This window comes from Lygodium microphyllum, chromosome 20 (genome assembly GCF_053477565.2).
Source record: "Lygodium microphyllum isolate KBCC chromosome 20, Lygodium_microphyllum_v1.1.10, whole genome shotgun sequence".
In the NCBI taxonomy this organism is placed as follows: domain Eukaryota; kingdom Viridiplantae; phylum Streptophyta; class Polypodiopsida; order Schizaeales; family Lygodiaceae; genus Lygodium; species Lygodium microphyllum.
In genome coordinates this window covers 6899184-7043362 of record NC_141154.1, presented here as the reverse complement: position 1 = coordinate 7043362, position 144179 = coordinate 6899184, and the positions used below count along the sequence as shown (strand labels likewise).

General features: G+C 39.5%; 1 protein-coding gene and 1 pseudogene across 9 annotated transcripts; one reads left to right on the top strand and one right to left on the bottom strand.

Moving 5' to 3' along the window:
* Positions 1-22588: 22588 nt before the first annotated feature.
* Positions 22589-26218, top strand: LOC148018670 (uncharacterized; annotated as a pseudogene).
* Positions 26219-36873: 10655 nt separating this feature from the next.
* LOC148018669 (uncharacterized) lies at positions 36874-79733 on the bottom strand. 9 transcript variants are annotated; one of them, XM_087701383.1, is made up of 8 exons: positions 79571-79733; positions 79381-79485; positions 77744-77830; positions 66437-66487; positions 66249-66342; positions 65526-65610; positions 42550-42636; positions 36874-36910 (listed from the first exon to the last, which is right to left on the bottom strand). In XM_087701383.1, the coding sequence occupies exons 1-8, from the start codon at positions 79709-79711 to the stop codon at positions 36889-36891; spliced, it is 672 nt and encodes a 223-aa protein (XP_087557509.1). In that variant the 5' UTR covers positions 79712-79733; the 3' UTR covers positions 36874-36888. The 9 variants fall into 9 exon arrangements, with proteins under 9 accessions (XP_087557509.1, XP_087557507.1, XP_087557508.1 ...); XM_087701381.1 differs by lacking the exon at positions 36874-36910 and having other exon boundaries at positions 42362-42636; XM_087701382.1 differs by lacking the exons at positions 36874-36910; positions 42550-42636 and adding an exon at positions 61377-61809.
* Between the last annotated feature and the right edge of the window lie 64446 nt (positions 79734-144179).

Sequence of the window (144179 nt, the reverse complement as noted above, 5' to 3'; positions counted from 1 at the left end):
ATATTTACAACTTCTTTTCCTCTCTTTTTGAACTCTAGATTGACAACCCAAAGAGGTCAACATCCCTAGAGAGTAGGCTAGGTTTCCATTCTCTATCTTCCTCATCAAGGCTGGAATTTCTGAATCACTACTTTCATCACCTCCAACATCACTTTCATGTCCACTTTGAATGACAGACCCTGTTTTCATGTCAAAGATCATCCTCTTATGAACTGGCTTCTCTAGATAAAGTTCCAATTAACTTCTATACCAACCTTGTCTAGATATCATACGAATCAATCACGGTCGTCCCAAAATAAGACGATATGCCCCAAGTTTTGCAGGCATAACATGGAAATCCAAATGCTCTTTGACCTCCAACGTTGATTTCCAAGTTCTCAACGACTCCCAAGCATTTTACTTTTGAGCTATATGCCATTTTAACCTTTAAAAATGACTTCCCTATCATTTTAAGATGCATTTGCAACATTGCTTCTTCAATTATTACACAAACTTGTGCACCACCATCAACATAAACTTGATCAATTTTCCTTCCATGTATCCATGTGTCCATGACATATATAATGTCTTTCACATCTGATAGGTATACCACTCCAACATGCCTATTTCCTTTCCTGATGCTAACCAAACCATGCCATTGCCTCCTCAGAGATGAGTTTATCTCCAATAGCTGACCATATGTAACATCAGCCTTTTTACCTTTTAAGTCTTCAAGCAGGTTATAAGGAACTTGATTGACTCCCAAAGCAAAGTTCCCCATTTGAATCTTCCTTCATTTTCTAGCTTTCTTGCTAGTTTATGGATCGTCTGCAACCTATTTTCCCATTTTAATCCTTGCTGCCCTTTGAGTTTCAGTTTCAGTATCCCTCTCTCTGACTCTCTTATTAACTAGAACATCTGCATTTTCCCCATCATTAGACATGTTGGTTTTGATCAAATTCATACACAATGTGCCTCCACCAGGTCTTCTTTCCAACTGTTGCCTAGCTGGTTCAAGTGGCCTTTGTTCTTGCTGAGGTCTAGCATCTTGCCTACATTCCCTTGTGGCATGGGATACATCTCCCCTCCTGTACTTCTTGGATAAGGAAAATCATGAGCAATATGACCTCTCTCCTTGCAATTAGAGCATTCAAAGTTTTCCCATCTATTTCTTGGAGGTCCTCTAAATCTAGGTTGCATTTGAGGCTGCCTTGCCCGCAATAGGCTCATATTCAAATTTAGATTTACCAATTGTTCTTGCAATTTACTAATCACATCATCATCAACTTTCCTATGGTCTTGTTGAGTTCCATTCTCCACTCTTTCAAATGCCCCATGAAGATTCACAGCTTACTATCCTGCATTTCCTGCAACAGTGTCAACTTGATTAGGCCGTAAAAATACATGCACAACAATACCTCTTGATTGATCCGACCTCAATTATATTTTCCTTTGCTTTTCTTTGGCTATTTTGATTGCATCTTCATATGTATTAGGGTCTTTGATCAGAAACTTTTCTCTAATTTCATATTTGAGCAATGAAACAAACTTGTCATTTTTCAAGAACATCATGGGAGGTTGCTCCACACTCTGTGCAAATTCTATCCATTTTGCTTCAAATCTCGCAACAAATTTAGACACTTCTTCATTTTTTCCCTGAAATATCATTTCCAAAGACTTCCATAAACTCTCACGAGTTTACTTAGATGCAAACCTTGTAAGGAACTCAGTTTTAACTTCATTGCAATTTGCCCTTGTCTCTTCATTCAATAAGTTCCACCATAATATTGCAGATCCTTCAAGCAACATGTTGATCATTCGAAGCTTATCTACATCAGTGTCCCTTTGATCTTGGTAGGTCATCTACTCCAATCTTTTGATAAACTGATTAGCATCCTCATTTTCAGTACCAAAGAAGGGTTCTATCCAAAAGTTGCCATGCTTGAGTTTGTGTATAGGTTGGTTTCCAAACCTTACACTTCCCAATTGATAAGATCAACAAGAGATCCTCAGCGGGGGCACCAATCTATGGTAAGTGAATTGGGTAGTCGGCCTCTAACAACCCCCAAGATAACACCTCATGATAAAGACCGACGATCTCACCATAACAAAACCCACAAGATGGCACCACTGAACACATGATAAAAAATTCTTGATCACTCACTCCTCAAACACTGAGACTTCAACTCAACAACTTGAGTAGTTTAAACCTTCAAGCTTAGAATTACCATTTTTATAGAGAATTTGATGCTGAAACAACCATGGTAGAGACTCTAACAACATGAGCTTTCAGATTCACACAATCCTATTTTTAGGGATGGCAATCCTACATAGCAAACTACCCCATAAAGTGTGATTGCTTCAAGTAGTACAAAATCAGTTGTAGACCCCCTTTGTTCTTCTTTCCTCAGAGCACACATAAATACAAACCAAATACATAGGCACTCAAAGCTTTATATGGCCAATTTTCATGCCAACTCAGCTGCTATATGTATTTCACTGTTGTGGAAATTCCATTACTGTTTCCTCATAGAGCACATAAATTGCCTCATGGAGGAGCATTACATAGAACAATTCATAACTTTCTAACTAGTCGAGCTTCAAAAAGGAAAGTTGTAGCTCTCTTTCCAATCTATAATTCTTTAGAACAACTCAGAGTTAAACTCCTTGATCTGCTACCTTGAAACTCAGAGTTAAACCGACAAAAGTGAATACCTAGCAGTCTTCAGCTACATAAATAAATCAACTGGTTAGAAATCAATCCTAACCTTAATTTATTACGAGTGCGCACTCTAAACTCATAAACATTTATTAATTTAATATGTATTTTGTGGAATCACCCGCTATGGAATCACCCATGTACACACTAAATTAATGAAACGCCCGAAAAGGATAGGCGTTCCCATCAACTTCTCGCATAAAGAATCCACTTTGTGTACGAGCCCCGGTCAACAAAGTTCACGAAATCCATCGTAAAACCTCACAGAATCCACAGTGGCACGGAATCCACTGTGAAATATGCCTCCAAGGTGTCTTTGAACGGTGTTGATTATATCATCTCTTGTTGACCCTTGTAAAGTGCTAGTTTTGGGTGAAGCACGGATGCATCCTAGGGCATGTGGTGTCGAAAAACGGCATTGCCACTGACTTCTCAAAATTCAAGGCTATTGTCAATCTCCCACCACCAACTGATTACAAGGGAGTTCAGTGCTTTCTAGGCCATACAGGGTATTATCAGCGGTTTGTGTTGAACTATGCATTGATTGCTAGACCTCTATACAAGCTGTTGATCATATTCAAATGGACCAAGGAATGCCAACATGTGTATGAGAAACTGAAAAATACTCTAACCACTACACCAATTCTACGAGCCCTAGATTGGACAATCACTTTTCATATTCACATTGACGCTTCTAAATTTGCTATAGGAGCGGTGTTGTGCCAATCTAATGAACACAACTTAGAATATCCTATGAGATTTACTAGCAGACAACTCACGGATATGGAAATGAATTATTCGACAACGGAGAGAGAGGGGTTAGCCATGGTATTTGATGTAAGGAAGTTTCAACATTATCTTTTGGCTACGCCCTTTACCTTCTTTGTTGACCACCATCAAGCCTTGCTCTACCTTGTTAATAAACCGTGCACCACAGGATGCATAACTGGATGGTTACTTATACTTTTAGAATTTGACTTCTCTGTGGTCGCGTGTAAAGAAAAGCATCATTATATGGCCGATCACATGTCTCGCATCCCCACAGGAGAAGCCAATGGGCAAGGCATTGCAGACGAACTACTTGATGCATATCTATTCAGTCTATCCAGTGAAAGAGATTTGTTTAGAGCTGATTTGACACCTTATTGATGGGACCTAAAATGAGCTGGCATTGGCTATGGCACTAGCCGACGGACCTCACGCACACAACAGACAACCCCACCACATGGCCTCGCGGGCTAGGAGCGTTTGTAATACATCAATGTACATTGGATAGACTTAATTATGCATTTGTAGCTAATATGTAGTCCAATGTTTACCTTCCCTTCTCCTCAGAGGGAGATCCCATAACATGTAGGCATAGTGCATCATCACACAAACATCAAGAATCTCCCCTCGGTTGATTGATGCTCCTCCACTGTGACTCTCCTACACCTTGGGGATTGGCCCCAAGATGCGTCGCTCCAACATATAAGACATAATGCACAAAATCCACTCTTTTCTTGTTTTGCACGATCCAGGGTTATATAAATCCTCACCAAACAGCCCCAAGGAAAGCATACAACTGACCTACAGTAAACACTTCTTTCCCCTCAACGTATAAGTCATGTCCTAGGAAGACAATTGTTATGCAATCTAGGACTGATACCATGTCATGCATCATGCATAGTGCATATGATCCTAGTGCACAAAAAATATTGATCAAAATCATCATTTTGTGATGTGAAAAAAACAGCCCTTTCATGATTTTCACTAAACGTATGCTTCGATGTATGGAGACTAGAACTGATTCCTCATGCTACTAGCCCCTTAAACTCAATTATCGCAATTCTAAATGGAATGAACAATCAAATATTTCAAAGATTCACACTCTCTCAGCCCTCTTAATCTCTTAACCTCACCCTTTCCGTCTAACATTTAGGTTATGCTGCATTGCATAGGTGTAGGGTATTATTTTTGTATGTATTCTTCGCATAAAACAGAAAAAGCATTAACTATAATGTATAAAAAAAAGCTGAATGGAAGCCAAAATTCATACCTTAGCTTTGTTTTATAGCCACAACCACGAATGATATTTTTCTAGATTTGTGTAACGCAAAAATCCTTTTTTTTCCATTTTTAGCTATTTTTATCTATTTATTTGTGCATAAAAATAGATTTTTTTTATTTATGATTAGTACTGATTATGACATCTAAAATATGTTTTTTCTTAGAATTTTATCCCATGCGCATCTCTTTTTCCCACTCGAAACCAATAAAACCTTCATTTTTACACTAAAAATGCACTTTTTGAGCCATAATTTAATTATTGCGACTATTTATCATTACGATTATGCAAAGTTTTTATGCACAGCCCTCAATCATAATGCAAACAAGATCCAAACAAATTTTTGTTCTATATGAATTTCATTTCAACAATCAAATATCAACAAGAAGCAAATTTCCTTTGTAAAAATGAGGTATACCAATTATTTGCGTGTTGTGGGTTTTTTTAATAATTATTTTGGGTTGCCAATGGACTGATCAGTAACAAATCTTCAATGCTGAACATCTCCCCTCAGCCTCCTCTTGATCTTGGAGCAATCCGGGGCAAGCATCCTTGAATCGGTCTTCATTCTTCTTCATGTGCATGAACTGTCCCTTAAGGGGAGAGAACGGGAGGAGAGAGAAAGACTAAAAAATGAGATTTTCAAATCCTCCATTAAAACGGGCAAGCTTGTAGCCATCTTGTTCCTCTCTCTGCCCTGATCGAGAATCTCCCTCTCTCTCTCCAAACGTGTTTGAATCAGAGAGGCATCAAGCAAAAATGAGGAGGCGCATTGACGCTTTCCTATGTTCGATAGTCTTTGCATTAGTTTCAAGGCTTTTATTAAGCCTAAGGTTTAAAACATTAAAATAACCAGTTCATCTTTTTGTGTTCACACTATCCTGCAAGTGGATATTTCAATTTTGAGGGGCCAAGCAAACTCCGATTTGCAATCTGATTGGACAGGTGGCTTTGAGGTGTCAAATTCCATCAACTTGGCTTCTCCCACGCACTTTACAGCTTCCCAATTTGGTAGCTGCTTTATAACACTGAACCTTATGGGGATTAAATGGGTGGTCAAACGACCTCCGATTGACAAACTGAGACTTGTGTTAGATTCCTGATGTCAAAATGCATCTAGGAAAACTCTAGCTCGGCCATCGGCCATCATTTGATTTTTCATGAAAATTGGCTCTTTAACGCCTCTCGAGCACTTTTCGGCTCCAAAACAAGCTTCAACACTTCAAGAACGGGTCCAAATTGGGTCCTAAAATCCAGCTCTCACTTATTGGGAAAATGACATAGTCTAAGTGCTTGAGCACAGACTCCTTGAATGACCAATAGAGAAAACCCGCCAACTTAGGCAACTCATTCTCAAAGTCCAACCTTATCAATTGATAACAAGCCAACTCTATCGGCTAAGGCAAGACTGATTGCTGCGCAAATGTGTGTGCGAGTGCAGAAGCACATGACAGAATAGTAGGAGGGCATTTCAGTGGGGCCGGAGACACAACAACCCGCAAGGTGTTGCAGTCTCAGCTATGGTGGCTTACTCCTTTCTGAGATGCACTACGATTCGTAATGCACTGTGATGAGTGCCAAAGGACCAAGGTACTAGTTCGCAAGGACAAAAGGAAACCATTCGAGGAATGGGGAATCGACTTCATTGGGCCAATCAATCCCATAGCACAATACTCATAAGCGCAATACATTATTGTTGCCATAGACTATCTCACGACATGGGCGGAAGCACGAGCTACAAGAAATAATGATGCTAAGACCACTATTAAGTTCCTTTGGGAGCAGGTGATCTCACGATTCGGTTGCCCCATCGAACTCGTTAGTGACCAAGGCACACTTTTCATCAATGAAGTGATTGCTCATCTCCTATCCTCCTTTCCAATCATCCATCGGAAACCCTCATGGTATTGCTCTCAAGGGCTAAAGGCCAGGCTGAGTCTATGAGTAAAATTCTAGTAAACATCCTGACCAAGGTAGTCTTTGATTTACACAAGGACTGGGATAACAAGCTCATGGCAACTTTATGGACCTACTGTATAGCTTATAAAACGGATGTGGGATAGACTCCCTTTAGGTTGACCTACGAAGCTGAAGCAATTCTACATGTATAGTTCTTTATTCCTAGCCTAAGAATTGCTCATCAAGAGAGATGGGATGGAAAGGAGACATGGATAGAGCGCCTAGTTGAGCTAGAATGCCTATCCAATTCTCAATGGCAATCACATCAAGAAGTATTACCCTCCCATGCACCCATTACATGAGCCTCCAATGTTTGAGGCCCCTATCAACACACGAGTGGCCACAATTACGGAGATTGAAGACCTGTAGGCCCAAATCTGGAAAAATGTCCTAATTTTGAGTAGGAGAATGATGAGGAAGAGTAGACCAATGTGCCAAGCCTATCTCCACAACAAAATCACAAGCAAAAGTGCATGATGAAGACACCACTGTCCCAAAGAGAACTACAGAAATGAGACACAGAAGGAGGGAATTGGCAGAGTTGTTGTCATAGAGAAAGCTTAGTGCCAAGCCTCAATCAGTACTGCCTGAAGCCCCTAGCCCCTATCCCTCAATGTGAAGAATGGTTGCCAGTCAAGTGGGCACGAGAACTTTCCCTATGGGAATAGTGTGAAAGCTGCTACAATCCATTTAAATTCACCTTCTCCTACCCTTGACTTGATCGAGCATTGTCACCAAGGGTGGTGAAGGAGGTGATCAAGCTTTCAATGTGACTGAACAAAAGGTGGCTGAAGGAAAGGGCAAGGAAACCAACATTGTGGTAGAGGGAACCCATCACGTATTGGGAAGATGCCTAGAGAAGTAAAGGTCTATGAATTCCACTCAAAGTGGAGAAGAAACACATGGGATGATAGTATGGATGCATGGATGGCTTTTTACAATACATTTCCATATGAAAGGAATAATCTGAGACCTACATGCCCTACCCAAGGACATACAGAGTAGATTTTGATCTACAGGTGCGTGGAAGGTGCGATTTTCCTTGAATTTACGATATTAATGCCACGATCTCTAAGGAGTGCATGAACTTTACCAAAAAGGATATTCGTCCATCTATTGCACACTTCCTTAAAGATTTTCTTCATGTCTAGATCTAGCATTTATCACCATTTGTAACTATCTATGTCTCCTAAAAATCCTTCTTAAGCAAAAGCCCACTACAGAGGAAGAGTGACTACTACCCCTCTTTTTTTATATAAATATGGACATAGATAGTTGTGGTATGACTAGAATCATAATGAGAGCTATCCTACCAGGTTTTTGTATGAACCTCCTAGAGGACATAAGTGATAGTCGGTTCACTAGGTGTAACATCCATTTTTTTCCAGAATTATTGAGTGGCAACTATGGCATGGTTTCAAATAAAGTATGTATGCTTGATGAATGGTCTGGGGATGTGATATTCTATACTCCCTTACAAGAGAATATGATGTAACTTAGTATCATCCCTTGTGCTAAAAAAGAAGAATAAGAAGACGAAGAATAAGTAAAGAAAAGAAAAACAAAATGTCCTCATTTAAAATGTATGAGTGCCATGAATATTGTATCTAGGGACCATCAAATCCCTAGCCCCTCCCCACTTCACGTACTTAGGACGTATCAAGGGTTGAACATTGTGATAGACTTGTCTCCCTAAGTCATGCATAGCATCTTCCCCTTCCATGAATTGGGTCCTCAAGTGTGGGACAACACCTCAAGCTTATTTGTGGTTCCAACCCATCTCCCAATTCCACCAGCAATTGCACAATGTACTACACGGTAAGGAAAACACATTTCCAAAGTAGTGCAACTATTCTTCCTTTACAGATGCCTACATTACCAATTTTTCAAAATCCTGAAGTACCATTTTACAAACCACCCTCAACCTCTCCAATCCACACCTTTGAGTGCCATGGGGCTAACACTCGGCTAGGAGGGGAATAATATTAACCCTTGGAATGATACAAGATGCAAAGAAGGCTTGAGAAGGAGCATAAGAAGAAAACCTGATTGAAAAAGAAGACCAAGAGGTGTAGAAAAAATTTTAAAATCAAGAATAGGGCGCACAAGAGATAAATAGCATTTTAGTCCTTTGTAAAAGATACCAAGCTCCCTCCTATGTAAGTTGTGAATGAAAAGGCACATGTAAAGGAGCCACAAGAATAAGAAAGAATAGAAAAAGAGTGGAAAAGAGGACCAAGGCTAGAACCAATCACAGGAATGGGTTGGGTGCCCAAGGGGAGAAAGGCATATATAAAAGCCAAAACGTGAACGAATAAGCTCAAGCTCATTTTTGGTGTGTGTGCAAACTAGCTCTCTTCTTGTTCTTGTTCTTGCTTCCTTCTTGTGCATAAGAGATGGAGAGAGGGATTGTGAGTGTGTGAGAGTGAGGGACCATGGAGAATCTCTTCTTCTCCTCTTCTCATATTTTCCTTCTTCTCTTCTCTTTTCTTGCACGCATGGCTATGGCAGTTGGAGCTTGGAGGAGCATGGAGATATAGCTTGATTGAGCAAGTGCCTTGAATCGTGGAGCCATCAAAGGATTCGAGGAGGAAGAGAAATACAACGAATGGATTCAAGAGTACACTCACTACATCCTTGTGTGAGAGTGTGTAGGGCTATGTGAGAGGTAGCCATTGCCACTCGCTTACAATGCTTGACCTAATAAGCGGTCCATAGGGTCTCGATGTGGTTGCTAGTGATAGCAATGACACTAGTCCAGAATCAGTGTGCCATGTAATCATCGATCAAGTAGGCTTCTCAAGGGGGCCACTATATGTAAGCCCTTTATATCATGTGCATTCAAAGGATATTAGAGAGCACCCTTTCCTTATGTGATGTAAGGTAATACAATGACCCATTTTCCTTTAAGAAGCTTACAGATATTTTCTAAAATTTAAAAATAGTTCTATAAATATAATCTTATACTAAATAAAATAACATTTTCATGATTGAACATGCTATACTTACATTTATAAGGTGACTCCTTGAAGTTAGGCTTCAAGAAATGAATTGCAAAAGCTAGTGCTAAGCACTGTAAAGATAGTTGTATATTGGAGCTCATTGTATACCCCTTTTGGGCTTCATCTTGGCATGACAAATCAGATGCAATCTCCTAATTGAAAATTGCATATGACTCTTAGGATTATGAGCTCTCTCACCTGGAAAGCTCCCACGGCCTCTCCCTTGAAGATTACTCAATGTGTTGAGCCAATTGTGGTTGTAAGGGAAATGATTTTCTTGGATCGTTCACTCCCCTCAATTTGATGTAGTGGAGCTTCTTATTCTCACAAGCAAGCAAGCAAGAGAAGAGAAGGAGAGAAGAAGAAGAAGAATCCACTTTGTCACACACCAAAGAATGAGCTTCTCATTCTCTTTTTGAGTTTATATACAAAGCCCTCATCCCTTTGAGCACCCATCCCCTTTTTTACATGACTGGCCATCATGGCAAGGTCCTCTTTTCCCATTCCCTTCTAGTTGCTCTTTCTCTTTACCCATGCCCTTCTACCCTATACAATTTGCACAGGAGGGAGCCTCAAGCTCTTTTACAAAATTTTGGTGATGCCTTTGCATTTTAAAAATGTGCTTCTGCCTTTGACTTAGCTTTTGAGGCCGCTCTTGCACTTTTGGTCGTTTCCCTTCTTGCTCCATCTCTTTTAGTCGACCCAACTTGTGCTTTTCTGCTTCTTCTACTTTCTTCTTGTGCTGAGGTTAATGTTACCCCCTCCTAGTTAAGTGCCTGTCCCATGGCATTGATGTGTAGTGGTTGGAAGGTGGGGTGGATGTAGCCGGATGTCTTTCTTGAGTTTGTATGCAAGCCCTTGTGGGGGATGGTGTGGGATGGATCTATGTCCTTGAAATTTAATGTCATGTTGCACGGCAGATCCCTGCTTGGAGAATGGCGGGTGGATAGATCTATCTTTGAAATTTTCGATGGTGTTAGACAAATCCTTACTTGGAGAATGATCTGTCTTTGAAATTAATGATGGTGTTAGACAAATCCCTACTTGGAGAATGGCAGGTGGATGGATTTGTCTTTGAAATTGACGATGGTGTTAGACGAATCCTTGCTTGGAGAATGGTGGGTGGATGGATATGTCTTTGAAATTCACGATGGTATTGGACGTATTCTTCTTTTGGCCCTCTGCGGTTGCCTTCTCTTCCTGTATTCCAAATGAGCTTCTTCATTCACTTTTTGATTGGGGCTACCTCGGTCTGCCTCTACTTTGTTTTGCCTGCATGGTGACATTGTCACATAAGATGACCCCTCTCTTAGGCACGTGCTAGTTCCAGGACAGTTGCGGTTTTGAGTTGATGAAGGCTCGATGAGAAAGGGTGGACATGTGATTTGATGATGATGGAATCTTAGGGGAATTGGTCTTGGAAAGAAATGGATCACCCGATTAAGGTGGTGGAGGCCGAGAGCGCATTGCATGGATGATGGGGCCTCCAAAGTTGGAGGATTGTTGTACTTGAAAAGAAAAGAAGGTGCACTACATGGGGGTGTGCTTGCTTTCTCGTGTGGTGCATAGTGCTTGTGCTAGTGGGACTAGGAGTTGGGTGGCAAACCATACGCAAGCCTAGGTGTTGTCCCTCACTTGAGAAGCCAGTTTGTGCATAAGGGAGATGCAGTGCATGTAGCTTAGGGTGACATGTTTAACCATAGGCGAGTGTTACCTCCCTAGGTATATCATGCCCTTGATGTACCCTAAGCATGAAGTGGGGAATCAAAATGAGGCTAAGCGATTAGGGATGGAGCCGACCGATCGAAGCCACCAGGCGTAGCTAACTTGAGAACCCCTAGGTGCAGTGACTGTGGCCTATGTGGTGTAAACTATTGTTTGTTGTGATGTCGTCGCTTATCATCTTTGCTTTCTTTCTTCTCCTTATCTAATTTTAAAAATATATTTATAAATATCTATGGTGGCACTCCTAGGTTGTACCACGGTCCTCTTCTAATGATGCATCATGGGGTTGCCTAAGGGATTTTCTCAAAAAGGCATAGCTTTGCATGTAGCTCTTGAGATTAACCCTAACGTTTAGAGGTGTGGTTGACAAAAAGAGGTGTCCACACCTGGTAAACCAACTATCGTTCATGTCTTCGAGTACCTTCATAAAAAAAGAGGGTAACAATGTAGCCCTGAGGGCCATGGCACAACTATCTATTCCTAGGTTGAGATAAAAAAAGAGTGGAGGTAGGTGGGCCTCCTCGCTGGTGGCTGGCGGTTGCTTTAGTAGAAACCTAATGGTCCTTAGATAATTACAAGTTGTGATGACAAGTTGTGATGAAAGCGGGGTCTGGACAGGATAAGAAATCCTCAAGGAAGCACATGATTGAAGGGGAGGGAGACCTCCTGCCTTGAAGGTTAGGCATTCTCAGGATTCTCTACATTGGCATTGTAGATTTTGGGGAAGTCGTACCTACCATGCTCCTCATATTGTTGTCTACTCCGTGCCTGCTACAAGGATAGGGCATGTAGATAGGATCGTTCCTCCCTTCAGGGAGTATGCCACAAAATGCCATCCATGCATCAAGGTTTGTGTCCCAAATCCTCCTTCGCCACTTGGGTTGTTTTTTTAGAGCCTTTGACCATCTTGGGGATCTAGTACACCTTGTCCTGCTAGTAGTCTGGAGCTTCCTACCTCCATCATGCGATCACTATACTTCGCTCTGCAACCCATCGATTTGCCAAGTTTTTGGCCATTTGAATTATTATGTCCACTACTTCCACTGGTAGGCCTTGGTCCAGAGCCCGAGGTAGAGGAATGATAGTTTGAAGGGCCAGATTTGGAGTTCTCCTTGCTCCCAAATGCTCACCTCTCGGGGCTAGTTAACAAGATAGCAATCCTCGCATTGCGGCATGGGCTCTCCAGGAAGCTGTTGCGGATGTGATCTAGTTCTCTAATGTGCTTGCTCCACCAATTCTCATCTTCTTCTCCTAGCAACAATGACGCGCTCTGGGTACTTGCCTGCCTTCCGGATCTTCTTGGGGTTCATTTGGCTGTGGTGGGCTAAGCTCCCAGGAATGTTGCTCTTCTCCATCTCCTACTCAAAATTTGGCCCTTCCTTTGGAGGTTTCTCTTGTGGGGTTTGAGCTGGGGATGGATGCGATGGCTCATGCTCTTCAAAGATAGCTCCTTCAGCTCATCCGTGGAGATGTCAGCTTGCCTCAAATATTAGCATTATTGTTTTCTTTTCATGTTGGTGCCAGTGGGGAGATCTCACTCGTGTAGGCTGTACTTTAAGGCTCTGGTGGTCAATTCTAGCTTCCTTTTTATCCTCTCCACAGAATCCTCACCCTCCACTTTTGTTACATGGAGCACTCTACCCAAGAAGTCTTGTTGTTGCCCTTCTGAACTTACTTCTATAGCTTCGGCCCTAGCCTCTACCAATACTCACTCACATTCAACTATGGCCAAGAGCTCAGTAAGTTCTCACACTCGTTCAAAGTTATGCTCTTCCCACTTTTTGGCCCTGTCTTCCAACTCCTCCTTGCCCTTCTCCATGCTTTGAGATAGCATCATCACCACTTGTTGTTGTTCATTTCACACATCTAGCATGTGTATTTTCTCCTTGTTCCAGTGGTTTTATCCTCTGGGCTTGTTGCACCATGGAGAGTTACATAGAAGTTTTCGACAGCCTTTTGGGGATAGAGACCTTCGTTCCTCCGTGCATGGGCATCTTAGTTTCCTTCCTGCCGTTGTCTTTCGGATTTGGCCACAACTTTTATCTCCTCCACCTCCTATTTCAGATCTTTCAGATCCTCCTACAGCCTTTGGGTTGCTTGCTTGATGGCTTCTTCCCTCTCTTTCTCCAAGTGTTTGATCTCCCTTTCCAGTCTACCTTGCTTCATCAACTCTAGGGCGGTCTTCTTTTTCAAGTCTTCTATTTCCTTTTTGTTGAGATATCGAGCTCCACTCGTGATATGCCAGGGTGACCGTTGTGCATTTATGTCACCGACGTGTCAGTTGCAGATGCAGTTGGTACACCGCCCATGAATAATAGCTACATGATAGCTATCCTTATCTACTCTAGTTCGTGGCTCAGTTAGTATGCCACCTTAGTTAGTTGAGTTTGGTTTGAGACCCATATATAGGGTTCTTCTATTTCTTTGTACGAGACTTCTTTTTGGCTTACACAACTAAGAAGAAGAAAACTGTTTTCAGCCTCCACCCTTGTGTGTATTTCCCCCATTGTGCAAGCAAGAAACCTATAAGTGAGACTCCTTCCTTCTCTCCCACAATCTTGACATGGTATCAGAGCCTTGTTCGTGGTAAGGAGCTCAAGAAAGCAAGCCAAGCTCGCGGTGTTCTGGTAAGAGGAGCAGTGTTGCTTTCATTTTCTGTTTTGGGAGTAGATCTCTAAAGGTAGCACAGCCGACGAAGTGCATCAGACGCATGGTCGTGGTGTAGTATATGTAGGAGAGGACATGTTGCGGGTGTGGGTTTCAAGCTCTCAGTGACCCTGTTTTTTTATTTGAGGCCATTTCGGGGCCTATTTTGGAGGCGAAAGTTTTCTGCACGCACTCAGGAAAAAGCCCTGTTTTATGCTGTGCGACCACTGTTCTACAGGTCGGTGAAAGTTACCAAAGAAATTGCATTGTATGCTTGTGTGCAGAGACATTGGGAGTTACAGAATCATCCTTGGTTCCTGTATATGCAAAATCATCACTAGGAAGTGACTGTGTGGTCAAATACCACTTTTGTCAGTTTTGCAGATTTGCCCTTGTGAGGGTGAAGCTGTGTTCTTTGCAGTGACAAAATTTTTTGCAGTGTTCTATAATGGCGTCTGATTCTCTTTCACAGATTGTAACTGAAAAGCTTGACAAGAACAACTTCCAAGCATGGAAGTTTAGAATGACGAATTTCCTTATGGGAAAAGGATATTGGGAATTCGTTGTAGGAAATGAAGAAGAACCAGTTCTTCCTGATGTTCCCAATCAACAGCAAATGCAGGCATTTAAACCATGGCATGAGAGAGCCAGGAAAGTTATGTATTGGCTATCTATCAGCATTTCAGACTCTATGATTGTGCATATTCAGGATGCAAGTATGCCAAAGGAGGCATGGGATACTTTGTCAAAAATGTAAAGCACAAATACGCAAGCTAGGAAAATGCAGCTCAAGCAAGAGTTGCATAATGTGCAAAGAGAAAATTTGAGCATCAATGACTACCACATGAAGGTGAAGAAGATTGCAGATGCACTTGCTTCCATTGGGTCGCCAGTGGAAGATGATGATTTAGTTTCTGTGACCTTGAATGGTCTAGGAAAGGATTATGCATAGTTTCGGACATCCATTTCAGTTCATGAAAGATTTCCTGATTTTGAGGAGTTGATTGCTCTTCTAATTTCTGAGGAGCAGAGAAATGGTGGTGCATCTTCTTCAGGAGGAACTTCAAAGGAAGCTGTCTTCTACTCAAATGCTGGAAGAGGTAGAGGCAGAGGTACAGGAGGCCGATCTGGAGGCCGTGGTAGAAATCAGAATATGCATCAAACTCAAGAAAACCAGTCCTATGGAGGAGGATGTGGTAACTCTAGAGGCACGAGGAGCCAAAGAGGTCGCGGTGGATGGCAAAGAGGCCAAAATGCAAACAGCAATGTTGAATGCTACTACTGTGGTAAAATGGGTCATATGGCTAAGGACTGCTATAAAAAGCAGAATGACATCATGAAGGGTAAATTGCAACAAGGGAATTATGCATCTTCTAGTAGACAGGGTGATGATAGAAATGAGCATTTGTTTATGGTGCAGCACATGAATAATTCTGTGACAAGTGCAGAAGAAAGCAACGATGTATGGTATGTTGACTCAGGTGCATCAAACCACATGACAGGTCATGCAGAATGGATGGAGGATGCAAGGAAAATGGAAAAACCACGATTTGTGGAGACTGGTGATGATACTGCACATCCTATTGTGCAGATTGGAAAAATTCGTTTGTCTATGCAGGATGGGAAAAATAAATACCTGTCCGATGTATTTCATGTCCTGAATATCACCAATAATCTAGTTTCTGTTGGTCAAATGGTTGAACAGGCCTTGTAGGTCAGATTTAATCCTCATGGATGCTTTGTTGAGGATATGAAAAATAAAGGTCGCTTGATAGCAAAAGGAAAGAAGAAGGGCAGAATGTTTACGTTGGATGCAGACATGCCTGAATTGAGTGCAGCAGTGTTTGCACATGGGACCGGTGTAGTTGCAGATATTGATATCTGGCATAAATGCATTGGTCATGTTAATGTACAGCGACTTAAATCAATGCAGGCCCAAAATATTATTGTAGGATTGCCTAGATAAGGTATGTGAAGCCTGCCAATTTGGAAAATAGGCAAGGAAACCATTGGAATCAATCCACTCTGATGTGTGGACTACTAAATCTGCATCTCTTGGAGACTGTCATTATTTTGTCACTTTTATTGATGACTATAGCAAAAAAAGTTTGGGTGTATTTTATGAAAAAGAAAAGTGAATTTTTTGGGCATTTCAAAACTCTTAAAGCTATGGTTGAAAAAGAAACAGGCCTGCAAATAAAATGCCTAAGGTCAGATGGAGGGGGAGAGTACCTCTCAAATGAGTTTGCAAGGTTCCTGCAGGAGCATGGCATAAAGCAGCAATATTCATGTAGTCATACCCCACAACAAAATGGAATTGCAGAAAGGAAAAATAGGCATATTGGAGAGGTATCTCGTGCCATGCTCAACGAAAAAGACTTGCCAGATTTTTACTAGGCTGAAGCAATTGCTACAGCAGTCTACATAATGAACAGGACTCCCACTGCAGCAATACATGGGATGACTCCAGAGGAGAGGTATACTGGTAGGAAACCAAATATTTCTCATTTGAAGATTTTTGGTTGCATTGCCTATGTTCATGTGCCATATGAGTTGAGATCCAAGCTGGATCCAAAACCTGAGAAGTGCATCTTTATTGGTTACTCTCTGTAGCAGAAAGGGTATAGATGCTATAATCCTTCTACTCGTAAGTTTACAGTGAGCAGAGATGTTATTTTTGATGAGATGAGTAGCTGGTATAAACCAGTAAATGTGATTGATAGTGTAGATGCACAAAATGGTAATGCTGCACAGAATTCACAGCAGCAATCACAAGATATTAGTGGACCTGCAGCATCCTCTAGCATTGGTTCACATTCTTCGCCATGGACAGGCAGATTGAGATCAGGAGAATCTTCTGAAGGCAGCGCAAATAGTGGTATGCAGGTATCACGAAAAGGAAAAGAGAAGGTAGATCAGCCCATGTTTGATGTGAATGCAGGTCACTCTTATGTGGATGGTGAATCCAGTGGCTCAGAACAGAGCATTGATGATGAGTTGGGTATCCCTTCTATTGTTACACCTGGAGTAAGGAAGACCAGGGATGTTTTGAGAGCACCTGGAAGTGAGCCTACTTTGCGTAGGTCTACCAGAGCTAGGTATCCTGTGGATAGGCTGAAATATGATGGATTTACATCCATTCACTATGCATATATGGTCAAAGTGATACAGGAACCAGAACCCACTTCTTTTGAGCAAGCCATGGGAAAAGAAAAATGGGAGAAAGCCATGGATGAAGAAATGGATGCCTTGGAAGCAAATGCTACATGGGAATTGGTACCTTTGCCTAAAGGTAAGAATGCAATTGGCTGTAAGTGGGTTTATAAGGTGAAGCACAATGCAGATGGTTCTGTGAACAGATACAAGGCAAGATTAGTAGTCAAGGGGTATGCACAAACATATGGCATTGATTATGAAGAAACATTCAGTCCAGTTGCAAGGATGGCAACCGTAAGAGCAGTCATTGCTATGGTTGCATCAAAGGTACGGTCTTTACATCATATGGATGTAAAGAATGCCTTCTTGCATGGTGATTTGCAAGAAGAGGTATATATGGAGCAGCCACCAGGTTATGTGCATGCTGTTCATCCTGAGTTTGTTTGCAGGTTGAAGAAAGCATTGTATGGCTTGAAGTAAGCACCTAGAGCATGGTCTGACAAGATAGGACAGTATCTTGTCACTATTGGCTTTCAGATTTCCAAGGCAGATTTCTCACTTTATGTGAGAAAAACATAGAAATGTATTATGCTACTTGTCATTTATGTTGATGATTTGATTATGACAGGTGACAGTGATGCAGATATCCTTCATGTGAAAATGCTATTGAAGCAGAAGTTTGAGATGAAGGATTTGGGAGAGCTGCGTCCGCGCGGAGGCGGACGATTGGGGGGTTCAATCTCTTACCTTGGAGGCCCGTCGGACGGCATATGGGACGGCACACAGGACAGTTGCCATGGGGCATAAGCCCACCCATTGTCCGCGTGGACGCGGACGATTGGGGGGCTTCAAGGTGTTACCTTGGAGGCCCACACGACGGCACATACCAAATGACGGGACGACATACAGGACGGTTGCCACGGGGCATAAGCCCACCCATCGTCCGCGTGGACGCGGACAATTGGGGGGCTTCAAGGTGTTACCTTGGAGGCCCACACGACGGGACGGCATAACCAAATGATGGGACGACATACGGGACAGTTGCCATGGGGCATGAGCCCACCCATCGTCTGCGTGGACGCGGACAATTGGGGGGCTTCAAGGTGTTACCTTGGAGGCCCACACGACGGCTTAGCCCACACGAAGCATGACCAAATTAACACGACGGCTTAGCCCACACGAAGCATGACAAAGCATGACAAAGGTAAACCAAAAGACGAAGCTTAAGCCCACCCATCGTCTGCGTGGATGCGGACGATTGGGGGCTCAAGATGTTACCTGGGACGGATGAAGCCGTTGATATCGCGGATTGGGAGGCCACGGACGAGGCCACGGAAGAAGCCGTTGATTGGGAGGCCACGGACGAGGATACGAACAGTCGCGCAGTGCTGCAGGAGTTACGAACAGTCGCGGATGCAGGAGTTACGAACAGTCGTGGATTGGGAGGCCACCGTCGTGAGGCACCGTCGTTAGTCGCTAGTGCTGCAGGAGTTACGAACAGTCGTTAGTCGCTAGTGCTGCAGGACGAAGCCGTTGATCATCGCTAGTGCTGCAGGAGTTACGAACAGTCGTGCACCATCGTGAGGCACCGTCGTTGTGGGGCACCGTCGTGAGCTACAGGAGCGAGACCGTTGTGGGGCACCGTCGTGAGTTGTGGGGCACCGTCGTGAGAGAGAGACGGAGAGAGGGAGAGAAGGGAGAAGGAAGAAAGAGAAGGGAGAAAGAGAAGAGAAAGAGAAGGGAGAAGGGAGAACGAGAGAAGGGAGAGAGAGAGAAAGAGAAGGGAGAAGGGAGAAAGAACGGAGAAAGAGAAAGAGAAGGGAGAAGGGAGAAAGAGAAGGGAGAAGGGAGAGAGGGAGAAGGGAGAGAGAGAGAGAGAGAGAGGGAGAAGGGAGAGAGAGAGAAAGAGAAGGGAGAAAGAGAAGGGAGAAGGGAGAAAGAACGGAGAAAGAGAAAGAGAAGGGAGAAGGGAGAAAGAGAGAAGGGAGAGAGAGAGAAAGAGAGAAGGGAGAAGGGAGAAGGGAGAAAGAGAAAGAGAAGGGAGAAGGGAGAAAGAGAAGGGAGAGAGGGAGAGAGGGAGAAGGGAGAGAGAGAGAGAGAGAGAGAGAGAGAGAGAGAGAGGGAGAAGGGAGAAGGGAGAGAGAGAGAAAGAGAAGGGAGAAAGAGAAGGGAGAAGGGAGAAAGAACGGAGAAAGAGAAAGAGAAGGGAGAAGGGAGAAAGAGAGAAGGGAGAGAGAGAGAAAGAGAAGGGAGAAAGAGAAGGGAGAAGGGAGAGAGGGAGAAAGAGAAGGGAGAAGGGAGAGAGAGAGAAAGAGAAGGGAGAAAGAGAGAAGGGAGAGAGAGAGAAAGAGAAGGGAGAAAGAGAGAAGGGAGAGAGAGAGAGGGAGAGGAGAGAGAGTGAGAGCAAAGAGAGGAGAGAGTTGAGAAAGAGAGGAGAGAGTTGAGGAGAGACTTAATAACCCTAATAAAGAAGTTAGCCGTTGATTGCATAATTAGGTAACTAGTTGGCCGTTAAATAATTAAATAATTAATACAACATAAATAAATTATGAGTGCATAAAGGTGAAGGATGGTGGGTGGTTGAGTTGTAAATTTTTCTATTGATTTCTCTCCGCTTGTAGTGACGGTGAACTGTTGCCTTCTCTTCATCAAATACACACTATGAGCTATATTCAGAGTTTTCTTCTCTTCATCAAATACTAACCCACCAGAGGGCACGACATGTCGAGTTTTGCTATTTTGACATGGAGACTAGCCAGTGATTGCTTAGAGCACAGGGTTTCATTAAGAAATGGGGAGATTCTTTTGAGTGAGTACTACCTACAGAATCTATTGCCTCCAACACAAAAATTCCAGGGGTTGCAAGCCATCATAGAGAATGATGGTGGAGCAAACAATGTCACTGTGTCTCCAAGATGGGATCATCAAGGGCATGCGCACTATCTGATTGATAGTACATTATCATCCACCTACTCTATCAGGCACTCAAGTAACTATGTGTGCATCTCTAACAGTATTGAGTCAATAGAAGATGAGATTGACAACTACATTGATTGTACTCCAGGTTGTAGCAAATCAACTCCAGTGTGTCTTGACGTACACTCAGATAACAAGAAGGATGTTGATGACACAAATGTCGAGGAGGACCTATGTGTGGGCAGCCAAAGCGAGGACTTATCTTCCTATGATAACTCGATTGCAGCCTTCATTGAGGAGAAAGCTAGAACGGGTAGATTGAAAAAATTACTAGCGCTCTGTGGACCTCCACGAAGGGTGGATGAGCTCCCAATCGAGTATAATGGCACAATTGCTTTTGAGCTTCCAGCCACAGATAGCAAGAAACGAATGATGGGTATGGAACAAAAATATGATGGTCACCTGTGGTCGCGGCCCTCACAGACAAATATGGCAATTGAGTGCACTGTGCGCTTGAGCTATTGTCTTGGAAGTCTTCAATGTCTTAGGATCACTTGTCCTTACTACATAACAGAGGGAAAGTACAATGATGTTTTTTTCCATGGTCACTTGGATAGAACCGTGAGCATGGGTTATCCTGCAAGTGAGGGAAACTCCAAGATAACATGTCACTATTGTCTTAATGTTGCTACTTGTGTAGCCATTTGCAAATGCATGATCTATTATGTGTTGCCGCTGGATCCTACAATGACACGTTTGGTGATCCATGTTGGGGAGCATGCTCACAGTGTTCAACATGGCACTAAGAGGGCAACCCTTGACAAGGTGCGGAGGCTTGTGAGCACGGTCCTAAAGATCAAAAAGGGAGGCCCATGAAAAATACAGATGCTAGTCGCTCGGCAGATGTTGTTTGAATCTTTAACAAAAGAAGACGAGTCGGAGGCGACAGAGGTGGATCTTAATCATTTTCTAGAAGAAATGATGCCACTTGTGCAGAATAAAGGGTAGGCTTGTGCATTATTATTTTCTGCTTGCAATGTATGTCCTGCATTTGAAATAACCCTCTAATAAACACATAGGTTCAAAGGCATTGTTTCACAAGAAAGAGCCAAACAAGGTCAGGTGGTTGGTGATGGGTATGACAACATACTTCTTTTGCAAAAACGTTGTGTCTTCCCATTTTTCCATGGAAGTAGATTTCCAGGACAAGGTGATGCCAAGGAGAAGTGCTATTTGTTTAAAATGTCCACCAAGGGACCAGCATCAGGGGTGGACTTAGTGAATCGTATGAGGCGAATTGGGACTGGAGATTTACGACGTGAATGGGTGCACTTTGATCATACCCATAGGATTGATGGGTGGGCAACTATGTCTTGTTCAGTTTATGATCACGAGTATGTGGCAACATAATGAAAGCTTTTATTGAAATTAAATTGTTGTTGATGAACACTATACTAATGTATCAATCATGAACTAGCATGAGAGCATTGCAGGTAATTGCAATATGTGAATTTAAAGAGGAGGATGAAGAGTCTCAAATCCTGTTTTGGAGAAATTTGAATTCTGTCATGGTTCAATGTGGCCATGATCCACCTGACTTTGCTGGATTTATGTCCGATGAGGCAAGTGTGAATTGGATGGCAATAAGGGCTGTGTACAATGGAGGGCCTCATAACATAATGGAAGGGAGGGAGCGTTCTTGTCTTTTCATTGGGAGCAAAGTTTGCAAAAGCATACCAAGAAATTAGTCCCTGTGGATAAACAAATGCACCACATTGAATTGTGTGAAGCATGGAGGCTAGCAACGACAACTCAACTAGCCTCACTTCAGGCCTCTGCTATCCGAGATTGGTGGGCACGAAATGTCAACAAGGAACACATCAAGGCTTTGGATAGGTGGTTGAAATGGTGGGAGCAAAGAATTGCCCACTGGGGAGGAATTGAATCTCATGTAAGTGTGACATTTTTTCCAGCTCCTTAAGATTTGTTGCACAATGTAGCAATGGGGAGAGCTACTGATTCTATTTTTGGATTTGACTCCGCAGGCTAACAAAAGTCCTTGGGAACATGCTCAAATTCCAAGCATAAACTTATCAGAAAGTGTCCATGCTAGTTGGTTAGCAGGTGAGGGTGGAAAACGAAAGATATCACTTTATGATGCATGTGTTAGTGATGTTTTGAATGCATATATTCAATGTGCAAAGAGGTTGGGCTATACCACGGGGAGGTTTATTGGATCTGGGCCTTCTATGGAGTCTTTGTTGGCTAGTGCCAGCAAAAGGGAATCCCCAAATCCCTCCTCTGTTGCACGGGCGTTGCAAGGTGTTGTAGCTGGAAGTCCTTTGTACGAGGAGCCTATAATGCAAGGTGATAGGGAGACTGTGCAAAGAAAAGAAGGGAGGTGGAGCAACTGTAAGTTCTCATAGACCGGGATACGTGATGGAGTCAAGGCCAAGGAAAATCAGGGGCAGGCTGCGGAGTATACAGTTTGACGATGGAAAGATGGAAGAGATATGTATCCAAGAGGATGAGGAGATACCAATCAAGCCCTTTGCAGGTGGAGTAAGTGCACCAAATGTGGAAACGTCAACTCACGTAGAAGAGGTAGAAGTGGCACAGGAGGAGTGGGCTTTACGAAGGACACCACCTAACTGTGTGAGAAAGTGTTTTGGTATGGAGGGTAGAAAGAATTGCAGCAGCAAATTACAGAATCGGCAAGTGGGGTTAGTCGCACCATGCTTTTGGTCTGAGAGAGCCTATAAGAACAAGGCCATTGCACAATGGATATGGTTCTGTAATCATGATGTCAAGCATACAAACGCTGTGCAGAAACAAGTGATAGCATCACCAATTGTTCCATCTTTGTGGCCAGTTGATATAGGAACAAATATATCGAAGGAAGAGTGTAGCAGCCTAAGACAGGCTGGTTTCAAGTTTGCCTGCTTTAGCTTTACAGCACCACCAAGGAACGAGAAGAGCAAACCTCCTATTTCTACAGAATGTGGTTCAAGCGGGAGAAGACGCAAGTGGAGACATGGAATTTCCAAAGATGCACAAAAGAGAATAGAGGTAGCTGGTTGCATGGTTGTGACATTCTTGGAGGAGGTAGTGCAACTTGAGAGACAACATTCAGTATTTCGAGTCTTGACAGAGAGTTGTTATGATGTGCACATCAAAGAAGAGCCTAGGTGCACTTGTCCTGATTTTCAAAAAAGAGAATCTAACCAAAAGGCATTTCTTGCTTGCAAACATATGTATTATGTGTACATGCACATACTTGGCCTTCAACCCAAGGAGCACATGGTCATACATCAGCCTGCACTAACCCCCACAGACCTTGCCTTTGTGTTAGGGCAAACACGTAAGATATGCCCTGTTATGTAGGAAGCCCAACGTAAGCATGGCTCATTCATTGTTCTGGAGGACTCATCATCATGCACTTCATTAGGGTGTGACATGTCCTTTTTGTTACATGAAGATCTTGGAACCTTTCTAGATATTGTACTCCTTTTGGGTAATGCAAAACTTTGGAATGTTATTATTTGTTGTGATTATTCAGCACCATTGCTCCCTTTATTGTGAATGGGTTAGTAATGCATGATGCGCAATATATTTTTGACATGTCATTTGTAGAAAGCATCCAAGGTTGTTTCAAAAAGCTCTAAAAATCAATTTCAATTGCAAAAGCACGAAATCAAAAGCTTGCAAAAATAACACACCCGCGATGTAGGGTAGTTGAGTAATAAGGTTCTCTCCACAAAATTTTGACTAGGAGTAGCGTGGATGAGAGATGTTAAACTAGTGGGTATCTTTGTCTTTTCATTTGCATGGGCAAGGTGATTGATATTATGTGCTAGATTCGATTCCTCGCGCGACACTATTGAGCTGAAATGTTTGAAAGTTCAATTTAGTGATGAATTCCTAGCCTTCTAGTCATTCCTATAGTCAAGAGACTCAAAACTAACATAATAAATAATAATAAATTACGTTCATGAGAGTATATCTATTTATTCTTCTTAAAAAAAGAAAAGAGAAAAAAAATTACGTTCAGGAGAGTATATCTATTTATTTTAAAAAAGAAAAGAGAAAAAAAAACCATTGCCTTTGAGGTCTTGGTAGGCTGTAGGGATTTCTTTGACAGGTGCCCTGTGTCCGATGCCTTGCATCTCTTTGGGGTGGGACATTTTGGGAAGGAGAATAAATATATATACTCTTTTGAATTTTTAAAAAAAGGGAAAAAATAACCATTTTAAAAAAAAACCTCAGGAATGTTGGAGTTAGGGACCATTGACTGGCTAGTTTTGCAAGTTGCGAGTCCAAAGCAATACGATGGCAACGGAAAGTATTGACAATTAGTTGCATATAGAGATTTCTCTTTGTCATCTTGCTCAGCATGAAGTAAACTCTAGAGATGTGGTTGTTTATTGAAAATAATTTTATTTTTTAGTCTTGTTGAGCTCATTGCTCACAATCATACGGGCAAAGTTGCCAATGTTCAACAACAAGAAAGACATGGTGTTTGGGCATAGTTGGGAAGAGCTTATGCATGTCTTGGAATGCCTGCCACTTAAATTCCAAAAGAGCATCCCACTCCAAAGGATGCACAGGATCTTGACACTGCCGAAGAAATCTCTCCATTCTTCTGTGTTACCACTAAACCTGCTGGACTACACAGAGTCTTAGTAGTTGGGACCACTCGTGCTTCAAGATATAAATCAGAACAGTTGTTTGCATGTTCACAGGCACACTTGGAATTGCAATGCTTGCTATTGAGGATGGGACTTTCACACTTGCATGGTTTATTAAGTCAACAATCTATTAAACTTGCTGATTTTAGGGCATGGCAAAGGTCAATTTCTGTGACACCCCATTTTGAAGATGATAATCAGGGCGTCCTTTTAGGATCAAGTGTGCAACCGTCTAAAGACAAATCTCTAATTACTGCCAAGATTCCACTTAAAGGACAAGAGGTTTTTGAGTGGACAAAGCAGTTTCTTGGTCTAAGGAAAGGGCTACAAGACAGGCTGAATGACAAACTTGTGGCTCAAGCTATCCGTCCAGAGCAATTTCCATCGTGTCCTTCTTTCAGTACACTGAGGCATCTACAAAACTCCTCACACACATGGAGGAAACTTGTGGTAGACACAATAAGTAGTTTCTATGTGAGAGTATGCTCATTTATAAGCAATCAAAGGGATAACGATCCCTTGATGGAAGTTTCGATTCATCGCCTCAAAGAGCTTTTTAGAGAGTGGTGATGGATGTTGAAAAAAATAAAGAAAATTGGAAAAAACGTTTAGAACCATGAGAGAGAGGGCATCTTCTTGACATTTAGGAAGGAGGGAGAGAGAGAATGCTCTAAACCTCCGTCCGTATCAGGAGGCGATCGCAGCAGCACAAGCCTTGTCGCTGTTACAGCATGTCTGGAATGGAATATTGGCCACACGACATACAAGACGGATCCCCTCAAGGAAGGAGCTGACACTTTCAATTCTGTTCATATTGAAGCTTGGATTCATATTACGTGGACTTCAGTTCTAAGCCCAGACTGTACAACATTAACACCCCAGAGTTGTGATGGAAATGGCAATTATGTGTATGATACTTATTGGGAGGATTGCAACAATCATCATCAGTGCACTCTAATTTCACCAAGTGGTTCGTGGTTTTGCAATGCATCCATTGTCATCTATTAATAAGCACGAGTTGACGCAAACACTAGTCTTTTTGCAGGAGTAAAAGAGGATCTTTCGCTCTCAGTGTCATTACAATCGTCTGAAGGATCTTCTAACTTTTATGAATTGCCGAGACTGAACATTTTGGCAATGCGGTGATTGTAGTGAAGCATATAAATACTGGATTTGTCCAATGGCATTTCCCCAATGTACACCTTCACCTCCCTTGTATGTGTCTGCATTGGGACCATTTGATGTAGAACATGCTATATATGGTACAAAGTTGAACCCACATGGTTATGTCAACTACACTATTACCAAGCCTTGTCGTGGAATTTGTTTTGATGTCTACCGAACATGTCCTTATGATATTAATTTCAAGTGTCCTCCCTAGTTGTGGACTACGGGACACGTACTTCCAAAGACAAAATCTTGATTTGCATGTTTTCAAGTAAGCGCATAATCTATTTAATAAAAAATAAGTCATGTAAAGTTATACTTTTCTTGGTTTAGAATTTTTTATAAAATGTCTTAAAACTTGATTTTCAACTTTGAATAGTTGTTAGTATTTATGTAAGTATGATTATATATTTTAAAGATAAAAAACAACTAAAAATGCTTTTAAAATGGCATAGATAAATTTTTATAAAATATCTGGTTGAATAATTAGGATCTATAATCTTTTTCTCATAAATTTTATACTACTTAAATTATTTTTTAAATTTTTAAAAGATGTTTAACATGTTTCAAAAATTCAAAAATTGTTATTTTGAATGAAAATTACAGTATTTATTGATAAAAATCATATTTTTAACTCAATAAAAATTAAATATTTTATGAAAAAAATAAAAATATGATTTCTAATGTTTTATGGAATTTTCTTGGGGTTGAAAAAAATAAAATTAATTTGGTGTTATTACTTTGAAACACTATTATAAAATATGGTGTTTTTGACTTCATGCAAATTAAGAGTGTTCACAAAGTATTAAGCTATATATGGAACAAGGGAAAAGTTTTAAAAAGGGAGTTAAAGTTTATGGGTTTGTAGAACATTAGTTGATTTTTGTTAATATTTGTTAATTAGTAAATAATAAAATGAATTTATTATATAAAGGCAAAGAAGAGATAACTTAAAAGGAACTTAAATGGAGATGTGTAGATAGATCCATTGGATCTACGCCCTAAGACCAATTCCCTAAGAGATAAAAATCCTAGACTTAGTATCCTAGCATCTAGTATATAGACATAGTGGTGAATGTTAAAGACAAAAGCGAAGTACAAGACTAAGTAGACTTACTAAAGTCTACATATTTGCATGAGAATAGTTGGAGGGGCATGTGTTATTGCAACCACTTCCAATTCCACCAAATTGGAAGCAAGTCCTTGGGTCTTCTATTGGGTATCGGGAGTAGCTTTCACAAGAGTTGGACTTAGACAGCCTTTTGCAGTGTCGACAGTTCGGTGAGATATGACCATTTTCTCAATATCTGTAACAGTCCACCTCTGATCTCTAACAATCGTCAAATTTTCGTCCTCTATAACTTTGAGAGAGAAACCTCCTTGGACCAAAATTAGGACCAAACTCCTTGGGCTTTGGTCTCCAATGTCCTACGTTGTCACTTTGGATTCTAACAAGTTGAATCTTGTGTCTTCATCTTTCCTTCTTCTTTCGTGTATCTCTTTCAGAGAGCAGATATCTTCTATATGGTTCTTCCTCATTAGTATGAACAGAAAGCTCGGGTGGTTTTTGAGTATATTCAATGGGGCTAAATTTCCCGCTTGATGGTACTTTTCAACCATGTATTAGAACGCGTCACATCTCTCCCACCCCCTGCAGGAGTGGATATATTGGCGATATTCACCTTCAATGTCTGTAGTTGTTTTGTAATCACATCCATAAGCTCTTTCTTGATACTTGTGACTGAGTTGGATAGGTAATCCTTCAGATTTTCACTTCCTAGAGTACTTGTAGTAGGGTTGTGGGAAGCTTCTGTTATTACTGCATACACTGGTTGGGTTGATCTTGAGGGTCTTCTTTTTTTGTTCTGATTTAAAGCTCCTGTTGAGACTTGGGATTTTTTATTCTAGTTGGTAGGTTTCCACTGTTGTTGAGTTTCCATTGGAGGAATGTTAGAAGTCAAGCTCTTCCGTGAGTCTGTCTTTATGTATGACCGACATCGGTGACAGCTAGTGTGCAACTGTCTGCATATGACTATATTGAATAAGTCAGTTCAGCTAGTAGGTGACCTGACTAGAGTTAGTCAGTGAGTTAGTCAGTCTAGTTAACACTTACACTAGGTTATCCTCATGTAGTGTGAGTATTACTTTTTATCAAATAATCGAAGAGATCACTCTCTTGGTCTCTCCTTTTTTCCTTCAACATGGTATCAGAGCCTTATCCATGAGGTTGTGGGAGAATGGGCATGACAACTTGCAGTGCAAAGGAGATGGAAGTAAGGAATGAGGAAGAAGCTGGACACTTGCAAATGAAGCCATAGTCAAAGGGAAGGTATGTATCAATGACTGTATGCATACATCTGATAGGAGGTCATCAAGGCTTGAAGGGAGGATTGAAGAGCTTGATTTGAATCATGTTGTGTAGCAGTTTATAACCAGCATTGGAAGCATTAAATAATGGAATATGTATTAAAGAAATCAGCGCCTGAAAATCAGCGTGGACTGCCTGAAAATCTGCGCCCCTTGGTCTGAATATCTGCGCCTGTTCCTGTTGGTCAACGTGATGAAGTATACACTTGTATGCTTGACATTAATGAGGGCATTTCACTTGGTAGCTGAAGAAGAGTGAGCACTGATGAGTGCTTGGCATCTCCCATACCTGAGGCAGTAGTAAAAACGTGGATATATTCAGCATACAGTCCACACGATTCCAGGAAAATGCGCCTCCTCAAGACAATACACAAGGGCATGTTAGTTGAAGATTATTGAGATTATGCAATAAGTCAGTGCTATGGGCAGCATTAGCAGCTCCATGTTCAGCCTGCATATAGACATGGACTATATGTAAGATTGTGACAAATCTATAATATACCAACAGACAGTTCTTATCATTTGATAGTAGAACTGGCATACACAAACTTCATGGGATGTCCTATATTCATCATGGCTGGAATGAAATGCCTTTGAAGAGTTAAACTCTCAAACTTGTAGAGAGTTAACTGGCTGAAAACAGTTTTTACTCTTATGACAGTTTACATTTTGAAGATTGAGAGCCTATAGATGCTTACTTGGTCACAGTAAATGCTAGGAGGGTCTTCATGAATGCAAAGTACTTGTGAAGTACAGAGAGCATTGGATGCTCAAATCTAGACTAATTGAAGCTGAATAGAAACTGTCATTTGTGCTCATTGACTGTGGGGGCTGATTACAAACAATTGATGCAACTCTTGACTTGCCTCTCCCAGGATGGGGTTGACTCCTTGAAGAGGGATTGTCTTTGATCAACCGAATGCTCATGTATTAAGTTTGTCATCAAGCAGTGAATGCATGGAATGTATTTGCAGTTCTTGGACTGAAATACACGATGATTGAATGTCTTTGATGGCTGATTGAGATCTATAGCCAGATTACTATGTTTTGGTACTTGCAGTACATGCAAAAAGTGTCAGATTGACTTGTTTGGAACTTCATATGCAGAGGTCAACATTTGGACTGCTGTAGGTGCATTTTTGGATCATATACACTCATTTTTGGACTACGAAGAAGCTACTGGTCACTCAATTTTTATGCTTACAGATTGCATGTCTGATCATAAACAGTTTGTTTGAATACATGCTGGCTTTGCATTGATTACAGTCCATACACACAGGTTGAAATATCTTAGTGATTGCCAAGTGTCAGGGGGAGCATGTACCAATGTTTTTGGACTAAAATACAGCGTATCTGAGCAGACAATAACCAGAAAACTGTCATAAACAGTCAAGGACTGAAGTCAGTCAAGTGACTTATTAACATACAGGGAGTCAGGCAATTGACATACAGTGTGTTGCATCATGCCTAATGCACATGGGACTGATAATATCATGCAAATAGTTGGAGAAAAGCTAGACAACAAAAACTTTGCATTATGGAAATTCAGAATGAAAAATTTTCTAGTTGGCAGAGGATATTGGGACTTATGCATAGGAGATGAAGCAGCTCCTGAATTACCAGAAGTAAATGCAACAAATGAACAGAAGAGAGCTCACAGGTTATGGACTGAAAGAGCATGTAAGGTATTGCATTGGTTTTCACTATGTATATCAGATGCTATGGCTATTCAAATCACTGGTTGTGAGTCTCCAAAGGATGCTTGGGATATACTGATGAGAAATTATGGAACCATGACAGATGCACGGAAGATTCAGTTGAAACAGTACTTCAATAATATGTCTAGAAATGGTAGGAGCATCCAGGTGTATACCACGGAGATCAAGACCATAGCTGATCAGTTAGCCACCATTGGTTCAAGGGTATCAGAAGATGATATGATTGCAATTGCATTGAATGGTTTAGGGAAAGAATAGAAAGCATTTGACACGTCCATCTTAGTAAGAGCAGATCCCCCTGACTGGGAAGAACTGGTTGCATTGTTGCTGCATAAGGAGGTCAAACTTGGTCTAAGTACAGGTTCCAGTGCCTCTCAGAGCAGAGACACTATGTTATACTCTAGCCAGCATGGCAGAGGAGGCAGAGGCCATGGTTCATATCGAGGTCGTGGCGACACTCGTAATGCCTATGGACAGCAGCAGCAGCAGCAAGGAAATTGGCATGGTGCCAATACACAGGGCCAGCGAGGATCTGGTGGTTTTAGAGGTAGGGGGAGATCACCTCGAGGAAGAGGAGGTGGATCTGGATCTTGGCAGTCTACTAATCAGTCCAACAAGGACAAAGATTGTCATTATTGTGGTAAGTATGGGCACATAGCGAAGGAATGTTATAAAAAGCAGAATGACATGAAGACAAAAGGGAAACAGCATGGGCATTATGCATCCTCTAGTGGTGGTCAAGATGATTAGGTTGATAGACTCTTTGCCATGCAGCATGTGTCCAAGACTGCGTCAAGGCAGAACAGAGATGACAAGTGGTACATTGACTCTGGTGCGTCAAATCACATGACTCCGCATGGAGAGTCGTTTGATGAGATGGTTGCAGGTACACATGGTCATGTATGTACTGGGGATGATACCCAACATGACATAAAGCATAAAGGGATTGTTCCATTGATGATGCCTGATGGCAAGAAGAAAGGCCTGCATGATGTCTTACATGTACCGACCATAACAAAGAATTTGTTGTCTGTGGGTCAAATGGAAAAACAGAATCTGCAAGTGAGGTTTAACAAGGATTGATGTTTCATTGAGGAGTATGGAAATGGCTACAAGCTAATTGCAAAGGGCAGAAGGGATGGCAGGATGTTTACTTTGGAAGCGACCATTCCTGAACTTAAAGCAGCTATGTTTGCTCATGATGAGAGTGCCATCAGAGATGTAGAGATCTGGCACAAGAGAATCGGACATGTAAATGTACAAAAGCTTCAATCCATGCAACAGAAGGCAGTCGTACTTGGATTACCAAAATTCAAGTATAATGACTTTGGGCATGTGTGTCCTGCATGTCAATTTGGGAAGCAGGCACGATTTCCTTTCATGAGACATGTACAAAACAGCACTAGACCTTTGCAGTTGGTGCACTCCGATGTCTGGGAACCATCGCATAATGCGTCTCTTGGAGGTGCACGGTACTATGTCTCATTTATTGATGATTTTAGATACACTTGGCTGTACATTTTGAAGCATAAAGATGAGGTGTTTGAAGTCTTTAGAGACTTTAAAAAACATGCAGAAAATGAACTTGGTTGCTACATATCATGTTTGAGATCAGATGGAGGAGGTGAATATGTATCCAAAGAATTTGACAGATATCTTGCCAAGTATGGGATCAGAAGGCAGCTCACGTGTAGCTATACACTGCAGTAGAACGGTGTTGCAAAATGGAAGAACAGAGTCTTAATGGAGCCAGCAAGAGCTATGCTAAATGAGAAGAGTTTGCCTAATGCCTATTGGGCTGAAGCAGTAGTGACTGCAGTTTATGTGCTGAATCACACTCCTATAGCAGGAATACATGCAGTCACCCCTTATGAGAAACTGTATGGTCATAGACCTAATATCAGGCACTTGAAAGTCTTTGGATGCATTGCATATGTGCATATACCGGATGAGAAGAGGAAGAAATTGGATCCTAAGGCAGTGAAGAGTGTGTTTTTAGGATATGCACAGGAACGGAAAGCATACAAGTGTTATGTACCTTCTACGCATGAGACACTCATCAGCAGAGATGTAGTCTTTGATGAGTTAGCATCGTGGTATGGGAATCCTGTTGCAGTGTCTACTGATGGCTCACCTAGTATGAATCATACTGAAAATACTCCTACAGAGAGTACTTCTATGAGTGGTCAAACAACAGATGTATCTTCCGCAGTGAGTCCTTGGTCCGGACGCTTACGGAACCGTAATTCTATGTCCATTGACACGGATATGTCAGTGAGGGGGAGAAATGACAAGGGAAAAGGAAAAGAAAAGGTTTTTGAGGATGTGACAGGATCACTCACAGCAGGCTATGAGTCATCGAGCAGTGACATCTTAGACAGCAAATTGGGGATTTCGTTTGTTATGACGCCAGGTGCTAGGCAGAGCCGTTATGTGCCGCCTCATGAGAGGCAAGCTCAGAGTGAGCCACAGCTCAGGAGATTAGAGAGGATTAGGAGACCTGTTGATAGGTTTACATACACTAGTTATGCTGCAAAGCATTATGCTTACATGACAAAGGTAATGGAGATCAAGGAACCAGGTACTTATGCTAAAGCAGTAAAGGATGAAAATTGGTGCAATGCTATGGATGAAGAGATGAATGCCTTGGCTGAAAATCAGACTTGGGATCTGATGCCATTGCCTGATGGGAAAAAGACCATTGGCTGCAAATGGGTCTATAAAATCAAATGTAAGTCTGATGGCAGTGTGGAAAGATACAAAGCCAGGCTGGTTGCTAAAGGATATGCTCAACAGTATGGATTGGATTATGATGAGACATTCAACCCGGTTGCAAAGATGGCAACCATACGTATAGTAATTACCTTGGCAGCTGCAAAAGGCTGGAAATTGCAGCGGATGGATGTCAAGAATGCATTCCTCAATGGTGATTTAACAGAGGATGTATATATGGTTCAGCCGAAAGGGTATGAGCACCCTAATTTTCAGCATTATGTGTGCTGGCTGAAAAAGGCACTATATGGGCTAAAGCAGGCTCCGAGAGCCTGGCATGCTAGGATCAGTAACTACTTGCAGAGCCTTGGATTTGTTGTTGGCAGGGCTGATCACAGCCTTTTCACAAAGAAGACTGACAGTGGCTTGGTAGTGCTGGTCATTTATGTTGATGACCTTATAATTACTGGAGATGATGACATCGGAATTCAGCAGGCAATGAAGATGTTGAAATCTGAATTTGACATGAAAGATCTAGGAGATCTGAAGTATTTCTTGGGTATTGAGGTTGTACCAGCTGAAAATGGTTTATGGCTGATGCAGAAGCATTATGCCATGGAAATGCTTGTGAAGTATGGCATGGCTGAATGCAAACCACTCGATACACCTCTGGATCAGAATGTGAAGCTAGACATGAACACTGGGACTGAAGTTGAAGATGTGACTATGTACAGGCAGATGGTGGGCAGTCTGATTTACTTAACCATCACTAGGCCTGACTTGAGTTATGCTCTAGGGCTGATAAGCCAGTTTATGTAGAAGCCGAGGAAGCCACACTTAGATGCAGTTAGACGCATCATGAGGTATGTTAAGTCCACTGTAGACTATGGGCTGTTCTATGTCAGAAATAAGCCCTTGACACTGATTGGATACACAGATGCAGATTGGGCAGGATGCTCATTTGACAGAAGGTCTATGAGTGGCTATGCTTTTGGCTTTGGTAGTGGCATGATCAGCTGGAGCAGCAAGAAGCAGCCTACAGTTGCTTTATCCAGTACTAAGGCTGAGTACAGGGGAGCTGCATTGGCAGCATGTGAGATTGCATGGCTGCTCAAGCTTATGGCTGACTTGGATATACAGGTTGATGCTCCAGTGACATTGTTATGCGACAATCTCAGTAGTGTACTCCTGGCCATGAATCCAGTTTACCATGCTTGGACAAAACACATAGAGGTACACTACCACTTCATTCGAGAGATGGTCCTTGCAGGAAAGGTTGATCTCATGCATGTGAGGACTGATGAGCAAGTTGCAGATATCTTTACCAAGTCTCTAGGTAAAGATAAGTTTTGTGGTTTTAGACAGCTACTTGGTGTGCAGATGTTGTCTTGAGCTTGAGGGGGAGTGTTAGAAGTCAAGCTCTTCCGTGAGTCTGTCTTTATGTATGACCGACATCGGTGACAGCTAGTGTGCAGCTGTCTGCATATGACTATATTGAATAAGTCGGTTCAGCTAGTAGGTGACCTGACTAGAGTTAGTCAGTGAGTTAGTCAGTCTAGTTAACACTTACACTAGGTTATCCTCATGTAGTGTGAGTATTGCTTTTTATCAAATAATCGAAGAGATCACTCTCTTGGTCTCTCCTTTTTTCCTTCAACAAGGAACTGTTTGAGGCTACTATTGCTGTGGTTGAATCATCATTTGAGGCATTGTAGTCTGCGGCCACTATGGATTAGGTGCACTGTATTGCAGCACTCTTTGCATTTGGGGGTAGGGGTAGGAAACTGTCCCTGGGACTGAATTTGGTGGGTATATCATTCCTAGCATGGGAGGAGGTAAGACTCCTCTTCTTGAGGTCATTGACAACCTTGCTTCAACTTCGCCATACAGTCTTGCACCTTCCACTGCAGCTTGCAAATTGACTAGTCTTCTTAATTCCATGAACTTGCAAACTTCTGGTTGTAGGCCTCTAAGAAAAACTCCCTTCTCGATGCCTTCATCCAAATGATGGTTAGTCCATCTCTTCAGTATAGATTTTATTCGCAAGACATAAGCTTCTACTCATTCACCAAAGGATTGACTTAGGTTCATGAACTCCTCTTGTATCCGCTCTTCAAAAACTTCACACCTAAATTTAGTGAGGAAGGCAAACTTCAGGTTGTGTTCCATGTGCCAAAAGTTCATGTTGCTTATCTCTCATGTCACTGAAATGCCGCGCCTTTAAAAGTGGTGGGGAATATTGCTAACTAATGCTCGGGGGTTCTAGCATTGTTAGCCACATATGCTACCATAAACTTTGCTACATGAAGATCTGGATCTTCATTGTACTCTCCCTTTAAAATGGGCAATGGGATTACATTTGTTGGCCTATCATCAATATTTCCAAGACGGATTTGACTAGTAAGGGGACCTTGAGTCACCATGGGGACTTCTGTAAATAGTGCTTTTAGGGAATCAAAGGAGACTTTTGGTGCTACAAGCTCGTTCTTCACCTTGAATTTTTCCTTCTCTCTTCTCACATACCTCTAGACTCATTCTAATGCTTGCCTCTTGATTGTGTCATTCATCAGGGGGTTAGCTCCAACCAGTTGATCTATACTCAACAAAACAGAATCAATGGGGGCTTCAATCTCTGTGGGACTCTCTGGCCAACATTTCTTCTACTTCCTGCTTTTCTACGTCTCTAAATTTAGCTTTCAAACTCCTACAAAGAGGAAGGTATTCCGTTTTGAAGGTTTCAAAACTCATTCTTTTGAGAATCGTTGTTGTGTCATCATCATAAAATGCCAGCTTCTAATGGTTTTAATAGTATATGTTATGAAGAATACTCTGTCTACTAACTTCTAGTGGATTGCTAATTAGACAAACATGAGATTTTCAGTACACCATGCATCCCATGTGTCCTATGTTGAGCATCCATTAACAAATTCCAACTCTTTTCTTTCTTGTTTTCATGTACTTCCACTAACCACAACTTCTAAAGGTTCTTTACAATCTCCCACTTAATGATGTCTAGAAACTTCTTAATGAATGCTAGATCTTCCATGGATAGTCATTCTCTCTGTTTTTGTACTTCAGTTTGTTCCCAAACAATTTGCCACCAAGATGCATGTCTTTGTTGGTTCAATAGGAAGAGGAAATAGTCCACCATATAGAGCATGTATCAAGATGGTGATATGTTTCTACCATTGTGGGATGAACTTATGGAAAGTGTCTTTAGCAATGAGAATCTCCAATTCTTCAGTGGTTAAAGGAACTTTGCAAAGTCCGATTGAATTCTTCTCTTCTTCGCAATGCCATTTCCTTCATTTTCAGCCTCTTCTTATGCTTGTTGATGACAGTGTTCCCCAGCTACGCACCAAAAACATGGATCCCCAAAATGAATGCCAAGGAAATAGGGTTTCTACTACAAGAAAAACTATCTGGTAACATCAACAACCATCTTTTTCATCTTTTATAAGATCTCAACAAAGAACGACACCAGGAACAAGAAATCTTCACGCATCTTCATAAAAACAGTTCTCCCACGGCTTTAACTTTAACAAAATCCATCATTCTCTTCATATTCTTCATAGAATTCATTGATAGACATTGAAAACACAAAGAATACTCCACTTTGAATGGAAAAATATCACATATGATTCATCTTCAAATATCTCATATATTTCTTTCACAATCTCTCATATGAAGATATGTTGTTTGGCATAAAATTAGCTATCTTTGACTCTCTCTCTCTCTCTCTCTCTCTCTCTCTCTCTCTCTCTCTCTCTCTCTCTCTCTCTCTCTCTCTCTCTCTCTCTCTCTCTCTCTCTCTCTCTCTCTCTCTCTCATCAATGGTACATCATCTCCTCACTAAAATACTTAATAATCACTCATAATAATTCTTCTTTGGTCGTGGATGCCTCTCCCAAAAGGTGTGTCTGATATGAAAGGTCAGCAAAGCCACTACAGTGACTCCTCAATAGCTCATCACTGTCACTTCACTCCAGTCTTCACTTGAGTCTTCAACAGCTGCTTCTTCTACTTTCTTGAGCTCTTTTGAGCTTACATTCAACTCTTTCCAAGGCTAGAAAACTTTCCCAAAGTCTCACATACATTCCACATAACACCTATAGAGACATAAAGAACAAAACAGAACAGAAACTAAGGCTCTACAGAAGCTCAACAGAGGATTTACAGAAAGTCAAAAGAAAACATCAGAACCACATAACTCATACTAAAACCATTCCAAACTATCAAAAACCATTCAATGAGCTTTCAAAAAACCTCAACCTTCATCAATCATTACTCCATGCTTCATACAAAAGAAAAACACAACAAAATAGAAGCTAAACAGAACTAATTAAAATCTCAACATCACCTATCAGGACATCATAGAACTCATATCTCTACTGAAAAACATCATGAGCTTCCAAAACATAACCAACCTTATCCAAAACATTCTCAAGCACTTCCAAAACAATTAAATATCATCCAAAATCCATAAAAAATCAACCATTCATCCCTCAAAAAAAATAAAAATCAACCACAAAACAAGTCATTTCAGCATTCAACAGACTAGGAACAAGTTGATGGCAGCTTTATGGGCCTATCAAATAGCCTATAAAATAGCTATGGGAAGACTCCCTTTAAGCTAACCTATGGAACTGAAGCCATTCTACTAGTAGAATTCTTTGTCCCTAGCCTGAGAGTGGCCATCCAAGAGAGATAGGATGGAAAGAAGGCATGGATGGAATGCCTAGTTGAGCTAGAACGCCTATCAGAGACTCAACTTCTAGCTACCCATGCACTGATTTGTGAAAAGGCACAACATAAGAGCTGGTTTGAGAAGCACGTCAAGCAGCAAGATTTTGACCAGGGCGACCTAGTGTTGTTAAACTCAATGTGAAAGGCCATAAACATAAGACTAATTTTTAGGGGATTAGGGCCTTTAGAGTATGTACCATCAACCGAAAACTAGCAATGTAGAGCTTGAAACCCTAAACGGAGACGGCATAGGCTTCTTCAACGATAGCCGCATAAAGAAGTACTACCCTCCCATGCATCCATTGCATGAGCCTCCGATGCTAGAGTCCCTTGTGAATGTATGAGTTGCCACAATCATAGAGATTGAGGACGAAGATGAAGAAGTAGTAGCACCTGCTTAGCTACGCATAATGATCACTTCCCAAAAAATGCATACCTTCAATGCCTTAATTGATGAGGGAGCTGATTTCAATATCTTAACTCACCATCATTGGACTCTAATTGGTCAACCACAACTACAATCCACGAACCTAAATTCAACCTATTTGGGGGTCAATCGTATAAACTTTTGGAAAAGTGCGAAGTCGTAATCTCTATCGAGTCTGAGAGCATACCCATGGTATTTTATGTGTTGTTGCCAAACACAAAGGATGCCGGTAAGGATCACTATTAGGATGCGCATTTAAGAAGCAAACACATTTTAATGTCGATTACGAGTCACAGCACATTCACCTTGCCATTAGCAATGTACACATAGTGACAACCTTCAGCAAGGGCAGCACACCCATACCAAATCCCACAAAGCCACCGATAGAGAAACCTACAACCAAGTCTAAGAAGGGGTGTCGTGACTTGTCACAACCCAGCAAGCCTCAATACTAGCATGCGATCGAGGGTGCAACCAAAGCCAATGAGCCCAAATTCAAATGGATACCTAAACATCGAGGATCTCCATCTAGAAATAAGCAAACACGATCTCGCAATACTAGAAACTCATACTCAAGAATAGTAGGCAAAAAAGGCACTATAGGCATTGACGCACGGTCAAGCCACATTGGGTTCCCCAAACCCTATTGCAAGCATAAGGCTATTATGAGGGCAATACCTAGATATGGGTGCCTAAAGCCAAGTTTGCCAAAGGCAATACTCAAGCACAACACTCGAACTTGTCTAAATAGGACTGCACAATAGTAAACTAGTTGAAGCCACATAAGACTCAAGCTGCAAAAGCCCATAGAGCCCAAACCCACTAAGTCTGCAAAGCCTCAACAAGTCTATCAACTGAACATGCAGCTTATTGCCTCCAAACCACCTCAACCTAGCACTACTAGCATTCCAAGAGCTTCACAAGCATTTAGTAGCACAATAACAAAATCGCAAACCATGCCTATCGCACAAGAATCTAAACTGACCCCTTCGGATCCAAAGAAGCCGCCGCAGACATCAACTACTACTGAGCTTAGTCCAATCAAACCTCCTTAAACCCTCTTACGAGCGGTGATCTATCCTTACCTTGTCCTCAAACTTACCTAAGAATATAGGGGATGACTTGGTCACTTCCATTCTATGCTTAGATGCTACATTCGCCATGCTTGCTAAAAGCTATGACCGATTAGACTTAGGTCTTTTAGAAGAGCCTCTAGCAACTGATGTGTGTATGCTACCTTGCTCCTAGGAGGAATCTGAATTCGTATTCACTAAGGCTCCCATGGTAGCTGAAGAGTTAATTGACAATGAAATCTCTCGCGAGCAAGCACACGAAATGACAACTCATCATATCATATGACACGCGCATGATATCTGGCCACAACCCAAGAAATTGAAGCATTAAAAGCCCTAACCAGCACTAAATCTACATTCTTGCATAAATGGTATGCTCTTTGACTCTAATGGGCACAAGAGGGCTACCGTATTATGACCAATGCTGAGAAAAGACATGCAATCAAAACCTCAAAGTATGATCCAACTTATGTGGCCCTACCTCATTCACAGTCTTAGCCATCAGTTGCAGTCACTTTAGATGATCACAAACTCACCCATCCCTACCTAAACTGCATCCTAACTAAGGAGGAACTATATATTGCTAGTTGGATTGCCTCAAGTGACTTTCTAATGGATGACATGACATACATAACACACATCAGCATTTGATCTTTTAACATGGATTGCCACGCCTACTTGGAATACAACCCATAATTCTATACTAATCTTATGCAAAAGTAAAGCATAATGAATGTGTGTTGACTACCCTTAACCCTTCAACCTCTAATCCTAGGAAAGATTCTTCTCATTTCCAAGGGGGGAGGGGGTAAGGTGGAAAAACATACTTTAAGGAAAACTTTCATGGATTTTTATTGGATTGTGCGGATTGCTTGAAGAAAAATTCTCTTTCTATACTTAAGCATTTCATTTTTCTATAAGCGCACAATGATTCTCTACTCATCTCCCTGCAAGGAATTATCTTAAGAAAACTAATGGTGAGCTGTGGTATTATTATAGGGACCCACAATGGCAGGTCTGGAGAAAAGCAACAAACTTCTATTCTTAGAAGAGGAACAAGTAAAGTATGGGTTGTTAGTAGAGACAAGGGCCTTCAACCAGTTCAAGTTCAAGCACATCTTAAACTTGGAAGATGTAGCCATGGAAGAACAGGCCATGAAATAGATTGTGGAACAATGCAATCTACAGAAGTATGTGGAGAAAGTTGAACTACGGCAAGTATACAGAATTCCTTCAAACCTTTAACAGGAACCGTGGCACTGTAACTATGTGGCAAGGAGAGGAAACTCGCCAGGTGGAGATTAAGCTGAGCCTCAAGTTGGTGGAGAAAGCATTGGGCCTGGCCAACAAAGTCGAGAGATTGCCCAAAAAGGATATGTATAACATAGTGGGAATGGACAAGATTTTGGTCCACACCAATGACAGCATCAACCTCGCCAATATACAAGACCAGAAAGTCCGGTTGCAAGTGAAGATGGTGCATGCCTTGTTCTCTAGTCATAGGAACAATGCACTAATGAGCATGATCAACATACCAACGTTGGAAAGCATTGCAACCAAATCCCTAGACAAAGTGAACTTGAATGACTTCGTGTGAAAAAAAATCAAAACCTTAGCAAAAGCACTAGACACAGGTGGAAGACTAGCAGATGGAGAGTCCTTGGTCTCTAAGGCAAGAAAGAATTCATCCTCCAAGGCCTCAACCATAGGATTTGGTGAGGCATTGGCAGCCATCATCTAGGAGGAAGTGGGAGATGTACAAGGTGAAGAACAAGTTGGAGAGACACTTGACAAGTCACATTTCCATAAGTAGGAACAATCTAGCGAGAGAACTCTGAGTGAGTAAGGAGAGCAGGAGACACATTCTAGCCAAGGAGGGGCTAAGAAGTAGAAGAAAAAGACTCCCCAAAAAAATGTTGAAGAAGAGAGAAGGAAGAAAGAAAAAGCCGACTTGCTAAAGGTGCAAAAAGAGTTGAAGAAGATTGAAGAAGAAAGAATGAGGAAGGAAAAAGCTGAGTTGGAAAAGATAGAAGAGGAGTCTAAGAGAGTCAAAGAGAAGAGAAGAAGAAAGGCAAATGAAGAGGCTGAAGAGCTTACAAGGAAAGAAGATGAGGACATGGCTAGGGCCATCCACATGTCGGTAGAGCAACGCTCTAGGGAGGAGGAGTTGGATGCCATGAGCCCTTTTAGGGAAGAAGGCCCGCGAACTAGTGCCCAACTGCCAGACATCATACCATCCCCAGCAAGACAGAAGGCAAGGGTAAGGGCTTGCTTCATCCAATCTCACCCACTCTCATGTCGACTACCCCAGCTACCACAACTACCCAAAGCACTACACCCAATGTAGATGCCAGTAATCTCATGGACTGGGTGTGATTCCTAGTGGATAGGGCACAGAAGACAACCATGGATGTAAGTGCAAGAACCCCAATGATCGGAACTAAGAGACTAGAGGCTGTAGATGCTGAGTCAAGACAAGCCCCAAAGGGCAAAAGATAGAGGCCTTTGCTACTTCCATCCCTACCACCGTGCCGCCTTCCATAAGCTATGATGAATACGTCAAAGAGCTTCTCTCACAGCTAGAGAAAGCAAAGGAGAATAAGAAAATAGCAGTCGTCAAGTTGGAGGCTGAGAAGAAGACACTAGCATCCTAACAACTCGAGAGAGCATGACAAGTGGTGGGCTATAAAAAAGAGATAAGTGAGATGAAGATAGAGCTCAAGGCAAAAGAGGAGAAGAAGATAAGTGGCAAAAAGCACTTGAAGAAGAGCATTAGGAACTAATTGGCCTACAAAGATAGCACAAACTCCTCATTGTACAAATGAAGAGTTGATAGGGCAGATAGACAGAATCCAAGAAGCCATGGATTAGCTCACAGTAGAAGAAGCAAAGAAATATCAAGAAGCAAAAAAGCATCAAAGACAGATAGATGAAATGATAGGTAGGCTGCTAATGGAGATGGAAGAGCAAGGCAGATTTGAAGGAGAATGAGAAAATAACTGAAAATTGGAAAGAGCAAGAACCAACAATAATGGCCTTAGCTCAAAGACACAATGAAAGCTTAGATGAAATGATACAGAGAATCTGGTGCACAGATCGGATGTTGTATGCTCGCGTAGTGAGCGCCGGAAGGTCCCCAAGAACAAAAGAACTCTACTTTTTGCACAAAACTCAAGGTAGAAAGCATGCACGACATGAACAAGAGACCAGTTGGGTGCAATCTCCCCCCATGCCTTGTGTGAGCGCTCCACAAAGCATGTATTTTATGTATTAATCATCTTCAAGCTCAAATAATAGCCCAAATTACAAAATAGCACGCTTTTGGCTTTTGAGTTTGCTTTAGTGCCAAATAGAAATAAAGCTAATGGACGGGCGCCCAAAGAGTCAGGCATACCCAATACAATGTCCAAATACAAATATCATAATCGTGTACCCATGCGCATACAAAATAATAAATAAATATCCAATGCCTTAATAAATAAGCGCGATAAAATATAGGCACCATGCATAAGGTATGCGCCCATCAAAATATAAGTGATAACTCGAATATATGCTATCCTCCAATGCTTTCCTCCGCCAGCTGCTATCTCTACACATCAATTGAAGCATTCACAATCATTAGTAAAATAATAAAATTAAATTGACAAAAGTGAATACCTAGCAGTCTTCAACTACATAAATAAATCAACTAGTTAGAAATCAATCCTAACCTTAATTTATCACGAGTGTGCACTCTAAACTCATAAACGTTTATTAATTTAATATGTATTTTGCAGAATCACCTGCTATGGAATCACCCATGTACACACTAAATTAACGAAACGCTCGAAAAGGATAGGCATCCCCATCTACTTCTCGCACAAAGAATCCACTTTGTGTATGAGCCCCAGTCAACAAAGTTTACAGAATCCACTGTAAAACCTCACGGAATCCACTGTGGCACGGAATCCACCGTGGCACGGAATTCACCGTGAAATATGCCTCCTGGCATCATACCCCCTGGGTGGGATAGCAATTGTCCTCAATTGCTATTAGCTCAATGTGAGGAAAGCATTTAAGTCTCTAGCGTGCATCCATTGGGCCTCTTCAACAGGATGGTTTTTAAACTTGACCAAATATCTAGAATATCTACGGCCACTTCTAGTGGTCATAAAGTCAGTATCTATGATAGCTTCAGGCTCAAGGATTTTAGTCTCTTCATCTAGCAAAGGTGGGTTTTCATAAAAAATGTGTACAGGTAATTGGCCTCTAAAGGGTCGTAATAAACTAATGTGAAAGGTGTTGTGGATTTTCCAATGTGGTGGTAGTTCTAACTTAAATGCATTGTCATTGATTTTATGAATGATCTTAAATGGTCCATAGAATCTAGGTGCTAATTTCACAACTGGGTGTTTATCTACACTTTCTAATCTACATTTTTCTATTCTTAACCAAACATAGTCATCAACTTTGAAATTCATGGCTTGTCTTTTCTTATTGGCTTGTTTTGTATATCATTGCTGGGCTTTGGCAATCATATCTTTAACCTCATCAAAAATAGTAACGTGCATATTAGCAATATCATCAGCACTCTAAATTCTATTTGATAAAGTTACAACAGGTGTAGACAATCTATAACCATAAATCACTTCAAACGGTGCTTTCTTTGTAGTTGTGTGTGGGATATTGTTATATGCAAACTGAAGTAAATGTAGATGTGTATCCCATGTCTGTGGTTTAGAAATAGTGTAAGAACATAAAAGATCTAAAATAGTATTGTTAGTAGCTTCTATTTGACCATTAGTTTTAGGATGAAATGCAGATGAGAAATCAATCTTTGTTCCTAGGTTAGCAAACAAAGTAATCCAAAAATTATTACAAAATCTAGAATCACGATCTGAAATAATAACTTTTGGTAATCCATTATTAGTGAAAACAGTTTTCAAAAACAATTGTGCTGCTTGAGATGCTGTTAAAGTTTTCTTGCATGGAATAAAATATGCTTGTTTACTAAACCTGTCTACAACAGTCCAAATCATATCATGGTTAGCTTTAGTGTTAGGTAAACCAGTAATAAAATCTATAGGAATCTGTTCCCATGGTCTTGATGGAATAGATAAAGGCATAAGTAAATCATATTGTTTACCATGGTCTTAATGGAATAGATAAAGGCATAAGTAAACCATATTGTTTACCATGATGTCTCTTAACTCTTTGACAAACTAAACATTCAGAAACAAAGTTAGATACATCAGTGTCCATATGTGGCCAATAAAAATCTTCAATTAATGTATGCCAAGTAGATATAATACCTCTATGGCCTTGATATGGAGGACAATGAATCTCATTCAAAACAAAAGATCTAAATGGAACTGTAACACATAATCTCTTTTCATAAAACATGAATCCATCATTGTAAGACAGTGAATCAATAGGAATCCAGTTATTTTCAAATAATTTATTCCAATCAAATTGAAAAGTAACGTCTTGATGATAAGTATCTTTCATAGGAGTTAGAGAATCAAATGATATGACAGAGATATTATGAATGGTCGGTCTTCTACTTAAAGCATCAGCTACTACATTTTCTTTACCTGGTTGATACTGTATAAGGGGATGAAAACTCTGAATGAAAGCTGCCCATTTGATATGTCAGTCAGATATTTGGGGTTGACTACGAAGATGTCTAATACTTTGTTGGTCAGTATTAATCATAAACTCAGAACCCAGTAAGTAATGTTTCCATTGTCTTAAAGCTTGTACAATAGCTAATAATTCTTTATCATAAGTGGAATATTTAAGTTCGGATTATTTCAATTTACAACTAGAATAGGCTATGGGATGATTATCTTGCATAAGTACAGCTCCTATTCCAGATCCGCTAGCATCAGTAACTAAAAAGAATTGTCTATTGAAATCAGCTAGTTGTAATACAGGAGCATGGGTTAATGCATGTTTCAATAAATCAAAAGATCTTTGTTGATTATCAGACCAATGATAAACAATACCTTTCTTTAAAAGTTTAATCAAAGGCAAAGCAAGTAATGAAAAATTTTGCACAAACTTCCTATAAAAACTAGCAAGACCTAGAAAAGAACGTAACTCATGCATATTTTTGGGTATAGGCCAGTTTAATATTGCTTCTATCTTCTTAGGGTCAACCTTAATACCTTCTGATGACACAATATGACCTAGATATTCAATTTCTGTTTGAAAGAACTTACTCTTTTCTGGATTAGCATACAATTGATTATCTTTCAACAACTTGAAAACCAAAGACAGATGTTCATAATGTTCTTTCTCATTTTTACTAAATACCAAGATATCATCAAATAATACTATAACACAATGCTAATATTTCAAAAATATGTGATTCATCATTCTACTAAATGTAGCAGGTGCATTAGTCAATCCAAAAGGCATCACTAAAAATTCATAATGTCCAAATTGTGTTCTAAATGCAGTTTTGAATATATCAGAGTTATCTAATCTCACTTGATGATAACCAGATTTAAGATCTATTTTACTGAATATGGTAGAACCTTGTAGTTTATCCATAAGATCATCTACCCTAGGAATTGGATATCTATTCTTTATAGTAATCTTATTTAGGGCACGATAATCAATGCACATGCGATAAGTATTATTCTTCTTCTTTACCAATAAAACATGTGTGCCAAATGGAGAACTACTAGGTCTAATTAATCCTCTGTTTAATAATTCCTCAACTTGATTTTGAATTTCTTTTTGTTCAATCTGGTTATGCCTATATAGTGTTTTACATGGTGGTTGTGTTCCAGGAATTAAATCTATTTTGTGATCTTTAGGACGTGAAGGTGGTAGTCCAAGTGGTAAATCTTCAGTAAAACAATCTTTAAATTGTGCAAGGAATTCTTTATGCCTAGGGTGCATATGTTTTTCTTTAGCTTAAAGTTCATTCACCCAAATTAGATAAGATTTACTACTTTTACGTAATGCACGTTTAGCTTGAGTATGAGTAAGCAGTGAAAAATTATTGGATGCATGCATACCATGCAATGTAATGTGTTTTCCATGAAAATGAATTTTAATTGAATGCGTGGAATAATCTATGTCAGGATTATGCTGATGACGCTAAGGCATACCTAGGATAATATCACTGGACTATAAAGGTACAACTAGGAAATTCCTTCTTTCAGTGTATTCACCAATTTGAATTTCTAAATCATGCACCTCTTGTGTTCGATTATACCTTGTGCCTAAGAATGCTGCTTTAATGCGATAATGCGTAGGAACAGTTTGTAATTTCAATTCTTTCACTAACTTTGTAGAAATAAAAGCATGTGTACTACCATCATCATGCAAAATAAGCTTTTCTTCTCCATGTACTAAACATTTCATTGTCAACAAAAAATGTGGAGTTGGCATACCTGGTAAAGTATCCAAAGGAGTAGTAATGTCGTCCTCATCTTTCGTAAAGTCAGGCATTTCCTCATGTTCTTCATCTTCCATTGCTCCAAGATAGTTGATATGGACAGGTGGCTTCTTTGATTGGTAATTGGCTGCTAAGTGTCCAAGTTTATGGCATTTGTAACAAACTATAGGTTTGGCTTTGGATACATTGTTTGCAATGGCAGGAAGTCTAGGAATATTAGGATTTGGCTGTGAGGATGGCTTAGGGTTTTGATTGGTATTTGATAGCAAAGCAGGTGGTTTTGTCCAAGACTTACGGAAAGATGATGAAGGAAATCGACTTTGATTGAATCTTCTAAAATTTGAATTGAATTGCTTAGAACTATAGTTACCATTTGCTTGAAATTGTTGTGGACGCTTGTCTCTTCCTTGAATCTTGTCTTTAGTGTCATGAGCCAAAGAAATTGCATCTTCAAGGGTTGCAAGCTTGAACATATTGACTTTAGCGTAGGAATGCCCAAGTAATCCAGACATAAACTTGTGCTTGTGAGTCGCTTCAGGTACGTCTTCAAGCATGCGTAGTTGCAGTAAGACATTCCAAAAACGTTCGGTGTACTGGGAAATAGGCTCACAATCTCTTAGCTGAAGAAGGTCCCATTGCTTTATGGCTTTTTCATGGAATTGTGGAGGAAGGAAATTCTGCATAAACTTCTTTTTGAAACTCTCCCAGGTAGTGGGACAATCTATGCTCTTACAAACCACGGTCCACCAAAGAGATGCTCGATCCACTAAATGATTAGTGACACATTTAATTTTGTCTTTTTTAGCGTATGTCTCTTCATGAAAGTAATCATCAATTTGACTGATGAATGCAAGAACAGTTTTTCCATCTCGAGTTCCATTGAAAGTACGAAATTTGAAATTTCTTTTACTTATCTTTATTTCTTTGCGGATGGATTGAGCTTCGAGAGTCGCACCTATGGTACATCGGATAAGATCTTTGGGTTGTGGTCCATCTTTGTCGCCAATCTTTGCAAATTGGCCAATTGAACTTGCAAAGCTTGTCGGGCTCTTCGTTCTTCATCCAGCTGCATCATAATTAAATCCAATTTTTGTTCCATCGTAGGTTCAGGAAGATCGCCTTCAACCATTAAATCGTTCATGTTTTGTTCCATCATCATGTAAAAATTCAAAAGACCTCATACTCTCAAAATCCAATTAGCGGGATGAGCGTAGCTCAAAGTCGCGTATACAAGACTTATAAATTTTTGTTTGGCTTTCACAGTCTTTGACTTTTGCGGTTGCGAGATTTGAAGTCTTCGTAAAATTTGTGTATGACCTTCTGCATGTGCGGAAACTGGTTCAGCAAGTCTGCGTATGCGAACAGAGTCTTCTAGGGAACAACTTTGCGGTTCTGTGCTTCTACGCAGGAACAGTCCTTATGGGAGTTTTTAGAATTCGTCAGTTTTAATCTCTGCTGACTTGGTGAACTTGCAGAGTAACGAAACTTGCAGGACTTGATAGACTTTGTAGATTATTGACTTCTGACTTAGTTGATTAAGCTTATAACTTAATCTGAATTTGACGACGAATTTTAGGGAGAGGGCCGTTTTTTCCGCCGCTGATCACGGCGTCAGCATGCCGCGATACTGGTCGATCAAATTTCTTTAAGTAAGCTTTTATAAAGCTTACTATTAACTCCCTAAGCTTTATTTTAAAGCTTATTGAACTTGTGGATATGGAGATGAGACTTATTGTCTCTATTTTCAAATGACTTGGAGAAGGAGATATTGATGTGGTCCTCCGCTTCCTTAGGCCGGTCCTTCGCGATCAGAGGCTGTAGACAGAGGTTCTTGACTACCAGGAATCCACCCGTATCGACCGTTCGCGATGAAACTGATTGTAGAGCTCGATCATTCCAGGAGCTCCGCCTTCGTGCAAGATGGATAGCGATTGGAAGCTCTCGATCTCAGCTTCGCTCTGATACCATTGGTGCACAGATCAGATGATGTATGCTCGTGTAGTGAGCGCCGGAAGGTCCCCAAGAACAAAAGAACTCTACTTTTTGCACAAAACTCAAGGTAGAAAGCATGCACGACATGAACAAGAGACCAATTGGGTGCAATCTCCCCCCATGCCTTATGTGAGCGCTCCACAAAGCATGTATTTTATGTATTAATCATCTTCAAGCTCAAATAATAGCCCAAATTACACAATAGCACGCTTTTGGCTTTTGAGTTTGCTTTAGTGCCAAATAGAAATAAAGCTAATGGGCGGGCGCCCAAAGAGTCAGGCATACCCAATAAGATGTCTAAATAAAAATATCATAATCGTGCGCCCATGCGCATACAAAATAATAAATAAATATCCAACGCCTTAATAAATAGGTGCGACAAAATATAGGCGCCATGCCTAAGGTATGCGCCCATCAAAATATAAGTGATAACTCGAATACATGCTATCCTCCAATGCTTTCCTCCGCCACTACTGCTATCTCTACACATCAACTAAAGCATTCACAATCATTAGTAAAATAATATAATTAAATCGACAAAAGTGAACACCTAGAAGTCTTCAGCTACATAAATAAATCAACTGGTTAGAAATCAATCCTAACCTTAATTTATCACGAGTGCGCACTCTAAACTCATAAATGTTTATTAATTTAATATGTATTTTGCGAGATCACCCGCTATGGAATCACCCATATACACACTAAATTAACGAAACACCCGAAAAGGATAGGCATCCCCATCTACTTCTCGCACAAAGAATCCACTTTGTGTATGAGCCTCAAGTCAACAAAGTTTACAGAATCCATTGTAAAACCTCACGGAATCCACCGTGGCACGAAATCCACCGTGAAATATGCCTCCTGGCATCAGAATCAAAGAATGGGTGACGCAGAGTGAAAGGAGAGTGAAAGTCTTGGCAAGCTGCCTAGCCCTTGTAGAAAGGAACAGAGTATTAGCAGAAAGCAGAGTAGAGGCTACACAGACAAGATTGGAAGCCCAACAACGTGCCTTTCTCACCACTATCTCAGATGTCACACAATCAAAGAGGAGGAGACCGTTGAGACATTAAAGAAAAAGCTGGAGATCACCTGCAAAGCTGTAAGGCATGGGCTGTGTGCTCAACCGCAAGGAGAAGGGACCAAACACCATATTGGGGAATATTGAAATTTTTCATAAGTTTGGGACACGTGGTAAAATCTTTGGATTTGTCATAACTTGAACACTATAACTCCAAATCGAGCACTCTATAGCTCAATAGATTCCATTTTTTAAGCACTTTCCAATGATAGGTCACATCATATGGTTTTAAGAAACTTATGGGCATGTTATCCGAGTGCCACCTTTTTTGTATTCAAAAAATGGGAATCGGGAGATTCCCAAACTCAGTAATATTGTGTTACCAGCCTAAGCCAACAAGATCAAATAAATTATTTGCTAAAAGGACAGGCCTAACGGTCCAAGATGTGGACCTACTAGGCTTTAAGGAAGGAGAGCCACAAGAGCCTAGGAGAGAAGATGAAATTTCAGAGGCCACTTCCAAAAGCATGGCTAGAATTTGAAATGGGGCAGCCAGACGAGGAGCTAGTCCTACAAACCTCCCTCTCCATGACCAGAAATGCAGCAAGAGGTGGGCACCACTGTAGAGAGAAAAGCACAAATCAAGAAGAAGAGAATGAGGATGTTGGAGCATGCAAGGAGAGGATTAAAAGCCCAACTAATAGTAGCCCCAAAAGTATCCATTCCACCACGAGAAGATTGTTTTCTAGTGAATTGGAATGTGGAGCTCATAGTGTGGTTTCGAGTTCAAATTCCCCTACACTATGCAGAGTACTATCAACCAAAGTGGTGGAGGAGGTGATAAGCATGGGAGGAAGGCTTGGCAATAGGTGGAACTAAGAGAGGGAGAAGAATCCAACACAATGGGGAATGGAAGCACTTGATTACTAGGAAAACAAAGTCATGGAGGTGCCCAGGATAGTGAAAGGCTACAAGTCCCAACCAAAGTGGAGGAGGAGAATCTGGGACGGCAACATGGATGTCTAGATGTCATTTTGTAACATACTACCCTTCAAGAGAAACAACCCCACATACATGCCATATCCAAGAAGGATAGAGGTGGATTTCAACCCTAACATCCACGACCGATATGATTTCTTAAAAATATACAATGTAAATGCCACCAAGGTGAAGGACTCCCTGACCTTCTCCAAGAATGACTTACGAGACTCGATTGCCCATTTTCTTAATGAGTTCACTTATTGCCCAGATGCCACCTTTATCACTACTTGTAACTATCTTATATTACTTAGGGTACTACTTAAACAGGATCATACACCACAAGAATACCACCTCCCGCACCCATTTTTTGATCTTAATGTCGGCATAGATAGCTGAGCCATGGCTAGGTTGATGATGCAAGATGCCCTCTTACCATCCTTTTTCATGGCCCTCTTGAAGGATATAAACGACAGCCACTTCACTAAGTGCAACCACTCATTTTTGTCCACAACTCCTCTCCAAGTTATAATGAACCTAAAATGGTATATGCATGGAATAGATTACCTTAGCAAGTCCCTCAAGCCCCCAACTTCTTCTCATTTGACCATGATGATGAAGAGTAGTTCTTTCTTACTTTTTTTTAAAGAAAATACCAAACGAAAAAAAAAAAGGAAAAAAAGAGGAAAAGAATAGAGTAAGAAAACAAAGAAGAAAATTACAAGAGAAAGCAAGAAACTCACTACATGAGCGCCACAATCACTACACCTAGGGGTCCTCAAGTTAGGTGCATCCAATGGCCTCAGTCAAACGACTTCATCCCTAACCCCCTTGCCCCTTTTTGATTCCTCACTTCACGCTTAGAGCACATCAAGGGAAGGATATACATAGGGAGGTTACACTCACCTATGATTAGTAGATATGTCTCCCTAAGCTTCACCCATCGCACCTCCCTTATGCACCAACCGGGTTCTCAAGTATGGGACAACACCTAGGTTTGGTTTGACCTAGGTCCCAGTCCCACTAGCATGAGCACATTACACCGCATAGTAAGGTTGACACACCCCTAAGCAACGCACTTTTCTTTTCCTTTTAAGAAAAGACGAAGGTAACCAACCACCGACCTCAGAGGCCTGACATACCCTCGGCCTCAACCACCTCAATCATTCGATAAGCTTCTCTTCCATGACCAATCTCCAGAAGGCCCTATCATTGACCCAATCAACCACCCTTCAACTCACTGACCCCTCAACAACAAAGACCTGCAAGTGCCATGGGACTAACACTCAACTAGAAGGGGGATAATGTTAACCCCAGTGCAAGACAATAAAAAAGAAAAGAAAAAATAAATCCAAGAAAATTTTGAAATGTGAACCCAATAAAGTCAACAAGAAGGAGTAAAGGCAAAAGATGCAAAGGAAACCTCAAAAAATGCAAAAGACGAAAGGTGTGTTTTTAAATGAAAGACACCCCTAAAATTTTGTAAAAGTGCGCCAACCTCCCTCCTGTGCAAATTGTAAAATCTAGACGGCATAGGTGAAGGGATAAGGTAAATAGAAAGGAATAGGAAAAGAGAACCTTGGCAAGATGCCCGGTCATGTAAAAAAGGGGATGGGTGGCCAAAGGATTTAGGACTTGTATATAAACTCAAAAAGTGAATGAGAAGCTCATTCTTGGGGTGTGGCAAAAGTAGCTCTCTTCTTCTTGTCTTCTCTTCCTCTTGCTTGTGCTTGTGCTTGTACTTGAGAGAGGGAGTGTGAGAGTGTAAGGGAGTGATTGTGTGAGGGTGAGGGACCATGGTGGAGAAACTCTCCATCTTCTCCTCTCTTCTTCTCTTCTCTTATTTTCTCTCATCTCGTACACCTGGCTAAGGTGGATGGAGCTTGAAGATAGAGGGTTGAGCTTGCTTGAGCTTGCATCATGGATCATGAAGCTACTGGAGTGCTTGAGGGAGGAGGCTACTCATTTGGGCATTAAGGTAAGATCACTACAATCATAGGATTGAAAATGCATCGACTATGTGAGAGATAACCATTAGAGCTCACTTGAAATACGTGAAACAATAAGCGGTCCTCCATGGTTCTTGGCGATCGAGTGTGAGCTCCCACTCCACTTCTACACAAGATACATAACATCTAAAGTCTTTTCTCTTTGATGTCTAAGCTTCTGTTAGTCTTGTAGCAACTCCTTACATTGCTAAATTTACTCTTATAACACTTGTACTTGATAAACCATATGTTGTATTTATTGCATTTAATGTTGCCCTTGCGTTCATGAGAGTTGTACACCTATAGTTACAATGGTTGCCAATTCAATTTCACCAATAAAAACATCATTTTCAATTGCAAGAAAGTCATTTTCTTCCTTCTCATCCATCATCCCATCTTCATTCTCATAGCATGCCCAATATAACATGTCTGCCCCCACTAGGTTATCTCTTCCTGCAATATGATGAGATTCAAGGTGGTTCAAAGATTTGATGTATGAAATCCATTACAGCATAGCAATGTCTGAGGTAGCAAAACTCATAATCATACCCAGTGACCAGTAAACAATCAGTCTCAATGACTACACGAGCACTTATAAAATACTCCTTATCACATTTAAGGGCTGTCACAATTCCCTATAATTCTCTTTTTACCTGTGGATACCTTCTCTATCGTTCAATCAATACTTGTACCAAACCAAATTGTATATTTTTGCCCTTCCCAATCATCTTGCCCAATTGCCCATCCAATCCCATGGGCTCATATAAAAAACAATAATAATGATAGGCTTCCCATGTGAATAATCAGCCTTTCTCAATGTAGGAGCAGATTTCAAGAGCCGCTTCAATTTCTTCAATGCTTTTTTATGCTTCATTTCCGAGTGAAACCTTTGACCTTTCCATATATCTGATATTGCACATGTAGCTAATATAGAGCATCAACTACATATGCAAAGTGAGGGATCCATATCAAATAGAACACACATGCACCCAAGAATATGCACACCTCAAACACATTCATGTATACATCTTGCATTCTATCAATCCCATTTGCCCATAGGGCCCACACATATGCCCAACAATGAAAACCTCTTCAACTCCAAAGCCAAAAAGAGTTAAATGCACCTCTTTTAGATGCATCAAAATCCTTTCGTAATCAACAATATGATCTGCAACAAACTGTTTGCACCCATGAGCATCCATCTCTTCATTCTTTTCATCCACTACACATCCTTTGATTGGAACATCATCCAAGAATGGCATTGACAATTGTGGTATAAAATCCCTAAGTACCCTATTCATAGCATTTGTCATGTGCGCCAGAGAGTTTGTCGCACCCTACGGGAGAGTACATATCCATACTAACCTTAAGGGAGTCTTCATGGTTGTGATATCCCTGCTTCAATTGCAAGCTAAAACTGATCATACCCCGAGTAAATATCACCCAAAGAATAGATCACTTTGCCTACAAAAGCCTCTGCAAATTCATCAACCACAGGACCTGTACCCATATTTCTTATGGTTGCTTTATTGACCGATTTCATATCTTGAGTAGATCTCAAATACCCATTCTTTTTGGGCACAGTAAACCAATGATTTGAATACGGGGCTAAAGACGGCTCCAAGATCTTCATGTGAATATTTTCATTTAGCAAATCCATTAGCTTTGGCAAGTAAGCTTTAAGCACTAGAATGTGCCTCAAGTTCCATGGTACATGTGGCACAGTAAATATTACTATAGGAGAGAAAACATTTGGATCCACATAACCTATTTCAATTGACTGAAATGCAAATGCTTTCCCATGCCTAGCCAACATCTACATAAAACAATCTCTTTCAGTAGGCAAAAGAAACCCTTATGCATCAACTTTCAATTCATGTAATGTTTCAAATGTAAACTGATGACCTATATATTTAGGATCCCATAAACTTGGCTGTCTTGATAACTTCTCATACATACCCTCACAATTTGGTGGAAGCGGCAAAGCAACTAGTTTCACCTTTTTATCAACCATCATATACTTTGTCTCCACAACTTCTTCAGCCCATTGTAATCCTTTTTGTTGAGCAAACAATGATATAACATCATACATGTCCAAAGAACATACTGACAACACTTTATTTTTAGTCTCATTTTTTGCTTGTATAGTTACTGAAATTTTTCCCATAGTGTCAATAATATTCAGCCCATAAAAGAGGCCTAAAATGCCTTCATTTTGAGATAGCAACCCCAATGCTCTCCATTCATTGGTAGCCCATTTCATAGATATGCGTTCAGTCTTGCACATAGAGGTACACAAGATAAAGACAAATCCCAATGAATCAAAGCACTATGTATTGATAAAACCTGAGAAGATAAGCAAAATCCTTATCTTGAAGAATACTTAGAAGCAATCTCCAAGCATTTGATCTCCTAGAGCTCCCTGGTAGACAAAAAACATGCACCAAACACTAGCTTCTTCTTTGCTTCTCAGATCACAAATCTAATGGTTTCGTTGGCTTTGAAAGGGGGATACAACCCAAGGATGCTTGATTGGATCACTCCTTCTTCTCCTTATTCAGAGCGTTATTTGCTGCATCGCATGCCACATGAATTTGGAAGCCCCTTCTTTTGTACGTGAGATCTCCCAAATTTGGCTGAAAAGCCACTTGCTTTTTGCATGTCACTCTATTCCAGAAGTTTTCTACACCTTTTTTAGATATTTACAAGAAATAATATCCAAAATATCAAAAATACGCTAAACTTGTCCAAAATTCCTGTATTTTGGAACTAACCATACTATGGACACTAGCACTAATGACTAAGATGACATTGACTCTCTAGATTCATAAGAAAGTTGAATGATAATGCTCTCCAAGTTTTCTCACATTGTGTCCGCATAGCGACATGACGTCGTATTATAGTACTTGATATTAGGACAACAAATCTTGTAAAGATTTTATCTCCCAACGAATTTTGTGCCCTAAGAAATTGCATGAAGCTATTAAGAGTGCAATCCATCATGGAAGACGTGGCGTAGAAGGTAAGTGCAAGGATGCTTGGGAGAGGAGAAGTGGTTGGAAAGTTAAAAAATGAAAATGAGACCAAGTGAATGGTTTTTATAGGTCATGGACTTAAAATTTTAATTTTTTAAAATCCATTAAATTTTTTAATAGATTTTTAAAAAGTTAAAAAAAATAAAATCACATGACAATCTAAAACTTAGAAAATTGGTTAATCTAAAATATATATTAAAAATTAAAAAATAAAATCTTTCAATCTATTCATTGTTAATTTTTTATACATCATTTTGCACACCAATTCTGATTTATTGCAAAGCACTCGATAACATATAAATATTCTCCATGCTTTTGTCTGTCTTTAAAAAAATCAAATAAGATTTGAAATACTATGTAACTAAAATTAAAAAAATTCAATATTAAACAAGCTTGCCTTTCTACCATGAATATAGAAGTTAAGGCTTCCATACAAACATTTCCCATCAAGACAAGATGCTCCTATAGACTTAAGAGACTCAGACAATCACTCAATGTGATTGACTCAATCATTCCACTTGGTATATGAATTTGAATATCAAATTCTTGTCCCATGTCTCCAATGGACTCGAAGAAGGGAATCCACTGCCTTGCTTTCAGTAATAGAAGCGCATGTACAATCAAGTCAAAAGGTAACACTAGAGACAACCACTCTACATGAAAAGATGTCAACTTTGTGCACCCAACCCACCTCACATGCAAAGCTTTGTATATCCTAGACAAGCTTCCCAAAGGCTGATCCTCAACAAGATTCGAATGGAAAATGTCTGATAGGAGAGAAGAAGTAAAAATCTCAAAAACACATGAGAAGTTAAGAACATAAAATCAGTGACTTACAATTCAAGGCGAAGAATTATAAATAGTTCTTGGAGGTAGCTTCAAGTCCTTCACATCATACACATATCAAACTGATGCAACAAGACCACCATCTCAAGCCTTGCGAAACATAAGCACTCTGCCCTTCCAATGATTGTGCAGTACACCACGACAACATACTCAATGAGGTCCTATTACTCAAGGTTGCATGTAGACCCATGAATCCTTCTTGAACAGTGCTCATTCCCATTTGCCATGTTCATTGACTATGTGGCTATGGCTATGTGAGCATAGAAAGATCATAATTTTTCTAGAATGGAAGAAAAAAATTTACCATGAAAGAAAGAGAGAAGTTGGGTGTTGGGTGGCTATGGCTAAGTTGTGTGGCTATGGCTATGCTCAGAAGAAAGAGAGAGGATGGGTACTATATGGCTATGACTATGTGAGGATAGAAAGATGAGAAGATTTATGGAATGGAAGTAAGAGAATGACCATGGAAGAAAGATAGAAGCTGGGTGTTGTGTAGCTATGGCTAAGAGAAGCTCAGGGTCGTATGGCAATGGCAAAGTATAGAAAGCTAAGAAGATTTGTGGAATGAAGGTAAGAGAATGACCAAATTGGAAGCATGTCTTGCAAAAAGACACCAAAAATTGCATTTCTTTACTACACATGTCATAAAAAGAGGTTTTCGTAGGGAGAAAGTCATTTTTGGAGGGGGAGGGCATTTCCAAATTTTGGGTAACCTTTTTGGACGCCCAATGGGACCCACCTAAGATGGGGTGATAAAAGTGGGGGGAGGGGGTTGAATTGTAAAAGGGGACATAGGGGAACGAGCCTATAAGTAGTAGGGACAAAGGGAAAAAGGGAATGGATAAAATGTGCACACCACCCCCTCTCTCATTGGTCCACCTCAAATCTTTAGAAGAGTTATTAACCCTTAAGCTAAATTGCCCTTTTGGAGTCCATATTCCCCCTAATGAACAAACTCAGTCTTGTTAAGCAAGTAGATTGACATGGCATGATATAGATTCATGGTTCCATAGTCTTTTTTGAACCCTTTGTCAACCCTAGTCTTGATCGTGATCATGGTATATGCTCATACCCAACATGCATCACAATCATTCTAGGCTACTTCTGTACCAAGAAAAAGAACAAGGTAGACTCACAATCATAACCAAGCAGGTCATGATATTTGTGATTATGCTAGATAAGGGTTTCAATCAAAACAAGCAAGTCATGTTTGCCTAGCCACCATAAAAGCTCCACCTGCCTTCTAACTATATTGCTTACGTAGCCATTGTAAAGTTGCTCATTGTCTATGTGGTCACCAGAGGGAAGAAGGTAAGAAAGCGCACCCCTCCTACTCCCTCGCAAAAAAAAATAGTAGTCAACATGTGGTCTTGAGGGGCTGCCAAGGCATAGTTACAACCCTCTCCTTCTATCCTTCTCTTTTGGTTCTTAGCTTGTGGCCATCCCAAAGTTCCACATGGCCTTGATCAACAAGGAATCACCTTCTCTACTCCCTAATGCAATTTCTCAAGCATCCTTCTCAAAAATTTCTCTCATGAAATCCCATCAATTCTACATAGAGAATTAAATCAAATTGTACCATGAATTCAAGTAACAATGGTCAAGTATACCTCTTCTTTTCAAAGTAATTTTTGGATGCAGATTAATAGTAGACTTGCTTGCCACAATAGTCTTTCTTTTGCAAAAGCTTGCCTCCTCCCTCACACTACACTTCCTCTCACAAGAATATAGCCAACCCTTCTTATGACTCGACATGATAAAGAGCTATACCTCTTGTTTGTCAATGGAAGAGACTAAAAAGCAAAAACGCATAACATAGAAGGCAACCTAATTCAAAAAGCAAAAAACTCTTCAAACTATCCCAAACTTATATCTGAGTCAGACTAATAGTCCAATCCAATCATGTATTAGATATTGATATCTAACCCCTCTCATGGTCATGACTACCCCTTTACTATTTGCATGCTTTTGTGTTCGTCTTGTGGTTTATACAAAGATTTAAGCAAGCATAAGACAACAAGGTTAATATTACAACCTTCTTTGTTTTTGAGTTTTGATTTTAGTACTTCCATTCTCATATTCCTATCCTATTCATCTCAATCTTTCCATTTTAAATCCATCGAATCCACTCTATTGATCCAGCCTTTCTATCTAGCCCTACGTGTTTCAAAGTGAGAAATTAACCTCCTATTTTGCCCACATGGTAAGAGTGTAAGCTCCTTGGTTAACTCTATCTTGGTCCCAACAATGGAACCAAAATGTTAGCTTTTATGCACAATAGTAGGACTTTGGATGGAGATCTTATTATTTTTAAGAGCTTCAACTATTCTGACTAAGCTATCCCTCACCGAGCTTCCTTACACTCTGTCCCAACAACCATACACTCCTCAAGAAAGCACAAAATACAAGACTAGACTCAAGGTGTTGTGAGCTCACCTTTACCTATTGTGTTGGGGTTGAAACTAGAAAGGCGTACAAATAGTTCCATGATACAAGTAGTGCTCCTCAATTCAAATTCACTACTCCATACCTCCAAATTTGATCCATGAATGCACCACAAAAAGAGTCTAGTTTGACATCCCAATCCTTCCTATTTTCGTGCACAACCTCCTTCAACATTTGGAGTAGAAACTTATTGGAGATTTTAGCCTACCCATTAGTTTGAGGATGGTACAAAGTTGACTTCTTATGCAAGATCATATGTGTGCTTGTCAATTCATCTTTTACATGATTCATAAAGTGCTTGCCTTCATCACTTAGAAGCTCGATTGGACACTCAAACCTAGTTATAATATTTCAATATAGAAATTTAGACACGCTCCTTGTTGCTTTATCTTGTATTTCATGATCTTCCACCCACTTATTACAATAGTCGATGCATATCAAAATATACCAATTTTGCACGTATTTAGTAGTTTGATTAACCAATCTTACAAAATCAATCCCCCATTTTTGTGTATATTTAGTAGCTAGATTAACTGGTCCTACAAAATCAATTCCCAAATTTTAGAATGGTTTAAATGGTAATATCATATAATCTTGCATTCCATATAGCTATAGTTGACCCTCCTTTATGTGTGTCATATGATTGACACACTACTTAATATATAGTCATGTGCCTCATTCAACACTATTGGCCACCATAAATCATCTTAAAGTATTTTTTGAGCTATAAGTTCCCCTAAAAAATGTCCTCTTGAAATTCTTGCATATGCTTCTTGAAGGACAATAAACTTTTTTAACTTGGATATACATCTCTTCGATATTGATCTTTGTCTTTCTTATATAGCATTCCACATACCACTTGGTAACACCTTTCGTTTGTTGATCTCTAGTAAGGTCACTACACATCACTCAACTCATATTCTTTCAAAGATAAAGTCAAAGTCAAAGTACAAGTAACATGAGTCGCTTTGAAAGATGTATCAATTTTTTAGTGACTTCAAGATAATGTTTTTTAGGCACTTGTCCTTTTTTTCAAAAGGATCTCATTCTTGTGTGCGCAACTTTAAGAGCTCCCTTCTCCTTACTTCTACCTTATTCTCTTGTGCACCTTATCAGAGAAAGATAGAAAGAAAGATAGTGATGTTAATGTCTCTTAAGATGCCCCAAAGGCAACTAGGACAAGATGAAAAACTCAAGATCCATATACAATTCACTTTAGTGTTGCTAATGGCACAAATAAACATGAACTACTAAGGCTACAAGAGTTACTATATAAGGTAATGACCCTAAAGAAGCTTGATGCTTAGACTTTTTAAGCTCTTCTATGATGGCTTGACCACCTCGATAAACTACCCATTTTCCCTCTTTTCCAATTGTTTTCATCTTGGCAATCTCATCTAGTCATGCTTTGAGTTGTGTTGGTGTGAGCTCATCTATGATGATCCACTATGTGGCTCCCTTGAAACATTTTGATTGCTTTAGTGCTTCAATTTCATATTATACTTCTCCAAACTCCAAGGTGCTTGGCTATTCCCTCGTTTGGTGATGTGTCATGGTGTCGCCCACTTAAAACCCCAATTCTCTAATATTGCCTTTAGTTTAGTTTCTAACCTACATGACTCTGGATATTCTTCATAGTTTTCATCCTCTTATTCCTCTTGTGTTTCTTTATGCCACCCATTAAGAAGTCCTCCTAATCATGCATGAGATTCAAGCTTCTTTTGCAATGTAACTTCATTAACTATAGAAAAAATAATATTTGGGACACCTCATATATCTACTTCCTTGTATTAATTTCCTTTTGTACATCCTCTTGCACTCTTGTTGTCATGTCCTTGACTTTGTCTTCAATCTTCTTATTAGTAGTAATCACCTCCATAATCAACTTCTCCTCCAATTGGGCCAAGCATGCATGCACCTTAGGAAGTGATTCTGAGAGTGTGAGTGAGTGAGGGAGTGAGTGACTATTAGGACAAGCTCTTCTCTACCTCTTCCTTCTTTTTCTTTCCCTCTTTGTGGAGCATTCATGGATTGGGTTCAAAGTAATGGAGTAGCAAATTCAAATGGAGAAACACTACTCAAATTGTGGAGCCATTTGCAAGCCTTTTGACTATCAAGTACAAAATGATAGGTAAGTATGAGAGTGCAAGACACCTCTATTCTTGCATTTTTTTTCTTTCTTGGGTAGAGTGCACAATAGGGTTGAGAAAGAGCATAAGGAAGCTCGGTGCAATGCAAGATAACTTAGGCGACATATTTGAATATCTTGAAAATAATAAGACCTCTATCAAAAGTCTCATTATTGTGTAAAAGCCAACGATAACGAATTGTAACATATGATCATAGTAAGAGTTTGCATTAACAACTTGAGCTTCAAATAATTTAGCATTGGTCGATGATCATTGATAAGTTCTCTAGAATCTTCTCCCTCCAACCTACTTGAGAAATCTACTATTGCATACTCCTTTGCCAATGAATGCATCACCTTGTAATCAAATTCTTGCCAAAAGCAACATCCATTGAAGTAATCCTTCCCATAAGGTAAGGCTTAGTAATTATATACAACAAAGTTGATGACCCACATGGAAGATATCCTAGTTTCCCAACAAATAATACTTGAACCTTTACCCAAGGCTTCTCCTTCAATTACCTCAACAAAGAGATAGGGGATTGATAAAGAGCTTGTAAAATAAGCGTAGTGAACCTTATAAAACATATGCTTTTCTTTGATGTCATATGAATCATTTTGAAAACTCCATAAAATGTTACCTTGTATTGGTACTCTTTCCATTGGTAGTTTGATTTTCAAAAATAAGCACACATGCAAGCATTTTGAAACAAAGATGTCTTTTGGAATTATTTGGTGGATCTGTCTAATATTGTATACCCAAACAACAAGAGCCCATCGCCCTATACAAAGACAAACCCAAACTCACCTCTCTTCCCTAACGCACATTAAAGAGTGAATGAAACGTCTTTACAAGTAATAGTGGGAATGCAACCTTGGAAAGATTGGGACCTCTCAAGGATATGAAAAAACCTGCCCACACACACTACACCTGAAACACTACACTATTTAAGGATTAGTTTTATGGTGAACATGAAATTTTGTTAGTACTCAAAATAGGCAAACCAATAATAAGTGCAAGGGCCTTATGATTGCTTATAAATTTATACATTGCAAATGCTTTTATTACTTCTAATTATGTCTGCATCCAAGGAAAATTCTATATCAATAACCTCTGTCAAATTTGTACAAATTCTTGTGATTTTGAAGAGTTTTACCAAATTAACCTAAGAAAAGCAAATCATGGCTACTATGTTCCTAAGTTCTCAAGCCAAAGAAAATCTATTGTATCATTATGAGGAAACACCTAAATGCATACTTGCTAACATCCTAGAACTCTAATATCATGCCCTATTCTTGTCTTGTAAAAGCATTCAATGATACGACTCAAGGTCATTACATACTTCCTTTACATTTGTTGGTCTTCACTATTAACTATGATGTAAACATATAAAGTTGAGCATTAACTACAACTCATAATAAGGAACTAGGAACTCTAATCAAAACAAGGATACATTTTCAAAACCTAACTTAGAGAGGGTCATTATGAAGAGACACTAAGGAAAGCAAGTGAGACCCTATCTCCGACTTCCAAAAGCCTTAGTGCCATGCCAAATAGCAACACAACATAAAGAAGGTTGCTCGATGCTCTACCCTTGCATCTAAGCATTGCCACCTAATGGATAGAAGTTTTGGGGAGCACACTATCTATGGCTAGCACAATATGCCAACTTGCATGTTTGTACAAAGAAATGTGGCCAAGCATTTGATGTGTGCTTAGCGAAATCATATTCTATACTAGGAAATAATCCATACGACATGAACAAATGTAACTAAACCCTATTCAATACTAGGAGTTAATCCATATCACACGAATAAAGAAAAGGCAAAAGTGTCCTCAAAAAAAAAAAAAAAGACACATGAATTGCTTGATTATTTTTGAATTCCTGCAATGAATTACATCTTTCCACTTTGAAACAAAGGTTAAGTTTTCAATGACCACGTTTTTTATGTAAGAAGAGTTTGGAAAGAGTTCATAGGTTTTGAATTTATACGAAATGTGCTCCTATGCAACACTAGCACAAAGCAAACGACTGTAAGTACCATTGCAATAAACTCCACCTCCACATGCATTCTAAATCAGACTAGCAAACTAATCTCCCTTAGCTTATCACCTTTGATTTTAACAATTCATCATGGTGATCATTCGAACTAATGGTGGCAATTAGGGGGATATCCCACAGTATGTCTGCTATTATTAGATTAAATCGCCTAGCTTTTGTCTCTGTGATGCACTCAATTTTAGGCTTATGATGCAGACTCTATTAACTTGTGTACACTTGGAAAAACCGGTATACAGCTGGATTTCAAACTCAACGAAAAGAAAAAATTATGATCGTTGAAACCTACAAGGAGTCACTATTGATTAGGACTTCCTAATCCTGTCTGCTTACAGCTTGTATTTCAACTATCTCTATGGACGTAGAAGCCAATGGTAGCTTTGCCTCTGGCAAGATGGTGTGTGCATCTAAAAGCTTTATGCATTGCAGTTTCCATTTCGCCATCAAAAACTCGATCGAGTGATGCCCGCTGCATAAAACGAGAACACAAGTCCAGCAAACTTTCAAGTTATACCAAAAGACCCCAAGTGACACAAAACACTCCCTATACAAAGTACTCTCCAGAATAATTCACCATTAGAAAAACCTTACCCTACTCTAGTAGTGCAAGTTGATTCAATGGCATGTGTTCCAACATGAAGTTTGCAAGTCTGCCATTCATCCTACCTCTGCATCTTATACTCTTTTTTTGCAAGTCTGCCATTTATAGATTCTGCAGGAGAAGCCTTCTAAGAACAAGATCTAGGTCCGTTATCATAACCAAGCACAGGTCAAGTGTCTACAAGAAAAGCCACCCCAAGCGAGAGCAACTCACAGCCATATGACACAGAAAGCTCCAAAGACTCCAGACCAAACGTGTTGAACATATGGGCAGTCCAATCCCATGGATGGTGAGGAGGTAAGTTCAAAGGAATTGCATACAGGCTACATGCTGGAGTGGCTTGTCTTGGCAAGCTGAGTACCAACTGCCAAGCTACAGCCTACAACCAACCACAAGATTGTAGAGACCATTCGGAGCCAAGCTTGTGCCACACAAGTGTCTAAAATTTTCTAATAAAGTCATCAAAAACATCCTAGAGCTTGTCTGTGGATTAATCTTGTTGGATGTCAATTAGAAGAATCTGTCATTCCTGCTAGGTATGTATCAAGAAAAGTTCTAGGGTACTGAAGAGGGGTATGGAGAATCCTCCAGAATCACTCCTACAATCTACTGCACACAGTGCAATGGCTGGTTCTGAAGACCTGCAGGGGCCAGGAAGTATTAACAAAGCACATAGAAAGGGCTAGGATCAGTCCACTACCATTTCTGATGATGGGCTATTACTCTCACCCTCTTTAGACTACATCCATGAGACTTTCCAAGATGAAGGCAGTGCAGTTGATTTGGACAACATTGTCTGAAGTATTATGATTCATGAACTGTCCATACTAAACCAAACTAATGGTCTTCACAGCTTACAACATGCAGGTTGGGTTAGGGCAGCCTGCTATTGGCCATGAGCATCTGGAAAACCATGAGGGTGAGGAGAGGTAAGATGCATCCATGAAAACAGGTCAAGAAGTAGAAGCTGGTCAATAAGTAGGAGCAACATGACCCCATGCTCAGTATGAACAGGAGCCAAATGGCCTGGTATGAGGTGGTTTGATGTTAGAAGGTGCTGATCTCTTTCTTCAGCCCTTAGGGCAGGGTGCTGAAATAAAAACAGGCTACGACTTCCATGCACTGAAAATGGCTGCAATGAAACTGTCTCGTGTTGTCAGGTCAGGACAGTCCATGGGTAGGAAGGGCAGTGAACAAACACTACAAGAGCTCAGGAACATGCTCAATAACTTGCCAAGCAACCTTTGCTCTCAGTGAGCAGTCATCTTGAAGAGAGTTTCAAATAAAGTGCTCAAGTCGATTCACGCAGGACATCCAACTACAGACAAATGCACTGTACTAACTTGACTCAAAGGCCAAATAGCCTATGCCAATGAATCCATTATAACTAAAATCACCTTAAAGGTAAGTGTCTGTGTCATCTGCGAGTTCCATATACAGCAGCTCCTCAGAATGTGAGGATGGGCAGGTGGAGGTCACAGAGCCCACTAAAATGAGCTGAAAGAGATTTGCTAGTGACCTCTACAAGAACATTTATGAACAAGAAGCAAGGGGGCAGCTTTGTTGAGTGTTAAAAGGAGAAGGGGGTAGCTGTGACATGTGTTGAGGGATAAGATGCTATAGTGATGCCTTCAGATACCTGTAGCAACAGATACTGCCCACCACCTTCTCCAAAGGGACCAGCCTCATGCACTAGCTATCCCTGATGCACAAGTTGATGCAACAACATACTATTGCTATGCCTACTCCTCCAAGGCTTCAGTGTTGTAGTCCAAGAATGTAAACTTTATTTCCTTCCACCTAATCACATCATGCAGGGAACATTTTCATTCAATCATCTGGTCATAATCATCATAAGTGCATTCTTGGGAATAATAAATTTAACTTTTCTCAAGCTTTTAGTTTATCCAGTAAATTTCTCTTTAATTCACAATGAGAAAATCATTTTTTCATTGGAACATAGATTCTGTTACAAATTGAGACACATACTTTACCTGCGTGACTCATATCCAGCAATAAAAACTGCTTTGATGTTCTTGTGAAGCATAAAAGCCACAGTGGCAAAAAGGTCATCAAAATCTAGATTTCATTACACACAAGGAGAAAAAGCACCCAAAGACAGGAAAGGTTAGATAATAGTCTATAAGGAAATGAACGAGAAGCAAAAACACATATACAAATAAAAAGCCATTTGATGCTTCATGCCATTAGCTAATAACTTGGGAGAAGCTTCTTGAAGAAGCTATTATAAAGGAAACTTCTAGAAGAAGCTTGCGGAAGGAAGCTTATGAAATAACCTATGCCTCGTCACGAAAGCTTCCTCTTTTTTTTTTAAATAAACCTTCTGTGATGTACGTCTATACAACAATCTTCTTTGTTTAGCACTGGTTAAAAGTTAGTATTGGTTGATATTTTTACCACTGCAGAGTCTTGTAATCTGCAATGCAAGGTATAATTTGAAGCTCATATAAAGGAAATAGGCTCTTTCCCACCTAGTGCTCAGTCTAAATCTACTGTCCCTTTTTCAACTTAGTTATTCAATAGAAGATTGACTAAGCAGGATTAGAAGAACTTGTATACTGCAGTTTCTATTGGTGCAGTATTCCAAGGACTAGACGAAGTCCATGAAGTTTAAACAGTTCATCAACAAATAGAATGTAGAAGATGCACGACAAAGACAAATAATGCCAAGAGTAGAATGAAACAGAGACACAAACCTCTAGGGTTGTATAATACATCAGCTCCAAGAATTATGTCTGGATTCGAATTTAATGAAGCAGAGTCCCAAGTGGCCCAGGTCAACTCTTCCACCTGAACGATTACAGATTAAATGTTGCATGAATCTAAAAACATGGAATACACTATTTCACTTACTTGTACCATGACCATAAGAGAAACAAAATACCTTGCACTCAACTCCATTTTGCTCGCAGTTTCTCTTCATGTTCTCTAAAACCTTCTCAACATTTAGCTTGATTTTAGCAAGCAGAGGTTAAGCCAAACCAATTAACTTGCCAAAACTCCAAGAAAATACCAAAATGGAGATGCTGCCAAACAAATAAACTACACTTCCAGCATATAATGTGAAGACTGCTTTTCTGAATGATCATCTTCATGAGGAGGTTTATGTCACTCAACCTCCTAGCTTTGTTCAAAAAAAGTCAGAAAGCAAAGTGTGTCATAAGCATAAGGCCCACTATGGTTTAAAGTAGGCACCTAGGGCATGGTATGAGAAGATACATGCATACTTTGATTGCTCTCAGCTTCAGTAATTCACAAACTGAAAAGCATACTTTATGCCCACAAAGATGGGGATAGCCTCTTGATTCTCGGGAATTCCCATGATTTGAAGAGCTTCTTCATCGATGGTCTACATCAACAAACTTCATTTGCATTGGCACTCTTCCTATCACCCTCAGATCTGCATCTTCTTCAGCCTTCAACCACATCCAAGATCTGAGAGGGGGTGTTAGCAATCATGTTTATCATACAGAGTCATCTCCTACCTATGAGTCTCAATCTGAGTCAAATGGGGAAAAATAAAAAGGACTGGACATCAGACTCACCTCCCACCCATACAGAGTCATCTCCTACCTATAAGTCTCAATCTGAGTCAAATGGGGAAAAATAAAAAGGACTGGGCATCAAACTCACCTCCCACCCATAGAGCCAAACGAGCACTCCCCCAAGACTAGGAGCTAGTAACACTTCGGGTCATGACCACATCCCAAGGGTTGACGTGACATGTCAGCAACCCATACCATCCCAATGTACGGATGTGACCAATGGTCCAAGAGTCCAAGAGTGGTGATCACACAATAATGTGCACAATAGGTTCTTGAGTCCTATAAATAGGACTCAAATTGTCCCTAATCTCAAAGTTTCCTTAGTGCATTCGCACCAAGTCAGTGCAAAGTGCAACGAATGCAAAAGCATATGACCCAACTAAAAGAAAATGAACATGGAGAGAAGAGGGAGAGAGAAAGGGACAGTAGAACACAAAAGTCTATAGTGAATAAATGCTAAAATAAAAAAGTAAATATGTACAAGGGCTATGGAGTGCTTATTTGACCCCTGTTATTTAAAAGAGTCCTTCCAAAAGAGATGCTTGAGAGCCCAAACCGTGCATTTGAGAATTCAGCCCATTTGTGTTTCCCATACACTCTACACTTCTTTGTGATGATTTACCAACCTCATATTGGCTATTCAAAATTCCTCTTCTTCCAATGATACCTTGGGAATTTGAGTTAAGTTAGCTAAAATGGAACCCTCATGTCTGTACTAGGTTGAGCCTTTCTTTATTCTCCTTGCACTGTCAGAAGTGATGCAGCAATGGAAGCATAAACAAGTGCCAAAATAAACTCCTAAACACAAGACAGAAGAGAAAGAAAGAGAGAACACTACAAAAAAAAGAACTCAAAAGAATGCTCGAGAAATGGAATCCATAACTAAACACGAGACAGTCACATACAACCATGAGTCATTGGCTGTGCGAGCACTAGCACCGGCTCCTCTCTCCACCAGTGTATGCACTAGATTTGCAAGTGATGAGTGAGAGATTCTGGAGGAGCCTGAATGAATAGGCCAAAAGAATGCCATAAATGATTGCAGGTCGACCAGCATTTAATGGTGGTCGGCCAGCCATAAAATGCCAGAAATGACAACATAAAGATATATAAAATGCCAAATAAAATCCTAAATAATCTGAGATGTGCCCAACCCACTCTAGCATCACGCACAGACTCACACGAGCTAACAATACTACTAACACCCTCTCTCAGATCATCGGTGATGTGATACAATACAATGACACAATGATAATGACTCATCATAGTCCATACAACATAGAACCACCAAAATAGAACCATGGATACCGAAGCAGTGGGTGATCAAGTTACCACCAAGATGCTTGCCTCTGAACATACGAGACCATGGATTCTCCACCTTTAGCCAGACCACAAAAGTTTCCTTTTACATGAGCTCGGACTAGGAGTCAATCCCGCTCTCTATCAAATAACCAGCTCATCATGAACCCGGATGTCAATCCCAGCTCCAAGATTTGAACCTACCAAACTTTGGTCGATGCATTAGGAACATCCCCCTCTAGAACCTATGTACCTATATACCTGTATAGATGAGGCTCGACTGTCCCATCTCACCACCCTCTTACACTCCCTCTCTCGCACTGGAGAGTTATGAGGGATGACCATATCACCTACGCTAGACAACAACAGAGGAAGGGGCTACCAAGCCCTTCCCTCGACCCAAAGAAGCAAATCCCTTCCATGCCGTGGACTTCTTCTTGGCCAAAGGATCGGAGTCGAAGTTTGAGGAAGAGGATGATGCATTGGAGGAGTGTGCATCCCACTTTGTCTTTTCTCCTTCTTCCGTAAGGTTGCTACCTTGCAGCCCTTTCACAAGTAACCCATCTTACCACAGTGGTAACACCAAGTCTTCGACTTCTTCTTCTTGTCGCCCTCTCTGAAGCTGCAAGAGCCTCACTAGAACCTCCATAATGAGACAAAAGCCACCCCTGTAGACACAAAGATGTCTCATGCTCAAGCAGCATCGAGAACTTATATGTAAAGTTCATAGGGATAGATATGCATGTGTCCTCAAAGCATTCGCCACCCCATCAAACTTTGTGGAGAGCTTATAGAGTATCGTAATCACAAGATTGTCTCTAGAAGGGCAGACTGCACGTGTCGAGGCTAGTCCTGTACCTATGTAACACAAAGCAAAAATGATTGAATGGTGTCTTTAGGCACAAACCTCATCTACTGGAGTTGTCCATAAAGTGTCACTACACACATGGTGAAAGGTGCCTATACAACATCTGCAACTTCAACCATACTTCTGGAGATGTCCTACAAGATGTAACTGCCAACAAAATTTCTTTAGAAATACATCTAAGAATAGCAAAATAGGCACGAGCATCATTTGTATCCCATGTAAGCACAACTTCCTCATGATTGTCCTCATCAAAATTTTCAAGAACTGGAAAAGGATGCTAAGGACATGGAATAGCTCCACAAATAATGTACCATAGCCACTTTTGCATAAACCAAGCTTTCATGACAACACTCCAAGTTAGATAGTCAGGTCCATGTAACTTATCATTAGTAGAAGTGCACGGAGGAACCATCTGGAGAGGATAGGAAGAGAACTCAAAAAATAGAGGATAGAAGGTGGATAGAGAAGACTACACAAAATGAGAGCTCACACGAAGTATTCACAAGCTGATCACACAAAATCAACTACAAGAAATGAAAAACAGTCAACAAACACTGTCAGAGAAAAGAAAACAGATGCTATCGTTCAGCCTCTAAGAGCAGTAGATGCAGAAAAGGCAGCAGCTGCAAGTAAAAACACGGATTAGACAGCATTAAAGGCAAGTGACCTGTTGGTGACCTGCATTAAACGCAGCAAACAGGGAAATGCAAGCAGCCGGGCCAAAAACACAACCTTTAGAGGGTGATAGACAAGGCAATGGTAGCAGGCAGCATTCGCCAAATCAACAGGAGGTAGGTTAAGTGCTAAAATCAACAGAAGCAACCAGTAGGAACACATAATCTTGAAATCTGATACCATGTCAAAAGTAATACAACAATGGAAACATAAAAAAGTGCTAAAATAAATTGTTGGACACAAGACAAAAGAGAAAGAAAGAGAGAATAACAAAGAAGAGATCTCAGAAGAATGCTCGGGAAATATAATCCATATACCAAACATGAGACAATTGTGTACAACCGTGTGTCACTAGCCGTGTGAGCACTGGCACTGGCTCTTCTCTCCACCAAGGTAAGCACTAGATCTGCAAGTGATAAGTGAGAGACTGTGGAGGAGCTTGAATAAATAGGCCAAAAGATTGCATTTTTTCAAGAGATTCCATCTCTGACAGCATGGCTTTATACCATTTCTTGCTGTCCTGTCTGTCCATTGCTTCCTTGAAGCAAGACGGTTCACCACAGTCTGTCAACATGACATAATCAGCCACATTAATTGCACCAGGAACAAACGTGTCAGGTTGTCTAGTAGCCCTAGACGATCTCCTAACCCAATGGTCATTGTTTGCTAGCTGTTCCTGCAAATTTCCATTTTCGGCATGCTATCCTGGCATTTTAACCTGCAAATCAGCATTAACAGCTTGCTGTCCTAGCTGTTCCTACACATGTAATGGCTCGTTTTCATGGACAATAGCTGGCTTATCATTTCCAACATCATTTCCTGCATTTACAGGTTCATTTACAGTAGGTATTTGCTACTGTACAGCGAGCACATTTTGTTGTCCAAAAGGTATTTCTTCCCGAAATACAACCCTATGAACCTCCTTAGTCTTTTCGAGCTGTTTGCACATGCGATCTTCTCGGAAGATAATGTCATTGCTACGTACTACTTTCCTTTTCTCAGGATCCCACAATTTATACCCCATTTCACCCTCGTCACCATATCCTAGGAAAATGCATTTACAGGACTTTGGCTCAAGTTTGCTGCATTTTTCTTTACGAATGTGCACAAAAGCTTCACAGCCAAACACTTTCAGATGAGCATATGAAGGTGGCTTGCCCGACTGCGCTTCTTGGGAAACTCCCCCCTCCCCCAAAGACCTGTTTGGTGACCGATTAATCAAGTGAACGGCTGTCATAACAACCTCTGCCCAAAAACCATGGGGTAATGCATCATGAGACAGCATCGTACGGACCTTATCTTGTATGGTCCGATTCATACGCTTTGCAACTCCATTTTGGGACGGATTATAAGGGGCAGTGAGCTCCCTCTTTATCCCTTTCCTATCACAAAATGCCTGAAAGACCTTGGACACATATTCCCCACCATTGTCAGAGCGAAGACACTTAAGTGTCTTATCTATCTGATTTTCAGCCAATGCCAAGAATTTTTTAAACTTATCAAGCACTTCATCCTTGCTACAAATAGAGTAAACCCATACTTTCTGTGTAGCATCATCGACAAAGGTGACAAAATATTTATTTCCCTCTAAAGATAATCCTAGCACTTGACATACATCCGAATGTACTAACTCTAGAGGAGAAGATTTCAAAGAAAGAGATTTTTTATGTGACGTCTGTGTATGTTTGCCATAAATGCAATGATCACAATGCTCAAAATCAGCATAACGAAGACAAGGCAAGTACCCAAACGAGAAAGCACTTTCATTCCTGTTTGACTCATGTGTCCTAACCGGCCATGCCACAAAGAAACGCTTGGCTGCTTGGTCACGGCAACAACATGGTTACGCACACTAGATACATGAAGTGGATACAAAGTATCACTATTGCAGTCTCTCGCAATAACCCTAGATCCCTTACAGATCTTCCATTTTCCATCACCAAAGGTGGTATGAAAACCATCATCATCTAGCTCCCCTGTGCTAATCAAGCTCTTCTTGAGCTGAGGTACATGCCGTACATGCTGAAGTGTAAAGAGAGAGCCATGCTGAAACTGTAACTGCACACTGCCAATACCTGCAATCTCGCATGCATAGTTGTCCCCAAGATGGACAACACTATGTCGACCCCTTGTATAGGCCGAAAACCACTCACGATGAGGAGTGACGTGAAAGGAAGCACCTGAATCAAGAATCCAAGTATGCATACCATCATCTGTATCTGCAAGTAAAGCATGTGCACCAAAATGTGAAGAGAAAGAGTACATGATACATCACTCCCACTATCACTGTCATGAGTAACTACATTCACCTCTTTACACTGCTCTTCTTAGGCTGACTATCATTCTTCTCTTCCTTGCTATCATCTGTCTTTTTGCCTTTTCCTTTCTCTTTCTTCCATTTGTAGCAATCACATTTAAAGTGACCCTTCTTGCCACAATGATGACATTCAGCAATCACATTTTGGTGCACATGCTTTACTTGCAGATACAGATGATGACATGCATACTTGGATTCTTGATTCAGGTGCTTCCTTTCACGTCACTCCTCATCGTGAGTGGTTTTCGGCCTATACAAGGGGTCGACATAGTGTTGTCCATCTTGGGGACAATGCATGTGATTTACTGCATCCCTTGCCATCATATTTGCCCTTTTGCTGTGATCTGCCCCTAGTATGCAAAGCACTGGAAGACTTACTGGATGCATTGTTCTGCCGATTCATCTCTTCCATAAGTAGAGCACTCTCTACATCAGCATACAAAAGGATCACATTAAAATTGCTCATAGCAATCCTGAATGTATCCAAACTCTCTAGTAGAGTGCAAAGCAAGAAAGTAGCCTTAAATTCCTCATCAATCATGAATTTCAAGGCAACTAGCTGGCTGAAAATGGAGTTAAACTCACTCAAGTGCGTAGACATTGCTGTACCTTCTTTCATACACAAACCCATAAGCTTTTTCAGCCAATACACTTTGCTTGCAGCACTCTTTTGTGCATACAGTTCTTCCAGTCTAGTCCATATAGCATATGCAGAATCCAAACCTTCAATGTTGAAGAGCAAGGCATCAAAAATCTATAGCTCTATGGTTGAGCGTGCAAGCTCATTCAACTCATCCCAATCGTCCTGATCCATGTCCGCTGGCTTTGCCCCTTTGGTTTTGATCGGCTTTGCCTGCTTCTTTTGTAACAAGATATTGTAGCACTGTTTTTGCCACACTGCAAAATTATGTGCACCTTCAAGCTTCTTTATATGCATCAAATTACTTCTGCCATTGCTGCCAGCCATGGTTTTCAGCCCAAATGTGACCAAAAAACCAGCAAATGCAGGCCCAGACTGTCACCCAAGTGACCAAGGTACAAACAAGTATCAATCAGCAATAAATGACCACCCAAAAGTACAGATTTCAGATCTGTAATTAAGTTTTCAGAAGCACCAAACCAAGTGCTACAGCATTATCCAACTGATTACAGCTGTTCCAAAGGGCATGTGCATCACATTACATGAGAAATCCCAGAATGTCAGCTGCAATTTCTCTTGTACATATACCCACGGGCATAAAATTTGGCACAAACAATCAAAAGCCCCAAAATTTTGTGCTCAAAAGCGTCAAACACACACCTGCATTTCCTCTTTCATGCATAGAATTGTCAAATTTTGCCAAAATAAAGAAATTTCAGTAAAACCCTCAAATTTTACCAAGCGTTGATGTCCAAATTGTGCGGAATTCAACCTGCATGTACATAAAATGACCAAATGCTGCACAAATTTTGCCCAAATTGCAAAAGCCCCAAATTGCACAGGGTCCAATGTGCCTCAATGTCAAAAATTGAGTTAATTTCAGCCCAATTTGCGCATGTACATTAAAAGCCCCAAATGTTGGGGACAAAATGTCACAAATTCCTGCAATTTCCGAGACAAATATCACTGTTGCATCTTGCTCGCACCAAATCTGGACAAATCCACAAATTTTCCAAGTCCTGCGAGCACTAATTTTAGTGAAATTGAAAGAATTTCACTAAAATGTGAAAAGCCCCAGAATTCCCGGGCAAATGTGCACCAACTTTGCAATTTCTGAGTCAGATTGTCCAATTCTGTGTTGAGATCCCTAGATTCGAGAAAAGCCCCTAGTTTTTTAGCCAATTTTGCACAGATCTGAGATTTTGTGCTTATACACGCGAAACCCCCTCAGTGGGTAAAAGAAATTTCAAAAAAGATTGAATTTTTCAGAAAAATTCGGACGGGTTCATTGACCCGTCAATCGGGTGCCATGAGCCCCGCTGCCAGTTCCGTCCTTGCTGGTCGCGATCGTCGCCCGTGCAGCCCGGTACCCTATCCCTGTTTCGCGCAAGCCTGTGTTCGTGTCACGCAGCAGCAGCCTCCTCGTTCGTCAATACTGCAATCGTCTACAGGGTCACCTGGTATTTCGTTAGCACTACAGCCCGCCGCACGCTTGGTCCACACCTACTGCAGTCGACTGTCATTGCCTGTAGCTTACACCTGTGACTCTCTTGCTCGCCTTTGAGCTCTCGTCACCACGCTGGTCTTCTACCTCAGCCTAGCGATCGTCTGTAGCACCTTGCGTTCTGATACCAATTTGTAGGAATTGATTAGGCACGAAGATCGAGGTAGACTGTCGTATGCACGGAGAGAGACAGAGAGAGTGAAAGCAAGCAGTGAAGAGTGTGTGTAGAGTGTGAGCACGTTTTTGGTACAATGACCAGTGTACCACTTTAGGTTTTTAGATAGATATATATATGCAAGTACAATGTGCTAAGGGCGTGTTCACACCCGTGCACATATAAAAGGCACGATGGCCCTTTATTCCCAATAGATTTAAAACACAAAATCTCACGACCCAAAAACTCAACCTAGATTGTGTTGTCGCATACCCTATCCAAATCTATAAGAGCCATATTTTGAGTTATGGATAACCTGTAAAGCCTATTCCAAGCCTTCAAACCTTGTAAAAACCCTTATAGAAACTCTAGGCAACCTATGAAACCTATATGTAACCTCTTGGAATCAATAGTAGCCTTGCAATGACTTGTATGTACCTGCAATGCCTTGTTTATGCCATGTTTGACCATGTTTTGATCTTCAATAGTCTTGTAGTCTTCAAGAATGCTTGAATCTTCAATCCTCCATTTGTTCTACCTATGTGAGGGATAAAACAATAGGCAAAGGCTCCCTACACAAGCTCCGAATCACCGAGGGGTTTGCAAAGTTCCTCCCTAAGTCAAGTTATACACCCCTTCCACTTTTTAAATAGCAAGGGAGGGTCACCTCTCTTTTGTCTTGCTATCTGCCCAAGCAACCACCTTTTTTCTCAATGGAAATATCAATATGGCAATGGCATCGTAGCTCTAAGCAAACAAACATTGAGAAATTGCAATTGGAATGGAAAGATCAATGAAATGAGGCAAAAGATGAAGATTCGAGATAGAAACTACCTCCTTGATCAATGACTCACTGCTCATACATCATACTTACTCTCTTTTAAGGAATTTATCAAGAATGAAATCCAACATAGATCAAAGGATTAGAAATAAAATTGCAAAGATAAATTCACTCTTGATAAAGCTTCTTGAGTATGTTTCAAACATAAATGCAATCAAAGGATGCAAACAAGAGGCTTCTAATTAACTGTTTTGGAATAAAGATCGGTTCCAAAAATGAATTGCAGTGAAATCTAATGGGAAATTCAACTCTTTAATCCCTCTAAACAATTGCTTGTCAAAGACTACTGCCACCTTGCTAATGATGATTTTGAGTTGATTGCTATCCAAGATTGCCAAAAATCAGCCCAAAAATTGCACCACAATTTTTAGGGCTATTTATGCATAAAGGACTGCTCAACAACTCTTGTGAATGGTTATGCCCTGCCTAGAAATGATGAAAGTAAGCTTATTCAAGTATTAGATGACTTATGCAAGGTAGAGTTTGAGAGAAAGGAGTTCTTGACTGGTTTCCTCCATGAAAACTATGTGAAAGCTTGAGAGAAGAAAAAGAGAAATGTTATCTTTCAAAAGTAGCCACAACTTAAACCTCTACTAGCCTTGGTTAACCTTCTTTCTCCAAAATGCTTGTAAAAATGGCTGAAATTTGATCCATAAGCTACTATTTTGGCCCTAATGCTACCAAGCTTGTCCAAGACTCCTATCGAAGCCTTCAAAGATAGTCAATGCTACATGTAGAAAGCTTGCTAGTCCTCACCATGTGTCTTATGTACTTACTAACTTAGATTTTTTGACATAAGAACATGAAAATGGATATGGAAATTTGAGAAAATCTAATGGATCAAAAGCCTAAGTTTTAATACTACTTGTAAGAGAGAGGTCTGATAGGAGAAAGGAAATAGAGAGAAGAGAGAGAAAGAGAGTACAAAGGAAACAGAAAGACTAGAACAGGAGACAAAAAGACAAAAATAAGGGAGAGAAAGAGATGGAAGCCATTAAAGCTATGAAGAAGAAGGTTGAAAATAAAAAAGGACTTTTAATTGCTGAACATGATGAAAAAAATAAGCCTCTTATATCTTATATACTCATGCTAGTGTGACTAGAAATATTTCCACTTATTTCCTGAAATAATAGTGTCTTTTCCACTTCTTTATAGATCACCATGCAAAAAAGTTGGTTGCCCCATTTGAAGAGTGTGAATGGAACCTCCAGACCATTGAAAGAAAAATGCATTGAGTTGGACAACTCACATAGCTTGTGTGAACACAATAAAACAGGCTGAAAATGGCAATGCACACAAAAAAAAGGGCTAAAAGACAATCAAATCTCCTTTGTCTTAGTCAAATGAAGACTTTGATGGAGCTCACAACTAAGAGATGACAATATGAAAAAATACATACTTACAAGTATAGTGTACCATGACAATGGTAGCACTTTCCTAAGCACCAAAATTTACACAATGTCATGCAATGGAATGTGCTAGATGTCACAAAGAGGTCCTCATAACATGGTTAAGACATTGAATAATATTTAAAATAGCTTTAGAGAGTTGTTAATGAATAAGAAGAGAATTTAATAATTTAATGGACCTTGTAATTTGTTTGACAATGTTGGCCTACTTTTGAATCCATTCAAGATTATTTCTAGCTATTTAAAGCCACTCGTAGTCCCTCTAGAGATGTAATCACAGTCTCATGATGTGTTATGGCTTGGATTTTACAACAATAAAAAGATGAGAAGTCAAGATGAGTAGACAAATGAGCATGACACCTTTTGAATTGCTAACTAGCAATCTTTACAATTTTGCTACTCAAGCAAATGCCTATATTGTAATCTTTCTAGATTGATTTTGCTATCGAGTAAAGATTTTACCACAAACATAACTAGCAAAACATCCACTTTTTACTAGTTGAGACTTTTGCTAGATATGCTATAACCTACTGGTAAACTTCTCTTTTTCTACTATATGGCTAAGAATTTAGAGTTCCCTATGTAGCTTGATGTGCCAAAGTGTGATTTCAATGGACTATCACAGCTTTTCCATGATCATATTTGATTTGCAATGGTTTAAAGTTGTCTTGGAATAAGTGTGGCCATTATGTGGCGAGGGCTGTCTAAATTCTTAGACCTTATAGGTTTTGAGAGAAAGTCAAATGATTTGTAAGATATATTTATTCTACTAATGTGAGACAATGTTAATGGGATTGCTTGTAAGATCCATATATAAACAATGTAATCAATACACCATAATTACTTTTAAACAAGGAATGAAGTCAAAATTAAACTCAATTGTAATTTACTATAAGATCTGCGAAGATAGGCTCATAAGAACTTGTATATAACTTGCACCTTAGGTCTGCCATGAATATCTGTAAGAGTTACAAAAGCTCCCACTTTGGCAGCAACAATACCTGGCAAGGCCGTCCCTGCACCAAGCTATCAAGTAGAGCATCAGAAAAGATGAGAAAAACTATGTACTTCCCAAATAAATAGAGATTAAGAATCAGGTCAACGTTCAAACTCAGCTATATTATGAAAGAGAATGTGAACATGTTGCAACATGATCAAGAATCATCCACGGAAAATTATACTTATTGCAAAAGGTCAAAATAGACTATTAACACAATGGGTATTTGAGATTAAGCAATGGTGGGATGCGGAGTCAATGGATTAAGAACGCCTCGGCCAATGGATTGAGAGAGAGAGAGAGAGAGAGAGAGAGAGAAAACACACAAGAAGCTTTTGGTGCGAACTCTAATTACCCATATTCTCCATTACCTTTACTTATATAACTAAATAGTGTGTGCATATACAAGGGGTACTAGCCTAGTTTTTGGCCATTGGCCTTTACCTCGATAACATTTTATTCTACATATCTATGCAAATAGTTAGGTGGACATTCACTCAAGCTTTTTATTCTTCACATGCATCCAAGCAGGGTGGAAAATACAATTTCCCTAAAGTGTGCCAATCCCACTCAGCGTGCTTGAATAGTTTGGTTTGCTCAAAAAGGAGTATTCCTCCCTTCCATGCCATGAATCCCTACTAAACAGAATTATCTCATAATGTCCTGAACCCCTCAAGCACCAACTTTAATGTGCAAACAGCCCAAATCTCACGACATACTACCTAACTAGGTGGCAAAGAGCCAACATTGAGGTCCCAAACCTTCTCTTCAAAGAGGCCTTGGGGAAGATCAGCAAAAACTCTACTTTCATGGGGTTTGTTTTAATTCTAACTGGCATGGCCACCAACCCCTCAAGAACAATCCCTCAGGAATAAGAGAAGGGGGAAGAATGACCCAAAACCAACTGCTGAACCTTTCCTTGTGCTGTCACAGATGTGGTGGGCCAAATAAATCACCATCCATATCTATTTGTTCTATTTCTCAAACTCTACTTTCATGGGATTTTTTTTCATTCTAACTAGCATGACCACCAAATCTCCCACAATTTTGCATGAGGTACAGGAAAGGAGGAAGGATAACCTAAACTCAACTCCAGGCCATTTCCTTGCAAGATATGGTGGGCTAAAAATTGACAAGCAAATAATCATTTTCCATATTTCCATGAAATCAATCACCACCTACATCTGTTTGTTCTATTTGTCAAAATCTATCATTGTACATAGCCTTGTTTAATAGGGTTGATAGTTCTAACCAGTTGCATTAGGTATTAGGGTAAATCATACTGCTTGTGTATTGACCTGAAAAGCAGCAATTAAGCCAGTCGTACAGAGAACAGCTCAAAGTTGGGTAATCATATCGTGAGGCCTGATGGAAACTGAAAATGCTGAAACCTAGGAGAATTTTGCCAAGCTTTAAAAGTTGCCTACAACTCGCTTGAAAATCCTCTTTAACAATATATGGAAACTGAAATTCCCTTCGTCTACCGGTATCATCAAAGTGATAAGTGTGACTACGAGATGATCTACACTAAGAGTGCTATGAAGGAATATTGTGGTCCAGGAAAATATAATCAAAGTACCTCTAACACTTGAGCGCCCAAGAATCGATCCTTTTGCTGCCAGACATACTCTGCAAGGGCAATGCCGCAGGGCCAGACGTGCAATCCATACTCTTCCTCGATGACCTGCATAATCACATACAGAAGCTGATATGAAACAAAGAGAGAGAAGGAAGAGTCCTTTTTCTAAAAAAGAAGCACCAGCCATTACCTCGGTGATGGTGATGCACAGTTGTTTGGGTTCTCCAAAGCTGTGCGTGGAGACTGATATCATCTCCCTGCGAGCAGAAGGTGCAATCATTGCAGGGAGTCCACCTGTTTTGCAGGTAAACAACAGGTCATGTCCTCTCATTGTGTAAAGGAGTGCAAACGCCCAGCCCTTAAATAAGTATTTTGATTGGTTAAAGCTTAAAAGTGGGTGTGTTGTGATTTGGTATGTTACCAACCTTAAACTTGTTTGGTACATATCTCTCACTTCCCTCATACATGAGATATATTTTGATTGGTTAAAGCTTAAAAGTGGGTGTGTTGTCATTTGGTATGTTACCAACCTTAAACTTGTTTGGTACATATCTCTCACTTCCCTCATACATGAGATATCGTAGAAAGATCACCATTGTAAGTACTTTTTTACTGTGGCACCCACTTTGTAGTTCAATTAAGGTCCCCCCTATTACCATGGGGAAAACTTGTGTTCATTGCAAATGCCTAGGTGAACCATATGGTTCATCATGTGTGGAGGTTTGTTATTGGTGAGAAAAAAAACCTTCTCAAATTAGATATTCGAGCTAGTATGACTAGACCTTCTCGTTTGTTTATTTCTCAAGTTAATCTACTTCTATTGAACATCGGTTCGATTCAGTTCAAGTAAACCGATTGACCACATTGCATCATCTATGTGGACTTCCAAGTATAAAATCTCATCCAACTCTTTAATTGTCCACTAAATTTTCGAACGTGCAAATCCAAGTTGATCTTTTCATCAACTTTACGAGTCACTATAGTGGATCCCCCTCTTGAAAACTTGTAGTGGTTAACAATTGCACCACATCTAAGTGAAATTCTCTCATCTTTGGTAGGATTGCTCATTATGACATGCACTATTACAATGGCACGATGAAAAAGTAATTATTCGAAAAGAATTATCCCTAGTTAACTTAAGTTAACAGACTAACACTTACACTTGTTAGATTAAGAGTTGATTTAGCTCAATTAAGTCACTTTTGTAAACCTAAATTTTCTCTTGCTTTTTAAAGCAAAATTATGAGTAAGCCTAGGATTTTTATAATAGAAATGGCATTTGCATTTGTTTATATGTATGGTTGCTTCTGCTACTACTAAAGGTTGAGACTTTGCATAAAATGGATATAATGGATGCCTTCTTGCATGGGAAAGAGCACCCCACATATATGTGCAGGTTGAAGAAGACTATGTATGGGCTCAAACAAGCACCTAGAGCATGGTTAGATACGATTAAGGACTATCTTGTCAACATTGGTTTTTATATTTGAGATGCAAATCACTCACCTATGTGAGAGAGGGTATTGCGAGTTTGGTCATCATAGTCATTTATGTGAATGGTCTGATTATTGCATTGTTGAGAGTGAGAGTGAGATTACCAATATCAAGGTCTTTAGAGGTTGAAATTTAATGTGAAAGACTTGGGTGAGCTACAATATTTTATTGGTGTGGTAGGGCCAATTGCATAGATTTCATTGAGTTGAGTATCTTTAGTATATGTTAACTCGAAGATAGGCTTAATTAACTAGAAGATAGGCCCAAACTAGCTCCTCACCTCACACCCTCACCCACATATACTTGGCATGCTCATCAAGATAAACTATGGAGTGAGTACACCTCCTCTTAAAAGAAAACTACCATACCATCTAAATCACAACTACCATGCTTGGTATGTATCTCCATCTCTTGTGCTAACTCTCATATGTACCCAATCACTCATAGGAGCATGCTATGTGGACCTTAATGTGCCTTTGAGTAAAAGATAATATTTGTGTCTTTGAATGTCTCCTCAAATTCACCAATAATTAAGTTGTAATGCTACATGATAGTTCCAAACTACTACTTTCAAGCTGGTTCCATAGGTCTCATATCATTGTTTGACACATTTATTCAAAATTACAGCTCACCCACCTATGGAGAGAGAGAAGGTCTCAACCCCCCAAAAAGAAAACCCTAGGTCCCTTGATTTACAAAAAATTCAAGCCCCTTGGTAACATTGAAATCTTGTTCAACTCGAATGTCTAGCATACGCACTCATTTACCCAATCAAAGCTTCCCTTCTTTGGATTTGCATTAGTTGTAGCTCACTTATGCTCCTTTATGCCAAGTGAGTTACAATATCCTTTTCTCAAATGCCACATTGAAGGAGTATGTAGTTGATAGAATGGATCGATTAACTAGTTATACTGAGTTGTCCTTCATACTCTTTCCTCTCACAAAGTTAATTAAAGATTAGGGGCTTGTATCTTTTTCCTAATAACATACCACTTTAAGTTTGTCTAAAATCAACAATTGATCATATTCTTTGTCTTTCTCAAAGTGAATATGGAGATCACAAAGTGTTCGAACCTTCACACTACATCAATGGCATCTCCTCTTTCAAGCTCACCATGTTGCCCATCACAATACACAATATCAACTTGTAGGACATGCAAGTTGATAGGAGATTACCTTATTTTGAGAATTTGTCTTTGTACTTGAATCCCTTTTTTATTGCATATAGAACAATTTGTAATGTCACATCAACGTTAGGTGAAAGCCATTGCATGATTATGGGCGACTACTACAAGCTTATGATAGGTGCAATGGAGCAAAGGTGCTACATGAGCTTCTCAACTTCCCACTTAGCTAGCCATTAACCAATTTGAAATAGGTCATTATATAGAGGGAAAAGAGGAGAGAGAGAGGGGGGGAGAAGAGGGAAACACAAGAGAGACAGAGAAGACTTACTTTTCACCATTATTAAGGGCATGCTAAGGATCACTATGATTGTAAAAGGTTGATTATGAGAGAGAGAGAGAGAGAGAGAGAGAGAGAGAGAGAGAGAGAGAGAGAGAGAGAGAGAGAGAGAGAGAGAGAGAGAGAGGGAGGGAGGGAGGGAGGGAGGGAGGGAGGGAGGGAGGGAGAAGGAAAAGAGATGCAAAACTATAGCATTTGCATTTTTAGCCCAATACATATGAAAGGATAAGGATAGATTTCAAGCCAGTCTTCTTGTTGATTAATGCTATGGGTGCTTGGTTAAGTGGGCCTATCAAAACTTTACATGTGGCTTTCATATCATTTTTTATCATCTTGTTAGATGCAATGGACATAAGTTTAAATGTGTGATGCATAAAAGAAGTCTAAACCTACAAGTGTTTAAAGGAAGATGATGCCACATGTAAATTGTGGCATGGTGGCCTCAAGCCATACTTGAGTTATTAAAAGTACCTAGTTGGAGTCCCTATCATGAAATTTGTTGTTCTTCCTTTTACATGTCTAAGTAATATATACATGTGTGCATATTGCAAGAATTCACCATAGCTTAGACAATTATCAAAGAAATTTGAGAAACCAAGAATGTGAAAGGGAGAAGAGTTGAGAGACAAGAGCGTAGAGAAATAGATTGGGTACAATCATCCCCCTATGCATTGGGAAGGCACTCCCCAATGCAAGTATTTGTAATTTTAGATTATATTCTTGCCCAAGTTACATGCTAGGCGTCACTTTTAGGCTCTTGCTTTGCAAGAATGCTTTTTCCCAAAACTATGGTCCTAAAAATATCAATCTCTATCCTATGCTCATAATTTTACAACAAAATAATATTGTAGTCTTTTCTAGGCTTGTTATTAAATATTATTCCAATAAATTCTTTGCTCATGTGCACATACAATAATATTGTGCTATGAAGTGCTTATAAAATTATAATAAATCCACACTTATGAAATATCAATAAATAATAATTGTGTACCTACTTATGCTCCACTAAAAAATAATAATCTGCCAATTGTTGCAGCATAAAGACCATTAATTTACTCTATATCCACCTTACACAATGCAACCAGTGCCACACATTTCCACGCGCCAAATAAAAATTTACATAAATTAAATTCTAAAATAAATCATTTGATGTATTTTTCATAACTATGTGTGTGTGTGTGTGTGTGACAATAGAGCAATAACAAACTCGCAATGGTTGCTGCAAAGACATGACACGCAAAAAGTTATGGAGGCGTTGCACATGCTACTTGCATCCATACAAAAGAAGAAGGTTCGAACCATTCCATTGATGCATATTGCATGATTGGGTCAAAGGTCATCCATGGAGTTTGAAGAGGGCATTGAGGGGAGCTTTGTCCTCTCATAGGCTTGGTTAAATTCCTCACTCTTTTGAAGATATGAACCTCCAAAAATGATTTTTTTAAACACTTAAAAAAAAGCTATTATTATGCTACTTTTTCCTTTCTTTTGCTAATTTTTGGTAGGTTTTTCATAGGCATGCCAGTTTTGAAGGATTGTGTCCATTCTTTTGTTGGAAAAAGCACATCCTTCATAAAAAGCTACTTTCTAGGTATATGAAGTCATTTAGAGAACAATTGATTGAGATAGGCCATCATCTTCTTCTATGAAATTTGGGATTGAGATTGAAAATGAGAATGAGATTAAGAGTGATATTGTGATTGCGATTGAGATCCTTCATGTAAATGAATATAGCTCGAGGATACATGTGGATTGAAATGCTTGTTTTAAATGCATTGCTAGTGGTTGCTCCTTGTAACTCTGTCATATATAATAAAGATTTCCTCTCCTCTTCTCTCTATACTATGTGATTCTTTAGTTTTAGACAGATATGATATTGATTTTTATAAGATTATTATTGATCTTGTTTTAAGTGGTATTAGAGTGGTTCTAATTCATAACAATGGAAGATTCAGAAACAATGAATCAAAGCATAGGAAGATCTTATCTAGCGACAAAGATTTGGAATAAGGAATCATAGAGCAAGAAGAATTTATCTAGCAACAAAGATTTGGAACAATGAATCAAAGAGTAATAAAAAGTTATTTAGAGACTACAATGATTTGAAAAGAGAGCAAGTTGGAAAGGAAGTTGAGAAGATGCATGATAATATTGTAGATTTCGGTAGTGAAGGGACAATAACCAACATCAATGGTTCTAATGGAAGTGAATACAGCAACAACCAAGTACATAGTAGAGAAAGAGGAAGGGAAGGTTTTTGAAGAAGATGTAGGAGAATCTACCATCGAGCAAGTATTTAAGAAAGTAAAACCCAATGAATTTGATGGTGAAAAGAAGATCAATGAGGATCCAAAGGCTTGGATTGAAGAGCTTGAGGATCTTTGCAGTTTAAGAATTTTTAGAAGAATCAAAACTTTGTAGCGTGGCAAACCTATGGTGGAAATCCTACATGCAAATTAGAGTCCCAAGGAAGGGCGCATAGAAATGGGATTATTCATTGATTGATAAACAATAAAGGAGTTCTAATGAAGGCTATCACTGATGAACAACTTAAGGTCATAGCACATGTATTTTATTACCTCTTCACCTACAAAAAGGCCACCACCATTCCAACTAGAGTATCAAAATGGCTACTAGAGAAATTATAATAGAAAACATAGTTAATTAGGACCTAAATGCCCTTTGATTGGGATATGTGATTGAATCCCTAGAAAAGATACATAAAGTTCTCATGAATGACTAAATATAGAAGCTAAACTACATTGAGGCATGAAACAGTATTGTCAAATATGGCAGTCTACTAACTTGTGTCATAGTTGTTAGTGAGGGAAATCCCTTCACAAGAAACTATGCCATCCATGTAGGTATCCTAGACTTAATCACCAAAAGGATCACACTGGAGAACACAACACTCGAGAAAGAGAAGAGGCAGAGAGAAAAACTCAAAAATCCTAATCCCACTGATGAGCCAAACAAGTGGAAGAATAAGAAAAGATATGAAATTAATCTAAGCTCTTCATGAAGGTAATCTAATGAGGGAGAGACAAAAGAGAAGTGCATGTTTATCCGAGTTGCTAAAAAGATGCCAAAGAAGGAATGGAAAAAGTTGGAAGCTTTGATGAAAAAAGGTCAAAAAGAGCATGAATGAGCAATTAGGATCTCCATTAAAGAATTATTCTACCAAAAGCATTAGTCCATCTCACAATCGGTAACCTAGATTCTAGTAGAAAAAGGGGAATCCTCTAAGGGGAAGGAAAAATCAAGGGACAATGTAATTAGAAAACCCTTCATGAGATGATGACACAACTAGGAAGCATGAAGGCACAAATCATTGAACTCACAAGGATAAAAGATACCATGACATTGAACCAAGAAGATAGGTCGTGCCGGCCCTAAGGAATGATCTAGGAGCACACTTGAACCTCCCATATGAGGGTAGAGCACAACAAGAAGAATAGAAGCTTTAGAGTGGCTATGTGAAGAACATAAGAGGGACAAAGCTGAGGTGATAGTAGATAGGAGCTTTAGAAACAAGAGCTTTAGAAACAATTGGATGAGACAACCTAAGAAGCATATAAGAAGATCCCTATGGATTTCTAAGACTTGATGCAAAAACTCCAAAATCAACTCAAGGAGAAGGGATCTTAGCATAAGAAAAATGCCTTTAAGCTTTGAGAAAGATATGCAACACCCAAGGTTAAGGAGAAAGAGATAGTTGTGCAAACTATTGCTCAAAACAACCGATAGAGGTTTATTAAAGCTCTTAATGTGATGTTGAGTAAAAATCAAGGTCTAGACCCTTCACAAAAACCCATAGCTAGGCTTCTTGCATGATCCTCAATGCTTCTAGGCTAGTTCTTCAATATGCCAAATGGTCTAGGACCTTTGTTTCATGGGCCATTGACATTAAATTATGCAGTTTCCATAGGTGGGCTGCCCCACACTTGCAACACTGTGTAGCTGAGGATGCTAACCCTTACTCTTGTGTCTACAATCCCCTTTTTGGTGGAATTTCCTAATGCAATGACAGGAAGGTTTGTGTGCATCTCTGTTCCTTCCAAGAAGGCATGTACTGGCAAGTTTTGAGATGTGGGATTTATGGTTAGACTTGGTATGTGCACATCAATAATGCGGTCTTGTGGAGTTGGTATCTCTAGCTGCATTCATCTTTTGATCCTCTTTTTCAATGCATTCGAGAGTGAAGGCCTTTGCTTCAATAATTTTCCTAATGGTAGGAAGACTAGCATTGATGCCAAAGTATCTACCAAGCTAGCACTTGCTTTCTCTTGCACATATCTATCGATATTCTTCTTCTATGGTCATGTTGTGGCTAATATTGAGGTGTAGCTTTGCTTGCCTCTAAAGAAGTTGCATTAGGCATGTGGCTTTCCTCTAGTCCTATGTACGTAGGAGAAGTAGGTGGACTCACTATCAACAAGTTTTATATCTCCTCTTCCACTATGGGTTTAGTGTCATAAAGATGCACTTCAGCTTCCTTTACCCAACTCTTGTGGTGGGTTTCCCCCCATGCTTCGACCTCGTCCTTAAGCCTAAAGCCATGACTAGAATTTGTAAAAATTCCAACGATATCAAATATTCCTCTTTGTCATAAGTGACATAGGGATTTACATAAAGTTCCTCTTTGAGTGGTTCTTCTATGAAGTGTATTGGAGCATCACTTGATGGATGTATGACTATAGGTTTGGGTGGTCTAGGTATTCTTGTTAGATTCATGTTAGTCCTAGAAGCTAAGGGTCATTGGTCATTAGGCTCAAGCAAAGTGAATAGAGCTCCTCTTCCATAGTTAAACTACCTATTTGTGGGATGGTATGGCTATGGGTAAGGCTGAGGATATGGGTGGTCTTCTTGATAATTGGCAATGTATAGCCTCATGGTCCACTTTTCTACAATTTGTACATGTGCATGGTCATGGGTTCAGTCATTAAGATGGAAGATGGTTGCCACCTCAATAGACATACTCGACATCCAATCTTATGAAACGTTGGAGTATGTCCTAAATTTTTGCAAGATCCAACTTATAAAGCCCTGCCATTTCTTGCATGACATCTATACTTTTTCCCTTGTCTTGGGATATTTATGGGAGAGTGGTTGCTATGGATTGTAGTTCTCTCACTATGGATGGTAAGGCTATCCATGGGTTGAATAGCTTTGGTGTTTCTCTCCTTAAATATATCATCCACATGGATTGGTTCTTCAAAGACCTTGGCTAGTGTGTCTCTTTGCAAATTTGAATTGCTTCCTAGCACTTTATAGCGTTTCTCGTTCTCAATCTTGTTAATGAATACTGTGGAGACTACTTATTGGTTGGGCCATTTTGCTATCAGAATCCTCTTGTAGAGACTATGGACATGGATAATGTAAGCATACATCTCCTCTTTGTCCTTTTGGTTGACGTTCATTAGTTTGATAATTAGATTATTTGTGTATCCTACTTCAAAGAGTCTCTTAATAAAGAGGTCTTTCAGTGTATCAAAATCATTGCCTTCACCATTATTGAGACTACTAAACCATGTGCATCCTTTTTCTCCTAGGCATTGCCTGAAAGCTTACACGTGTTGGGCAGTGCCCTAAAGGTTGTTGGCCTCACATACCTACTTGAATTGCTTTATGAATCTATAAGCATTGTCCCTTGCCTTATATTTTCAATTTATTTTATGACCATTGGGATTTTTGTTTGGTTTTTAGTGGTGTGTGCAACCTCCTAATCTGACTAGGATTGAGGCAGCTAATGTCATGATCCTTCGCTCATTGAATAAAAAATCCATCAATTGCTTGATTAGGAGTTTAGCTAGAGTGAGATCAAATTTGAATGCTCTTTCTACATCCACATTGACTCTTGGCCCATTATGCAAAGATGTGCTTGACCTGGTTAAGCTTAGCCTTTTTTCTTTGCCTATCAACCCTTTGTGCTTGTGTAAACCTAGCAACTTTCTAGAGTAGATATTTCCCCAACCTTCTCTCTTCTTCTAATTTGGTTATAATCTCATGTGCTAGTTGACTCACATGCACTATTCGTGCTTTTTGCTCATATTGTGCCAATAATTGTTGGATTTTAGTTGGAAATTCTCTAACATTAATCCCTAGGTCATCAACGTTTGACCTGAATGCTGACATGGTTGCTTTCTCTTCTTATGCAACTAAGGTTTTTAATGATACTACTTAGATCAAGTAGAGCAGTAGGTATCCATATTGAAGACAACTTTCTCTGTTACTAATATTTACTCATTAGCGATCAATGTGTTGGTCACTTAGGGTTGTTTGCCTAGGTGAGCTCTTCAGTTAGCAAGTTGCTTTTCACACTCATATCTTTATTGCATGTCTCTTTGTCACATTATTTGAACAATCTATTTAATTCTTTGTGCATTTTCCTTTCCTCATAGTAGGGTAGTTTGTGGGGCCAATTGTATAGTTTTGCGATCTCAGTTTCCTTGCTCAATCTTTCTCAATTGATCCCAGTCTCCTTTGTCATTCCTTTCTTATTGAGTTATGCATTCTTTTTTTATGTGAAGTGATTCTTTTCACTTAGTGCAAATGCTATTGCATGGTGCACAATTAGGCTTTTGGTTTTTCCCAAACAATGTGACCACATACAATGTACTCTTTATAACAATAGAGTGTTTACACTTTTCGATCAATTTTCATGCATTTCATATATGAACATCAGAATTTGAAAACAAGTAATGTTAACTTTAAGAACTTTACACTAGCCTTCAGTGACTTTAAGCACTTGAATTTGTTGTTTGCTTGAAGTTCTCAGCCCTAGTGGCTTCTTAGTAGAATTTTAGAGGTCCTTTAAAATATTTAGGTATCTCCCTTGCCATTGCACTTTGTTCTTATCATGCATCCCTTAGCCATGTTTTTACATCAAGTCCACCCTTCAAGGTCACCTTCTCCTGCTATGTTGGTGTACAATCAAGTGTATGTCATTCCACCACGTGGCCAACACTATGTAAAGTAACTTTAGGTAGCACTCCTTGGCCAATCTCCATTAAATTGAGGCAAGCAGTTAAAACTTGAATATTTCTCCCAATGGGTTAGAACAATTGATTGAGCTAAGAAGTACCTTATGGACATGGTTCATTGGGTTTTGTATGTGATTTGAATTTACCCTTGGTACTTGTGGTCACTCCATTGCCTTTTCACTTGATCGCAATATGTGGGCTTGACCTATGTGTAGTGCATGAGAACTCAAGGCCAAGCACAAGAACCTAATCTATGTGTCTATGAGAGGCGAGGCTCTAATAATTCAAGTGCAAATGCATTAACCCTAGGCACTATGTGAGAAACATGTGGTGGATGCAAAGGATTTGTTGGTTCTAGTAGTAAGGGTAAGTGCCATACCTCTTCTCCTAATCTCGCAAATGCCTCTAGAGTGCAAGCTTTGGAACTTTTAAGAGTTCTTAAGGTGTATGAGGAGATGGAAGCTCAATGGTCTAATGGTGTTCTCACAATTTTGGTTGGTTGAAGTAAGGCCCTTTATTTAGATTTTCCAAGGCCCTCTTTTGGTTGTCTCCCTCATCATCTATTGGGTGGCCAGTGCTAACTATGATTCTCCAAGTCCCATGAAACTCATGTAGGTGACTCCCTTGCCAATATAGTCACTAATGCCTCTATGTCACATAGTGTTTGCAGACAACACTCTTGTAATGCTATCCTTGGCCTAAATGGTATGTTTTTTGATACTTAATTGCGCTCTCTTCAATTTCTCACTAAGATTCAAGTGTATGGGCTGCGTAGTTGTTGATGCTCCTGGCCCTGTTGATGCATGCTTCTTTTTCTTCCTTTGCAAGCTTTGGTCAAGTTCATTTAGTACTCGCCAATGTGTTTCTCATTGTTGCACACCTCTATCTCCTTCCATCAAGTGTTGGGATTTAACCCAATTTCAAATCACACTTCTCTATCTCCTTTCATCAAGTGTGGGGTTTTAGCCCCCTCTACTGCCTGAGGGTATTAATATAGTTTCACTTTGATGTCAAGGCTAATCCCTCTTAATGGGTTGCAATTACCACTGGGTTGTGACAACCCTTCTAAAGGTGGTTGGACCTTCCTTGCTATTGGGTCTTAGAAACATTATGAGATGGAACTAGTCAAGGTTGAGGATGTGAGTTCTTGCCTCATGTATGGTGCAGTTTCATCTTACAACCTTTGGCAAGAGTACGCTTGTTGCAAGAGTTGGAGTTAAGGGTGGACCTTTGACACAATTCCTAATAGTCTTCCAAGCAGATTTGAATGATAGATTTTTAGATGTACACTTTGAAGCTACTGAAGGCCTGAAGGGACTACTTTATTTTGTATTACTTGGGTTCCTAGGAGGCCTCATGGCTTGGCCTTTGGGTCATGTGTATTGGCCAATTGTTTGTGTTGAAGGTCTTAATGCCTAGTGGTGAGTCTTTAGGCTTTGTACAATACCTAGGTCTCTAAGATGAGCCAATGACACCCTTGTGCTTAGCACTTTGGCCTATTTAGTAGTCGATCAAACAAAGAAGGGTTCATGTCTTTGTGGAAACCCAAAAATGGTGTTGACGACTATGGATCCCATTTTGAAGGTTGAACGATTGATAACAACACAAGATCAATAGGCTTATATGAAAAAGGGTCACATCCAAGGCCTTAAGGGTCATGTTTAAGGCCCAATGGCTTGTTGATGGACTCCTTGTGTGAGGATCCAATCCTCATGAGGCTAACTTTTTCTTGTTTAAGGCCCACACACCTATACAAGGTTCAAAAGGCCTTCATGGAAAAAGGTCATGTTTTAAAAGCCTAAAGCGACAGTTGATTTTATTTTTAATATTTTTAAGATTATTATAGATATGTTTTAAAATAATAGTTTAGGCATTTTGTAAAGCCTAATGGGCCTCGTTTGACCAATTAAAAAAAAGGATTATTTAGGCCCTTTGTAAAGCCTAAATGGGCCACATTGTGACCTATCAACCATTGTACGAGCTGCATGGTAGTTTTTTGGATGAGAGCTAAGTTGTAGGCCTACCGGCCTGGAATAAAGTCAAAGGAAAAGGCCAATGTGTTCTATCCCCAATCTAATTGACCGTTTACATAGAATAGGTCTTACTAAGCCATCTAACAATCGAAACAAGTATATTACACCTTAATAGGCCTATTGAAGGGCAATCGGCCACCTAACGACCGAAAGAAAAAAAAACACTATGTGATAAGGCCTAATTGGCCTTTGGCAAGCCTACCACCGATTTGAAGATGGCTAAGGATCAAATGCCTTCTCATAACCTTTTTTTTTTAAAAAGTAAAATAATGCAAACAACCTAATTAGGATTTCAATCAAGGCAAGGGCTTGTGGTGCTTTAGCAATTGAATTGAGGCAAAGCTGTGTGTGTGTGTGTATGTGTGTAGGTAGGTAGTAAAGGCCTTTTGGCCTTCTAACTAGTGGATTAGACTATTTATGGAATGCAAGAGGGGAGGGATTTTAGGCCTTATAAACAACTCATGAAGGTTGATTTCTTTTCCATGTAGGACCTACGTGTTAATTGCCCTTGTATTGGGCTTAGATAGTCAAACTTGAGAGAGGGAAAGAGAATGAAACGAGAGTAACCATGATTTTAAATGCATATACGAATCTACATAGAAAGACAATGGGCATGCTAACTATAAGTATGAGGATAGGGTAAATGGGTCCTTGCCACAATCAAATCCATTTCTGTCTCCTTTGCTAACCTCCGTAGCACTGCCTCCAACTTGTGAACGCTCTTCTCACTTGTCTCACCTTGTTTCTATAGCTCCACCACTCCCTTCGCTTTTGTAAAAGAGAAAATGCGAAAAGTGTAAACAGACAAAGCACAAACCCAAAATCAAAAGTCGAGAAAAAGTAAAAAGAGTTGTGCACAGTGTCCCGTGGATTTTTCTCAAGCCCCTTGCTTGTAAGCCCCCTACTTTTGATTTTCTATTAACAAGCAAAGACTTAGGAATTTATATTTTTAAAGATTTTTGGTCCTTAATCGTCACCATTTTACCTTCCTTTAAACAGATTAAATCTATTTACAATGATAAATAATTTACAACACAAAAATCACGAATCGATTGTCTCTCGACTGGCTCGTCCCATATTTATCAATGTGACATTTTTGAGTAGAAGCTCCTATTCTACCATGCTCAATCTTGAGAGTACGTATGTAATTGCTCGATTCTATTAGTCCCAATGCTGGAATAAAACAATTATCACTTTCACAAGCCACACATATGCTAGACTTAAGAAAATGCCTATTGTTTCAAGCATTTCGAGCAATACAGCTATGGCTATCTATCACATAACTATTAAAACTCTCCAAATAGATGCAATGAACTCATTGATTTACCTTCTTGTTGTAGTCTATCTACAAAAGGCTCATCCGATAGCTCCATGATCCTTGCAATGCTTCTCAAGAGAGCTCCACCTCTTTTGCTTTGATCGCCATGCAAGCTCCAAGAAGAATAAGAAGAAGAGTAGCAAGAGCTTCTCCACAATGGTCCCCCACTCTACCTCACACACACACACACACACACACACACACACACACTCTCTCTCTCTCTCTCTCTCTCTCTCTCTCTCTCTCTCTCTCTCTCTCTCTCTCTCTCTCTCTCTCTCTCTCTCTCTCTCTCTCTCAACATCTCCTTTTCTTACACAAGCAAGAAGCATCCAAGAAGAAAGAAGAGAGCTCTTAAGATTACACACCACAAGAATGAGCTTATGCATTCACTTTCTAGTTTTTGTACAAGGCCTCATTGCATGAGCTTAGATTGGTCTTCTCTCACCTTTTATATATTATTTTACACTTTACCACAACATTTTCAACTTGCTACGTCAAATTCGTTGAGCTCACGCTATTTCATGAGTGGTGACTAAAGTTAATCCTCTCACACAACCTGAAAATGAGATGAGAAGGAGTGTTGATAAAGTGAATCAATTTGTTTATCAATAAAATTCAACAAACTAAATTGCCAAACACAAACGAGCTATCAACACATAAGCCTAATGACACCATAAATCACATAGAAAGCATAACATAAACAAACAAACTTCTTACCTTGAATAGACTAAAGTTGCATAGCCACTTACATGGCAACATCGCAATCCTCGAAACCCGTATAAATCAAAGTGTTCAACAATAGGCTATAGCATCTTCGATCCAAATTTTCTTAGTGCGACCCTTCTCACTTACATGATACAAGGTTTTAGAAAAAACCAAGAGAAGGGGCCTTGATTATTTGTCCTTCATGCTTATATATGTTTCTCTCATCTACTACACATTTTAAGCATATTCCAAAAGCTTTAGGCTTTATTACATTTTGCTATTTAAAAATTTAAGACTTTTGTTTTCCCTTAATGCTTTTTTACTTTTTAATGCACTTGAATAAGTCAGCATTGGTTATACTCCAAAATGCTACTTTTTAAAACATGAGAAGTTCAACAGATGGCATGCCATAAGTTGATAGGCATTGCTTTCTGCAATGAAGTGAGCAATAAAGTCCTTTGCATTATGGCCTTGTTCTAGTCTTGAGTGGCACCATCATAGAAAATTCTTGAGGCACACACTCAAAAGCCACACTTTGCACTGTAGCGACTAGTCCATCTAGCTGCTTCCTCCATGATCTAAATCTCTCAAGGACCTTCAACACGTCCCTTCAAACATGGCTACTTAAAAAATAGCGATTTGTTGCTCAAATCTTCTATTCATTAAGATTACCTTTCTTGGACTATGTGGTAAGGAGAAGATGGCGGTGATGTTGCTTGGACAACATCGTACTGTTAAATGATGTGGATCTAGGACATGACACAAGCTATGGTGGATCAAAGATGTAAACCAAGTTCATAATGACATGGACAAGTAGAGACAAACTATTACACAAGTGAATTAGGTTCCAAGATAGATTAGCTTGGACTCATAAACACAATCTTGTGTAGAATTGACAATGACAAGACACTTAACTGAAAGTATCAAGCATCATGATATTGTGTTCATTTCATAGTCAAGTACAATGCTTTATAGGCTTTGAGTTGTTCCACTCTCCTCATTGTGCATATGGGATTCAGGACAGCTCCTCTTGGAGCATACATCATTTGTCTATTTCTCAACACCCCCCCTCAAATGATGAGTCCCTACACTTGCTGGCTTTTGCCCCCCCCTTCATGATAACATGGCCCGGAAGACTAGCTCATAGGCAGCCTAGTCAAGTTAAAGCTTGAGACTTTACATCTTGGCAAGGGTTGTACAAATCAAATTCACTAAGGAAAAGAAAGATCCACTGTGGGAAAAACATATGAAAGATACAATGAAAGTTCTTCAAAACAATCTGTCAGAGGTGTTGATGGTAGTGGAAGCATATTCTTCTTCTTGTCTTTCTTCCATGTATTGGTTCTGGTGATGATCACTTTGCAATTGTTGGGCTCTCTTCTTGTGGAAACATTCATTGGCTACATGGCCAGTCTTACCACAATAGTGACATGTAATCCGATCCTTGTTATTGTTGTTGATGAATCCTCGACCTCTTCCTTTAGGTCCAGCAGCTCCTTTGGTGTACAAAAGATTTTCCTTAGATGATGAGACATTGTCTTTTGCATTCTTGGTTTTTACTTTGCCTTCTTCATCGAGTAGTGAGTGCTCAATATCTTTAAGTGTGAGGCTTGGAACATTACTCAAAGTGGACACAAGATTTTCATATGGATCCTTGTTTACACTTGCAAGCAGTATAGCTATTGCTTCATCTTCCTCAATATTCTTTTTAAGAGATGCAAGTTGAGTTTTTAAACTCTTAAACTTATTAATGTGTATGGTCATAGAAGCACTGTCTTTGATATCCAGTTTATAAAACTGCATGAGAAGTTTTACCTTTGAATTCTTTGCTTGAGTACCAAATATTTTATCAAGTTCCTCCCAGGCGGTTCTAGCATTTCTAATGCCAGATATATGATGTAACACGTCATCACTTAGTCCCGAGGCAATGATGCCTAGTGCCTTATTATTCATCTTCTTCCATTCTTTTGATTTGAACTGTTCTTCTTCAACGAACCCGTCTTCATCATCTTCCTTCTTGTTATCTGCATCATCTTCAAACAGGTCCCACAAGTCTTTCCGCATTAGGTGATACATGGTCTTTTCCTTCCAGGCATGGAAGCCTTCTCCATTGAATTTTGCTATTTGCTCAAGTTCTGCCATGTTGAGCAGCTCCAATTTGAGAAAAGACCAGCTGCAAGGGGGATTTGTGAAGTGTCACAAGGAGGTTAGTGTCAACTGACACTAGTTGAGTATCAATAGATACTATTCTTGAGCTTAGTATTGAATGTCGGTGCTTGATCTTCTTCTTGCTTGTTTATTTGAAGTGTTAATCTTGCTGGGAACTGAGTTCAAACTCAGATAAAAGTGGCAGAGTGTGCCCTCAGTTGAAAGGAATGAGAAATTGAAGGAAAAATGAGCTTGCACCTTGATGGCTATGGTTTCCTGGATTAGGGTTTTGACCCAGGCCTGGTTTTTTCCAGATATCTAGAGCTAGAGTTGATCATTTTGGAAACTTTTTTTATGGAAATGTAGCTTACTCCATGCTCTACAAAAGCCCCATGATAACCGTCAAGATCGTGTACTGAAGTCCGCGCGCAGATCAGCGAAACATAACCAGGCGCAGATATGGCAGCGACATCAAATTTCAGCAATGCCAGGCTTGTAGGTATCCAATGTCAGGCTTAGATGTGATAGGCAGAAGCTCCTTGAGTAGAAGAACCATCCTCCTGAAGAAAGCACACTGAAATATTGCGTGGTTTGAGAGATATGAGAGCTCAAAGTGAGGTATGTCTTGCAGGCCACAAACTGGGGCTATGGCAGCAACTGACAATAGTGACAATGCTGAGGTCCAGATAGACAAATCTCATGGATTGATGTGATACAGGGAAGCTTTGTGAGGTGGAGAACAACTTTCCAGAAGGAAGATCAAAGAGATTTGGTATGTGGAGTGAGATACAGGAGCTTCAAGATGACAGGGTGCTGCTGGCTATGGCTGCCACAAGGTCCAACTGAGATTTGAAGTTGAAACTGAAGATATGAGCTGAATGTGGGCTGGTTAGAGATCACCAGAGATGAAGGGAGACTAGAGATTCAGAGTGTGAGCTGTGCCATGCCCAAATGGGCTCTGATACCATGTTAAATGATGTGGATCTAGGACATGACACAAGCTATGGTGGATCAAAGATGTAAACCAAGTTCATAATGACATGGACAAGTAGAGACAAACTATTACACAAGTGAATTAGGTTCCAAGATAGATTAGCTTGGACTCATAAACACAATCTTGTGTAGAATTGACAATGACAAGACACTTAACTGAAAGTACCAAGCATCATGATATTGTGTTCATTTCATAGTCAAGTACAATGCTTTATAGGCTTTGAGTTGTTCCACTCTCCTCATTGTGCATATGGGATTCAGGATAGCTCCTCTTGGAGCATACATCATTTGTCTATTTCTCAACACGTACTTGGCCGATCACTCGGAGGAGTCATCAGGATACTCAATTCTTGAGTCTTTGGACTCACCATCTCTCAAAGACTAAATAATCTACTTGCTTCTAATTAGCCTCTTCTTTTGCTTTTGACATCATTCTACATTGCAACAATCCAGCTTTGCATGTGCCACCAATGTTGATATCCTCTTTTGTAGAATTCTACTGATTGTGTACATGCCTTGCTTGAAACATATTCGATGTCCTTCAACAAAGAGTAAGGTGTGAAGTTGATTGATCAACTGTGACTTAGGTCATGCTGAGATTTTGATGTGTTTGGTCTGCTTGCTATGTGGATTGATCCCTTTCTAGCCTTCATTTTTTATACTTTTTCCTTGCCACTACATAGGGGCCATGGCTATCACTTCGGAGCTTTCTCTGAATGTGGTTTTGGTAGCCATCCGATTCCCAATACAGAATTGCACCTTCAAAAAACAAGCTTGAGACAAAATCACGCGATTGTCCCTTTGAATTTGGAGAAACCCTAGATCACCTTCATATCATGTGATAATAGAAGCTTGTAGAAAGCAACCTTCTTTCTTGCAGGCTCACATAAGCACTTGATAAGTCTCTGCCATCATGAAGCTGTCATGCTCTTCATTGTATTGTAGTATCACTTCCCTTATTGACATGCATGGCATACATTGTTCTCTCCTTGTTGTTGTCTTCAGAGTGCCATCTTCTCTCCCTCTCTCCCCATCATGCAATCAGCCTGCTCTAGCAATAAAACATGATAGTCTAGATAAGCACATTGCCACAATTGGTGTTGCCTCCCTTATGATTCTAGAATGCAATAAGAATCCTCCACATTGGCCACTGTAACAATTGATTGCATCCCAAATGCCTCCTAATGCAATAATGAGTTTGCCACCCACACTTGAAAGCTTAACTTGTTTCACATGAGGTATCATCAACTTCTCCAATCAAGCTCAAACTACCAACTTCACTTCCACTTGTTGTAAGACAATCCCTTTCTTCTAAGCATTATGCCAATCTAAGATCATCAATCAATGTAGAAATAATGCATCCTTGAATGTAAAAACAAGTGAATGGTTATTTGTTGTAAAGTTTTGCTAATCATAATAATGATCAAACTAGTCATCAATGCCTTCACCTATAGCTACTTTGACTATAGCACCAAATAAACAATGATTGAACATATAACTTTCAAATCTTATTTGTGTCTTTAGTAGATGTTGTTTTCTTTAGATGTACCACATGATTCTGTGCAATGTGTCCTAACTGAAGATATGCTTTGAATGCACCAAAAAAGTTATGCCTAGCATGTCTATAGGTGCTAATGCATTTTATAGGATGCAAACATAGTTCCTTGAATACAGTTGTTAGCCTCACCTCTCAACTCTCAAAGAAAGAAAGAAATGTTGCCCTCCACTCCTCCCTCCCAATTCTCACAAACTTTTAAGAAAATAATGGTTCTTATGATGTTGGCCAAATAGAAAACCCATCTCACAATTGTGAGAGTCCTTTACAACCCCCAAACTTGCCCAATTACCTTTCCATTCATCCAACAGTTCCTAATTTAGTGATGATCATCCCACGTGTGTACACAATGGAACGTTCTCTTTCAAGTGCGGCTGCATCTAAGATTTATCGCATATAGTTGCAACGAACATCATGCCATGCTAATGCTGAATGATGGTGCAAATAGTGTGTATCTACCCAATCCATGGCATAGAAATAATTGAGAAAATCTAGCAAACGACCTTTGAGTGTAGTGTATTTGACAAGTGCAACGTGAAGTGCTCATGAACCCATAATCCCCATGATGTGCAAAGATATCGGCCACAGAGTTTACATGATTTAGGGTGTCTAGTAGCTAAAACCAAATCTAGCCAACTTGTCCAAGAAAACATCAATCTCGACCAGGACTATCAAGGTTTCGTGCTCAACACATTCAAAATAATGACACAAACAATTCCTACTCTAGACAAACTCAAGAAATACAGCTAAAAAACAACAAGACAATCAATCATGTCAAACACTAAGCACAAAAATTTATATCTACAAGAAACAAGGGTTTTCAGTTTATGTGAAAGTGTTGGACATATTTAGCCCTCCCCCCAGTTTGAAAGAATTTATGTGCAGCTATTGCTTTCATAAAATGATGAAAAATTTACAAGCCAATCAAAAATCAAGTCCAATAATCTATCCCCAAGCTCCTCATCAAACTCAAAATCAAAACAAATAAATATCACATTAGAATCAAGAGACTCCTCTATGAACAAATAAAAACCATCTATAAAATTCTCTTCAAAATCAACAAAATTTCCAAATCCAAAAGCCTTAGAACAAGCCACATTATCAATGAAAAACATAACATCTACAACAAGCAACATGTCCCTCCCATCCACCCTAGAAAAAACAAGAAAGCTCTAGAGTTTTTTAACAAGAATTCAACCCTTTCTTTGTTGCTAAATTCATTTCCATCTGCATAGACATCCAAACAGTTGGAAAAGTCATTAGAAAATGCTAGAAAAGAGTCTCCCATAACTATGAAACACTCAATCATATTATCACTCACATCAAACTGAGTCACCTCCTGACCAAACTCATCAAGGGGTGGGGTCTCTCCAAGAAAGCCATTGAAACCATTCATCTCTTCAACAAAACAAGTCTCCAACTCATCAACACCACATAAAGAATGTTTAACCCCTTCCATAACATCCTCACAAATAATCTTAAATGAAACCTCATAAGAATATTAATAAGCTTCTACAACTTTAGAAAATAATTCAACACAAGGCAATAAATTTGGGTCATAAACCTCATCCAAATACTCAACTCCCCAATCCTCAAATTTCACCTAACGATTCCCTTTCATCTCCTTTTTCCTAGTTTTAAATCTCCCTTCCCTCAATCTTTCAATTCTTTGCAAAGCCTTTCTCAAAATTCCTCTCATATTCTCATCCGTGTCACTCTCACGTTCATCAAATCCCTAATCAAGGTCATCACAAATAATATCAACAAGAGAACTCAAAGATACTACAAGTCTATTAGACAAAGTTTTCTCTTCTTCATTGTTGCCCAAATCAAACATACATGCATCGGCACAAACATAAAAAAGTATGAGGTTACATCTATTCAAAACATCATCAGTAACTTCACAAAGAGAAGCCTCTCCAGAGCTATTCAAACTATCATCAAACAACTCACAAGAATCCAAACAAGACTCACTAGAATCACAAACACTAACTTCATCACAATAAGAGTCAGAATTTCTAACCTCAATACTCTCTTCGTCAGCTTCTACAACTAGAAGCTCACAACTACTCTCAACCACATCTATCTCTTCAGGCAACAAATCCGAATCCTCAACTTCATCGTCAAATCTTTCAATTTCTAAGTCATCCCCATCATGGTCTTCTAAAAATCTCATAAAATCCTCATCAATTCTCTCTTCATTAGAGCAAACAAGAAAGTCATGACTCTCTTGTCTCTCCCATCTCTCTAAGCGTTTACCAATTCTATTGCAATTGATGATACTTCTCGATCAAAATCACTTCCAAAACTCTCATCCTCACTATCATCTTCCTCAGAACTATCACTCTTCTCCTCTTCTTCTTCATTGTCATCCTCATTCACTAGTTCTTTTCTTGAAGCCATATCAAACTTCTTTGCTATTCCTCTATGGTCATAAATCGTTATGATTCCTTTTTCCCAATCTTGTATTGCACTTGCCTTCCCAAGCCACAATCTACCAAGGATAAGCAAAAAATCCCCTAACCCTATTGGCATTTATGACAATCAATCTTCATGGATACACCATAAACCTTAACCTCCAAATTCCGAATTCTACATAGGCACGTCACTTTAGCATGATTATTAAGCTTGATTCAAGACTTTGATCCCTTGATAATCCAAAGTCCAAACAACTCTACACAAGCCTGAGTAATCACACAACTTGTGCTCCCGCCCTAGAATACAGCCGACTTTGGGATCGCTGGAACACATCTCTAGGCCCATGAGAGAGAGCACCTGAAATGCTAAAAATAAAATACTTTGTGGAAAATTTATAGGGAGAGGTGAGGACTAAATTAGAAATTAAATTACCAAGTACCTTTGAGGAAGCAATAATGATTGCAATTGAGAAAGAAAGAAAAATCAAGAAAATTAAGAAGGGAGAATCATTGAGAACACCAAACATTGAAAATAGAGACCAAAACATTGAGAACACCAAACATTGAAAATAGAGACCAAAATTGGGAAGAAGATGGGCAAAATTATCAAATATTAGCAAGACATAATGCTCAATTAGCTCTATGGGTAGAGGATCAATTGTTTGGGCAAGTGCGATGTAATGAAGGAGACAGGAGAGAGAAGAAGAAGGAGAGAGAAAGAGAGTGCAGAAGAGAGAGAAAGACGGAGGAAGAGAGATAAAGAGAGTGATGAGGAGAGAGAAAGACTAGAAAAAGAGAGAGAAAGACATAAAGAGAGAGAAAGAAGCCATGAGAGCTTGGAGAAGGAGATGAAGATGAAAGGAGACTTGTATTAAAATCTCATAATGAAAAATCAAGTCCCTAACACCTTATATACTAGCTAGTGTAGCTAGTATTTCCCCATTATTAAATCCCCCTCTCTTACATTCCATCCCCACCCGAAGGTTTTTGCCCTCAAAAACAATTTGGGCACTTATGCTAACTGGGTAGGAGCAGATTAGAGTACTACTCTGCTGCATTATTATAGGGGTTTACAAATGAATGAAGAGGTATTATTACGTATGTCGGGTCATTGGGGTATGTATGTTACATGGGTCTTATTGGGAAATTATAAAAAATGAAATTTGACCCAAGTATCTTAAGTGAATATGAGTTGCAGACAGTGGACAGCAAGTTGTTTACTATAGGACCCTATTGTAGTAAATCTATCACAACTTTCTGTAGGATTCTCCGATCAGGGTGGGCCATATATCAAAACGGAGCTCTCGAAGAGTACTTTCAGCCCATGTATGATGTCCACTGCTTTCCATAGTGCAGGGTAAAATCTGCTTTGAAACAGAGAGCTGTTTGCAATCATTCTGGGAGAAAAACAGGGCTATAATTAGCTAGATTCAGCCAAATCTGCTTCTAATAGATATGGAAACTCTTCCAAAATTGAAGCTGGCCTCCAAGAAGCTTCCTCAAGTGGTAAACCTTGCCACTTAATCAAGTATTCCAGGATGGAACGAGAGCGAAGCTTCTTTTCCCTTTGTCCAGTGATTTGCTCGGGTATGTATTGAATGATGCCTTCTTCATTTATCGGTGGTAGCTCCTCAACATAATCCACTGATGATCCAATGAAGGGCTTCAATTGGTTCACATGGAAGACATTATGAATTTTCGTGGATGGTGGTAGTTCCAACTGATATGCCAAGTCTCCCACTCTTTTGATAATCCGATATGGGCCATAGAACTTGTGTGCCAACTTGTTGCTGAATCCATCCTTAAGGGTGGCATATCTTGACTTGGGCACCTTCAAGAGCACTAAATCCTCTTCCTGGAATTCAACATCCCTTCTTTTATCATCAGCATAAAGCTTCATTTGATCCTGAGCTTTCTTCAAGTTGGCTTTGCGCTGCTAAAGTAAGGCCTGCATTTTATCCAATTCCTCCTTGCTTTGTGGGTTTATTTTATCATTGAAGATAACTGTGGGGAGGGGTACCTTATATCCATACAATGCCTCGAATGGTGAAACTCCAATGCTAGAGTGTATAGAGTTGTTATAAGCAAACTCAGCCAGATGCAACCACGAGTCCCAAGTGTTTTGCACATCATAACAGAAATGCCTCAAGTAAGTTTCCAGCCACTTGTTAACCCTCTTTGTTTGGCCATCAGTTTGTGGATGATAAGCAGTGGAAGGAGCTAATTGAGTGCCCATAGAGTTGAAAACTGCTTGCCAAAAATTGCTCATGAATTTAGCATCCCGGTCATTCACAATGACCTATGGTAAGCCATGTAATTTGAAAACATATTCCATGAATTGGCTAGCTACTTGAGAAGCACTATATTGGATCTTTGTAGGAATGAAATGGGCTACCTTGGTGAGTCTGTCCACAACTACATAGATGCTGTTCCACCCCTTCTTGGTCACCGGTAAGTCGGTTATGAAGTCCATAGTGATATGCGTCCATTTGCCTTCGGGCATAGGCAATGGCTGTAGTAAACCAGCTGGTTTTAAGGTGCTGTCTTTGTTTTGTTGACATGACACGTAGCTCAAAACAAAATTTTTTACATCCTTCCATAGGCCCTTCCAATGGAAGCTTTTAGCAATTTTGTCATAAGTTTTAAAAATGCCCAAGTGACCAGCTGTAGGTGAAGAATGCATCTCTTGCATGATCTTTTGCTTGAATGGGGAAGTGTATGGGATGTCAATCCTGCCCTCAAACCATAAGAGACCGTTCTTGAGATGATATGGAGAGTTTTCTTCTACATGCCCTTGCTGTAATTTTTGAAAAATGTGGCTGAAATCAACATGTAACAAATAGGCCTCCTGAAGCTCTTCTATCCAATCACCATGAAGTTCCATAATGGCTGAAACTTTACAAGCCCACATTCTTGATAATGAATCAACAACTACATTGTCTTTTCCCCGTGTATGTGTAATGTCAAAGTCATAGTTCTGCAATGTAGCTACCCATCTGCATTGTTTGGGGGTAAGATTAGATTGGGAGAGGAAGTATTTGAGGACCCTATGGTCGCTCTTGACCCTAAATCTGTTGCCATACAAGTAGTGGTGCCATTTCTTAATAGCATGAAGGATGGCAAGCATTTCTTGGTCGTATACATTCATGGTCATCTTATTTTCAACAATTTTGCGGCTTTCAAATGCTATAACCCCATGCTCTTGTAACAATACAGCCCCTATGCCTCTGCCACCACTGGCATCACACTGAATGGTGAATTCTTTCAAAAAATCTGGGCAAACCAAGATGGGTGCTGAGGTAAGCAATTCTTTGAGCTGATTAAAGCTCTTATCAACTATGGCATCCCAGGAGAAGGCCTCTTTCTTAAGTCTATCCGTCAGGGGAGCTGCAATAGTGGCATAATGCCTAATGAATCTGCGATAGAATGATGAGAGACCAAGAAATCCTCTAAGTGAAGTGGTATTTGCAGGTGTGGGCCAGTCTTTAATACATTACACTTTCTTAGGATCAGCCCTAATTCCATCTTCACTAACGATGTGCCCCAAGTATTCCACCTCTATCTGCATGAAAGAACATTTTGTTTCTTTGGCAAAGAGCTTGTGCTGCCTCAATACATCAAAGACTTGCCTCATGTGTCAAAGGTGATCCTTCAATGATCTACTATAGATGAGGATGTCATCAAAGAAGACCAACACAAATCTGAAAAGAAAGGGCTGAAGTATTTTGTTCATTAAGCTCTGAAAGGTGGCCGGTGCATTAGTTAACCCAAAAGGCATGACCAAGAAATGGTAAAGCCCCCTATCAGTCCGAAATGTTGTTTTGACATCATTCCCTGCCCTCATGCAGATCTGGTGATAGCCCAACCTCAAATCTATCTTTGTAAAGTACTTAGCCCTCTTGAGCTCATCTAGCAAGTCATCTATGCGCGGAATAGGGTACCTGTTCTTCATGATGATCTTATTAAGATCCCTGTAATCTATGCACATCCTGAAAGATCCATCCTTCTTTTTGACCAATAACACAGGGGAAGCATACGGTAATTCTTTGACTTGTCTGGCAACTTCTTCTCTTTCGCACCTAGACAACTTGTAAGGTGGCTTGTTCACATGCTTTGAATGAGGCTCTAGATCTATGGGATGCTCAACTACCCTATTAGGGGGTAGTGCTGTGGGCACTTGGAAGAGGTCCTTGCACTCTTCTAGAAGAGTTTTTAATGATGAATTCTTTACTATTTTAGTGGAATGATTTGGATTTTCTTTATTTAACTGCAATACAAAGATTTGGGACCATTTCTTGAACTCCTTCTTGAGTTGTTTGTTGGTAATGAATTGAAATTCACTATCATTTTGAATTCCCTGCAAGTGAATGAGCTATTCCGCATTGACAAACTCCATATACAGCAAGAAGAATTCCATGGTTATAGTGACCAAATTTTTCAGCCAATCACAACCCAAGACAATGTCTATAGGCCCCATTTCTAAAGCAATTAAATCCACTTGCTATCCAAAATTTTCAGCAAACTGAATATGAACAGCACGACATACTTGTGTGCTAATTTCTTCATCCCCATTGGCAACTTGCACCTTTAATGGTTGCTGTAAAACAATGGGAAAACACTTCAGCTTATCCATGACTGCTCTATTAATGAAACTATGAGTGCTACCACTGTCCACGAGTATAAACACATCATTCCCATGAATTTGGCCCTTAATACGCAATGTTTTAGGGCTTCTGGATCCTGTCCAAGCATCCATTGATATGGTATAAGCAGTGGCAGCATGTGTTTTAGCATGTGGTTCATTCTTTCTACCCACACTCCATGGCCACCGGGGTCAAAAGGAAACAAATCAGTAGGATCAAAGAACTCTTCTTGAACAAACTCTTCATTAGTATCATCTATTTCAACAGTCATCATGAAAGCATGTGTATCTTCAGGGTCCTCCTCTGAGTCCTCAAATACCAACATGCTGTGAACCCATGCCTTAGTATTTCTAAAAGCACATTTTGAAGCATGATCAGCTATATACTTCCCGCCACACTTAAAACAAAGCCCCTTTTCTTTTCTTTCTTTATACAAATCCATGGGAATGGATCTTGAACTACCAAAGGCTGAAGCATTTTTATTTCTGTTGTCCCCTTGCCTATTATCCATTCTTGGGTTGTTTGCTGTCCTTAAATTGCCTTGTGGTCTTGAAGCATTAAAAGTAGGGTATGTGGGGATTTTGGAGTGTTGAATGACATGTTACCACCACCATAACTGGTCCCAAACTGCCCTGGCCTTACAGCACCTCTTTGCTATCCAGAATATGACTGTACGTGTCCCCTTTGCTGCCCAAACACTGGCTGAGATGCCCCTCTTTGCTGTCCATACTGAAATGAAGCATCTCGATGATACTTGCGAGAGTACCTTTCAGCCAATTCAATAGCTTTGAACAAATCTGATGGGTCTTGAGCTGAAACATCAGTCGAGAGTTGGGGATCCAGCCCATACACATACTTGTGTAATTTGGCATCATCACTAATCGACTCAACATACATGGTAAGGTTGAGGAACTGATTTGTATATTCTCTAATAGTAAGACTACGTTGTTCAAGGCCATACCATTGGCGAGCAAGCTTTTCTTTCTCCCCGGTGAGACAAATACTTGCACCATGAGTGCCTTGAATTCTTCCCATGAGTTTACTTGCTGATTTTCTCATGTATGTGCAAATCCTTCCAAATGGATCATTTCAAAATGGATCTTCTGGTCACCATTACGGGGTAGGATGTCAAAATAGTCCTCAAGCTTGGAGAGCCACTCTTCAAGTTCAGCTGGGGATGACGATTGACCATTGAATTTTGAAAAGACAATCTTGTCTCTCAGCTCTCTTTCATGATTAGGTGGCTGTCCCACATATCCAAACTGAGGCTGATCCATGTGGCTACCCAAAAATGAACCATTGTTAGAGAAGTTTCTACCAAAAGATGGCTGAGCTCGTACAGATGGCATGGGGCCTTGTGATGACTGAAAATTTCCCCTCATTGCATTGTTCATGGGCTCCTCTTGTCTATGTGAAGGCTCTCCCTGTTCAAAAGTGTTGTTAGGAATGCCCATTCTCCCCAAAATGCCTTAAGAGCTCATATTTGTTGCATTCACTGGTGGAGCCGTCACACGTTCAGCATGCATACCCGATCTATCTTCATGTTCCTTCCCTTTCATTTGGAATTCCATCCACTTAGTAATTTGGGCAGCAAGGGTGTCCATAGTGGTCTTCATCTGACCAATGCCTTCCATCAATTCTCTATGTCTCTCAGCGTGCCTTGTCTCATGCAAACTGAGGGTATTAGTGAGTGCACTGAGGCTGTCCATGCCATGAGAATAATCTTCCTCTTCCACCTCAGGGTTAGTTTCAGCCCTCGGGGCACGTGCCTCCCTTATTTGTTGCTGCAGGTAATCATTTGCCTTAGTTTTTCCCTTATTCCTTGCCATTGTTAGGTGCAGTCTGCTAGACCACCTGTCACTATTTTGCCTGTAACTTGAGCTAGGAAACTCCCATTGACCTACTTTTTTGTTCAAACCGGAGCCAAGGATGCCCTCTTCAAATTGAGCATAAGCATGCACTCCTAGATTTTATACATGAAATTTTGTAATAGGAAAAGTACTGCTATACTGTGCAGTCCAACAACCTATCTACACCTATAGGAGACATGTTTTGACCTGTAAGTATTTTGTGGGGTCCCAATAGAGTTCCAAAACTGATCCAAGACCTTAGTAGGACATGTGGGCACTTTGCAAGACCTGCATCTCAATTCTTGAGAGTAGGTTTACCCCTGTAAATGCAACAAACTGCTTACAGCACCCTGTGAGAGTTAAGAAAAGGGTTACAATGGATTATCTTGTCAATGCATGACTGAGGGGTCATCCCACGTGGCATAATGCATTGCTCAATCATCCAATTTCATTGTTTGTAGCCTTATCCCAGAACTGGGCATGTCATAAGCATCTCTTAGCACCATTTTTCCATGCATAGCCATCTCTCATACATCCCAAAGCATTGCATTCACTGCCATTGACTACATATGTATTCCCATGTTTGCAAATACATCCTCAATAGAATTTCCATACATTTGTAGCCAGTAATACTTCTATACATCAGTGCCAAGTCAATATTTCAGTTCTTCAAGTGAGTACCTACACCTGCAAGCAACTTGGGCTCCGGATCACCGGGAGGTGGGCAAAGTTCCCCTCGGGCTGGGTTGTGCACCCCTTCAGGGTCTTTAGTGGCAAGGGGAGGTCACCCCTCTTTTGTCTTGCCACCTCGCATGGCATCAGGCTTTTTCCTCACCCGGAGTATACATGGTAGACATTTATTATTTAAGCAATTAGCATTCTATGCAAGGTGGCTTGGAAATAATTCTTTTCATGAGGTGCATGGAATTGAATTGGGAATAAGGAGAGGGCTTACCAAGCAGTGACTCACTGCTAACTCACCTCATTTACAATGGATTTTCAGAGATTAATATTTGCTCAAGCAATCATCACAAGTCAAAAGGTTAGGGTGAGGCAATCAATGAATAGTATAAGAATTTCCAGCATGGAATGGATCATCTTAAATGCAAGGAAGCCTAAGAGAATGATTGAAATTAAATTGACAGCATATAGGCATTGAAATCTGAAAGGAAATGCATGATTGACTACTTAAATCTCTTCCAACAATAGGCTTATTAGGCTCAGCAAGAGGATGAAATTAGAAGAGAGCTCAAGAGTCAACTGCCTCTTAAATTGGTGAAGCCGGCTAAGAATCAGTAGCCAGTGTTCCCATGGTTGGTCTCCAATACTCCCAATAGCTCCATGATGATAATTTCAGCCAAGAATTAAGTCTTCAAGCTTGATTCTTCAGTGGAGAAATGAAAGGTTGAACTCCAGTAGTTCTCAGCATGCCTTGAAGATCATGGAAGAAGAATGCTCCAAAATCTCACCCCATAATGTCTTCCCGTGCTCCATAGCTCTTCCCATTGAGTAAGCAAGCTCCATTGACGGTAAAGAATCCAATCTTGAAGCCATGGGACCCAATCTTGAAGGGAACTTGAAGAAGATGAAGATCGTGGTCCATGGCTATGGCTGCCCCAAATGTCTAGCTTGCAATCTTGCTTCCATCTTCAAGTACGGGCCTCTAGATGCTTGCTTCTTCAAGGATTCCTGTAGGTACAAGTTCCTGGGACCAAGAAAGGAAAAAGCCCTCAAGAATCAGTGTGAATGCTCAAGAAGAATCCATGGCTGTCCATGGCCTGCACCTGTTAGGGTTTCAGAGGCTGAAGGATGCTCAAGAGGATGAAATGGTGACTTCCATCTTGCAAGATCAAGTGCCAGATGCTGAGGAAGAAGGCCAAGATGAAGGAGAGGCCTGGTATGCTGGTAATCTTGCTCAATTAGCTGCCTGAAATCTGCGTCGCAAATTGCGGGCTGTGCACAGGAAGGAAGGAGGCAGCTTAGTCACATCAAATAGGTATTTAGAATGAAGCATAGGACCCCCTGGAAGCTATATAGAAGGCATTTGATCACTGGGGATGGGAGGAAGAAGATCTCTACTGTTGTTCTCCTCCATGGAAGCTTGGCAGGAGCTTGAGAATGAAGAAAAAGAGGACTGCATATGAAAAGTAACCAGGACTAACTCTTTCCTACTTCTTGTGACCACTGTTTCTAAAATTTTGCCTTCAAATTTGACCCAAAATGACCCACGACCTACTAAATGTGGTGTTCCAGCCTCCAATCTTGGTCCAAGGACTCCATTAATGCTCCTGACTGCTGTCCTCTTGGTCCTTGACTTGTAGCTCTTCAGTGCTCCTCCATTTTTGTGCTTGTCACTATGTACCTGAAACCTCTTGGATTTTAAAATTGAAAATGATGGTAAAAGCATGTAAAGTAACTAAATGGATCAGAACTAGAGCTCTGATACCACTTGTAATGAAGGAGACAGGAGAGAGAAGAAGAAGGAGAGAGAAAGAGAGTGCAGAAGAGAGAGAAAGATTGCAAGAAGAGAGAGTGACGAGGAGAGAGAAAGACTAGAAAAAGAGAGAGAAAGACAGAAATAGAGAGAAAGAAGCCATGAGAGCTTGGAGAAGGAGATGAAGATGAAATGAGACTTGTATTAAAATCTAATAATGAAAAATCAAGTCCCTAACACCTTATATACTAGCCAGTGTAGCTAGTATTTTCCCATTATTAAATCCCCCTCTCTTACATACAAAACATGAGGTTAGGAGCATTGAGGGGAAGGCCTTGGGAAAGAGGTAGTGGGGGACCTATAGGTCAAACTAGTTAGGAAAATTTAAGAGGTGGAAGAGGAGAAAATGGGAGATGATATTTCAAAAGACCAATGGTGACTTGTTTTTCTTGAGGAGAGATAGATCACATAAGCACAAGTTGTCCTTATCCACCTAGAGCAGGAGGGGATATGTATCGTTTATCTCAAAATCTTTTGAATAGACAAAATGATTATGGAATTGAAATAGAAGACCATACCACATCCCAAGCACCAAGACCAATGAAAGAAGAGAAAGGAAAATCAAAGTGAGGAAAACAAAACAATTGATGTGATACCTACTACCAAAAGTAGGGAGATGTCGAGAGAGATGAACCCGAGACTAGTAAGGTTAGTAAAGAAAGAGGAAGAAAGATAAAGAAAGGAGAGAGATGAACCTGAGACTAGTAAGGAGATGTCGAGAGAGATGAACCCGAGACTAGTAAGGTTAGTAAAGAAAGAGGAAGAAAGATAAAGAAAAGAGAGAATAAATAAGGAAATAAATCAAGAGCACCTAGGAAACATTATCATGCTTCCGACATTCCATTGCAGGAAGGGAAAAATGACTATGACCTGAGATGAGATATGATGGGAAAGAAGGATGATATATCTTTTGCTCAGTTAATGGAGTTATGCCCTAGGATGAGAGGACTGTGGAAAAAATTAGTGAATTTAAAGGCTAGGGAAAGAAAGAGAGGAACATTGAGAGTTTTGAGCGTAGAGGAGTTATTGATATTTGTCCTATTGTTGATGTTTGGTATAAGAGTTAGAATATAGAGGAAGCATATCTTGATGGAAGAAAAACTACCAACTTCACCTCCACTTGTTGTAACATAGTCCCTTTCTTCTAAGCATTATCCATATCTAAGATCATCAATCAATGTAGAAATACAGTGTCCTTGAATGTAAAATTGAGTGAATGCTTACTTGTTGTGTAAAGTTTGGCCAATCATAATAATGATCAAACTAGTCATTGATCCCTTCACCTATAACTACTCTAACTATAATACCAAATAAACAATGATTGAACACATAACTTTCAAATATTCTTTGTGTCTTCAATAGATGTTTTCTTTAGATGTACTTGCTTGATTCCATGCAATGTGTCCTAACTAAAGACATGCTTTGAAAATGAACTCAATGCTCCAGTCAATTATGTTTTGAAAATAAGTTTAAATTTGGAACCCATGCTATGCAATCACACAATCAATGTAATACACAAAAAGATGAATGCACTCAAAAAATCATACCTAGCCTATCTACAAGTATTAATGCATATTGTAGGGTGCAAACATAGTTCCTTGAATATTTTACGATCCATAACCTCACCTACCAACTCTCAAAGAAAGAAAGAAATGTCGCACTCCACTCCTCCTTCCCAATTCTCATAAACTTTTGCGAAAATGATGTTGACTAAATAGAAAACCTATCTCACAATTGTAGGAGTCCTTCACAACCCTCAAACTCACCCAACTACCTTTCCACTCTCGTGTATGCAAAGAACTTGCATGCATAATGAAAGGTGCTCTCTCAAGTGCGCATGCATCTAAGGTTTGTTTATTGCATATAGCTACAATAAGCATCATGTTGGTGCAAAGAGTGCATCTACCCAATCCATGGCATAAAAATAATTGAGAAAATCCAAGAGACAACCCTCGAGTGTAGTGTATCCGAAAGTGCAAGTGAAGTGCAAAGATATCCATAATCCATGTGAAGTGCAAGTGAAGTGTAAACCCATAATCCATGTGATGTGCAAAGATATCGGTCAGAAAGTTTACGTGATTTAAGATGTCCAATAGCACCAAACATGTCCAAAAAAACACCAATCTTGATAGGACTATCAAGTTTTCAAGCTTAAAAAATTCAAAATAATGACACAAACAATTCCTACTCTAGACAAATTGAAGAAATATATCTAAAGTACAACAAGACAACTAGTCACACAAATAATTAAGCATAAAAATTCTTACCTTCAAGACATAAGTCTAAGGGTTTTAGTTTACACGTAAGCGCTTGACAACGCCACACTTGGATTTTAAATTTTCATGGGGCTCTATTTTACAAAAATAATTCCTGATTGTCCGAAAATTGCATGTACTAAACAATTTCTCTATTTTCGCTTGTTTTGTTCTTCTATATTTTTCTTTAAAAAAATCCATTCTTTTGCATGCTTTCTTTGTTGCACCTTCTAAGATGAGGTTAACATTCTCCTTGCATCTATTATCTCTGTTTGATGCAACAATTAAAGCAAGTTTTCCTTACCATGCAAGTTTTATCAGTAACCTCACTCACAAACATTTTACTAGTACTTCATCGTAAAAATCACTTCATAAATAGGAAACATACAACATTGAACACACAACATGTTTGCACATAAACACATCTAAGTCAATATTCAAAACATTTTTAGGATTGAGGATTCCAGAAAGACTCATGAGATCAACTATCCACATTGCTTGAAATCAACAATTCCCTTTGTCATTGTAAAATGGGCAAATACCTCGTCTCATGGCCTGCAAATAAAATGCACATGTTGCTTCCTATAGTTATTTCTATCCCCACAATGACACGACGTCACTCAGGCAATTCTAGTGGCCACTTGGTGGTGGTATCGACAATATGGAATACACCTTGAGATGATTACCCATCAAGAGGGCATGGCATCCCCGGACCTCTTCAGCAGTTACTAATTACTATCTCTCTCTCTCTCTCTCTCTCTCTCTCTCCAACCTTCATGGGGAAGCTCTCTGGGGTAGAGGCCTGTTTGTGAGTCCGGTAGAGCAAGAATATGCTGGGTGTTCCTCTGTAAGAGCTTTCGGGTCGACATCAAGCTCCTTTTGGATGCACAATTCTTAGGGCTATTTGCTCTAGCTCAAGGAGGTTGACAAAGTCCGGACGATGATGGAGAGAGAGAGAGAGAGAGAGAGAGAGAGAGAGACTGATGCGCCTCACGAGGCCTGACCCAAACGAAGAAATCAACACTGAACCTCCACGAGCTAGTTATTCCTCCATACTCTCGAAGCTTACCTTCCAACGTTTGTTTCCTAGGTTCCTCTCGAGCAATAGACCCAATTGAGCGTCAGGGGAGAGCGGAGGAAGGCTTTCTGCGGGACTTGACGGTTCTCATATGGCGCAAAAATTCTAGCTGTCCCCCTCCCGAGTGGAAATCTTGAAAGAGCTCCTGGTGTGGATGTTGCAGGCGCTAGCAGCTGCTATGGTCAAGGAGGTGGTGGTTCGCAAGGTGCATCTTCGGAAAGAAGCAGACAGCGGCTATCAACCAGGATGTCCAAATGGTCAAAGAGCTGGTTGTTCGAAAGGTGCACGTTCGGAAAGAAGCGGACATCCTCCAAGCGGATGCGGCCACCAACCAGGATGTCCAAATGGTTGTGGAGCTCAATGAGGAGGAGGTCACGATGACGACAAGCAGCCAGACGGCCTTGTAGCTCAGCGATAAGAAAAGCAGGAAGAAAATGTATAGTTGTGGGTCATCAAGGTATGGATCATTGCAAACTTATGTTTGCCAATCGTGCGCTCGTCTTCGTCGTGGTCCCCGTCCCCTCCCCCTCCCCCTATTGAATTCATGAGAAACTAGATTAAATACAACTAGCGTTCCGAACGCTATTGGCGTGAGAGAAGTGAGATACACAAACCACACCACAAAGTTTAAGTGTATCCAAGCATTACATACAGACTCTCAGTATTAATAACCCACACAGGGGAAGCAAAGCCCGAAACTAAAGTTTGTTCAATAACTTTGTACCACAAATTCAAGTATTAACAAACCACAAAATGTCACTCCTTGATTGTGCCTATGCATTTGCATTTAAATGTTACAAAAATTTTGAAACTTCTTATGGGGCCTAACCAAAATGACACTTTTTTTTCTTTGAGAAATCACTAGGGAAATTTTTATTTTCCAATACAACATGGCTAGGCGAAACAAACCCCATCACCACTCTTTGTCTTGGTGATGGTACATGGGACGTTATAGTCTTTCTTCTCTTTCTTGCACCTAAAATTTTAGAAGCTCACAATGTAAACGTAAACACATCTAACAATCAGCAAAGATTACTTAACATTAGAACAACAATACCTTGCCTAACATTCGCAAACCACTCGGTAGGCATTGTCATAGTTTGATGTAGTATCACAAAACAACTGAGGTGCCTCTTATTCTGTTGTTCAACTTTACCCATATGCACTCGAAAACACTGAGTATACCCACAATGTCTTCCTCCCTCCCTTTGTCTATACCTCTCCTTTGTTTGCGACCCCTCTCCCACACCATTTTTATATCTCTCTGTCTTTTTACACACACACACACACACACACACACACACACACACACACACACTCTCTCTCTCTCTCTCTCTCTCTCTCTCTCTCTCTCTCTCTCGTATACACATGTATAAAAGGATAGACATGCATTTGCATTTAGGTCTATAGAGACTCATATATGTATGCAATGCCTTTTATGCACCAGACTTGTCAACTTTACCCATACTTATTTTGCATGACATCTAGAATGAAATGCATATTTTGCATCCTTGAGTGTAAGAAATCACATGCTTGCTTACTATCTTCTCTCAATCCCAAATCTCTCTCACTATTTTTTGCCTCTTCCTCCCTCTCCCTACCCCTTTTCACCCCCCTCCTCCATCTGTGACTCTTCTCTCGTATATTTGTTACCCATCTCTCTTTCTTGCATCCATCTTCCTCATTCCCTCCCTCCTCCCTTTTTATCTCTCTCGTATATTTGTTACCCATCTCTCTTTCTTGTATCCATCTTCCTCATTCCCTCCCTCCTCCCTTTTTATCTCTCTTCTCCCTCCACAACCTCTATCTCTTCCTCCCTCCCTCCTTTTTACCTCTCTCTCCCTCCCCTCTTTTATGCCTCTCCTCTACTTGCAATCCCTCTATCTCTCACCCCTTTTATAGCTATCCCCTCTCTATTCACACTCACTCACTCTCTTCCTCCTTCTCTCCCTCTCCCTCTCTTGCCCTCTCTCTCACTCTCTCACTCTCTCTCTTATACGCATGTACAAAAGGCCAGACATGCATTTGCATCTAGCAGTATATAGACTCATATATACATGCAATGACCATGCACCAAACTTGTAAACTTGCATCTATACTTGCTCTGCGCAATAGTTAGAAGTAGCTCTACATGATCCTTGGATATTACAAAGAGAAATAACATTGCTACGCTGAAACGAACCACAAAGTTTAAGCATATCCAAGCATCACATACAGACTCTCAACAAATATTAATGATCCACACAGGTGAAGCAAAGCCCTAAACTAAGTTTGCTCTAGAGACTGCGCCAATAACTTTGTACCATAAATCCAAGTATCAACAAACCACAAAGTGTCACTCCTTGATTGTGCCTATGCATTTACATCTAAACGCTACAAAAATTTTGAAACTTTCTATGGGGCCTAACCAAAATGAAGCTTTCTTTTTTTTGAGGAATCACTTTAAAAAAATTCCATTCTCCAATACAACATGGCCAGGTGAAGCAAGTCCTATCGCCACTGTTTGTCCTAGTGATGGTACATGGGATATGATAGTCTTTCTTCTCTTTCTTGCACCTAAAATTTAAAAGCCCACAACGTAAATATAAACAATCTAACAATCGACAAAGATTACTTAAAATTAGAATAACAATACTTGGCCTAGCATCCGTAAATCACTCGGTAGGCATTGTCACAACTTGATGTAGCATCACAAAACAACCAATGTCTTTAAATTCGTACGTTGGCCACCCCCTCGGTATTCTATTAGCGTGAGATCGTCAAAACCTCTTATCCTGTTCAACTTCACCCATATATACTTGAAAACACTGAGTATACCCATAATGCACCACCTCAATAAAAATATGAAGTAAAATATCTATAGTGACATCATCATATAAATGTTCAATGACCATTGCAAGCATCCTTCTTATAATATCATATGTTGTTACTGCGCGCAAGATACGCTACAATTCCTTTTGATAGTAAAAAAGAAGTTAGATAATAGCCCCAGCTTGGAGTAGGAATCTACAAAAGTTAAGCTAAGTACACTTCAATATAGTGTAGAATATACTCAATTACCACTGAGTATATGCCAATCGAATATAGCACAAATGCCATTTCACATATATGTTAAGTAAGGACTATAAAGCCATCAAAATTTAGTAGATACATCTTTGCGAAAAAACAAGCATATCATTCGACGCTCCAAAAAATACATCTTTGTATGCATCTTTGCAAAAAAGCAATGCACCTTATTGCATCTTCTGAAGTATATCCTTGTACACAATGTTTGTTGTGACATTCACAACGCTTCCATTCTTATCCAACAAGACCCTTACACCACATGAGGATTTCACCCTTGAAAATGCAACATACAACTGTCCATGTATAAATACCGATGTCTTTAAGTAAAGACCAACAACATACAAAGTCTGGCCCTGCGACTTATTGATCATCATAGCAAACGCCAGTCGTGAACAGGAAATTGCCTTCGTCTCATAGTAAATGGAAATTGCAAGGTGCTAGGAATGAAAGTGATCCTAGGAATAAGAACTCGTTTCCCTACATTTGTCCCTGTTATTATCTCAACATCTATCACATTTTTATTGAATGCCTTACATATCAACCGTGTACTATTACACACATCTTTTCTTGGATTTAAGTTCCTAAGCAAAATAATAGGTGCATTTATCTTTAGCAACAATAGATGGGGAGAAAATCCACCTCTAAGATCTAGTGTATTTAAATACTCCATAGAGTATAAAAATGAGCTATCATCCGTCTCTACAATTGCATCCGCACTATAGTACTGTATAACTTCTCTTGGCATCAATTGCAATGTGCGATGATTCAAAGAGGCCATCTCTGTATTCCATGCTGCAAGTATAGCACACTCGTTGAAATATGCTCCAAAGTCTCTTGCCATGGACACTTCATTGTACACAATATCAACCAAGGTTTCAATAGAGTGTCCTTTCAATACCATGCCAGATGGAATATGTAACTTATCACAATTCTTCGTAATACCCACTCCATCCCCTATCCCTTGAATCTATGTAATAAATCCATTATCCATTATACCTCCAACGATTGACATCCACATATTCCCAGATAACCTACTGCCATAAATGAGAGTAACATAGTGCCGCATTAACAATATTTTCACGGGAGCCCTTCATCACGATGGGCAGGATCTATCTAAAATCACCTCTAAGTAAAGTGGCATTTTCATCAAATGGTTTATCACAACTCATAATATCTCTTAAAGTTCTATCAAACAATTGTTCCAAATGCAAACCTGTGCATCATGGGAGTCTCATTCCACAAAATAAGGCTCGACTGTCTCAGTAGTTGAGCAAGATCACTTTGAACATGAATATTATAGGTGGATCGATTACATAGATCCAATGGAATTTTAAACCTTGAGTGAGTAGTACGACCGCCTTGTAGAAGCGAAGCAGCAATGCTAGATGATGCTGTTGCTAATGCTATATGCCGATCACTGTGTAGCCTAGTAAGCAAACATTTGTAAAGAAATGTCTTCCTAGACCCACCAGGACCATTCAAAAAAAAAAAAACTTCCCTAGAGTTTGCATCTATAATTGCATTATATACTCTACGTCCGTCATTCAACATTGCCTCCATAAAAACACAAACTCTACGTTGCTCCAGTATATCATATGCATATTCATCTTCTAAAAGAGGGTTAGTACACAACTGAGAATCGGTTTGACGAGGTTCTGGCAATCCATCAAAGTCAGACAATCTTTGCCCATGTTGTCGTAAAATATCTTGAAGATGCAATGAAGCCCTGTTTGATGCCTCTTGTTGTACAACTGCAGAATATATATGCATAGGATCTAGCTATAACTTATGCAAAATATCCTCTAACATTGGTGACATAAATACTGACCAGGCTGCATAGACTCACAAAAGACCAAAATTGCAGCAAATAAAGCATGCAATTGGGCACCAATTTGTATAGAGGTAGCTTCTTTCAAGCACATAACACACTCATCATCACTCTCTAACATGCCCTTTGCAATGCAGGCATCCTTAAAAGTGTTGTACATCACATTGCCAATAGTACACAAATAATCAAGAGACATACATCCTCGAGACACTATCAAGAGCACTTGTGTAATAACACTTGCCAGATGTGGGTGGCACAAAATATTGATATTAGGAGGCATATTCCACAGTGGATTCCGTAAAATTTTATTGCCAGGGCTCATACACAAGGTGGATCCCTTGTGCGAAAAGTTGATGGGGATGCTTGTCATTTTCGGGTGTCTTGTTAATTTTATGTGCAAGTGGGTAATTCCATAGCGGGCGATTTCGCAAAATACATATTTAAATTAATAGACATTTATGATTTTAGAGTGTGCACTCGTAATAAATTAAGGTGAAGATTGAGTTCTAACCAATTTATTTATTTTGTAGCTGAATACTGCTAGGTATTCACTTTTATCGATTTAATTTTATTATTTTTTAACAATTGTGAATGCTTCAGTTGATGTGTAGAGCAGGCAGCGATGGCGTTGGGAAGCACTGGAGGATAGCGTGTATAGAAATCATTATCATATTTCATGGGCGCGCATCTTAGGCATGGCACCGATATTTTGATGCACTTATTTATTGAAGCACTTGACATTTATTTATTATTTTTGTATGCATATGGACGCACGATTTAAATATTTGTATTAGACATTGTATTTGGGTACCGCCCGACGCCTTGGATGCCCAATAGCTTTAATTCTTTAGTGGGACAAAAGCAAACACAAAAGCTAAAGCATGCTAATTGTAAATTGGGCTATTTTTTGAGCTTGGAGATCAATAATATATAAAATACATGCTTTGTGGAGCGCTGTCGAAGGGTTTGTGAAAGGAAAGTCGCGTCTTCAGAAGACCTTGATATATGTCAAGATGGAAGATCAATCAAATGAATAATCCAATGTTAGAGATGGTTCTAGCATTCAACTCTGAATCATATATTTTTAATAGCCATACAATAATTCCAGAATTCAATCAATAAATTCTGTGGTTGTTTCTTTTGACATGTAAAGAAATGTCCCATCATCGATCTCAGTGGTGGCGAGGACAATTCATTCTTTGTTGTCTGCTGTTTGCTTTTGAGTGGTAGGCATTGTGATCTATGAAAGTCTGAGGTATATTTAATAGCAGATGACTTTTTGTTTTAACAGTCTATATTTAATATCAATGGACTGATGTACTTTTAATGTACCCATCATGGCAAAGGCCTTTCACAGTACAGTTTTCCATCCATATCTATATTAGCAAGACCACTGTAACATCTCATTCAAACTGGTAAGGTTCGTTCAGGATTTCCTGTTCAGATGATGGATGGGAAAGGAGTTTGGTGGTTGTCAGTTCGTATAATATCCAAGCTGTAAGGTGGTTTCAGCAGCTGTTATGCTCGAATCATTCTGCTGCATAGATCCAGCAGTTGCTAGCCTTGTAGATGAAGCCTCAGCTGCTACAAGCTTTGAAGATTTCACACTTGATGTGTCCTGAATGTCCTGGGTTCTAATTACACTGTATGCTTGTATCACGGTCAACTCAGAAAGCTGAGATTTCACTAATTCGTTCTCCTGAAGGAGATTCCCAAGCCAACACCAATACTTTGTCATAGAACACAGACGATAGCTCTGAATGTGCCAGGCTGAGTGCCCAAAGATGAAGGTTGGGTGCTGTTTCTAATTCGAATTTCTCATGATCAGAGTCTCCATGGTCAAGATCAACAGAATCAGAGTCGGATCCTCCAAGTATACCATATGCCCGCCCTTGTACTGCTCAGAGATCATAGGCTTCTCGCCAGGGCCAGCAAAGATCTTGAAAGGCCACAATTTGATGTCGCTCTAGACGGAAGCGTCAGTGGTTATAATGATTGCTGCTCTTCTTGCTTTAAGCACGGGCCTCTGGTAATCCAGACTGAGGATATGCCGCGCGTCGTCTTCTTCTATGGTTGGCTTTGCCTCAGCAGCTCGCAAATCCTTCACAGTCTCAAAGAGAATCCTCGATCTCCCTCTCCAAAGCGTGTCCCCTTTTTAAAAACCCTTGTAGCTTATAACAAAATGTGCAAGCTCTGGCAGTTTTGTTAATGCTGCTTGTAAATCTGAACCACCCGTGATGCCAAGACTTATATCTTGTATGTCAAGCCTCTCCACGATGCCATGTTTCAAAAAAATCAGCCAACGAAGTAGCAACAGACCTGTGCATAGCTTGTTGAACTCAGAAGATTTTTCCGAAAAAGGGCCTTCTCCAGAAGCAAGCATGCTCCCATAAATGATATATTGGATGCTGAAAGATCTAATTCAGTAAGAGGTAACTCTCACAGAATTGGAAGCAGAGCCCTATGGGTTTATCACTGAGATTGAGATGATGTAAATTATGCATACATTTTAGGCAGGGTAGGATATCCTCGATATCATCAAGGCCCAGTTTGTTGGACCCCAAGTCAAGAACCCTCAATGGAACACAATGTTTCTGGTACTCAACATTTTTGGAGCAGAGAGAGGCAAGCATCCGCAGCAGAGAGAGAAAAATGTTTCGCTTCACGCAGCCTCTGCGACCGATGGGAATGGAGATAGACGAGGGTTTTCCATGGCAATGCAATTCGTCATCGATTAATAAGTCCTCCTCTTCGCAGTTCATGACTTCCTCCACCTGACAAGTGAATTTCTCTAATAAAGGCTTGAAACATGCAATTCGGGTTCGCTCCTCTGCCTGCAGTTGTCCACCTCAGAAGGCTTCGACGAATTTGTTGCTATCTTCCAAATCAGCTTCACCTTCTAAACTTCTCAATTGTAGTAGTGTTTGCACCTCCGAGCTCTTTTGCCACAGGAGCATCGATTCCTTGCTTTGTCCGCAGCTCGCCGAAGTCCCTCCATTCTCCTCTATCATAGCAGCAGTCCCCCAAACGTCCTCCGATGTCACCTCTTCTTCGTCTTTGTCTTTACATCCTTATGCCTCTGTTTGCTGAAGGCTTCGTCATCATCTTTAGAGCTTCTTCTTCATTATCGTCGTCATTTCTCCTTTCTCCGTCTTGAACTCCATTGTTTCCCCTATATTCTGTTCTGCCTTCCCCTTTGATTCTTTTTCTTCTCCCTATTTTCCCTCCTTCCCAGATTGCAGAGAATTCCTAAATTCGCCTTCCGCTCAGAAAAGCGACCTCTATTTTTAAAAAAAACCCAGAAAAGCAGCCCTTTCCTTCTATCAGAAAAGCGGCCCTTCTCACAATACCCCCATTTCATTACTTCACAGTCCAGCCATTGATTAAACAAGCAATGCTTTTCATTAATGCATCCAGACTTTGCATACAACTCAATGATAGAATTACCAATTATTCTCTGTGTACTAATCGCCCAAGCTCCACAATGCATAGAAGGCTATAAGCACCATGCGAATAATCCATGGTGAGTCAAAATCACGTAATGCCCGCTGCTACTGTCTGCCTGCTCACCTTGAAGTGGAAGTACAGAACAAGGCCCAAGCACATTATTCCAGCCAATGAACAGAAAATTATCAACATGATGTCCATTATGTCTTCAGCATTTATCTAACTTGGATCTTCCTGACTGAGTGACTGGTCATACAGAGCAGGAAATTCCAGAGACAAAGCACTTGTCTCCTTACAAAACACACGAAGTTCATTTACACAAATGTCCAAGTAAAGCTTTCTGGTCTTCTGAATATCAGTATCAAACTTGATAAATGCATATGGTCTTGCAACTGTGTCAACAATGGTCCTCTGTTTGATCTCCCAAACATTCCTGTAAACTGCTTTCAAATCATCACGAATCTGCTGAACTTTCTGTATAGAGCCATCTTCAACTCTAAGTTCCAAAGTCCCATGTCAGTCAGATCATTCAGAAGATGCTTGTTCACAACCACGAATTCACCACTGAGTACTCTTCGGCTGTATATATTTGAGGTATATGATTCAAAACACTCATTATTGTCAAGTATCTGACTTGAAAACACATCCCAGAAATCATCACAACTAATAATCATAAACTTGTCTTCTTGATCCTGTTCAACATAGACTGAAAGCAATCCTTCATACTCGCTACTATATTCATACGCAGAAAAATATGTACAAAGTACCAAATCCCATGCACAACTTTTGGGTGGTTTACACACCTCGAATGCGCAGCAATACGACAGCGCTCACACAAGGCATGGGGAAAAATTGTACCCAATTAGTCTCTTGCTTCATGTCATGTAAGCTTTCTTCCTTGTTCTTTGTGCAAAAGTAGAGTTCTTTTGTTCTTGGGGACCTTCCGGCGCTCACTACGTGTGCATACAACGTCTGATCTGTGCACCAAGTATATTCGACCACATACATTTCCACCCTTTCTCTTTATCCATACCTTTCGTTGTGCATTCCACACCCAATACACTAGGAAGTCTTGATAGCGAATTGGTCGAGCCTTTGGATGAATATGATTGAACACAAACCATTCCGTAAGAGTAATTTTTCTGATATCTTTATTTTGTGTAACATCTGATATATTGTATGTATCTTGAAATACCACACGATTCTCATCAAGCAAGTGCACCTGTAATCGTTGTATATCAGGCTTCTCATTGTGCAATGCATAGTCATATATTTGCCAATATGCTTCCGAAGTAGAAACATATCGCGCATCTAAATACTCTCGATCTCATCCACTTCACAGATGCTCGCACCATTCAACCTTGAGTTTCCAATAGAAAATTTAATGGTTGCATGATCATGTGCCTTGTATATATACTTATACAAATACTTAACAGCTGCCACCGTTGAGTATACCTCAATATTTACATGTGCATTGTATTTTTTTACTCAAGTAAGGATTGTATGGAACAATCCATCAATTATCAATAGTATTGCCCTTTATTGTGAACGTCTTTCCATCATCCCATCTTCTATAAATAGGATAGCTAGAGCTATCAATAGTTGTCACATTCACAAACCTTCGAGGAAAATTTTTAGTACATTGACCATTGCACATGCAAGGGCTCTTAGGATTCATTGCACCGCAAGGACCATGGACATTGCATTTTGAGATAGTTTCAAACAAAGCTGAAAACTTTGCTTTATCAGAAAACTCAGCACAAACAAATCTATCATAATGGCATACTTCAGAGGGTTTAAAAGGGTGCTCCAAAATTAGCAAAGGATGAGAATGTGGTAGCTCTCGCTTTTGAAACTCAATTACACTAACACAGCCTACAATATTCCCAAATAGATTCCTTTTCAACAATGTATGCATCATATCAACATGTTTTTTATGAAAGACTCGAGCCGTCAAATCAGAACAATGATAAGGCAACAAAGCATTAGTTATCTATAACCACTTTGGATTACATGTCATTGTTATAAAGAGATCATGTTTTCCCTTACTTTGCACAATAGCCATGGCATCCTATACAACTAATACATGTGTCTTGGCCCACTAGTAAAAGAAGATTGCAAAACTACCCTTTTATCAATAGAGGCACCAATAATTCCCCACTGGTCCATCATCCATTACTCCCATCATATCTACCAAGCCCTTATAAACTTCCGAGTGTAAAACTGATTGATTCTGATGACACCAAGCCAGCCTACATTGCGCTATACTATAGTAAGTATCAACAATAAATTGTTGCAACAATCAACCACCTTGCAACATACACACCTTAGTGTCCTCACGCACTTGTAGTCGAAAATGCATAAAATTACATCCGAGTAACATAGTCCTTATTAGACAATCCATGTATATTAATTGGAACATTAACACTACTATAAGGTACCTTTACATGCCAACCATCATCACCCATAGGAAAAAGAAGAATGTATAGCATTGGCATATATGCCCTATGTAAGTTTGAAATAGCAAAGCATCGTCCATCTTGACTATAAACATGTATGTCTCGATGATCAAGAGTATTCTCACCACCTTGTCCTGGCATGATAGCCACAACCTTAGTAGCCCATTGAACCCCAAAAATAGTCATTCTTAAATCATGGAAGGGATTGTTTTGATTGCATACCCATGGATTTAAAAGCTTGTGCATATACATTGTGTTGATGCATCATAGATTGAAGCTCCCCAAGCAATTTTGACAACAAATTAGGTATACCAATCGATTAGATAATTCATTCTCAATATCATAAACATAAAGTTGTGCAAATCTTGGCCTTTCCTGTCATTGCATATTGGGAATCAAAGGGCTTATACAATGATAAATGGAGCCATGCATTCTAAAGGTATAAGAATTCCCCATAACAGACAAAAATTCATCAACATTGGCACCAAGTGATACAAATGCAAAAGCACTATTATATGCATGTATATTATTTTTAAATACTCTACTTTGAGGATGCATATCATGCAACAAATCATGCAATAGATGTGGTGGATGTTGCAACGGTGGCAACATTACTTTTCCATTTCGACAACAATGTTTACCAAACAAAACCAATCCCTACACTTGAGCCTCACATCTCCACAATTTAGCCAAACATCGCTCACATATCTCAAAAGGACTCCCCGTGGAATGCACAATCGGGTCTTGGAATAGCAATATTGTAGTTGCAAGATGAATATCCACTACAGGAAAATCATGTAAAATGGAGCAAAAACCTCAATTTCGAGGCTAAAGGTTGGAGCATTATTGACATGTTACTCATTAATCACAAGATTTCCTAGATTTTGGTGATTTCTAGTATCACAATTATAATCCATAGCAAATTGTTGCTTAATTGATTCATTATTTCCATTTAAAATTCCCACATGAGAAGGCATATTTCACATACTATGCATAAAACTGTGAACTCCCTCATGAATCAAGCTACCATGATTTAGAGTCCCTCCCTACAAAACGTTTTGGCACTCAACTATAGTAGAACACATCTCTTTGTGCCCCCTCCAATCATGTTTTGCCATTTGAGCCCTAAGCTTAACAACCTATTGTCATCTATATCGCGTAGAGTTGAGCCTATGCCTATGAATACGTAACATATAATCCTTGCTAGTTGTCCAATGCGAAAATCCCATTTTGATTGGATTCCCATAAAGCTTGCAAGTCAAGTGAGAGTATGCATTCTTTCAAGGAGAGACTTGATTGGGATTAGAATTTTCAAAAGACTTAAAAGTAGAATCAATCTAGAATCACATAATCCAAAACACTGTAGCAATTTAAATTAGCACAATGCTCCTAATGCAAGGAATGCTAGCAGCTAAAATCAGAATCATATATTTTTATATTCTATACAATTAGATATCTAATCCAAAGAGAGACGAAAAAATTAAATGATATCTAACCAGCAAGTAATCCCCCAAAGCCTATAACTCAAACCCAAACATATCACTCTTCAATAGGAATACGCAATCTACCTAAAACATTAGGTTTCTTACATTATTTCCAACACTAATAAGTTCCTCAAATGTCATAGATGGGTGTCACTAAGAGTTGAGAGAGAGAGAGAGAGAGAGAGAGAGAGAGAGAGAGAGAGAGAGAGAGAGAGAGAGAGAGAGAGAGAGAGAGAGAGAGAGAGAGAGAGAGAGAGAGAGAGAGAGAGAGAGAGAGAGACGAATGCACATGCAATTTATATCATTCAACATTAAATTCTTTGCACATGATCTACATTTAAATGCAAACACTAAGTACAAAATGGACATCTAAATGACCCTCAAAGGTTTTTTCATCATCAAATACTTTTCTAAATGCAATGGATACATAGAGAGAGAGAGAGAGAGAGAGAGAGAGAGAGAGAGAGAGAGAGAGAGAGAGAGAGAGAGAGAGAGAGAGAGAGAGAGAGAGAGAGAGAGAGAGAGAGAGAGAGAGAGAGAGAGAGAGAGAGTTCCCACTCAATAAGTTCAGTCAAGACGGCTCAATTGCTACAATAGGATATTCAACTTACAAACACTCATGTCTACCCAACAAACATATACTTAAAAATAAAAATGCATTTAATGTTTACAAACTCTTCAAAAGAGATAAGATGCATATTATTCCAATCCAATGCAAGTCCCTAGACATTGAAACAAATATTGGAGAGAGAGAGAGAGAGAGCTATCCATATCCAAGTATTTTACAAAGAATATTACTCTCTCTTATGCATTACATTGCAAAAATCAATTAAGTTTTCTCTCTAGATTGCAAGACATAATAAGTCTTTCTATAGATCAAACCTTAAGAAAGAGGGAATGGACACATACACAAAATTCTAAATATGATCAATGTTTACAAACTCTCTTTAAAAAAGAGAAAAATGCATATTATTATTCTAATCTAATTCAAGTCTCTATAAATTGAACCAAATGTTGTATATATATATATATATATATATATATATAGAGAGAGAGAGAGAGAGAGAGAGAGAGAGAGAGAGAGAGAGGTGAATATTCAAACATTACAATTAGACCATACAATTAGAGAATAATACTCTCACATGCATTACACTGCAAAAATCAATAAAGTTATATCCACATTGTAAGACATGATAATTCTTTGTACAAATCAAATCTCAAGAAAGAGGTATCACATCACATTGTAGATACCCAATACATTTTATTTAGTTTAGCCGCCTTACATTAAAACCAATATAGGATTCACAAAAAGGAAGCACTTTATCACAAAAAAAGCAGTGGTCCAAGCACTTTAAAATAATATAAGCAACACAACAATAGATCATAAGCTTCATCCAAACATTGGAGAGAGAGAGAGAGAGAGAGAGAGAGAGAGAGAGAGAGAGAGAGAGAGAGAGAGAGAGAGAGAGAGAGAGAGAGAGAGAGAGAGAGAGAGAGAGAGAGAGAGAGAGAGAGAGGTAAATATTCAAACATTACAATTAGGCCATATAATTAGAGAATATTACTCTCACATGCATTACACTGCAAAAATAAATAAAGTTATAGCCACATTGCAAGACATGATAATTCTTTATACAGATCAAACCTCAAGAAAGAGGCATCACATCACATTGTAGGTACCCAATACATTTTACTCATTTTAGCCTCATTACATTAAAACCAATATAGGCTTCACAAAAAGGAAGCACACATTATCACAAAAAAAGTGGTGGCCCAAGTACTTTAAAATAATATAAGCGAGACAATAATAGATCATCGGCTTCATCTTGAGCAAGTCCTTCTCAGTTGTGATAGTTCATTTGATGACTCAATTGCTGTAGTAAGGCATTAAACCTATTAACATTCATTTGAAACTGCAAGAATGGTAGTCGACAACCCCTCTAGCAAATCACAGGCTTGTGATTATCTCCAAGCCCTGAAAACGATGCCCACATATCATTCACCAACAAATTCATCAACCTACTTGTCTAAAAGACAATTTCCGAAACTTTCCTTACTTCACCACCCAAACCACTCGAGACTTGTTGAAGAACACTCTGGGTGTGCTTTGTCTCACACACAACACCATACAAACCTTTAGCTTGTTCATGCAAATCTGCAGAGCAAATGGCAAGCGCATGATTGACATCTGTGGATAAACTCATTTGCAATTCCATCAACTCATTCATCTTGGTCTTAAGGCATTTAAACTCTGAAGAACTTGAAGCAGTCTCAGTGTTTCTTTGAATCCTTGTTGTCCTTGTAGATTTAATAACATGGGTTCCCTGTTGCCTTGCCATTTCTTTCATCTTTCACACATTTACTTTATTCACTTTATTAAACTTCACATTTTGGCTGCAACAAAATACACAAATCCCCAAGAAGTATACAATACCTTGATGCAAATACAATTAGAACAACTATCTCCCATACCCATGCGAACGGCTCCAAGTAGGCAAGCATCGAAGAGACAATATCATGGCTATTTTCTGTAATTCCACCAAATCAATGCATTCAATGGAGTCAAATGCACTATGTCTTGAACATCGTCCATGGCTTTGCTTTGTTCCATGATGACTACACGAAACTTTCAAAAGAGTATAAGAGTCCCAATAGAGAAATTTCAAAGCCATTGAAGACACAATCGATAAACACATTTGCAACTGAAAACGTTAAATTGAAGGTGCCTTGGACTCAAAGATAAAAGAATAGTCATGCATGAACACATGTGTAAACAGCCATGCATGAGCACATGCATACATAGTGTTTGCCAAAGGCCAATTAATGATTCCCTTCTCTAATGGATGTCCATTCATCCACATGTGCACACAATATGGCCATGCGTGAGTACATGCACACACATCACTCAAGAAAGACCGGTTGTCTAACCTTCCTCCTTCCCCCCACTCCCTCTCTCTCTCTCTCCCTCACACACACACACACACACACACACACACACACACACACACACACACACACACACACACACACACACACACACACACACACACACACACACACACACTCACTCACTCTCTCTCTCTCTCTCTCTCTCTCTCTTTGTAGGCCCTACTAATGGATGTTCGTTCGTCTACATCCGTACATAGGTATTGCCAAAGACTCGAATGCATTGAAGATCCGAAGGTGTTTGAGGCTCAAAAGGGAATAAATACCAAGGCAAAAGACGAAAAAAAAACTATTAAAATGGTTTTAAAAAAGTTTTATAATTTGGAAGAGATAGACAATGTTTTTCAAAATGGAGATTTTCATCAATCGAATCAAATACAATAAACTCATTTAAGAAGTCTTGTAGAGGTTATATATATAAAATAAAGCATGGATTCAAGGATGTGCTTATGCGGCGATTCATCCAAGTTAACATTGCCAAAAACCTATCCATATAAACTTTGAAAGAAGAAAGTTACACATCAAGGGCAATGTTCTCCAGTGTAAGGGGATAACCCTACACGACAATTCATTTGGGTCAACATTGTTGAAAATATATTAAGACAAACTTTCAAAGAAGTAAGTTGCACATCAAGGGAAATGCTCTTCGGTGCAAACCAAGTTCTCATTCTTGTGAGCAATTAACTCACATACGCCATCCTCTATATGACATGCACTGTCAATAACATATTTCATCTTCTCCTCATCATGAACATCCAAGGATCCAGTACGTGGCCAATATTTTTGGACATGGTCATATATCTCCCCTATGTAACCCTTGATTTATTCTAACTCATCCTGTATCCTCACCCCATCACAAAGGTTCCCTCTGTATTTCTCCTCCAATATTCTCTCAATCCTATATAGACGGCTACCAATGCTCTCACCAAGAGAAATTGAAGCCCTTTGACATTGAAATTGTGCCTTCACTTGCTTCTCAAGCCCATCCAGGCTATGAATAACTCTCAAGAAACCAACAAAACTTTCACACCCTCCAGCATGCCTGAGTGCACGACGAACTACCTTCTTCCTTGTAATCTCTTTCACATTGTGCATATTCATTTGCACGTTGGGAGTGCAATGCATAACTTTTGTTGCAGACACATTTTTGTTTGCTAAAAAAGTCTCCATGCTGCGCAAAATACACGTATCAACATTGAGGTAATAGTGAAAAATCCTAGATGGCATTAGATTTAACTTCCAATGCATTAAATTTAAAACACACATGCATTAGACCATATGATCGATTATGATAGGATTTGATATAGCAAGTAGCATTTGGAGTGAGGTTTCAATTTGTTTATCCCACACACAAGACTCAAGTGGGTCTTCAAGGTGCATTTGGATTATTTCAAGCAAATTCCCATGGCTCCCTAGGTGAGAGATTAGAGTTTTTGTCACAATGGATGAATTTATTTCAACATCCCTATGAATGCATCCATCATGATGTGAAACCACCTTCTGAGTCTTAAGTTTACCAAATTGTCTTTGTTCACAACTTGTGAACAAATTCAAAGGTCCTTATAGCTATATCCACTCATGAATTGCAATGAGCAAAGTTAAGGATGGATCTTTTGGTGAACCCAATGTTACAATGACAAGCGAGTTAGCTTTTTAATTGGCGTGCCTAATGTTGTATGGTGCACACCATACAACATCCTTTCCTAGGAAATCATGCCCTGGGACGATGCAACATTCCCCATTCTTGCCAATAAAACTATAACTCACACACTAAACAACTTCCTAAGTTTAAAAACAATAATAATAGGTTTTTTGTGTCATTAAGTGTTATTATATGTATGCCAGCCCCACGAATTGCAATGAGCGAGGCAAATGATAGTTTTATCTCTCAATAATGAAAGCCATTAATGAATAAATAGTATTATAATTTAGCTCCACTCTAGTACCTTTAGGGGTTGACAATATAATACATATCTTAAAGTTACTACACAATCTTCCACTCCTTGTTTAAAAATCAACATAAAAGATATCTTCCACTCCATATCTTAAAAGACATATCTTAAAATGTTTATTCCAATCCAATGTGGATCCTCATATTTTAAAGTGTGTGGGTGGGTATTCTCTATACAAATCCAACATTAATCAATAACCCCACAATTTCAAAAGCTGAGAGAGAGAGAGAGAGAGAGACACACACACACATAGAGTTTGCCTATAAAACCAAAATTAAACCCTAAACTCAAATCAAAATATTGAGACTTCATGCCCTACACGAGAGAGAGAGAGAGAGAGAGAGAGAGAGAGAGAGAGAGAGAGAGAGAGAGAGAGAGAGAGAGAGAGAGAGAGAGAGAGAGAGAGAGAGAGAGAGAGAGAGAGAGAGAGAGAGAGAGAGAGAGAGAGAGAGAGAGAGAGTGTGTGTGTGTGTGTGTCCATGATTAATCAATCAATCAAACTTTCACTCCCTCCCTCCCCTTCTCTCCCATACTTGATTAATATTATCTCTCGCTCTCTCTACCCCCACACCATGTCAAGAGAACGAGAGTCCATAACCAAGCAACAATCAACAAAACTAATAATTGATTAATAATTTCTCTTTATCTCTCCCTCTCCCTCTCCCTATAAGCAACCAAGCAACCTACTAACAAAACTAATTGACATCAATTAACTTATCAGCAACACAAACAAAACTAACATGTTAACAAAACTAACCTACCACCCTACCAATAACTAACCTACCAACTAACCTAGTTCACACCCTATATAAGATAGATAGAGAGAGAGAGAGAGTATGCGTGCGTCTATGATTAAACAATCAATCAATTAATTTTCTCTTGCTCCCTCCCCTTCTCTTCCATATCTGATTGATTAATAAGCTTCGTCGCCCATGTTGCCATCAAAATAAATTATATCAATATTAATTATTAATATTATGCAAACATGAATTAATTAACAACTCTCTCTGCAGCTTTGCCCCTTTATCTCTCTTCAAATGTTGGGTGATCCTCATTGCTAGTTTTTGGCCTCTTTATACTATGATGTAATTTTGATTGTTTTTACTTAATACATCATCATAATGCTTTTCTTAAAAAAAAGAGGGTAGTCCATTGACTTATATCCATTTCCATAGATAGTTACAACACCTCTATCTTCTTATTATAGTTGCTATTTTGCAATGGAAGTTGCATCCTTTTATGAATTTCTCTAATGTCAATTATGATTTTGAAGGCTTTTGCAATTGCTTCATGTCTTTTCTACATTTTTCTCTTTTTAGCACATTTGGTGTGTGCTTATAGTGTGCATGTTCTAATGTTCTTTAAAGGCTTATATGTGTTATTTTAATGTGTGTGTGTTTTTTGCTACATGTTCTTTTCTGTTTGCACTATATGTGTTTCTTTATGTAGGTATGTGTATTCATTTTGTGTATGCGTGTTATGTTACTATTGGATTTATCAATGGTGGATGTGGGTCAGTCTATGTGTGTATGAGTTTGTGTGCTTGTGATTCATGCTTGTGTGCATTTGTGTGAATTGGTGCCTGTTGTGAACAAGGGCTTGCTATGTCTATCCATATTTCGTGCATGTATGCATTTGTGTGAATTGGTGCTTGTTGTGAAGAAGGGCTTTCTATGTTTATCCATGTTTCTCTAAAAAGGGATTTGCAAAGCCTACAGGTACAAGGATGAGCTAAAGGAGAACGGAATGTTGGAGGGGAGTGTTCTTGGATAGGAAGTAGGTGTCTTAATTATTTATTCTTATATGTTTTAAGACTTTGTGTCGGCAACTAGGGATTTTCTACTGAAGGCCAAAGAGGTGTGTACACATAGGCCTCTAAAGTGGTCAAGGAAAATTTTAGGGGAAAGGTGGTAAAATGTTTACCCTTGAGGATGTGGAAGAAACTATCATTCTCCACAAACTAAGTGCACATTGATTTGCAACATCACAACCCTAAGGATAGATAATTTTGATTCTCAATTGTCTAGGATGATGATAGAGAATGCATATTAGATTCAAACCATGCACCACATCAAGGTAGTTTTAGGGATGCTATACAATTTGCACAAAAGTATGCAAGGATCCATTGTCAAGTTTAAGGCCAATCCTTTACATATGATATCAGAGGAAAAGTTAAAATAAGAAAGGACAAAACTAGATTGTTTCTTTTAGAACATGATTACTTTCAAATTTGACTCTAGGATTTGCATGCTTAAAGAAATTGAGATTGGGCTTGTAACCCATAGGTCATAAGAACCAAACTATAATTGATCCTTGAAATTGAAAACCCTTAGTCACTTTAAGATGAGAACATTTTGATTCCTCTAAGGAGGAGAGGATGCTAAGTATCCAACTTCAAGTTAATGGACTTATTATTTTGAAATTTAAATTGTATTGTATTTAGGATTTAAAGACAATGCAAATTTAAAAGTACCTAATTTTATGAACTAAGAATGCTTTACACTTTATTAAATCAAACAACTATCTTGCTATAGAATTAAAATATGTTTCTTTACACTATGAAGAGACAAAACCCTATAAAGCATGTGGAAATACCAGTTTAAGAGGGAGGAGGGATAAATTTTTCCTTACAAGGGAATACCCTCACATGTGCGGCCTTAATGTAAGTGAGTTTGGGAAAATTTTCACAAAAGCCCAAACTTTACGATGAAATTTGGTTGAATTGTGGCTCAAAAGTGAAAGGGGAGAGTTAAGTATTTGGTTTCCTATAATGAACTCTTATTTTTTTTCCTTCCTAGCATGGGGCCACCCCTTGAAGGGGGATTGCATTAAAAGATGTTTATACATGAAGAAAGGGAAGTTTCATAATTTGGCTAATGGTGCCTATCCTAGCCACCTATATATTACTATAATGACAATACCCGCACACCTGCACATTGTAGGTGGCTGGCTCACATACCTATACATTGCAGGCAGTAGGCACCCATCACTGTCACTCTATTCTTTATTCTTTCAGTGACATTTAAATAAGGGAAGGCCACGGTCACGGCCATGGTCACACATTGTGATTGTTGGAGTTCCCACATCTTGTGTGTCTCTCTCTCTTGCTCTTGTGCCTTCCACCATAGTTCCTGCTTTTGCTTGCGTGCTTTCACTCAAGGCTTACTCCCTTCAACTAGTATGAGAGCCATTGGATCAACTTTGAGGAGCTCAACTTGACATTAACTTAGCTTGCATTCAAATACCTACAATAGTTCATAGTCATTGGCAGCCATAGCTTCAATCCTCAAGGTATGAGTTGATCTCCCATTGCTCCGGCACTTACCACGGCCTACTAAGGCTTCTTTAGGGCATAATTGGGTATGCCTTGACCCCACCCCAATGAACATTTATATCAGAAATAGCAGCTACCATTGCTCTTAGCTTTAAGAAGGTATCCATTGTTACTTCTTCATCTCTTAGCTTGATTGAGGAGCTTTTGTTAAGCCTTTCCAAAGGTTGTATTGGTCATTACAAAGAGCTTTGCAAGCTTCTTCATCCTTGCCTTGGAGAGTACTAAGTGGGGCTATAGCAGTGTATTTGCTCCTACTGTCTATGCACTCCTTCTTGGCCTACTCGACCTCCTTGTTGGCTCTTGGACACTTATTTGAAGACTCACAATCATTGTTCACAACCCTTGGCACTAATGATTGGCATTTGGCATTGGATTTGAGTTCCTTTTCACTCCTATTTGCTATTATTAATATTAGACCTACTTTTATAGGTTTGTGATAAGGTCTCTGGTGCGCAGATCGGATGCTGTACGGTCGTGTAGTGAATGCCGGAAGGTCCCCAAGAACAATAGAACTCTACTTTTTGCACAAATTACAAGGTAAAAAGCATGAACGACAAGAGCAAGAGACCAATTGGGTGCAATCTCCCCCCATGCCTTGTGTAAGTGCTCCACAAAGCATGTATTTTATGTATTATTCATCTTCAAGCTCAAATAATAGCCCAAATTACAAAGTAGCAAGATTTTAGCTTTTGAGTTTGCTTTAACATAAAATAGGAATAAAGCTAATGGACGGTGCCCAAAGAGTCTGGCATGCCCAATACAATGTCCAAATAGAAATAACATAATCGTGCGCCCATGCGCATAAAAAATAATAATAAATATCCGACGCCTCAATAAATAGGCGTGACAAAATATAGACACCATGCCTAAGGTATGCACCCATTAAAATATAATCCATAAATGGAATACTCGCTATCCTCCAATGCTTTCCTCCGCCACTGCTGCTATCTCTACACATCAACTGAAGCATTCACAATCGTTAGTAAAATAATACAATTAAACCGACAAAAGTGAATACCTAGCAGTCTTCAGCTACATAAATAAATCAACTGGTTAGAAATAAATCATAACCTTAATTTATTACGAGTGCGCACTCTAAACTCATAAACGTTTATTAATTTAATATGCATTTTGTGGAATCATCCGCTATGGAATCACCCATGTACACACTAAATTAATGAAACGCCCGAAAAGGACAGGTGTCCCCATCAACTTCTCGCACAAAGAATCCACTTTGTGTATGAGCCCCGGTCATCAAAGTTTATGGAATCCACTGTAAAACCTCACGGAATCCACCGTGGCACGGAATCCATCGTGAAATATGCCTCTTGGCATCATACCCCCGGGGTGGGATAGCAATTGACCTCAATTGCTATTAGCTCAATGTGGAGCTAACAGAGTGGGGAAAGCATTTAAGTCTCTAGTGTGCATCCATTGTGCTTCCTCTATAGGATGATTCTTAAATTTAACTAGATATCTAGAATATCTTCGGCCAGTTCTAGTGGTCAAAAGTCAGTATCTATGATAGCTTCTGGTTCAAATATTTCAGTCTCTTCCTCTAACAAATGTGGGTTTTCATAAACAGGGTGTACAGGTAATTGGCCTCTAAAAGGTCTTAACAAACTAATGTGAAATATGTTGTGAATTTTCCAATGAGGTGGTAATTCTGACTTGAATGCATTGTCATTATTTTTGTGAATGATCCTAAATGGTCCATAGAATCTAGGGGCTACTTTCACAATCGGGTGTCTATCTACACTTTGTAGTCTATGTTTTTCTATTCTCAACCAAACATAGTCATCAACTTTGAAATTCATTGCTTGTCTTTTCTTGTTGGCTTGTTTGGTATATGATTGCTGGGCTTTGGCAATCATATCTTTAACCTCATCAAAAATAGTATTATGCATACTAGCAATATCATCAGCACTCTGAATTCTATTTGACAAAGATGCAACATGTATAGATAATCTATAACCATAAATCACTTCAAACGGTGCTTTCTTTGTAGATGTGTGTGGTATATTGTTATATGCAAACTGTAATAAATGCAAATGTGTGTCCCATGTCTGAGGTTTAGAAATAGTATATGCACGTAAGAGATCTAGAATAGTGCTATTAGTGGCTTCTGTTTGTCCATTAATTTCTGGATGAAATGCAAATGAGAAATCAATCTTTGTGCCTAGGTTAGCAAAAAGAGTAATCCAAAAGTTGTTATAAAATCTAGAATCACGGTCTGAAATAATAACTTTTGGCAATCCATGGTTAGTGAAAACAGTTTTCAGAAACAATTGTGCTGCTTGTGATGCTGTTAAAGTTTTCTTACATGTATGAAATATGCTTGTTTACTAAATCTATCTACGACTGTCCAAATCATATCATGGTTAGATTTAGTATTAGGTAAACCGGTAATAAAATCCATAGAAATTTGTTCCCAAGGTTTAGATGGAATAGACAAAGACATAAGCAATCCATATTGTTTACCATGATGTCTCTTAACTCTTTAACAAATCAAACATTCAAAAACAAAGTTAGATACATCAGTGTCCATATGCGGCCAATAAAAATGTACGTAAAGTAGATATGATACCTCTATGAACTTGGTATGGAGGACAATGAATCTCATTCAAAACAAAAGATCGGAATGGAATTGTAACACACAATCTCTTTTCATAAAACATAAATCCAATAATTTATTCCAATCAGCATGAAAAGTAATATCCTGATGATAAGTATCTTTCATAGCAATCAAAGAATCAAAAGATATAACATAAATATTATGAATGGCAGGTCTTCTACTTAATGCATCAGCCACTACATTTTCTTTTCCGGGTTGGTATTGAATGATAGGATGAAAACTTTGAATAAAGGATGCCCATTTGATATGTCGGTCAGAGATTTGGGGTTGGCTAAGTAAATGTCTAATACTTTACTGATCGGTCTTAATCATAAATTCTGAACCCATTAAGTAGTGTTTCCACTGTCTTAATGCTTGTACAATTGCTAATAGTTCTTTGTCATATGTGGAATATTTCAGTTCAGAGGGTTTCAGCTTACAACTAGAATAGGCTATATGATGATTATCCTGCATAAGTACAGCTCCTATTCCTGATCCAGTAGCATCGGTCACTACTAAAAAGAATGGTCTATTAAAATCAGGCAACTGTAGGACAGGGGCATCGGTTAATGCATGTTTCAATAAGTCAAAGGATTTATGTTGATTTTCGGACCAATGATAGAGAATTCATTTCTTCAGAAGTTTGGTTAATGGTAAAGCAAGTAATGAAAAATTACGTACAAACTTCCTATAGAAACTAGCAAGACCAAGGAATGAGCGTAACTCATGCACGTTTTTAGGTACAGGCCAATTCAATATTGCATCTATTTTCTTAGGATCAACTTTAATTCCATCAGATGATACAATATGACCTAAATACTCAATTTCTGTTTTAAAGAATTCACTTTTTTCAAGATTTGCATACAGTTGATTATCTTTTAATAACTGGAAAACCAATGACAAATGCTCATAATGGTCTTTCTCATTTTGACTAAACACCAAAATATCATCAAAGAAGACAATTACACAATACTGATATTTCAGAAATATACGGTTCATCATTCTACTAAATGTAGCAGGTGCATTAGTCAATCCGATTGGCATCACTAAAAATTCATAATGACCAAATTGTGTCCTAAATGCAGTTTTGAATATGTCTGACGTATCTAGTCTCACCTGATGATAACCAGACTTAAGGTCTATTTTACTAAATATAGCAGATCCTTGTAGTTTGTCCATAAGGTCATCAACTCTAGGAATGGGATACCTATTCTTTACAGTGATCTTATTTAAATCTCGATAGTCAATGCACATACGATAGGTATTATTCTTTTTCTTGACTAACAAAACAGGTGCACTGAATGGAGAACTACTAGGTCTAATCAATCCTCTATTTAGTAATTCCTCAACTTGACTCTGAATTTATTTTTGCTCTATCTGGTTATGCCTATATGGTGCTTTGCAAGGTGGTTGTGTGCCAGGGATCAAATCTATCTTATGGTCTTTTGGATGTGAAGGAGGTAAACCAGGTGGTAGGTCTTCGGCATAACAGTCTTTAAAATGTGCAAGAAATTCTTTAGGATGCATATGATTTTCTTTTACTTGCAGTTCATTCACCCAAATGAGATAGGATTTACTACTCTTGCGTAATGCATGTTTAGCTTGAGTATGCGAAAGCAATGGAAAAACATTAGATGCATGCATACCATATAATGTAATAGATTTTCCTTGAAAATTAATATTCATTGAATGTGTGGAATAGTCTATATCTGGGTTATGCTGGTGACGCCAAGGCATACCTAAAATAATGTCACTCGACTATAATGGAACAACTAGAAATTTTCTTCTTTCAGTGTATTGACCAATTTGAATCTCTAAGTCATGCACTTCCTGTGTACCAGTATACCTAGTGCCTAAGAATGCTGCTTTGATGCGATAATGCGTAGGTACAGTCTGTAACTTCAATTCTTTTACTAGCTTTGCTAAAATAAAATCATGAGTACTACCATCATCATGCAAAATAATCTTTTCCTTTCCATGCACCAAACATTTCATAGTCAATAAAGAATTTGGAGTTGGCATACCTGGTAAAGTATCCGAAGGAGTAGTAGTGTCGTCCTCATCTTCTGTGAAATTGGGCATATCTTCATGTTCGTCTTCGTCCATTGCTCCAAGGTAGTTGATATGGGTAGGTGGCTTCTTTGAATGGCAATTTGCTGCTAGATGTCCAGGCTGGTGGCATTTATAGCATACTATTGGCTTGGCTTTGGTTACATTGTTTGCAATAGCAGGAAGTCTAGGGACATTAGGATTTGGCTGTGGAATAGGCTTGGAATTTTGATTGACATTGGATGGTAATACAGGTGGTTTTGCCCAATTTTTACGGAAAGATGATGAAGAGAAACGACCTGGATTAAATCTTCTAAAATTGGAATTGAATTATTTAGATCCATAGTTACCATTGGCTTGGAATTGCTGTGGACGTCTGTCTCTACCTCGCACCTTGTCTTCAGTGTCGTGAGCTAGTGAAATTGCGTCTTCAAGAGTAGCAGGCTTGAACATGTTAACTTCAGCATAGTAATGCCCAAGGAGTCCAGACATATACTTGCGCTTGTGTGTCGCTTCAGGTACATCTTCAAGCATGCGTAGCTGGAGTAGTGCATTCCAAAAACGCTCTGTGTGTACTGAGGAATAGGCTCACGATCCCGTTGCTGAAGAAGATCCCATTGCTTAATGGCTTTCTCATGAAATTGTGGAGGAAGGAAATTCTGCATGAACTTCTTCTTGAAATTCTCCCAGGTAGCGGGACAATCTATACTTTTGCGTACTACAGTCCACCAAAGAGATGCTCTGTCCACTAAATGATTAGTGACACACTTGATTTTATCTTTTTCTGCATAGGTTTCCTCATGGAAATAGTCGTCAAACTGACTAATGAATGCTAGAACAGTTTTTCCTTCTCGTATGCCATTGAAAGTACGGAATTTGAAACTTCTTTTACTTATCTTTGATTCCTTGCGGATGGTTTGAGCTTCGAGAGTTGCGTCGATGGTACGTCGGATAAGATCTTCAGATTGAGGTTCTTCTTTGTTGGTAGACTATCTTTGTAAATTTGCCAGTTGACCTTGCAATGCTTGCCTAGCCCTCCGTTCTTCACCATAAGATCATCCATATGTGGTTCCGTCATCCTGCAAAACTCAAAAGACCTTTCTCAAAATCAAGTTAGCAGGATGAGCGTAGCTCAAGTTCGGGAATACAAGGCTTATGTGTTTTTGGGTGTGGCTTTCACAATCTTCGAAAAATCTGCGTTTTATCCTTTTTCGTATGCTGAAAATGCTTCATCAAACCTGTGTATGGGTAGAGTACCTTCCAATGAACAACTTTGTAATTCGTAGTTTCTGCGCAGGAACAACCCTTCTATGAGTTTTGGATAGAAGTCAGTTTTGACTCCAGTTGACTTGTCTGACTTGCAGAGTTGCAGACTTATGTGACTTGCAGAGTTCCAAACTTGCAGAACTTAATCGATTTATCTGACTTGCAGGATTTAGACTTGAGAGACTTGCTGAACTTGATTGGTTGTGTGTGACCTGAAGTTTGGGATGACTTGACTGATTAGTGCTTTGTGTGATTAAGATTGGTAGCTTAATGCTACTGTCAATGGCGAAATTCGTGGGGGGGGGGCGTTTTCTTTTTCAGTGCCAAAAATTGGTGCGCAGATCGGTCGCAGTATGCTCACGTAGTGAATCCCGGAAGGTCCCCAAGAACAATGAACTCTACCTTTTTGCACAAAAAACCATGTAAAAGCATGCACGACAAGAGGCAAGAGACAAATTGGGTTCAATCTCCCCTATGCCTTGTGTGAGCGCTTCACAAAGCATGTATTTTATGTATATTTCAATCTTTATGCTCAATAATAGCCCAATTTACAAAAATATGACAAGCTTTTAGCTTTTGAGTTTGCTTTCTACAAAAATAAGAAATAAAGCTAATGGACGATGCCCATAGAGTCTGGCACGCCCAATCTCAATGTCCAAATAGAAATAACATATCCGTGCGCATAGGCACATACAAAATAATAATAAATAATCGATGTCTCAATAGACATAACCAAAATATAGGCGTGGCGCCTATCAAAATATAATCCAAAAGTCGAATACTCGCTAAACTCCAATGCTTTCCTCCGCCACTGCTGCTATCTCTACACATCAACTGAAGCATTCACAATCGTTAGTAAAATAATACAATTAAACCGACAAAAGTGAATACCTAGCAGTCTTCAGCTACATAAATAAATCAGCTGGTTAGAAATAAATCCTAACCTTAATTTATTACGAGTGCGCACTCTAAACTCATAAATGTTTATTAATTTAATATGCATTTTGCGGAATCACCCGCTATGGAATCACCCACGTACACACTAAATTAATGAAACGCCCGAAAAGGACAGGCGTCCCCATCAACTTCTCGCACAAAGAATCCTCTTTGTGTATGAGCCCCGGTCATCTAAGTTTACGGAATCCACCGTAAAACCTCATGGAATCCACCGTGGAATATGCCTCCTGGCATCATACCCCCGGGGTGGGATAGCAATTGACCTCAATTGCTATTAGCTCAATGTGGAGCTAACAGAGTGGGGAAAGCATTTAAGTCTCTAGCGTGCATCCATTGTGCTTCCTCTACAGGATGGTTCTTAAATTTGAATAGATATCTAGAATACCTTCGGCCAGTTCTAGTGGTCATGTAGTCAGTGTCTATGATGACTTCTGGTTCAAGTATTTCAGTTTCATCCTCTAATAAAGGTGGGTTTTAATAAACGGGGTGGATAGGTAATTGGCCTCTAAATGGTCTCAATAAACTGATATGAAATGTATTGTGAATTTTCCAATGAGATGGCAATTCTAACTTGAAGGCATTGTCATTAATCTTATGAATGATTCTAAATGGTCCATAAAATCTAGGAGCTAATTTGACAACTGGATGTCTATCTACACTTTGTAGTCTACGCTTTTCTATTCTAAGCCAAACATAATCATCAACTTTGAAATTCATGGCTTGTCTTTTCTTGTTGGCTTGTTTGGTATATGATTGTTGGGCTTTACCAATCATATCCTTAACCTCATTAAAAATACTATTGTGCATAGTAGCAATATCATCAGCACTCTGAATTCTATTAGACAAAGATGCAACAGGTGTAGATAATCTATATCCATAAATGACTTCAAAAGGTGCTTTCTTTGTAGATGTGTGCGGTGTATTGTTATATGCAAACTGTAATAAATGCAAATGAGTGTCCCATGTTTGAGGTTTGGAGATAGTATATGCATGTGAAAGATCTAGAATGGTGCTATTTGTGGCTTCTGTTTGTCCATTTGTTTCTGGATGAAATGCAGATGAGAAATCAATCTTTGTGCCTAGATTTGCAAACAGTGTAATCCAAAAATTATTACAAAATCTAGAATCACGATATGAAATAATCACTTTTAGCAATCCATGGTTAGTAAAAACAGTTTTAAAAAATAACTGTGCTGCTTGTGATGCTGTTAAAGTTTTCTTACATGCAATGAAATATGCTTGCTTACTAAATCTATCTACAATTGTCCAAATCATGTCATGGTTAGATTTAGTATTTGGTAAACGAGTAATGAAATCCATAGAAATATGTTCCCAAGGTTTAGATGGAATAGACAAAGGCATTAGTAATCCATACTGTTTACCATGATGTCTCTTTATTCTTTGACAAATCAAACATTCAGAAACGAAATTAGATACATCTGCATCCATATGCGGCCAATAAAAATCTTCAGTTAACATGCGTAATGTAGATATGATACCTCTATGACCTTGATATGGGGGACAATGAATTTCATTCAAAACAAAAGATCGGAATGGAATAGTAACACACAGTCTCTTTTCAAAAAACATAAATCCATCATTATATGACAATGAATCAATAGGAATGAAATTATTTTGAACTAATTTTTGCCAATCAGAATGAAAAGTAATATCCTGGTGATATGTAACTTTCATAGCAATCAAAGAATCAAAAGACATGATAGAAATATTATGAATTGCAGGTCTTCTACTCAATGCATCAGCAACTACATTTTCTTTTGCAGGTTGGTATTGAATGATAGGATGAAAACTTTGAATGAAGGAAGCCCATTTGATATGATGGTCATAAATTTAGGGTTGGCTAAGTAGATGTCTAATGCTTTGCTGGTCAGTCTTTATCATGAATTCTGAACCCATTAAATAGTGCTTCCACTGTTTTAATGCTTGTACAACTGCTAGTATTTCTTTGTCATAAGTGGAATATTTGAGCTCAGAGGGTTTCAGCTTAGAACTAGAATATGCTATTGGATGATTGTCTTGCATTTATACGGCTCCTATTCCTGATCCGCTAGCATCGGTCACAACTAAAAAGAATGGTCTATTAAAGTCAGGTAACTGTAGAACAGGGGCATTAGTTAATGCACGTTTCAGTAAGTCAAAGGATTTCTGCTGAGTTTCAGTCCATTGATAAGCAATTCCTTTCTTAAGAAGTTTGGTTAATGGTAAAGCAAGTAATGAAAAATTACGTACAAACTTCCTATAGAAACTAGCAAGACCAAGGAATGAGCGTAATTCATGTACATTTTTAGGAACAGGCCAATGCAATATTGCATCAATTTTCTTAGGATCAACTTTAATTCCTTCTTTTGATACAATATGACCCAAATATTCTATTTCTGTCTTAAAGAATTCACTCTTTTCAGGATTTGCAAACAATTGATTTTCTTTCAGTAATTGAAAAAATAATGATAAATGCTCATAATGCTCTTTTTCACTTTGACTAAACACCAAAATATCATCAAAGAAAACAATCACACAATACTGATATTTCAGAAAAATACGGTTCATCATTCTACTGAAAGTAGCAGGTGCATTGGTCAATCCGAATGGCATGACTAAGAATTCGTAATGGCCAAACTGTGTTCTGAATGCAGTCTTAAATATGTCGGATTTATCTAACCTCACCTGATGATATCCAGACTTAAGGTCAATTTTACTAAATATAGAAGATCCTTGCAGTTTGTCCATAAGGTCATCAACTCTAGGTATAGGATACCTATTCTTTACAGTGATCTTATTTAATGCTCGGTAGTCAATACACATACGATAGGTATTATTCTTTTTCTTGACTAAGAGTACAGGTGCACCGAATGGAGAACTGTTAGGTCGAATTAAGCCTCTATTTAGTAATTCTTCAACTTGACTCTGGATTTCTTTTTGCTCTATTTGATTGTGCCTATATGGTGCTTTGCAAGGTGGTTGTGTGCCAGGAATTAAATCAATCTTATGGTCTTCTAGTCGTGATGGTGGTAAACCTGGTGGTAGGTCTTGTGCAAAACAGTCCTTAAAATATGCAAGAAATTCCTTATGCCTAGGGTGCATATGATTTTCATTTGCGTGCAATTCATTCACCCAAATGAGATATGATTTAGTATTCTTGCGTAGTGCACGTTTTGCTTGAGTATGCGAAAGCAGTGGAAAAATATTAGATGCATGCATACCATATAATGTAATAGATTTTTCTTGAAAATTAATATTCATTATGTGGGTGGAATAATCTATATTTGGATTATGTTGGTGTCTCCATGGCATTCCTAAAATAATGTCGCTTGACTGTAATGGAACAACTAAGAAATTTCTTCTTTCAATGTATGCACCAATTTGAATTTCTAAATCTTGTACTTCTTGTGTGCCATTGTACCTAGTGCCTAAAAATGCAGCTTTTATGTGATAATGTGTAGGTACAGTATGTAAATTCAATTCCTTTATCAATTTTACTGAAATAAAGTCATGAGTACTACCATCATCATGCAAGATAGTTCTTTCCTTTCCATGCACCAAACATTTCATAGTCAACAATGAATGTGGGGTAGGCATACCTGGTAAAGTGTCGGAAGTAGTAGTAGGATCATCCTCATCTTCAGTGAAATCCGGCATATCCTCATGCTCGTCTTCGTCCATGGCTCCAAGATAGTTGATATGTGCTGGTGGCTTCTTTGAATGACAATTTGCTGCGAGATGCCCTGGCTGGTGACATTTATAGCATACTATTGGCTTGGCTTTAGTTACATTATTTGCAATGGCTGGAAGTCTGGGTACATTTGGATTTGCTTGTGGAATAGGCTTTGGATTTGGATTGACAGTGGATGGTAATGCAGGTGGTTTAGGCCAATTCTTGCGGAAAGATGGTGATGAGAAACGACCTGGATTAAACCTTCTAAAATTGAAATTGAATTGTTTAGATCCA

Coding starts and splice junctions, on each gene's coding strand:
- LOC148018669 (XM_087701380.1), bottom strand. CDS start 79,711: ATGAGAGGACATGACCTGTTGTTTACCTGCAAAACAGGTGGACTCCCT. Junction 66,488..77,743: donor ATATTCATGGCAGACCTAAG/GTGCAAGTTATA, acceptor AATGTTGAGAAG/GTTTTAGAGAACATGAAGAG. Junction 66,343..66,436: donor AAAATGGAGTTGAGTGCAAG/GTATTTTGTTTC, acceptor GTAATCGTTCAG/GTGGAAGAGTTGACCTGGGC.